This window comes from Cebidichthys violaceus, unplaced genomic scaffold, assembly GCF_023349555.1.
Source record: "Cebidichthys violaceus isolate CVI_PGR_0920_01 unplaced genomic scaffold, fCebVio1.0.p SCAF_20, whole genome shotgun sequence".
In the NCBI taxonomy this organism is placed as follows: Eukaryota; Metazoa; Chordata; class Actinopteri; order Perciformes; family Stichaeidae; genus Cebidichthys; species Cebidichthys violaceus.
In genome coordinates, this window is record NW_027176373.1 from 4533814 (window position 1) to 4650880 (window position 117067).

Here is a 117067-nt window from a genome sequence, read left to right on the forward strand (position 1 = left end):
TTGCATCAGATAAGCATGACAAACAGGAAAGAGAAATAAACTGATGTATTACACAACCTAAAGATAAAACCAGCTTCTACATGAGAAGAAGTATCAACGCCACAATGTAAGTGTGCGTAAGTACGATCAACAGTAAGAATAAAAGCACTCACTATGCTGCAGAATGGCCCATGTCAGTGTTATGGTGCTGTATATTATATAACTGGATTGTTATTACAGATGCATTAACAGGTTAGTGCCAGTATTTAAAAAATCGTAATCTGCAAAGTAACTACGATAATAATAATAATAATACTTTCGTAACTACTAACTAACTGTGAAATAACGGCAGCGTAGATGAAAGTAGAACATTTAGTAGAGTAGCAGCTCATCATCATGATCCGTTTCCCTCTTTAGCTGATGTCATTAAAATAGCTGTTGTGACTTGTTCGGCTCTGTGAACTTCAGGAAAATATCGTCTTTGTGTAGCGCTTGCTTCAACTTGATGTCATTTGTTGGAACAAATGTTCACCCTTCCAAGTGACTCTCCGGGTCAACTTCAATCGGTTTCAGCGAAAGGAGTCAAATCCATACGTGGGCTTGACCTATTTTTTAGATCAACCAAATGTAGGTCCTAACACCCACTGGGCCCTGAGTTCTGTTAGTTTAACAAACGTTGGTTAGATTTATTCCAATCAGATTATCAACTTGTAATTAAGCTGCTTTGGATATTCCTGCTCCACCGAAAAACATCAACAAAAACATTAGAAAAAAGTTCCTTTAGTTTCATACCAAAGGCCACTTCAAATAGCAGTTTGTGTGTGTGAACACAGCAGTCATTGCTCAGCATCGGGAGCGGAGTAAAGTGGTATTTGAGACCTGTGTTTGGGCGCGTCAACAACACCTACACTATCTGTTTGGCAACGTTTCAGTCGCTGTGTAAACTCTCCTCCGGGGTTTATGTGGTTTCCCTGTCAAGATACACTGAAACAAACCGACTGAAACTGAAGTAACAACGCTGGAATGAACAGACAGGGATCATCTCAAATTAGCACGTATACAAATTGACGCATTGCCGATCCATTTAGTCAGTTTAGTGCAGTTATAGTTTTAAAAAAGAACCTCTTTTTAATTTCATCTATGGAATAAACAGCCACAGAAAAAGAAATAGTAGAAACAAGGCCCTTTAATAGAGTAACATTTACAGCAGGTAACAGAGTGAATGTGATGTGGAGGAATATATGTCGAACACAGACGCATAAAAAAAAAAAGTTTTTCAGTTCACATTTTAACACTTTTTTTTTTTAGGAAGAATGCCATTTCGGTTTAAACCTACATGCAAAGGCTCCCTCTGTATGCAACACAAAAAACAATAAATATGATTATATAGGACTACCGTGGCAAGTCGTATTCTGGGTATACACAAACAGATACTTAACATTTTTTGTGCCGTTTAAAATGACTCACACTCGTAAATGTACACAGAGTAGCTACACGGGGATCGTTATAGTAGTATACACGGTAAACGACACCAGAGACCTACAGTATAGCTCAAACGGCTGAGAAGATTAATGCTCTGCTGTTAACCCACGATGCAGCAGTCGAGTCGCATCAGGAAGAACGTCAGGAAGAATTTCAATAAGAGTATATGTAATTACATTGCATGTTAGCATACTGACGTTTTCATAGCACGTTACTTTTTCTTTTAAGTCGTTGTTGCACGTTAACTTTTCCACAAATGTTAAAACCCTCATTAATCCAGATAAAATGGCTAAAGCTACATTCTTATGTACAGAAACCGCCCCGGGAGGCAATCGATGCCGGCGGAGGAACAGAAATGCACATGCGAGCACCCAACATCCGTCCACTAGGACTTGCTAGTGACCGGCTGGTTACATTAATACAGGTCCAGAAAAGGGAAAGCCTTCCAGACAAACGGTATAGCAGCTTGAAAAAAAAAGCGGAATGCTAAGATATGGTCCGTAAAAAAGATGAAAGTCAAGACTGGAGAAACAGTAAAGTGTTCACGCTGTTGATCCGGTTTGCATGCCGATGCCAACTGACTGTGCCCTCTTCATAACGACTTAACAGATAAATGAATGTACAGATACCTTCCAAATGAGATATTCTTGATACAGACCATCAGTCAATTTGTCTGAGGACAGAGTAGCGCAATCAATATAGTAATACGAGACTAGATATCGTCTTCGCTTCAGGATGTCGTAATAAGTGTCGTCTTTTCCTGCTTTTAAAGGCTGCATTACAGTAAAGTGATGTCATTTTCTGAACATAGCCGTTTAATTGTTCTAGACGTTCTATTATTTGCTTTAACTCACTTAGAAATGATATCTACACTACTGATGATTATTTATCAAATATCTTATTGTGTACATTTTTGGTATAACCCCGTAATTTTGTTACATATTGATACTATGGTGCATGGTCATCCTCCACACTAACCTGACTAACTGACCATTTATTTGAGTTAATAAATAGTGTAAAAAAAATACCCCAACTCAAATATTATCGGTTTATCAAGATCAAAAACTAGACGTGAAGGCCGGGACATCTCTGCAGCATGACAATACTAAATTAAAAAAAATGTATTTTGGCAAACATTTTGCATTTAACAAGTGCGCCTCCTGCTATTTGAAAATAGCAGACGGCTATATTGTAATTTCAATAAAAAAGCAGCCCTATATCCATCTCAGCTCAGTGTGTTGGCAAAAGCATGCCTAATTAAAAACTGAAGACAATTCAACAGCAAATCCAATCTCTCTAATGTGTGAAACTATTAAAAAAAAAAACGGATCAAACACGATCAGAGTGGTAATGTCCAGGTGGGAATTATCTTGAACAGCAGCAGCAGCAGCAGCAGCGACTCAGTTGATGGTTGAGTGCGCGTTCAAGGCACTTATATTTGTGAAGTGAGGAAACAGCTCTTGTCCACTTCTGCCACCAATTTCCTAAATTATTGCCGGGACGTTAGCAAACCAGCAACTCCCTGTGCCAAGAACAACCTGTCTGCTCCTGCTGCTGCTTTTTGAATGTCTGAAAAAAAAGGACTCACTTTTAAAGAATGTGCAGTGGATATTTCAATCTTTTTTTTGTCATCTAAGAGTGTAAAGCATTAAAAATGACAGATAAAAACAAATCTCCAAGGCTAGGGTTATATGTAGCCTAAGTATTCACTTCAACAGAACGGAGCAGAGATGACCTTATCCATCCATCGTGTCTAGAAACTACAAATGCCTTATTCCATGTTTTTCATCCGGAGAAGGTCTCATGGTAAGAACACCAACAAACAGTTTCTCCTTCATCAAGCCCTACACACAGTCCACCACCGAGCTGTCGTCCTCCTCGGGTCCCCACTCCCCAAACCTCATCTGAGGGGACGGAGCTGCCGGGTGGAGGTTGTTAATGTCGTCCATGGCATCTGGGTCCGTGTCATCGCTGGCAGCGATCCCCATGTGACCGCCTTCCTCCCGGTGCGTGCGGATGTGCTTCCGCAGCGCCGCGGGCTCCTTGAAGCTGCGGTTGCAGAAAGGGCAGCAGCACGGCCTCTCTCCGGTGTGGATGAGCTGGTGGTGTTTGAGATGCTGCAGGCGGCTCAGGCGCTTCCCGCAGATTGCGCACACGTAGGGTTTCTCTCCAGTGTGCGTGCGCCTGTGTTTGCGCAAACCGTCCAAGTGGCGGAAGCAGTTTCCACACTCGGAGCAAGAGTACGGCTTCTCGCCCGTGTGTATGCGCAGGTGGGTTTTAAGCGCCCCGGACTCGCGGAAACGACGGCCGCAGACTCCACACGGGTAGGGCTTCTCTCCGGTGTGGATGCGGATGTGCTTCTTCAAGCTGGAGATCAGACGGAAGGTCTTTCCACACTCTAAGCAGTGGTGAGGCCGATCTGCAGAGGGCTCCCCTGTCGTGTCGGAGGCCGATGGTCCCGCAGAGTCCTCCGCTCTGCCTGGCGAAACACTGTCTACCCTCCCAGCTGCAGCAATCCTGGCCAATTGTTTCTGTCCATCGAGTCCGCCCTGCTGCAAGGCACTGCTGCATTCTCGCACAGGTCTTTGGTGACGAAGAGGGTGAGTAAAGGACCGCTGGGAGCCTCCCTCCCCTCCAACTTGAACGTAGCCAAGGTCACCGTCGGCTCTGTTGTCATTACGCAACCCAGGCTCCTTCCTGCTGGGCTGACCGGAGCCTGAAGAGGGTCCCTGCTCCTGTTTGATCTCAAACCCGGATGCTCCACCTGGTCCCTGAGACTGCCTCTCGTCTTAAGACAAATAGAAAGATGCAGAGAGGGTTAACGTAGAAGCATTACTAGATCATATCATAATTCGAGACCAGATTATTAAGTACAACACACATTGAAGATCTACCTGGTCTGCTGGAATCGGAGCACATATGAGATGCGTTGGAAGCAAAGGAGTCCAGAGCGTGGTTAGTCACAGAGCCATCGGGTTGGATCGAAAGCTGGCACATTTTGTAGTCATCTCTGGGCTCAAACCCATGAAGCGAATCATCCACAGAGCCACTGAGACCCAAGTCAACACCGGCTCCGTTCACATTTCGGCCGTTCTGGTGGTCCCGGTCCAGGTCTGAAGTCATGGAAGCCATGGAGGACAGTGATGGGGCGAAGACGGACTGACTGATTGACTGAGGGCCCGTGTATGAAATCTGAAGCTGGTCTATGAGCTTCTGAGCACTGCAAAGACACTCCTGTAAAGTCTTCAACTCCCTCTCCGACACTTCCAGGCGCACTTTGAGTCTCTCGTTCTCCTGTTCCTTGTGTAGCAACTCCTGTTGAGTCTCGTTGAGCACGAGCACTACTTCACCCAGCAGAGTATCCACAGCAGCGGACATAGCGGTTTGAATGGTCGGCGCGAGACGTGATTTCAGAGATGTTACGGTCACGCCGCCCTGCGAGGCTCCGTACCCAGCTTTATCGGCTTTCCGATCATAACAAGACTCTACCCCGGTCCTGTCGGCGACGTTAATTATACTTTGTTTACGATTCCCACTGTGGACTGAGCTGTTGCCACTATTTGAAGCAGAGGAATCCATGCTACCAGCATATCCTGTCCTCCTGGAAGTCATAATTTGTAATGTAGTTAGCTAGCTTTAATTCAGTTAGCTAACGTTTACTGGCTATGCTAAGTTTGAATGTGCTACTAAGATCTGTCCAATATATTAACAAACCGGATGAATCATGCGAAATGATACTGCTGGGATCGGTTAGAGCAATGAGTCGAGTGGCAACGGTCACATCCGTCTCATTATCTGATTAACTGTCGTCGCTGAAAAACACAATCAACTCTGTGAGATACGACTCTTTGCGGGGCCTGGCTCCGCTGGCTAATGTTAGCCCGCTATCTTAAAAAAACTAACAAACGACAGTCGGTCAAAGACGGTACTCTTGCAAACAGTGCAAGTCTGCGGGTGAAACGCGCTGGTGGTTTCAAACGATGATATTCAAGTCCGCAAATAGTTGTTGAAAGACTTTGATACCATGGCCCTCAGCTGCGACTCACCCATTTCCAGCTTCTGTCCAGAACTCGGCAGAACGCTGTACGCTAAGGCCTGTCGCACACGAATGACGTCGACAGAGGAGGTCTATCTAAACTTCTGTGTGCCCTGGGTGTTGACTTGAAGGGTTTTTTAAGCCCTTCAGCAGAGCATTACAAAGGAGTCAGAGTGGAAGTACATTTTATTAAATGAAATGTAGTATACCTAGCCGTTTTTGTTTCGATAAACCCTTGTATATTACATTTTTTTGTTTTCTTTGCATAGAAGATGTCATATAAATAATAAGATATGCTTTGTAAACCCCACATTCACACTTTTTAAATGACCAAGTCTGATCTTCAACTGTAGACGTACCTCAGTCTCATCTTTTTTGTGTGCATAATATTTTAGTCTTCAGCACAATAATCTTCATTAATTTTATTTTTCTTTTGGTAAGTTTTCCTCAGTTGACCATGGAGGTGGGAAAGATACAAAAATAAATCTACTGATGATACACAATGGACCACATGTAGCAACATATCATCTTGCATACCCACATAACGTGTAGAAGCCTCGCTAAAATCTCATGATAACTATTTTACTAACTTCGTACAGCCGTAACCATAAATGATGTCTTATCTTTGCTGTTTTGTGATCAATGTGTTCAAGAGGATACATGCTGCTTCTACTCCAGTGTCTCTGGATCATTTATTCAAAGAAACCTTGTAGGCGCAGACACTCACTCACATCTTGAGCATGACTTTTTTGTACAGGGGCCCTGAGCTAGAGGCCTAGTGTTTAGGAAGTTGATATCTAATTGAACAATAGAAACAGAAATTGATTAAATATTTTCCAAATTATATAATCCAAAAACAAACAGACAAAATTACTAAGTATTTTGATAATGGCTATTTCAATTAAATAGGTTAAAACAGATCAATAAAATAATTTACACTGTAGTTCTCCATAGGCAAGTCCCGTCTTGTAGCCTGTAATTTATATGATTATTCATCTTTTTTTTCTATTTTGCAGCATATTGGCTTTTGCTGCAAGTCTAATGGAAAACAATTGCATGGCTTTATATTGCCCGAATAAAAAAAAAAAGCTAATTAGCATATGTCTTAGTGACCTGTATGTGACGATTTGGGTCACTTGAATCTTTTATTCAAACCTGACTCCATGTCTGACAAATGTATTTGTCTATTCTTTTTTCTCAGTTGAATCCATGTGCAAGTGTAATGTGCATCCGGTTTGTCAGCCTGTAAGATTAAATTCAGGGTGAAAAGTGATCCAAACTTCATGACAGTGCAGCAGCCTTTTGCGGAGAAAAGCGGAAGTTTTGCTCTTTTCTATCTAAAATTATAACTCTTGGGTTCAAAACTAAAAGCACCCGCAGGTCATCGACCTCTTATGCATACTCGGAAAATGCCGGACAAGATTACAGTTTATCCCACAGTCCTGTGAACAAAGGATGCTGTGAAACTGGCCAAATGTATCATGAATTCGCTGATGCTTCGCAGATGAACGCTCATTGTCACATTGCAATTTATTATGAAAAGTAATTACTGTCACCCACACCCAGTTGTGTAACTGAAAAGAAACAGACCTCGCCTGCTTTTTATTATTTTTGGGCTCTAGGAGGCACTATAGACTCACTGTTTTAATATGACTGACACTGAGTTCAAGCCCGAGATTAATTATCTCCTACACGAATATACTGAGCACATTAACAAGTTTAATTTAAGTGCATGCTTTTACCTGTTATTTGATCAGAAAGATGAGGTGAATCATGAGACAATACAGTCCACTGAATACTTCCTGAAGAATAAATTGAAAAAGTCTGCTGCAGGGCTTCCTTCCTGCATCTATTTATCAGCAGCTGGATCTTTTAGAGATGAAATACATTTTCTAGTAAAGAAGAATCTTGTTGATTCTAGTTTTATGGATCACATTTGGCGTCTCAAATTATGTTTCTTTTCCCTCAATTCTGTTGAAAAATAATGATTTACTTGACCTTTCATTTGTGAAATGTGCATTATCGGACCAATAGCCGATACGTTTGACAAACCTGTTTGAACTGGCGTTTGTGTAAAACTCATGTCCTAGGCCTGCTTTTACGCCGTGTTTTAATTGTGTACTTTCTGGGTTTTCTGGGTTTTTTCTGGGTACTTTCTTAAATGTAATTTATTGGCCTTTACATGGTCACTTTGTGTTATTTATGCTTGTAATTCCACTCCTGTTAAGCACTTTGTGACTGTCTGTGAAAAGCATTGTAAATAAATCTTACTTACTTACTAACTTACTTATGGTGCCACTTTAAATCAAAACACTCTTTGTTCTGCAGATCTTACTAAAACAGAACCTTGTAGTATTCATTTTTGGCTGCCTCCATTTCATATATAAGAATAATTTCATCCATACGCATTCGTTTCTGATGAGGAAAGCAGACCCCTCTCAGCCACACAGTGGTTGGGGAAAAGGTGACCTGGTCCACGGCAAAGAGAAGCAGTGCATTGTGGGATTATGTAACAAACCATCTAACAGTTACCATCTGCTTGAACTCGTGTGCCTTCCAGAGTCACAACAGAAATATTTCTTACTCAGTGACTTCACCTCGGTTTCCGGCTCACTCACATTGCCTGTCACACCATCTTTGTTCCTATGACCTTATTAGAAGTTTTGTGTCACAGTTTCTGTCATGGGCTTGTTGTGGATGAACTGTACAGACCTACAACTGACTCACTTCACCATAAATATGAATGATCATAAAATAAAGCAAGGCAAACTTTTCAGTAATGGAGTCATATGTAATACATAAACACAACCCGTATCACAGTAAACCCACATCCCCCTGTGCAAATATGTGCATATCCTCCACGCTTACACACCCACCCACCCACATACAGTCAGTGAAATGTGAACTGACATTCTCAGTTAAGCAGACTTTGACTGAGGTGTTGTTTCTCAGCAGCTGACTGAACTCATTTCTTCTGCTGCAGGACAATGCAAGCTAATCTTGGTCACTTTTTTCTGCAGACTGAGCTCAAAATCAGAGCGGCGATGTGAGAGTAGCAGGATTTATATCCACAGCTGTCACATAAAGTTGCCACATGTCACATCAACAAAACATTTTGTTCAGTTCGTCTCTTTCCTGGAAGCGCTGAGTGGAGTTTTGTTGTTCTGATGTTGGTGTTCTCTCAAGTTAGTTGCCACCACTTGTTATTTTACCTCTTATTTTTAACCCATTTAATTTTTTGAAAAGAAAAGTACCAGCATGGCAATTTCACACATTACAAATCATTCCTGGTACAAGTCTAGTCTGGTCAATTTCCGGCCTTTTGGCGAACAGATGCACAACCGTTTGAGTTCTTTCAGTTTTGCTGCAGTGTTTAGAGTTTAGTCATATATATCATATGATTTAGGTGAGAGGTTAAATGGGATGTGCTTTCTGGAGCCACTGGCATATGTCGGTGATGATAAATTCCAATGAATCAATGCCCTGACACAGAGGTTTCACAATCCTATTTAATTTCCATCAGCCTTAAAAGGAAATCAAGAGCTCATTAGCAAGCGAGACACGCTCTGAAAAACCTGTACACCACAAAGGAATGTAATCCACTTGGTTCACTTCACCAGAAAATGAGGTAGCAGTGATGTAACTAATAGCAGACTCTAGTAATACCACTAACAGCACACACACTAAGTCACTCACAGTACTAGACCATCTGGAGCAGAAGGATCTGGAATAAGGGGGGACAGTGGGAGGGCAGAAAGAAGGAGGTGATCGTTGGGGAGACGGGAAACATATAAAGGTGGAGAGAGCAAGAGAGGGAGCAAGTGGAGAAAAGACGAGGAGGAAGGAGCTTCTTCACATTTTGATAGAGATTATACAAACTTTTGAGGTAAGTTCATATCTTTTCATATTTTACATATTTTCACTCTTAACACAATCGAACAGAGCTTAGCTGTGGCAAAAGCAGCAAAGAGCACAGAGTAAATTAGTATTCAATGGTGGCTCCCGCTCCGTTTCCAATCAAGTTATGTTTGGAGATTTTTGAATGTGCTTCATTGTTATCTCTGTATGCATGCCCACCATAGAGCATATTTCAGGTATCTTTGTGTGTATTATTGTGGAAATAGCTCAAGCAGCTTTTCTGTAACTGGATCCTGCTGACAGGGCTGAGTTGAATCTTGGGTGTGTAGGCATGTGGACTTGTTGTGCAATACCGCCTGGAATGCTGAATTAGAGTGAAGTACCTCCAATTCTTAACAAATGAGGATTATTCCTCGCAGCTATGTATACAAGACCATAAATCATTGGCAAACATGCCACAAAATTAAAAAAAAACATTTCAGCTAATTAAGTGTCAACAGTTTTGTCATGTGCTTACTCAAGAGTAAAAACGGTATGCTCTGGTTTTGAGAAAAACAGTTAATGCTAGGTTTTTTATTTTCCAGCAGACGCTCAGGCTCACATTTAAGACATTTGTTTTATTCCCTGCAGTCATATAATCTCTAAACGACACAGCATCAGCGGAGAAATAACTGTGTCCTCATTCGGGCTCTTTCATGCAAGAAAAAAATGCAACTGACTCTCTGAATGTACATTTTGTTGGAAACCCAAGAGGCTGATACTTTTCATTCCTATGAAAAATAAAAAATAGATTTTCCAACTAACTGATAGAATTTTACTTTCTATGATCTCCAGACAGCTCAATGGCAGCCAGCAGGGACCTTGCTTTCCTCTTGGTGATCGTTTGCCTGGTTCTCATCAGAGGTTACTCTCCCCTTCCTACGACATCGCAACTTGCAGAGACGAATCCCATGAGACCTCTGACACCACGTGGGATTGCGACTGAGAACTTTGAGTTTCCCACAGAGGATTACTCTCTACTTGAAGAAAACACAGTTACACCTCCTATTACATGGAATGCAGTGGAGACCCCTAAGCGATGTGACTACAACCTCTGTCTCGAGAGTCAGATCCCCTGTCCTGTTCTATCAACCTCAACCGGATGCTTGTGTCCAGGGTTCTCTTTACATAATGAGGTTCCAGAGGCTCCCAAACTGAAATCAGTGTCCTGGAACGGCTCAGAGGTTGTTGCTCGGTGGTGTGCACCTCTTTCATACGTCACAGCTTATGTTGTGACAGTAGCGGGGGAAGAGAGGCAGAGGTTTACGAAGGACCAAAGGAGCGGCGGATTGGGAGACATGGACCACAACACAGAGGTTTGTGTTGTTGCAGTGAATGATGCTGGAGACAGTGAGAGGTCCTGTTTCATGTACAGGGACAACAGTCTGCCTCTGAAAGCAGGACTCATCGGGGGAGCTCTGGGCTTCCTGCTGCTCCTCTTGCTGGCTGTCCTGCTCTGGAGGCACAAGAAGCAAAAGAAACAGGAGGCCAGCATCTCTATGCATGACACAGCTGAGACAGAGTGAACAAGAATGGACGCTCAGTGAGATAAGACTCTGTCCAATGAGACTCCTCAGCGGCATCGCAGATAATGTGATTACATTATAATGTCTGAGGTTTTATGCAAAAAAGACACTTCTTGAAAATGCAGAAGGCAGCGTTCGGCATCACACATGAATATATCTCTAAGTGTAAAAGAAAGTCCACACATCCATGATTTGAAATACAGCTGCAGAAAAATAATCACACGATTGTTGCAAGATAGATAATGTGAATTTGGTCATTTTTTGCATTCAAAAAAGCTCTCATGACTTCAAGGTACATCCCTGCATGTATTCCTTGCTTGCAACTGCTCAGTGTAGTTTATAGTTGATGGGATAAAACCTGCAAAACCACCAGTACGGTAATTTAAGTATTTATTGATTCCTTGATTTCAGGGAATTTAAGATTTTTGTTTTAAATTTTAGTTTAGCAGCCGTGGTCCTGGGAAAACCATGTATCTCCAAAACATCAGCTTTCATGGACTAAGAAAACGGTCTTGTTTTCTAGTAATTCAATGAGTGTATATGTTGTGTATTTAGCAGCAAGGAACACTGATTCCTTAAGTTTATCTAAAAAATAATCAAAATAATCAAATTTGGAGTTACTTTTATTTTTTTTAACAGTGTAGGTTATATGATGAATACAAGACGTCTTGATAGTTTGGAATGCAATGAAAATAATAATTTATACAGAGACAATAGCCGACAAAGGTTCAAATGATTTTGAATATTTTTATATTATTTGTGGTCATGTTACAATAATGTAATTGAGGTTAGGTAGCAGTCAGCTAGCATTCTCTATGAGAGTCCTATGTATTTAGTTACAGAGTGAAATGATGTATTATGGTTTTAAGGACTGAAAGGAAATGATATTATGTTCTGTATTTATGAAAATCTTTTGGTACGTTGCCGTAGAACTTGTACATGTTAAGAGTTTGATTTGACAAGATTCCTTAAACACTAAAGAAACAAACGGAAGTCTATAGCACACAAAACAAGACTGACTGTTCAAACTGAAAGTATTGATTATGAAAATGATGTTAAAGGTTATTTAACATCTTTTGGATGGGTGTGTTTTTTCCATCTTTGTCAGAAGTTGTGTCAGCGTACTGGACGAGCATAAGTGTTCAGTGCTGTGTTTTTTCCAGCTGTCATACAATAGCCTTTTCACCGGATATGGATTTTGTGAGGCTTGTCTCATTACAGCTGAGACTTCCAGTCATCCAGCACTGAGCTGGTGAGAAGCTTCAGGCTTTTTTTTTTTTTTTTCTTTTTTTTTTTACCATGATGAAAAAGAGAAGAAAGTCCAATATTTAAATCCCCCCCAGTTTATCTCATGTTCAAACCTCCATCTGCATGTCTCGCAGCCATGTTATAATTCCTTCTTGCTCTGGCTGCTGCCACGGAGATGTTCCACTGCTCTTGGCGTCTTTCTTATTCCAATTGCACTGCATAACTTACATCGCAAAGAGCTGCATGGAAGTCATTTAACATCTGTAATTTGGAGACACAACAGATTGTTCATTTCAGTGACTGAAATGGCCTCAAGATGTTGCTTTTATGACACTATTTATGACTCGCTCTCAAACTGGGAGTGAAATCTTGACACGAATGAGCCAGTATGAGAAGAAATGCAAAAACATGGGCGTACAATATCATGTTTTTTTTGTAATGCATACTTTAACCTGCAAAATAGGTTTGACAAGAACTACAAGCAGAGCAGAGAATTTCTACTGATGGTACCAGAACAGCACAACATGTACTTTTCAAAATGAATGTGGTTTGCCTTTTTTTCAATAAACTTTTTATTTTTGAAACTTCTGATGTTTTTGAATGACCCTCAAGAAATCATAATCTAGGCCACCTATTACACAGAGTGACAAATAATAAATTACATTAAGTGTTCAGCAGTGATGTAGTGTCACTATTAGGTGTTCAGCCTTGCTTTGCTTCAATACGAGTTTTTTACTCTGGGAAATTTAGATTTAATTATTATTTATCTTTTCCAGTAGAAAATGTGAGCTAAAGACAAATAAATCAGATGGGAAGAAAATAACTAATATTTAACACACATATATGTCACAGATGATACAGACTAATACCTATATCTGCTAATCAATTGCTGAGGCTGATTTTTGCCTATAATGAATGATTCCCTGTGTTTTCTTTGCTGCTATATTTGTGGCAGTCAGGGTGCCTCTGCTTTAGGAATAAAGTGGACATGTGATGCAGAAAGTGCTCAGGAGAAATTACTCTGTAACGTTTCTGCTCTTGTGAACTTTTTGGCATTTTCAACATGTTAAGTGAAAAACAACGCAGATACATTCACAGATAATAATGAATCTCAGAGAAGAAGCTGTTTTTTTTATTTTTTTTCTGTAACTGCAGGCGAATTTTGCAGCAAGGTCAGCAGCAGGGACAGGTGCTGTGTCCAGGACAGAGTCATGTTGAATCACTGCTGTCTCATTCAGTAAACCCGCTGACTCATGTTACTTTTATTGTGAAGTGGTTGCATATAAAAGAGTGAATCAGCTAAATTCAGGCTGTAGGATTTCACAATAAAATACTTTGTGTCGGCCTGCTCCCGCCTCTGTTACTGTAACTGTGTGATTAACAGTGACGATGGAGTTCGTTTCTATAGGAATGAGTAATTGTGTAGTCTATGAACTGCTGCTTGACATGTTCTTATGTGGATTCATGAAGTTTTGGATTCTCCCTGCAGGTATTGCATTATGTTATGTGGCTAATGATGATTACAGAAGCCAGAGTTGAGAAATGACTCACCTAATTTGCTCTGCTAGACATGAAAATGTCACGTAAGCCAAGCAGCGGGCTAGACAGTTTTAAGTGTCATTGAGTAATCAAGGACTTTTATAAGTGTCGGACAGCATCCAAGACAATTTTCACAACAGAGACAAAAAGGTACCTTTTAAAGGCCTCTTTTACCTTCCCTCAGGCTTGGAGAGGGACAGTCACCTTATTGCCCTCTGCTGGTCACATTCCATCCTGACAGAAGAGCCCTGACTGCACTATAGGGCTGAAAAGGGCATTAATACAAACGCAACATAACCACAATGATAAAGCTAGATCAAATAACCCCAGTGTCTATTAACAGCACTCTGAAATGAGAGCAGTCAGTGCTACATGAGACCAAACAGATCTTCAAAAGGGGCCTGCACTCAAACACTGCAAATTTAGAGGTAAGAGAAGTGTTTTGATCCTTAAGCTAAAACTGCTTTAATGAGTATTTTTATATTAGCAATGTATAATAAACACTTGGTTTTAAAACGTTACTTACGTTACAGGAATACTTCACCCAGAAAATGACCATTTTTATATCAGAGTAACTGATATACAAATGGTCATTTTGTGGGTAAAGTATTCTTTTAAGGTACAAATAGGATCAGCAAAATGTACTTAAAGTTAAGAAAAAGCCCTCAGTATGCAGAGTGACCCATGTCTGTTTTATGTTATTGAAGCATTAACATGTCATTTTGACACTGAAGCTGATTAACATGGAGGTATCATAACTATCTTAAATCTTTTAGGTAGTTTATAACAAAGGGACATATTCTACAAGATAATTAAATAATAAATCTGGTATTCACAATCGGAATCTGTTAATACCTGTAAGAAGTACAATATGGAAGTGAAGTAGAAGTGCAAAGTGGCGTAGAATGGAAATATAAATGCTAATCTTCCACCACTGTGAAAACATATTAATGATAATATACTAACCTTCCGCAATATGATGGATAAACTGTTTACAGTATAAAAGGGATTGAACAAATATGTTGATTGGTAACCTGATTTGATCTTCTTCTGTGGCAGCTTTTACAGAACTACATTATTTTTTGTGAAGTGATTACATTATTTTGTCTACCCCCTGTGTCGTATATGTAATTAAATAAGGAGTGATTGTTTCATCTTTTGATAAAACCCCTCACTGGGTGTGTTTTCACGGCAGCAGCTTGTGGCTGAGGCTTTAAGAGGCTTTACTGCAATGACTGTAATTGTAGGTTGTAATATTATGTTCATCTCATAACATCATACTGGTACCTGTTCCGAACAGTCATTCATTTACATGCAACTAATTAATCGTGAAAAAATGAATTTGCATTTACTGCTGGGGAAATGAATGTTAGTTTTGGTTATTAGTAATCCACCAGCAGGGGCACTAATGGCTGCTTTCGCTGCACACTGGGGTCAGCTTTTACAGGGCATAATATCTTCAAAGTGGGTCAGGCATCCATCAGTGCCCATTATTGGATCTAGATAGTCCTGAATGCATACTGGCTTTATTCAAATGCAGAAAAGGTTTCCACTTCTTTGGTCTTCGAAGCTTTTTGCAGACAGTAATGAATAAAGAGAAAATAAAATGAAAGGGTGTCAATCAAAGAACTCCATGCTAAACAAGCTAGGGATTCTGAGCCATACTGTGGCCTTCATCGGATGAAGCTCTGGGTCTAAGTGGGTAGTTGTAGAAACCAAACCCCCTGCAGGCGTCGCATCCTGTTTACTCCCGTTATGTCTTGGACTGTGTCTGTCTGACTTGGCTCAGACCATGACTCTGTAAATAAAAGATTAACTTCAGTCTCAAACAGTCACTCTGATGTCACTGGAGGGATGATCAGGGTTTATGTAAATTAAGACAAGGTGTGTGTTTGATCACTTTTGGCACCGTCGAAAAAACAACAACTAGTGTGACATCTTTCATCATCCAGACATCTTTCAAAAACAGGTTCAGTATGACTCAGAGCTACTTTTATTTGTTTTCACTGGAACCACTAGAGGTCATTATCGCAGAGAGCACTGTTCAAAGCCACCTCTGGCATGCACTCAGTGATTATGGAGTGGAAATGGAAATTAGTTGCTCTAATAAGGATGAAAATGAGTTTGCAGCGGTAATCAGCTCAGCCACATTTCGACATCGCAGGGGGAGAGTGAGTGTGTTTGAAGAAGCCGCTAAATGTTTGCTTTCCTTCACCGTTTCTTTTCATCCACTGCTCGACAGACAGGCAGGTCAGCGCTCTCCTCTCAACCCCCCAGGATGGCTCAGTAAGAGCGTTTCATAAAGAAGAGGAGGAGAATATCTTTCCCTTTTTTTCTCCCCATTTCCTTGTATGAAGAGCAAGGGTAACCATGGTAACCTGGCATTATACAGGACAGAGTTGAGGAGGTTGAAACTGAGCTCGGGCTTGCAGAGGAGAGTTATCAATCACTTTGGCATCAGCACTATCTAACGCACGCGCGCACACGCACACACACACACACACACGCACGCACGCACGCACACACACACACACACACGCACGCACGCACGCACACGCACACACACACACACACGCACGCACGCACACCTGCTCATTCAACCGTCACATGCAGCGTCCAGAGGACAGATCTGCGTGCATAAAACCCTCGTGCTCATGTTAAAGGGTTAAAGGGTTTTTGCCAAGGCCAGTATACCAGAATATTATTCATCATCTTATCAGTCAAACTAGAAAACTCCACTGCAATCCTAGAATTAAATTAATTTAGTTAATTTAGCAAACAGCAAAAGAAAAATCTTGAAATTATAGAGGAATATGACTTCTCAGATTTTTCTCTTTTAAAAAAAAAAAAGAAGATATTTTCATGTTTAAGTTTGTTTTGCGGTAAGGAGATATGATCCTTACTAGCCACAAGTTTGGCGGTTCCATCCAAACCCAATGCTCAACCCCAAGTTGCTCCCCGGGGGCTTTACAGCAGCACTCTGCTCCTGAAGTGCTTAGGATGGGTTAAATGCAGAGGTCAAATTTCATGTATGTACCTGTATGTATATGACAATTAACAGTTTTTTTAATTGTGCAATCATTGAAAACTTGTTGAACAAATTATAGATCTCTGTGGAGATTTACAGGCTTACAGTGAACTAGTAAAACAATGAAGGTTTGCCATCCTGCATACCCACAAAAAAGGAAGCTCGGCTTATAGCTAATGATAACAATTTTTACCTGAACGACATACAATTGCAACACAAAGCATCTAAATGAGCACACAGTAAAAACTACTTGCAATGAATTCACGTACAGTGGTGCTGGCTAGTGATGGGAATTACAGCTCTTTGAAGGGAGCCAGATCTTATGACTCCGTTCCTTTCCGAGAATTGCATTCTTTGCCTTTTTTTTCAGTCATAGGATGTGCCGCAAAAAATATAATTGTTCCCCTATGTTTGTACCTAAAAGCTGTTTAAAAGATTTTGGTTGTCCCAAAAGTATAATCATCATATTTTTCAGTTCAGCTGTTAAAGCCTCTCCTCAGAGATTATGTGATAATCTATGTCTCCATCTGGTGGATGAATTGTAGTACTGCACTCATCCTAAAGGCATTGAGAGCAATGGGTTACGGTTCTTTGAATGGCAACATTTTTGTCTCACTTTAGCATCAGTCTGTGCAAAGTGAATGTTCAGATGTTGCGATATGGTTTGCAAGGGCGTTTGTGCTGCAACCGCATCATTGCAAAGGGATAGTCACTATAAAAGCGCAGTTTGGTTAGGCGGAAATGTAATCTCTCATTTATTGCGTTTCTTCTTCATTTACAGACACCAATTAACATTTATACTGATGCTTACACTGCAGAAATCTCACAAGTGATACTTTTATTATTACCAAGAGTATTCAAATAGAACATATAGTTGCAGAAATCATTTTATTTCATTTTCGAAGAGGGGCATGACACTTATCACTACAAACCAAGAACCTACAAAGAAACCACCACTGTAATCAGGTCACAAAAGGTGGGACATTATGACACTAGACATACAATACATACAGACAAAAAAACTATTTCCCACTTCTTTAGGCTTATTTTCTTGTATCATATTATCTCGATGAACTAGCTTTCTGCTTAGGAAAGAAAAAATATGAATACCTTTTTAGAATCGGCATGTGTGCATTATATGTATTATTATGTTTATAAAAGGCTTTAGTTCCTGCTCAGGTGCCTTCAGCTGAATCTTTAAAAGAGCGTAGGAAACCTTGAGGGACATGTAGCCAGAGCTGTATTTAACCCAGTGAGGTTAAGTAGTTTTCCCAGAGAGGCTGCACTACACTGTTCTGTTCTAGCTCCCCACTTTTATTTAGCTGGTCCTAAGCGGCTCTTCATGCACATTATAAAACAACATGTTCTTTGTTGCCTCAAAGGACAATCTCACAGTTAAAAAGCTCTCAGTGTGTGAACTGCATCGCACTGTCTGTACCTCGCCATCCATTTATATTCTTTACCTGCTTTTTCCTTTTTCTTGTCAAGGAGGCACTGAAGCATATCCCAGCATGCATTGGGATGGAGGTAACGAGACACTTTGGACAGGCTGCCAGTCAATCACAGAGTCTCCAAATCACTTTGAACTACGGGAGGAAACTTGCATGAAACAGTGGAACGTGGAAACAGAAATACAGTTCAATACAGTAAAGACAATAAAGTCCAAAGACTGAGCACCTTCTTCATCGGAATCGATGCAACAACATGACAGCTGTGAATAAGGAATTTTTATATACAAGATGCTAGAAGAGGTAGTTTTGCACATCCTGTCCTGCAGGCCAGGTGCAGGACAAACAGATTAAACTAGGTGAAAAAATGTCCAATCTGTATGAGGATACGTGCACACAGACCTTTAGAGAAATAACCGAGGCATAAACTAGAATCTAGGACTGATACATGGCCAGATGCTGAACAAAACCAATCCCAATTACTCCTCCCATTTGTTTCATAACATAAAAAAACACACTGCAGCTGGGGCAGGAACAAGCACTGGAACAAGAGATGAATCAGGGACAGATTATTCAGGACACAGTCACAGGGGGATAGAGAGCTCAAGAGGAGAGCAAGGACTCGACCTTTTCTGAATATTCATGATGAAAGAGAGAGCGAGAGAGAGAGAAACCTTTTCTGAGACCCGAAACCTTTGGGGAGTCTAATAAAACAAGGCAGCTCATGATTCAATGCAAAAATAAATATATCTAGCAGGAGCAACGTCAGGATATCTTGGCTGTCGGCCAGCCAAAAGGATCAATAGCCATTAACACCATCATGCATGCAGTCAGAGGACAGCAGGGATCTGTGGCTCTGCAGAGTGTTTTATCATGAGCTTTTTTTTTCTTTTTACTGTAAGAGCACCCCTCTCCTCGCGGCTGAGAGCGAGGCTGTCGGACTGACAATGTCATCAGTGTGCTGTGCATGTAAACACACCCAGCAGTCTGCAGAATCTAGGTCATTTTCTGGCTGGGATGAGATGAGAGGAGGAGCCGTCTGGAGACACGCCGAGTCGCAAATGTGTGCTGTGTTCATGTGTCAGGAGTCGGGCCGTAATCCACACGCACCTCTTTTATCTGCTTCATGAATCACGTGAACATGGCGGTGAAATCCACTGAGAAACACAGGTAGTGAAGCAGAGGGAGGGAGGAGGATGATGATGAGGGGGGAGGAGTGGGGAACGCTTGTAATTTCTTGCTCCAGTTCTCTTTGCTTTAGCACCGAGGACACATTGTTCATTAAAAATCCAAGCCTTCAGTCTTCAGGACACACAGAGCTCTGCGTCATGTAACATTGACATTGGCTTGCAACAACAGGAATCAATGCAACCGTGTGTCAGGAATTACACCCTGGATCTGGAACATGGTGTGCTGCATCGCTACAGAGATTGTGGATATGCTGAGGTGGATTTTTGTTGTTGTTTGTCCTCAGTGCTCTGCACAGTCCAAAAAAAAAAAGATTAATTAAAGTGTCAGTGCTCTTAACTGGATATCTTCTCTCAAATCCATTTAAAAATCAATTAATGCTTTAAAATGCATCTGAACAGCGGAGTGCTATTGTAAAACTCAAGACTGCAATCTATCTTGTTTGATTGCTGGAACAATGGTCATGCTGAGGCAGGAGGACCGAGTAGTATGGATAAAATCCTCCATCACTGTATAAGCATTTTCATACTGCAACACTGATGTATGATGAGTCATATTTTAGGGAGGTCAGTTTAGATACCGAATTCAAATCTGAAATCACACCAATACAAAAATCATATCAATGTGATGAACCGTACAGACAACAGTCTACAGCAATGCTAGCGGCTCTTTGAGGCTATACTTCAGTCCAGTGGTGCTTTGAGCAAAATGCTAACATCAGCAGGCTGACATGCTCACAATGATAATGCGAGCATATTGATGTTTGGCAGGTATAATGTTTAACATGGAGGTCAAAGTCACTTCAGCTTCTGTGGACCATGAATGTCTTTACCAAAATTCATGACAATTTGTACCCAAAAATGTCTCACGGTGACACTAGAGGTTCGGTCAGGGGATCACCAAAGTCATTAGGATTCATCTTCTGGGGACAATGAATGTATTACAAAATTTCCCAGCAGCCCATCCAATAGTTGTTGAGAAATTTCAGTCAGGATTAAACAAGTGACAGACCGACACCACACCTGCCATCCCTAGAGCTACACTGCATGTATAAAACCTATATTCAAATAAAGCACTCCCGCATATTTTTGCTAATCTGCCTACAATGGCCTGATACACCCAGAGATATTAAAGAGATAAATGCAATAGTATAAACGGTATGGAAAAAAATCTCCAACAGCTGGTTAATTAACATCCTCTCACGTTTTCTATCGTCATATCTCTGAACATTAATGAGGTGTTTTATTGCACGACGCCTCAAACAGCACTTTTTTTAAAATCACACACTAATAATGCATCTGGTGACACAGCTGTATGTAGCCGCATATTTTGGCAAATGTGACACGTGAACTTTGCCAAACATTCAGAGCACCTTAAATTGAGGCAGTTATAACTTATACACCGAGGTAGACAGGCAACATATGTTCAGTCCTAAGCATAACTGGAGCTGTATCACCTTCACATCCTACTTTTCCAGGAAGGGTTACTGCTGTGGTTGTGGTGATTTATCTACAGCATCACTCCATCTTCTCTTTCGACTTGTACTAATGCCTTCAGGTCCAGGTGATACAGATGGTAGATGGTCAACAAAGTGTGATTTATCTTCAGTGAAATGTCCGGGGAAAGACGGCACTAAATTACAACCGTCCACAGTCTTCTGTCTCGTATGCCTTTAGCCAGCAGCCGAGCACGTTACATTTGTGCTCTTCTGTTCATTCAGTGACTTTCCATTAAAGGATTACAAACGGCCTATTTTTAAATGATGCAAACTGTTTCATCAAAAGGACTTAACAATAAGCTGCTGCACAAAATAGAGCTTTTGAAATGGTATTAGCACAGCTCTTCTCAAAACAAGATGACGTCAGACAATTGCAAATAACTAAAAAAACAAAAAAGGATAAGACAACATGGAAAAGATGGAGGGGAAAAGAAACACAGAAGAGTTTTCAAAAACTAAAAGTGAATCAGTGAAAGGCATTAAACCACGTTAAAGACATGTTAGGTAAAAAAAACCTGTTAGAAGCAGACATTTTGTTGCCGCGAACAACACAGGGACAGGCATTCAAATTTGAAATCAGCTCCACTGCAGCGCTTCATTAATGGGATATAATGAGAGTATAATGAGGATTTAAAGCTCCAGAGCAAACTCACCTGATGATTACACAAATCTTTTGTCCCCGCTCACAGCACGAAGCACACATTCTCGGACACCATATGCTGCCATTAATGCTTTAATCGGCCAGGAGCAGGTGGGCAGAATGTGGGTGACATTACCGTCCGTCTCGATGCCAGGAGGAGCGGCGACAGCGGTGGAAGTGCCAGTTTCCAGTTGGTACCGGTCAGCGGCATAATGTTTACATCACGGGCTGGCAGTTCAAACTGTTTTCTGTAGCCGACTTGGGCACATGGACCGGGCCTACGACCACCGAGGAGGCCAATATTTAACCAGAACGTAGAGATTGAAAAGCAAATTGTGTTTTATAACCCTGCCTTCTAATATCTTAATAACAGGAAAGCAAACAGGTCAACTGATATTCTGTCCCATCTGCAGCGGATTCATTACAGTCATTAGAGAACACATTTAAAAAGGAAACTAGCTTCTTTCTTACAGCTGTATCAAGGTTACAAGATTCATTTATTTGCCATTTTACAACACAGGGTTGCACAATGAAATATAAGTTGAAAAGTTGTAAAGGCCACACATCTTGTTCCAGAGTCAGAGGGCTTCACTCAAATCATCAACAACGGCAGCCTTCAGTGTCTAGATATACACCGAACAGTTCATCGAAAACCAACCGGTCTGCTCCATCCATCATATGCAAATATATGTCACAACAAAAACACATTATATTCTGTGAAAAGAGCCGACCCGTTAAGCCACGCACGGATTGACGCGAGTTGCACGTTTAAGTGCATGTTAAGCCGTTTTGTTTTCCAGTAACTACTTTCAAACGACTTCCGCTTTTAGAGGATCAGCCTGGCTCTGCTGTAGTCAGTAATGACAACAACATTTGAATTATTTTCAAAACCATGTTTATTAAATTTAAAAAACACCATTTTGTTAACAGTTTCATAGCAATAGCAGGAAAACAACTGAAACTGTAAGAGAGCAACGACGTAGACGGGGCCTGGGCCAACCCCTGAGTTAAAAACCGGCTGTGTTTTTCGGAGCTTAAATTGTCCCTACGCTTCTGCTTTCTGGAGTCACCTGCATCTAACCTGGCATAGACTAGAGGAGAGTCAGTGCGGTAGTCAACATCTCAAGGTAGAACGCTGAAAGAAAACGAGACATAAGAAAACTCTGTAGACATCAGGTAGAAAAGTTGATTTGCAAAGTCACTTTTCAAGTCAAGATATTTCCTGCCAAAATATACCGAGTATGCAACGTTAACATGTAATTAGGTTGCCGGTACGTAGGTTTAAATCACTTTGGGAGTGGTTTCTGCACAGCTTTAGGGGAGGTGGACTTAGGGATGCGGTACAGACGTAGTCCAAAGAGGAAGTGCAAACGATGTCTATAAGGAGTGTTTGTTGAGGGGGGGGTGAGTGGGCGAGGGGCTTTTACGGGGGTATGAGCAAATCAGGGCTCCCCCCCCTTTACTCATCAAGGTGCTGAGAGGGGCGACTCTCTGGAGGGCGAGCCCGAGATATCCTCGGGGGGGAAAACTGTGAGTGTGCAGGCCCGGATCCCGCCCAGCGACTCGGGTAAGTCAAACACTTTGTGCCATTCGTCTTTCTCGGGGTCGTACTTCTGTACTATTTCCACCATGCAGCGATTGTTCCACGAGTAGCCGCCCACCACATAGATCTTATTCTCAAACACGGCCACGCCCACGTCACTCTGGCCTCGCAGCATGGCGGCGATAGGTGTCCACAAGTCCAGGGCGGGGGAGTAGTATTCGCAGCTCAGCACGTCGTCGTAGTCGCTGGTGCCCCGGAAGTGATTGCCCCCGATCACGTAGAGGCGGTCGCCCACTGTGCACATGCAGTGGAGGCCGCGCACTGTCGTCATGGGCGCTTTCTGAGTCCATTTATCTGCATCTGGGTCAAAGCACATCAGCTCCTTCTGAAAAGTGTCGTGAGTGATTCCCCCTGCAGCGAAAAAGGGAAAAGAGCGCAAATTAGCCTCCACACTAATGATTTGGGGGAGCAGGAACAGCTTTGTGGACGCGTCAGTCAGACCAATCTGTGACTCATTCAGCCATGTCAACCTACATGTATTTATGTGGGCCATGTGGAGCACTAGCCATAACACTGGAACATTTGCTTCCCTAACATTATAACGAACAGGATTCCGGACAAAGTCTGTACACTTTTAGTTTCCTCGATCCCCATTTGTCAAGCCTCGACGCAAACTCAACAGCCAATAAAATAAAATTTTGTAAACGAGCGACATCAATATTGTCTTCTACGGCGTGAACTAATGCTGATGATGAGCGCGATACAAAAACGTTCATGCACAAACAGACTGTAGACGGCGGGACACAAAAAGCTGAGGGAAAAGGGGGAGGAAAAAAACAACAACAAAAAAAAAACAGGACATGTCTACAGGGAAGGCTTAAAATAAAGAGGAACACAATCCCAGCATGCATTTGGGTGGAAGCCAGCCCTCCCCTCCTCCCTTTAGGCAGAGTGACTAGGAGCAAATTTGGAGACGATTTGCAGAGCGTGCCGAACAGAGGCAGAATCCCTCTTCTGCTGCTGCCCAGTGATCGTGTGCTCAGTTTATTGTTGAGGCCTGAGCCGTCTGTTCGGCTGCCATGACTCAGATCTGTGATGCTGCGCCTTCTTAATTGATCAAACCCAAAAGATAACCTGACTATCCATTTTCTTTATCCAAGTAGTCCACGGGGCAGGTCTGCCATTAAAAATCCTGACAAGGGAACAGTGCCGCAGCAGACGTACAGTCCTTATAATTCCTCTTGAGAGGCCCGGCTGCTATTCTGATTCAGTTTAAGGGCTTTAGCCTTTCTCTGATACAATGATGTCTGATCAGTATCCCAGTATCCTAATGGCTAATCAGTGCCATTAGTGAGACACCAAGAGCGGACAAGGCTTAGCCAAATTGAGACCGTCTAAGAGAGACAGGCTAAAAGCTTTTACCCTTCTATAGGCGTCACAGGAGCGACTGGTTCATTGTTTGTACTGTGCTCTACATAGGCCGTATAAACCCATTCCCCTCTACATGTACTGTAGATATGAATCAGGTGTAGAGTCCCCTTGAAGAACCAGTGACCTGCTTGGTTGGTTGAATCAGTGCCAACACAAGTGGGAACCGAGGAGAAGATGGAGGTGAGGCAGGAAAAGGCGACTCAGCATTTCACAGACTTTTAAAAAGGGCTGGAATATGAGATCTTACAATACAATCAAACTGATACCAGATGTTTATGAAATCACTCCCTGGTTCACTCATTCACCACTCCCTTTATAAACAGACAGTCATTTACCCTCAATAGTGAGCAGCACATTGAAAGTTCAGACACTTCACACAGATGGCTCAGGCACACAATGGTCATTTTACATCTATAAAATCCAACACTTTGCATTGTGGGATTGTTAGCAGAACACTCAAATAAAATGGCAGACCATTCCCCCACATTATTTGCTGAGCTGCTATAGTACTCGCAATATTAAAAAAATGATCAAGTGGGGGGAAAAAGCTTGCAGACATTAAAGATCACCGCCTTTTGCTGCATAAAATAAGCCAATTATGAGCCACTGTTATGAGGCCAGTACCACTCAAATTCAGACAACGGCCATAACAAACCAGCTTTCTTTTAAACGACTAAAATGCTTATTGAGCTTCGTTTCCACACCGAGAGAGACCCTACTCAGGTTGTGCGTCACCCCCAGCACTATTGAGCGTCTCTGCAAATCACTTATAGTTTTAAACCTAAAGTTAACAATCTCTGACATAAGAGCAGAACCCAAACCATTTTATATATGAAGCTTACAGAGTGTATGTCCTGCGGCATACATCAGGGCAAAAAAAAAAAAGGTACTTAAGAACGTTTATCTTCATCTACAAAGACGACCGGCTAATCCCTGCAGACTGAATGCTCACAGACAAAGAGCTAGTCACATACGTACGATGATAACGGTAAGTTTAAAATGTTGAAAAATATGACTCCTTTCTCAGTTGACATGCTAGACTAATAATAAAGCCAAGCTGATATCGGTAATAGTAGCTTATTGCAGATACATCTTGGTATCTGTGGATATGTTGGCCGATAATAAAAAACAAGAAACGGCATAACAGAAGTAGATTTGAGTTAAGAAACTGTGTCAAACATAAATAATTTGTATGTTAATTTCTCTCTTTCTGCATCTTGGTCACAATTTACAATAAAAAGAAATCCAAGGGACCCCCAAATATCGATATCAGAAGCAAAACCCCCGGCTATATTTACTCTCTCAGGTAAACCAGAGGCAGTGTGTCTCTGTGCTCGTTCACTAGCTGTGTCTGAACTCTGACGCACCACTCGAGCCGTGACGGTCTGTGGGCTGAGTGCATTTGTCAGCTTCATCCAGCTGACAGAATACCTTCAGACAGCGCAGCAGCACAGCCGCAGAATGTGACCTGATCTGCTGTGACAGACGGACACAGAACTGCACTTCAGAGAGGGTCACCTTGCACAGCAAGACCCCCCCACCCCCACCCCGAGACTGTGGGCGCTACAGTGGGGCCTCATGGGTAATGTTCTGTACCTTCTGCATTGAAAGCACTACATATGAGTTTTTCATATGAGCCATTATGCATATTTCTGTCTTGTGTCATGACTCACAGCTGTATTCAGAAAACTAATTCACAAGCTTTATCCTGTAACACGAAAATATTCATTCATTCATTGTAGTATTAGCTGCTGCAGGTGAAAAGCATGACATTGTGTCATTGTGTTAGTGAAATTTACCAGGCTATTGGCCTGCTTTTGAGCGCATCACTGAAACATGAACCAACACAAAAGGAATCCATTAAAATATCAAAAAGGATGAGCAATAAATACAATGTACTGCAGAGTACAGCCTGGGGGGGAAGAGAGAGAGAACAGCTGGCTACCAGCAGATTAGCTCACTCTGTGACCATTATGGTATTCATCATTTCACTTTTTTTCTTTTTTAAAGTGAAAAGATGCCTTTCATCTTCGCTCCGCGGTAATATTGGGCTCGCTAAATCATGCGGTCTATGTGGTCCAAAATATGTCTCAGGGTTTCACTTGGGATGAAAAATAGCTAACTGTGAAATTATATATATATATATATATATATATATATATATATATATATATATATATATATATATATATAATTAAAGTTTAGCTTTTTGTTTCAATGATAATAATCATGTATGAAGCTAGTTATTGGTTTCTGGTTAATTAGTTAGTTAATATGAAATCAAATTAAGAACCTGTTTCACATGAGTGCACACAGCACTCTAATGTAGAATGCAAACAAAATTCCATAGGATGAACTAAAACAAAACATAGCAAATGCATGGTATATCAGTTGCATGATTTATTATGTGGAACAGAAAAAAAACTAAAAACTAATATGGTGGCTAATGTGTTGCGTATACATCAATGTAATACTGACAGATTTGCAGATCTGTGGATTATGAAATTAAATTCACTGGTTGTGCGCACAGTAATCTAAATCAGGGAGTATATCTAGTAAAAAAAAGCATGTATGCTGGTCAGCACCTTGTATTGTAAATAAGCTTAATTCTGCAAGTTAACGAGAACGTTTTGGACATTTTCTTTTCACTTGCCTCCCAGCTGGCGAGAACAGCATGTGACTAGTGCAAAGGGGTTAATGTTGTTCATGTTAATGTAAGGGTGAGGATGACCATAAACTCCCTATTTTGTTTTCCTACCTCCGTTTCACCAAAACACATACAGCAAACAAATCTAGTTGGAAAACTCCTGCAATGTGTATGAACAGTCTTCATGTTCACGTGTTGTAGAACGATGGCAGTACCCACAGCCAGGAGGGATTAACACAGGCTCCTCCGTATTACACCTCCCACTCATGCTTCAGTCCTCTACTTTGCTCCATCCTTCCCAAATTTCCCTTCCACCCCTCCCATCCCCTGCCTTTGTAGCACCACTCTGGATTAGTCACACAGAGAAACTAGGGCTCATCTCCATAACGCAGGATCTGTTTCAATCCAAGTGAACAAGTATTGAGGTGACGCCTTAAAAGAACAATCTCGGTGTCCACCCTCATGCCCCGAGCATTGAATCCTCACAGACTTTAACCAACTTCACCTGCGTGCTCGGCATAGACGAAGCGAGTGAGCGAGGAAGGATTTGTAAAAGTCTGCAGTTGTGAAAGACACTATTTTTAAATGATAAATACAACTACGTAGCATTAGCATACCATCAGAAATCTCATAATTGAGGTCACTGAAAACACTCAAAACCTAGAATTCACTGTATGTACTATTTGTTAAAAAACGAAATACCAAATTAATGGTAAAATAATTGTAATAATACTGATTTGTGTTGTACTATTGGGACCCCACTCCCCCTACAGCCCTGTAATGCATGTGTCAATCACAAAGTGAATGTGGTTTGAACATGTACAGAACACACGCAGCCTGTCTCAATGAGTCACAGCAATGCATGATGCATCCAGTCGAGGTTTGAAGGAAAGGCAGCAGATGAGCAAACCACAGATTAGATTTCATGGCCTTGCATGTTATAAAATCTAATCAGTTGTTTGCTTCTGGTGAAGAAAGAAATGATCTAATAGGAAATCACAATGCACTGACATTCATTCTAATTATGACTCGAAGACATGAAATCTATCTTTAAACAAGCTTACTACACATCCACCCAGCATTACATATATGCCTCTTTATTTGGGTTGATTACAAGTGATCTTACTTACCTGAAATGTACATATAACCACCATACACCGTCCCAGCGTGGCCGTAATGTGGTTCATTCATTTTGGCAACATATGTCCATTCATTTGTCCTTGGGTTGTAGCACTCCACGGTAGCTTGAGGGAAAAAAGACAGATCAAAAAAAAAAAAGGATGTATTAGTAGAAAGTAGGTCAAGACACAACTAAGGAGGACAAACAGCAGCAAATGAGGCCTTGGAGGGTCTCAGTGTGGGAGCTAAAACACAGATTAAAATACACAGTACACATCTCTACAACCCCACCAGCACTGTGTGCACTGACTGCACAGGAAATGTGGAGATTGTAAGACCCTTTTTATGCTAAAGCCCCCGAGGATGGCTCGACAAATTATGTGAGAAGCCGGAGTAAAGACGCTGAGATTTATGAGTGACACCAATAGGTGAGCGGCCCCTTAACAAGCAGCCAGGGTCGACCACCTTACGGGCTCATTGGGAGCTTGAAAAAGGGAATCTACACCCTCGAAGAAGTGTTATAAAATATTATTTCAAATTACATGGAGGGGGAGTGCTTTGCACTTTTGTATCAAAACGCTAAACGTTCGGAGGAGCACAAGTGTACATTTTACCACAGCATTATGGGTCCTAGATAAGTTATCGTCTTATCTTCCCAGCTAAGGAAAGTCTCATCTGCATATAACAGGATAACGAGGTACAATCATTTTCAAACAGGGGTGGAGAAGTCTTGTTTTTACAGAGTGCAGCTAATAGAAAAAGTAGTTTGTGAACTGACACTGGCCAAAGAAGTGGTCTCAGCTGAACATCAACAATAAAAAAACACCTTTTAAAGGCTTTGGTTAAATCAAAAGACGTGAAATTATTTTAAAATGATATTGACTTCAAAGTACAGCAGCTCAGGACTCAGTCTGCACCACCTGGGGAAATCTCAGCGGGAGAAATGAGTGTAAACGTTACTCTGCTTGCTCAACAACTATCATGAAAGTAACCTTGAGCACAACACAAAATCTTGCAGCAGCTCAGTGGAAGTAGGACAGACATACGAGGAGACAAGACTTAATTCAATTGATTAAATGAATGCAGAGCAGGGTGGGATTTTTAAAAAAAGCAGCGTTATTAAAAACCTTTTCATAAACAAATGATAAAGAAACACGTGTATAAACTCATGTTGATTTACCTACAGAGACCAGATGCTCTTCTCAATTGAAAATCTGATGGTAGAGTAAAAAAGCCCCATGATCAGCTGAGAAGGTCATGTGCATAATTTGCATTATATTCTCTTCCTGCAGGCTGTTCACCAACACTCCGAGGGTCAAGCCAGTAGCTGGTGACATCTGGTAATAATCACTACGTGGCACACTCCTGACCTAGAGCAGCAGTTCCATGTCGGGTCGGGACCCCGTAATGGGGTGGAAAGTTACTGTAAATGATTTACATGATTTTTGTCATTTTGAAAGACACAATAAGCAAACAAACAAGCCTAATGGGGGAATGGTGTCTGACCAGCTTCCTCCTGTAAAGATCCGTTGTTGAGCTTTTTCCTTTTATAATCTGGGGTATTTCAGACGTAACAATAAAGCCACACCCGTATGACCTACCCAGAGTAAACAAATATGATGCCAGGGCCGGGCGCATCCAGAAAACACATCAAGGCTGAACCACGTGCAGTGAAAGGGCAGTGGAACGTAAAGCAGAGAAAGGCAGTTGTGTGGACAGCCAGTGAACCGGGGCCGTGTACTTTGATCTAATTATAACCCAGAAGAGACAGCGGCTCACACAGCGGCCTCTCTCTCTCTCTCTCTCTCTCTCTCTCTCTCTCTCTCTCTCTCTCTCTCTCTCCACTGCAGTTACAGAGCTGACTTTAAGTATTGGGTGGCACCTCTCTGTGGTCCACAGTTTCGGGTGCTGAGATTCCAGACTGGTTACGCAGCAACCAAAACTACAATGGACAGATATAAATATATCACTTCATTGAAGTGCTTCTAGTGGAGGGGTGAGCCGTGTGTCTAAATGTCACAAAATTTCTGTTTAAACTATGAAAAGTAATCAGATTACCGACTAAAGATGATCTGACACGATCCCTTTATAATCACTGACAACTATTATCTGACACAGCATTGTAGCAAATAGAGATATTGTGAGGTAGACTGCAATATTAACGTATTCAACTCAACAAAAAGACTTAGGTGTGTGCTGTGGCTTTGTTGTGCTGGATTGCACTATATTATCAGGTGAAGAAATAGAAAAAGTTACATTACAGCACAACAACCACATCACCAAGCAACAGCCTTAAAAAACGATATGAAACTTCTGACACAGTGACAAATGAGATTGAACATTAGACGTCGCAAATAGATTCTGCATCACGGCTTTATCGAAGATATTTCACATTCAAGAGCGGCAAGTGGGAGAGCGAATGAGTTTCTGTTGGTAATAATGTTGTTTTTTTGAAAGGCTTAACACCCACAACTATAGATTGAAGCACAATATTTCATAAGATAAAAAAACATGCTGTGAATTTTGAAAATACATTTTGACTTTTGGGCTTGAGGACAATCACACACACACACACACACACACACACACACACACACACACACACAGAGATATTATTGCTGCAAAATATTAATAAGGCCTGGCTGAAATACTTCTGTACTTAAAGATTACAGTAGATTGATTACAGATTACGGTAGATTGTAAAGGAGTTCACGATGATGTGCACGTCCTTCTAACAATCATATTAAATTACACAGAGATTATGCATACGACATGAAACAGCAAATGATGTGTAGGCACAACATTTGATTACCCGCATCAGTATGCTCGCAGCCTTATTAAAACTGCACAGTCTCTCTGCTACTGCTGCTCGACATTTAAGTGCATAATCTCATACAATATTAATTAAAAGGGTTCTGTTGTTGCTTGAACAGAAGAATTAAAACAAGCAGGGAAATAAACTCACCGAGTTCCCCCGCAGCGTTCCTTCCGCCGACAGCGTAGAGGTGTCCCTTGAGCGCACTGAGGTGGAAGAAGGTCCGTTTCTCGTTAAGGCATGCCACCTGCATCCACTTGTTGTAGCGCGGGTCGTACCGGAACACCGTGTCCACCGCCGTCTTGCCTTTGGTGTCGTAGTTGCTTTGGCCGCCCACCACGTAGAGAAAGTTGCCGATGACCGCAATGCCGTGCTGGTAGCGGGGCGCGTCCATGGGCGCCAGCGCCTTCCACTCGTGAGCCTTCTCGTCGAAAAGACGCAGCTCCTTACTCACGACCAGCTGCTGGCGCAGGACACCGCCCAGGGTGACCAGGTGGGCGCTGTCCGAGCGGATGGCTGTCCGTTCCGACTGCATAACCGGTTGCATGTAGGGCATCATTTGGTAGTTGCTCGCCTCCAGGAGGAGGTTGACGCATGTGTTGTCCGTGCGCATAAAGTCCACTGTCTGCACGTGATTGATGAGCTCCTGGGGGTTCATGAGGGGGAAGCGGATGTTCTTCATGAGCTTCGCGGCATAGTCCATGCGACTGTCTTCGTAGCGCAACCAGCGGCAAGCGGCCTTGAACAGGTCCAGCTCGGTGCAGTGTTTCAAGCTGTTGCTGGACAGCACAAAAGCCAACCGCTCAAACGGCAGCTTGACGAACTCTCCCGTGCCCAGCAGCGAGGGGAAGTTCTTCAGGATGAAGTTGTTCACATATTTGTCCACCTCTGTGAGGTTGTACGCGTTGGCGATGCGCCCCACCTCGACACAGTTGTCGAGAGAAACCTGCGAGGGGAGGGGGGGGGGGGGGGGGGGGGGGTAAATCAAAATCTTGGAAAGCTGCAACTAAGACATCTTACATGGACGAATGCATCTTCTCAGCTTGTGTAGAGAAACTCGCTTCCTTAGACAGAATGACTTCTAAATTAAATATTAGTGATTTAGCTTTGAGGGATGCTGCAATCAGAGGCAAATTAACATTCAGCCTACACCTGAACATAAGAGGATTTGCTGCTTTTATTGGTATTCTATCAGTGTATACTTAATACCTTTTAGTTTTTAGACTGGTGGCAAGACAAATAAGCAATTTCAAGATGTCAATACATGGGCTCTAAAGAAATCAATCTTTGCAATCATTAGTTAGTTTCAGTTACATTTTAGTGTATTTAAAAGAAAAAGAAAAAGCTCATACCTTCTGAACACACCAAAGTCCAGAAACATTGATATATAATATTTTGGGGGAACAATTATTAGAATATCTTTTGAAATCAAGTTATTTCAGCAAATGTTCAATCAACATGTTCAACAGCAAATGTACAACTGGCCAACACTAGAGGAAATCTGTGCACTGTGCAGTAATGTGCAGCTTTTGGCTCGTGTGTCTCACTACTCACCCCAGATATAAGGAAAACCTTGCAGAAGTCCAGCACAGGAAGGATTTGTAAGAAGCTGGCTGCCTCAAGTGTGTCTTGCAGATTCTCCATGTTGAGCGACAACTTGGCCGTGTAGATAAAGTCAATGATCTTCTTCAGGCCTATTCGGTTAACTCCGTGAAGCTTGATGCACATTAAATCCTGTTCTTTCATTCCACCTGCATCGGGAGAGCGTGGGGGGATGAGAAAAGGTAGATGCTCAAACATAATCGGATTTGACTGACAGGTCTGCTCTCAGCCGCATCTATTTGATTTTTTTTTTTTTTTAAACTTTAAGAATAAAGCTTGTTATATAAGCTTCATCCATATAAGCTTCATCCTTCAAAAACATATAACAAATTTAATTAATTAAAAATGCATCATATAATTTGGATGCATATGCCATTGAGTGTAAATGGCAATGAAATGTTTTCAGTGTCCAAGGACTTACGTTCAGAGAAAGGATTGAAGGTCTTAGGAAGAATCCCATTGCTCAGCATCTGTGCTCACACTAATGAGCTATCGCTCGCTCTAAGTACAGTTTCCCCTTGCTCCTGCTTTAACCAGCTTCTTTTTAGTTCTCATTGCAGAACAGTCTTCATCTGTATTATATACTTTAAATGCCAAATCAACAAATTTACTTCCACTACTGTCACAATATGAGATCCAAAGAAACTGTTCCCTTTCCCAATCCCCTTTCTAAGCTCATTATAAACAATGTAATGCAATTGACAAGGGTGATAAATTACTAATAAAGATTGAGTTATGAAAAATATACACCTTATTTTTAAATTTACAGGTTAATACAAAGTGCAATCAAAGCAGTAAGGTCACTTTTTCTAACAAACATCTGTATTGCAAGGTTTCCTTGGTTTTAACAACAAAAAGCATTCCGAAACCTGGCACATTGTGTTTTTCAGTATAAATACTTTTCCACCACATTTTTTTTTATAACAGTTTATCTGCTATTCCTAAAAATACCCTTCATGCACTTTACGGTACGTATTTAAATGTATTCAAGGTTCTTCTACTTCTGCATCCAGTGTGCCTGGGCGATGAGACAGGCCAATACGTCCCATTTGCAGGCATTATAAGTACAAACGACCATGAACATGAATGCATAACAATAAGCAGGTTGGTTGTATAACATGGAAACTGTTGTGTGAACACACACACACACACACACACACACACACACACACACACACACAATATCCTGGAGGGATGTGTGCACAAGGTCAATTCGACAGGACTGCGACTGTGTTAAAGCATGGAAATGTTCATGAATAATAAATGCTTTACTGGAGAATAAAGTGCAGGAGCGAAGAATATATACATACGATAAAAAGCAATCAAAAGCATGCTTCGTGGCGACAAAGAGCACAAGCCACACAAATCAACGTAAGTGGTACCAGTCAATTAGCTAACCCCCCCGGTAGAGCAGATGTCCTGGTCAGCGTGAGGCTTTGCGGACCCACCTGTGAACATGGCTTTGAAATAGTCGGACGAGGAGGCCATCATGGCGCGGTGTACGGGGAAAGCTTCATCGCCGTCCCCAGCCACCAGCGTGACGTCACAGAGTAAACCCTCTATCCTCAGCTGGTCAAATCCCTGAGAGGAGAGGAGAAAGGTTAGGGATGCATGCGGGTGACGAGTGGTGCTGGGACCAGAGTAGTGGACGACGGCCGGTCAGATAAGAGCTCATGGACCAGAAAAAGCACTTATGAATTATACGTTTGGAGCTCCTGTATATTATCCCTTTGTAGCCATACAACATAGTGGGGACACGTACAGCATGGAGGCATTCATTACCTGCAGTATATCAGACTTTGGCTACACAGATTAATTCACTACTTTGTCTCTTCAGGGAACTAGTTGCAAAACAAATAATAATCCCGTCCTTATCCTTAAATCAGAGAGGTTATTAGAGGCGTGAATGGCTGCACTGTAAATTTATACGGCGTAGTCTTTAGAGAGTCATACTTTGCATCCACTGTTTAATCGCTTGGCTGCTGCGTACCTGAGGCTGTCTGCACATGCGGTCGGAGGTTTTTCTTTTCTCAAGCATACGCACTTTTCTGCACACCTGATTGCATTCACTACCGCATCTTATGCTTTGGGGAAAAGTGGTTAAGTTAAACCGCCCAGTTATTTGCCATGGCCTATGAGTCAGTCATAAATGGTAGCACTAATAGCAAGTAGTAAGAAAACATACAATACATGCTATTAACACACAACTCAAACTCCTATAATACACAATGGGCAAGTTGCTTCCAAATGCACCAGCTAACTGAGTGTGCTAACGAACTGTGGCCAAAGAAAAATCATCATCCTTCCCATACTGTGCTCTGACACCAAAGAGATTAATGTGCAGCAAAAGCAGCCAACACCCATTCATTTTCAATGAGAGCTGGTGACGAAAGGGCAGCCATTGCTGTGGCAGCAGCGTCGACTACAATAACTTTAGATGGATCTTAAACTTAAACGTTGGCTAAGCACGCTATCTTGCTTTGTAAGATTAAATAACTTCTTCATCCGTAACATCGTTTAAAGAACCTTTTCCTGAATAACTTATGGTGCTGATTTTTTTTCGTCATGCATCTATGTTATGTATATTACAGAATGCACTATTTTAATCAATTAACAGCCGTTTTACTTTCTGCTTCTCCTCAATAGTGTAATTTTAATTAGATTGTTCAGCTACATGGGAGTTGTTGTAACTTAAACGCATAAACATAGTTTTAATTTAGCTAATAACCAGTTTGTAGTCTTGTAGTAGGCAACTTGGATAGAGATTTATCTCAAAAGTGATGGTAAGAAATCAAAATCACTGCCTCACCAGCCTGCAACTGGCACAATGTCATGAAATGAGCTATGTAGCCTACATTGCTCACAGGATATCAAAGGCACAATAAGGATAAATGGAAGCGTTATAATCAGACAGTGATGATATTTGACTTAACATTCTTCATGAGACATTGTCGCTCCGTGTCTACACTCTTACCTGAAGGACCACTGAGCTGTGTGTGTTGCTTGTGAAGAAGCGTGTGTTTCCAGTCTTTGATGCCTGAAGGTGAGCAGAGATGCCCATATCACCATAGCCCAGAGCCACTTTCATGTGAGCGTCGTCGTCCTCCACGAGGGATCTATTGGGAAAAGGGGGAAAAGATTTCACTTCAAAAAAAGTGTTGCCAAAAACACGTGTTTCCATCTAATTTTAGCTTCTGGAAAGTAGGACAGAGAAGTTTTCAAAGTGACACTACTTAAGGACATATTGGGGGGGGGGGGGGGGGGGGGGGGGGTAGTAGCCTAATTGTTAGATAAACTGTCACCTAAAAAGTTGCGGTTGATTTGCAGGCCTGGAGGAGCAAGAAAGATGGTGGCAGGGACAGTGAAGAAGGCATGACCCGTCCTTCCCACAATGCCTTTGGACAAGGAACTGAACTCCGGCTCTACTAAGGCCACTCACTGGTCTTCAATATGACTAGCTGCTTCCAGATTTCATGACAATAAGTGTTCTTCCTAGTTGAAAATAATGTACATAGCACCTATTATCTGTAACATCTTGGAACAGAGAGCTCAGAATGGATTAGATAACAGCCACAACACATTTTTCTCTGTCGTTCCTTACTGTTATGTCATCTCTCTTGTTCATATTGTAATTGCTTTTATTGTTTCTATTTTTAACCATGTAAAGTGCCTTTGAGTACCTTTTAAGCACTATACAAATAATAAATAATGTATTATTATTATCAATATTATATGATCACATGATGTGTAGGTTGTAAAATGTGAAATACCCTCGGAACAAACTACAGAAACTGGTTTATGTCAGCAGATGCGTTGTGCCAATATATGTATGTGAATGCAAACAACGTCTAAGCCGATGAAGTACAAACACACTTAACTTTAACTTCTAACTGTATCTAAAACAATATGTGTTGTGAAATCCTGAGTGTAATGTTGTATTTAGAGCCGCTATGATCCAACTGAATTCCTTAGTATATATGGTTTAGCTATAAGCAATACACACGTGTTGGAGATATGACTCAGAGGTATTTAAATGCAGCCCTTTACCACGTGTACACAGTGAATTTCATGCTCGAAAAAGCAATTTCCCAAAAAATGCATTGAACACATTTCTGCTCCTTGATGCTCATCCTCGGGCCAAAAACGTCTACTTTCACATAAGATGGATCTCATGAATGTAATCGACATATTGACATAAAATCGAACAATATTAAAGCAGACATTTTTGATAAAACTACCATTATTGTGGAGGCTTATTAAAGTGTTTTGATTCCGGCTCCTTTCGATAAACCACACAGCCATGTGATGCATCATCTCTCCGAGTGAAACGAGGACATGAAGTGAAATTTAACTATTTTTTAAAATGGGCTGCACAGCGTTGAAAAGATCATTAGTTTTCAGAAAAGCTGTGACTAAAATACAGAACGACAAAACATTATTTCTCAGTTTTCAGCACCGAGGAAAAAACAACCAGTTATGAGACAAAACGCTGCTAATGATGATAGAAGTTAATCAAAGTTTGGTCTCTAAATGTGTAATATATTCTACAGTATAATAGAAGTACGAGTCTTAAACAGCCCTCTACTAAAGGGAAAAAGATCCTGCTCTGTGAGAACGTGGTATATTAGCGTTTCATATTTGAATAGTCCAATTCTTGTGATATTCCTGTGCTCTAGGGCAGTCTGACTAAAATGTAACATAAAGTCCTTAACTGCTCCACAGAGAGCGTGAACGTGGAAAGCAAGTGTGACTCAGAGCCCCAAGGGGAACACTCTCGGGATACGGGTACATTTTGCGCTGACAAAACTGACATTAGAGAATGAAGCTCATTTGGGTAAAAAAAAATATATCACAACACTCTGTGAATCAACACAATCAGTCATCTGCTATCAAACAGCATAACGGTCTCTTAAGGTTAGATCATCGGCAAACAATGTTAATTGCACTGCTTTTACTTTGATGCCAAGCTCATGTGTAGCTTATTTCAAAAGTGAGACTGCAGCCTCGATAAAAACAAAAGTAGAATTACTGCTCTGCAATCACATCCATGTCCATCCAAAAAGGTCTTCACTTAAATCATTCAACCTATTAGATATTTGTATGAATTTGTCATAATTAGCACATTTTGACCTCCACAATTGTAATCAGTTCTTACTCGAGTCCAAGTGGACGTCTGTGCCAAGTTTGAAGAAATTCCCTCCAGGCTTTACCGAGACATGGCGTCCACGAGATCGTTACGGACGGACAATTCGAAAGAATGTTATTTGCCAGACAATAAAAACTCAATAAAACAACCCTTTTAAAGCACCTCAAGAAATGAAAGACCAGTTGAGTTGAGGAAGGTTGGTATTTTTAAAGATAAAGAAGTTAATATAACACCAAAAGGAAATAGAGCTTGAGGACTTGTGACTGATTATTGTACGGGTAGTTTGTGTCAACTGTTTTTAGTAAGAGTTGTTGCACTGAGAGGGGAGCTACACACCACAATGGCCCACTAACATCTACAGTTCACACACTGAAGAATAACCGAGTTTAAAATATTACAACTATTCTCCACACAATATAGAGAGATGACAGAATAGTCGCCTGATGTGGCACGTGAGACTTAAAAAGCCGCTCATTTTCAGATGTGGATTGGCCTCGTTTTAGATAAAATATTCTTTCACAATGTCTCTGGCTCAGCATAACAGTAAAATTTGCGTCTTCAAACAGAATCGTGAGCAGGCAGTGCTTGTCAGATGTAGAAGACTAATGGTTTTTGACTGGACTATTTATATAATGAAACAACTGTAAAGTCCTCCCTGTGTGTGTGTGTGTGTGTGTGTGTGTGTGTGTGTGTGTGTGTGTGTGTGTGTGTGTGTGTGTGTGTGTGTGTGACACCTGATTGTTCTGTGGTTTGCAGAGCGGTTTTTATCATTTGTAAGGAAACGTCCTTTGTGCTTTAAGGGGACGTTATACAGCAGATCTAAATAAAATATAGCTTTTAGATGCTGGAACAATGTTTGAAATGAATTTCGTTAATGCAACATATTTAGGCTTATCTTATATGCAAAATGTACTCATTCTCACCTTTCAATGCAATTCTATGTCACGAGTAATCACATATAATCATAATTATGTAAATCTATAATAGGAAGGCAGAGCAGTCTTTATGGAACAGATGCACATAACACTGAACCATTCAATGCACGACTATTATTAACAATAATCGTGCTATTATAATGGTCTGTGCATCTCTTACATAAAGGCTGCTCTGCCCGTCTCTTCTTTTATCGGCACATCTGATTAGAAACTATGTCAGTAATGTGTTATTAAATCCAACATTGCGACAGAAAATTCTAATAATAAATATGATACAGAGTGAGAGAGTGCAGGATCTGTTTTCTTTGAATACAACTTAGAAAGGGATTGAGGGGATTTGATGTTAAATATAGTCATTAGATCCAGACCCATCTAGACAGACAGACAAAGTTTCTACTAACGGCTGAATCAATAAGCCAGGTTAAAGATTATTTTCTAAACGCTGACCTGTAAGAACACAGAATGGGAACGCTCCGTAATGTTTACAATGTGCACATTAATATGAAACGGTCCTGCTTTTAATGATCGTATTAATAGGAACTATTGCACAATGATTGATTAACTTTACTGGAGGAGTATGAAGTTCTCTATGCTCTGCAGTATGAAAAACATTAAAACGAAAAAAGATGCATAGTAATAAGGCAGAATAAGGAGAGTTATTTGCAGTTACGAGTCACAATTGTCTGAGGTCCCTTGGAGGTGAAAAGCATCTGTTAACTGCTACACTGTGTGCTTCGGCGGCATAATCTGGTTAGAAAAGTAATCAAGAGGAAAAAGTTACACGGCAACTTTCCTTCTCTTTTCTTATCAAAGAAACCTCACTTTAGGGCTCCGATACTCTGAGCCGACAAAGGGTGACTGATCAAACGTTTTGTGTCGCCTCACATCTTTAAACTTGAACACACCACGAAAGACTTCGGCCGGCTAACAGTCAACTGCAGTCTCTCTTTTTATTTTCCCAAGACTTTAAAGATTAGGCCAAAGACATTTGGGGTACATGATGGAGAAACATGAAGAGAAGGTCTACTTGTCATTCTTTCCACATGCTGTACGAGAACTGAGGAACAACAAAATAAGCACATCTACTAGCGGTAGAAACAAACAACTAGGATCGTGGTCACACATGCTTAAGGTCTATTGTAAGACAAATCTTGATGGTTCAAATTGACATTTCTAAAATGAAGATGAGAGGAAAGATTCAGGAATAAAAAGGTACATTTAATAAAAAGGGAGATGATCATGGACCACGTCTACTAGGGAATTTGTGAACACCACCACGAAACGCTGAAGAACTTGAACAGTGGTCACAATCACACGGACACACAGGCAATGTACTGGCACATTTACCCCGTCAGGTGGTAAGTCGGACAGGCAGCGAGGAGAGAGTGGGCTGTCCAAACCACAAAGGAGTGATGGTGGCTGCCGGAACGAAAACAAAGAAGACAACAGCTACAGCATCCCGTATCAAAGTTCTGCTCTTCCTAAAAAAAAAAAAAGAAGAGTCTGCACACTATATAAAAAGGCAGCACCTAGTATTTATCGTCTGGACACGCTTGGTGTTGTGAATACTTCTCTGCTCTACCTTAAAGACATCAGACAACCTGTGAATCTGTAGCTGCTGCCGTGGCCCGTTTGAAGACAATCATGCCTAAAGCGTTACTGCAGCTCAGCACTGACCAATGCAAAAAAATAAAAAATAATCATTTATTAAACATCAGAGGATATTTCACCATCTCTTAGCCTGTCAAACACCTATTACCAAAGCCAACTGTGGGCTTATGTTAGGTTTGCTTTGTGTGTATAAAATACAAAGTATGAGAAGTAAAAGTTACAAAAAAATATAAAGATAAACCTTCGGATACATTGAGGAAAAACTGTTTTGTTCAAACATAATAAAGTAAGATGATGATTCACAAAGATGAGTCCTATACTGAATGATGAGTTCATACACAAGAGTTTGGAGTGTCATGTGGTTTCACAGCAGCATATCACAACACGTTGTTTACTTTTAACAGAATGAGGACTCATTGATTATAAAACCCCCCATCAAGCAATGCATTGTGATACACACTGCTGATCTCTTAGAGAGTATACCGTTATGTCAGAAGCTTTACATTAGAGGTAATTAAAATGATAGACGATGGAGATAAAACCAAGGTATCGTTGGGTTTAATAAAAACAACACTCGATCTTATTCATCAGATTAGAGGATGGCAGATTCATTGTACCAATTAAGTTAATGAGGAATCATCAATTGGTATTTATGGTTATGGTACAGACCTGTTATTAGTTCAGTGCAGCCATTTCTCATGTTTACACTATAGACCAATTTGCTCTTACAGCCTCCTATATTTTGGTTTTTTTTCTTCCCGCAACAAAAACCAGAATATACATTGTTAACTACATCGGAAAGGAGAAATAACAGGAATGCCATGCTGTGGATCCGATATTCAGGTCAGTGACACACAACATGAGTGGAAAATGTGTTTTATTTTCACTTGAGCAGGAAAAGAAGAGAGGGCTGGAGGTTGTATTGAGAAGGAGTAATGGAGAAACAAGGGTAGCAGCCTATGCAGGTCTGATATGCCAGTGCAAAGCTTAAAAAACATCCTTCCACCAGTGACAGTTCAGCTGAAGCTAAAGTCAACGTGGCTTTTTCCCTCCGATGACAGCGGAAGGGTCTTAAAGGATTAATGAGTATAGCTTTGCAGCCTCATCATGCTTAGACGTGAATTGATATAAACTTCATTAATCGGTTTCAGGTTCATAACATCTGAAAGACCAATGTCACGTTTCAAAATGTTTCTGGAGCAAAGAACTTGCATAGTCGAATTTAATGGTGTAAGTGCTTATTGTGTCAGGTCCTGGGCTTCAAAAGGATTGTTTACTCAGGAGACAGGAAGAAACCCCCCCCAAAAGAAAGACAGAAATCCTAAATTAAATGCATGTACTGCTAATGCAAAATTGATATGCAGCCCATTATTCTTGGACTAATTTCTGTATAAACTGCGTCACACGGACATTTTAAAAAGTTTTAGTTGCTCACAGCTACTATGGACTTATGTGACCTATTGTTTTAAACAGGAACACAGGAAGAGCCTGAGAGCAGAAACAGACACAGTAGAAAACAAAGAGGATACCTCTACCACCCACAAGACTCCTACAGTCTGGCTGCTGTCCTCACAACATGCACTGCAGCAGCCGAATCCAAAGCAAACTGAGCAATGGCAGACACCTAAACTGAAGGGTCTTCTCAATCACCGAGCACAGCGATGCAATAAACACTGCATGTTGAACAGCTTCTACTCCGTGCAGTTCATTACAATTGCCAATAAAACATGGCGTTGAATTGACTTATAGTCATAAAAACAGGACATTTTAGCAACACCTTCTAATATCATGCAACACAATACATCAACGATGCTGCGGCAGAAAACACTGCTGTGGCTCAAGCTGAACCCCTATTTGCAAATGTGCAGTGCAGTGTCACTTGGATTTCTAATACTGCAGAGGTTGCGCGTGGATGTAATTTCCTAAATTATTTGTGCTCACCTGAGGAGACTGAACACTGACATCAAATTACAAACCTATCAAGGTACAACATGAGACTATCCGATAGCTTGTCTTCTAGTATACAAACACGCGAAAATTCAGCAGCTTCCTCTCCACCCTTCCTGCAGCAGCAACCCCCCCCCCCTTCCTTCAACACAACTGAAAAATTAACAACTGAGAGGGGGAAAAAAAAAAAAAAAAAAGTGTGAAATTCTCTCAACATTTCACAGGATTGGGTGCAGCTCGTTTCCCTTTCCCCGTCACCACACATCGAGAAGAAAAGGTGGTAGTTACGCTGTCTTAAAATTCTTCTCTCAAAACGTCTTCTGCTACATCAAAACAGACTTTGGTGCATCTAAAACTGGACATGTCTGGTGGATGGATCGCAATATGAACATGTTCATCGTCTTAATAAATACAGCCATTTAAAAACTAAAACAAGCCTTGATCTGCGATCACTTATCAGACTATTCACACGTGTGTGTTCCATGCGTCTGACAAATGTTTGCTCTGCCCCCCTATTATGGTCAAATTGGCACTTCCCTAATTAATACTCTAGCTTAACCAGCTGAATAGATGGTTGCAATGTACTATTCACGGACTCTTAATTGCTGGAAATCACACATGGAATTCTGATTTAAAAATAGATTAGCATGGATTGAAAATGGGAGTAAATGTGGAAGCGATTGGATTAGAGAAAAAGAAAGAGTTCCAGTGTTCATGAGAGCGGAAAATCTGAGATATGATAAACAAAACACGTGAAAATAACCCCCCAGGGTGCCACAAACTATATGCCGACTATGTGAATTTGATGTTTAGGGATTTACGCGTTATATTGAGCATTAGGTCCACGGCTATTTCCAAAGTAACAAACCATCCACGATCTCCAGATAATTGCTCCAATCATGCTTATAATCTGAGCAATTTGTCAGTTTTAATGAGTCTGTAATTACACTTTATAATCAAAGAGCGCTTTAAAGGCCACAGCCTTTGCATAAAAAAAAAAAAAAAAAAAAAAAAAAAAAAAGGACTGGGGAATTGATGAGTGCCTTAAAATTTAAATTTCAAAAACAGTTTTAAACCGCACCACGAGCAGTTAAACCAAAACCAGCTTCATAACGTGTTTACGTGTGGGTGGAGTGGACAATATGTCGACATGTACCGAATCAAACTGAAAGATGCTGTATGAAGGAACACCACCCAGCTGAGTGTGTGTAAACCAAAAAAGGACAAAAAACAGCCAGCATACTAATTTGTGTTGAAAGCTTGCATCACTTTTTATTTTAAGAAATAGCTACAGAATACACTGAACTGTGTCGTCACTGCAGACATGAACTCAAGGACTGAGTCCAGAGACTAAACAAAAAGGCCAGAGATGTGTCAGAGCAAAAGGGAATTGGACGTGTCAGCAAAATTTGTACTTACTCAACTAAGTAGAAAGGAATAACTTTGCATACAAAAAGGGGCTTAATCTCACTGTAACTATCCAAGCAGGGATGTACGATTAATTGCAGATCCTTCCATGATCATATAGGTCAGCAATATTTAACTTTTTGCATATTTTTAATTCCCCCCCCCCCGACTGTCCTGGTGTGGTACACCTTCCGTTACGTGTGGCCAATTACAACCTCGGAATTCACAGGATGGTGGCCAGTAGCACAGCTGGGTCTCGGCCCCTCCACCTCACTGCAAGCTACCAAACTAACTAGTCTTCTCCGTATGGGTCCTCCTCTCGGCTCGCCATTGCCATCGTCTCGCCTGACTGAACTCGGTTGATGCTCTGCCAGCCAGACTGCCCGGGCCTCCCTTTGGGCCTTTCAATGAAAATAAATGCTCCCCGTGTGGATCTATTGCATTTTGTACAAAATGCGGCCACCGGTCAGCAAGAACTGTGTTCATTCCAGAAGGCAGGTACATTAAAAAACTCCACCACGATGCTCTAAAGTTGATAATGGACACGTATGAATATTAAAAACTATGACACTCATTTAAAAACAATGGCAGATGTTGCACTCAGGTTTAATGAAATTGATCATATATCGTTTCACATCACTGTGATCAGTGTCCATCTTCAGCCTGGCATTTAGAGACCATGTTAATCAGTCACTCGTCTTATTTAAGCGCAGGTTGATTTAGTGGAACTACTTTTTAGCTGATGTGGCACACCGGCTGATTCTCTGCCTTCCATCAATCAGAATCAGAATCATTTATTACAAAGTTTGCACCTACAAGGAATTAGTCATGGCGGAAGGTGCATAACATCAAACAATCAAGACAGTGCAAGAAATAGAACATATTCAAATTTACAATAGAATATAAAAGAATAACAAACGGATAACAGGACTGTAAACAAGTGAAATGTAAGTGAAATGTTAAAAGTGTCGAGTGTGTTTAAATAAAGAAACATAGGGATGAGCAGGGGAGTGTCTGGAAGAAAATTGTCCTGGGGATGACAGAGTCAGTGGGGGTCCCGGGCTTTGTTTATGAGCCCGACTGACGATGGGAAGAAACTGTACATGTGGCGTGAGGTCTTGGTCCTGATGGACCTCAGCCTCCTGCCAGATGGTAGGGACACAAACAGTTTATGTCCAGGGTGAGAGGAGTCAGCTACAATCTTTCTTGCTCGCTTCAGGGTCCTTGAAGCGAACAAGTCCTGGAGGGACGGCAGATTGCAGCCGATCAGCCTCTCAGCAGAGCGAATGATGCGCTGCAGTCTGCCCTTGTCCTTGGCTGTGGCTGCAGCGTACCAGACGGTGATGGAGGAGCAGAGGATGGACTCAATGATGGCAAAATGGAGAAGCTAACACATGTTAGGAATAAGACACAAGCGAGGGTAATATGAGGTACTTCTCCATTGTGTATGACCTACAGTAGATGGCGGTCTGCGTGCCCCCAGTTTGGAGAAGCAGACGGGAGTTACAGCGCGGAAACAAAGCAATGGGCTGCTGTGGACGGGGACATCAGCACGGATTTTGACTAAAAGAAGGGCTTTTTTCTCTGCTCTACCTTACTGTGAGAGAACCATTTCTGACAGGGAACTGAAGAGGACGAACCGTATCCATCTATTGTCACATTGGGGGTTTTTTCTCCAATGGATTCTAGTGGCTGCGGCCCCATTTAAAAACATCTGAACAGTCCCTTTAATGTGTAAATGTGTGATCCATCTGTACTTGCACTTTAGAGTACAATCGTACAGTATTGTAGTTTTAACATCTCTGCTGGCATATCATGCCTGACTGAGTCCAATTAACACATAAGAAGTATCTGGTGACACCTTTGAGTACAGTTCCACTGATTTATGCATTTTTAAAACATAAAAATGTCTTCTTTTTTTTTCAGATGATGTTCAAAGTCAAAGTAAATGAAAAGTCTCAGCTCTTATTCAGTTTGATGCCAGCTGTGAAATTAACATTTTTTATCTATTATTTTTTAGAATAGATGAATCGTTTAATTGATTGAACAAATGAATGCAAGTTGGTAATAAAAGTAGGTTTCATAGAATGTGAAGTAGTGGGCTCATAACAGTAGCAGCAGAGGATTCGGCAGCAGAAGGATTTGACGGCGACACGAGACATGAGAAGCATCTACGTCCACAAATATCTGTTAAAAGAGAAAAGCTTTCATTTGACTTATAGCGGTGCATTCTGCATTGAATTTAATCTGGTCACACTGGCTTTAATTACAGTCTTAACACTAGAAATACTTCTTAAAAACTTGATGGCTTTGACTTAAGTTTTAAGCCATTTTAGCAGCAGCCTGCATGTTATATTTTCTTAAAGTGTGTATTTCTTTCAAACAAAACACACACATTATATATATATATATATATATATATATATATATATATATATATATATATATATATATATATAAAAATCAGTAGAACCAAAGGACGGCAGTAGATAAATCACTTCTAGACTCTAATGCGCTGAAGCACAACATGAAGGTCAGAATGAGCAAGGTGTGATTTCATTTTTAGATTTCCTTTGAAGGATTGATTTTCTCATTCCCATTTTGCCTCGATGAGATTGTTGACAGAAAACATAGTGAGAGAGGAAGGAGGGGGGGGGGGGGGGGGGGGGGGGGGGGGGGGGTGCTAAAGGTCCCTGACTGGAATCTAACCTAAGTTGAGGTTGCCGGCTCACCATGACGCCTCCGAGAAGCGATTACTATAGACAGCAGTCACACATATATTAAGCGCTTTGTACTGAACCACTGGAAGATGAGGGATGACATTCATTTCATAGACTTTATGTGAAATAAAATATAAAACCCAATGACGGTTTACCGAGCAGAAGACTATTCTATGGGCCGTGCCGGCAGTGAACCTTAAACCGTTCCTTTGCTAGCATTAAAATCTGCACCGCAAGCAGTTCTCCGCTCTATATATAGATTAGGGCGGTTTCAAATACATGCATTGTGAAAACAAATCTTCATTATTTATACATCATGGGTGACAGATATTTTAAAATCTCTCTCTCTCTCTCTCTCTCTCTCTCTCTCTCTCTCTCTCTCTCTCTCTCTCTCTCTCTCTCTCATTCTGCTGCTGCATATACAAAGATTACCCGAGCAGCAGCACACCAAGTTAAAAATGTCTCCAAAGCCAAGCGGACAGTTGCACCACTCAAAGGACCTATAAAGAGGGACTTCTCCCTGACCACAGAGTAACCTATAATTGGGGGCCCCAATATTAGCTCACAGCTCACAATGTACACGTTTCAAAAATAGTACGTGGTCTGGGAGGGCAGAGTGAGGTGGAGCCTCAAGGCCTTAGTGTGTGTGCACAATCCCCTGTGAAGACACACTGTAGTGCCATCCGCAGCATCTTAAGTACACTTAATGCACTGTCGCCCTTGCGTTTCATTGGTAGAGTTGTCTTAAAGACATGTTGGTGTTAAGATCCTGCATACGGTCTCTGACTTGGTCCTGATTAATGCTGTAGCGGGAGGAGGATACTGATGACATACAGTAGTTAAGTCACTTTTAAAGCATTGACACAGCAGGATTTAGTTGTTGTTTTTTAAAGTAGAGTTTAGAAATAAGCCAAAACAAAGATGATCTATCAAGATAAGAAATCCTGAGATGTAATGTAATTGAGTACACCACACAGACATAGCCGGTCTATGACTATTTATACAGAAATTCTAAATTATACAGCAAATATAAATTTGCAAAAATACAACGATATCATCATTTAAATGCTCCAGAATAAATAAAACATCTTTTATGACAAATCTGTACAAACCAGCAAGAAAAAAAAAGAAAAAAAAAAAAAAAAAAGAAAAAAGAAATTGTATCTATGGTCCCTCTGTAGTGTTAACTTGTGCTGCTTTATTTTGAAGGAGCTTTATTACACACCAAAAACTCAAAACAAATCGCCAACAATGGCGCAACATATCTGCACACTAAATTATTTTAAATGTTCACGGACAAGATGGAGATTTACAGAGAAAACTACATTATGAACTTTGGGTTGCTTGTTGGATCTGTCTGAATAAATCTGGGTGGGGAGGTGAAAGAACAACGCATCCCCCTCGACTGCTACGACCACTAAGGTGCCCTTGAGCAAGCCCTTACACCCCCCCCCCCCCCCCCCAACCAACTGCTCCAGTGGAGCTGCTCAGTGGCCAACAGATACGACTGTGGTAGAACTGGACAGCTTCCTAGATGTGAATTTATTTGTGTGTGTGTGTGTGTGTGTGTGTGTGTGTGTGTGTGTGTGTGTGTGTGTGTGTGTGTGTGTGTGTGTCTGTCTCAGGGTGTTCCAGCTAAACTACCAAAATGAAAACCAAAATTACAGAGTCAATAGTGCCAATAGCAAAGCATTCATTATTACATTTTGTAAAGAGCTTACAAAGTGACTTAAGTGGGGACTATATGGTAAATGTACATATTTTGTACATTTAGAGCTAGTCATGTAGCAGATGTGACCCGTTTCACTGAGGATAGAGCACAGATTTATCTTGCTGGGAATGCAGTAATACGTTTAAAATAAACATTTCTGTAAAACTAGCAAAATTAAGCTCTTAAGCTCATAAGTAAAGCTGCATTATAACTGGAGACTGCATAAATCCAATTTTGCAAAAACCCACCCGAGTAAGCCTTTAAAATTACCTTAAGGCTATCGGCTAGCCTAGCATGCCGTGAAAAACAGTGTTGTTTTCAAGATTTTGGTTCTCACTCTGTAGGCCAGAGCCATGGAACAAAAGTCAACCGAGACACTTGTCCATTTCAGCAGAGCGCAGGAAACATGGGGGAGGGGGGGGGGGGTAAAGAGAGAGGATGGCGAGAGGCTGCGAGAGGCACTTCCATTCTACCCTCCCCCCTCCTGAACAGTAGCAGATGACAATAGCTTCTAAACCAGGGCACGCCAGACATCCTGACAAAGGCAGGCTCCTCCCAAGCTGCCGAGTCCCTGCTCCCAAATAAACAGAGCCACAGGGAGAGGGCAAGAGTCGGGGATGTGGTGCTCTCCATGTCCCGACTATAGCTGGCAAAAATGAGTCCCTCTGCCCGGGAGCAGAGCGCTCTGCCAGCGAAACACAAAACGCATGCAGGGCAAGGCAAACCTGACACACTACGAGGCTCGATCGCATTCTGCCTAATTAGGGCTGCAACGAAATAAATGATTTACAAAGAAATACAATTTAAAAAAAAAATTAACTGAAACGCATACATCTCCCCAATACCACACTGGTATAATGAGAATGCCGCTCAGCTCGTACTCACATGTAGGCAGGTGAAAGGGGTGAGGACCTGGATGTCTTAAGAACGGGTACTGGGAATTTCCAGCTGACGGGAGAACCGCTTTTCCATTTCAACGGCATGTTGGTGTCACCAGACTGGTGCTACAGCAAGACCAACGGCAAAGACCATTTCCATGAAAAGGTTCCCAATGCAGTCTTCCATCCCACTCTGCCCACACCATTTAAGGAGGAGGGAGAGCAGCAGCAGCAGCTACAGAAATACACTGGTAGAGGCAGTGCGGGCTACAGTCAGGGTTGTGACTTTAGCAGCAGCACCGAGAAGCCAATAGATTGCATCCACCACGACTACTTGTCCTGCTGCATTCACGGCTGTCTTGTGGTAGGGAGGGGAGGGGGGGGGGGGGAAGAAGCCCAGCCTTCCCATCACCCGTTCATGGTTTATGAAAAGCCCAGCAGCTGAGCAACAGTGCCACCTTGTTAAAGGAGTTGTGATTACAGTTCTAGATCTCTGCTCCATGTAAAGACATGGAGCAGAGATAAAGGAGTAGGAGAGAAAGGAAAAACAAAAAAACCTCTAGGATTTAAAATGTAATTTTGTGGATTTCATGGGATTTGTGCAAAAATGTAAATTTATTCAGTGAAATACAATAACAATCTACAAGACACATATAGGAGTCTAACTATCCAATGCTACTCAAGTTATTCCTTATGCGTTGAAGTGTGGGTATTAAGTAATCAAGTAGTCCTCACAGTGTTCATTTGGGGTCTTTTCATACATGGAGAACATTTTAAAAATGATTATTTAAGATATGTGAACAGGAATGCACCTGTGGTTGAAGCCCCCCTTAAAACAATTAACGTCACGTTTGAAACAGCTGTACTGTACTTTGAAACTGCCAATACAATTCAGTGAATAGCGTTTCATTAACAATTTAAAAACAATTGGTTATAACATGGTTATAATAATTTTACTTGGACAGACGTGATCACTATAAGAGGTTTTCCACTGCATTCATGTTCTAGTGGACACAGCAGTCAAATGAGTCAAAAGAGTGTAACTATGCATTATCTTTTCATCGTATGTCACCGTTGTATTCCAAGTTTCAAGACTTGGAGAGCCACAAAGGCGAATTAACAGATAATTCTGAAAACATGCTCAAAAATCTTAAGATGTAGGCTTTTTCAACATATCACTTTTGGACACGGCTGCGTTTTGTGCTTTTAGCTAAACAATAAAACAGACAGTGGGATAAATGAGTATTATTCTGGAGCGTTCATGAGTAGAGCCAGTCATAGTCAGTCCGAGAGCAATCAGTGTAAGTTAATAAAAAGGTGTACCAACACAGTTCACACCAGACTTTCTGATTTGCACTTACAGCAACCCCTCTGAGAAACTTTTCCTAAATTATGCAACAAAGCTCCATGGCCAGGCTCAAACAGGGGATGTGGCGGCTCATGGTCTGGTCATACTGGAAAAGATAAAGTTCATACGAGTATACTGGAGCCTTAACCCCTAAAGGCCACCAGGATGCCCCATCAACTCTCCACTTAAAACCCCTTGTGGAAAAATCAGCTTTTAGCAGATGAGATGCTGCAGCGCTGTACCGAACATTGAGATAAGGAGAGAAAATTCATATCTCACAGAAAACACAAGTTGTCATGCCTATCGTCCTGCCCCACTTTTAGGAAATCAATTTGATTTGTTGGATTACTGTGCAAGAGATTAAGAAACAGCAACATCTGATGTAATCCATAATAAATAATAACATTAACACGGTCATGTTAGTTAAAAGATTCACTTTTAACTATCTAAAAGCCCCAGGCAACCGGTATCTAAGAACTACCAGTTTAACTACCCCAAAGCAAAAGCCCTCTTATTGGCTAATGACAAAAAAACATCAGTATGGGTCATATTACTACAGAAGTAATAGCACCCACAAACAGCAAGAATTATTAGGATTCACAAGTCCACAGAAGTTCAAAGTAAACAGGCTCTTTTTCCATGTTAGACAGAGATTCCTTGCCAATAATGAAAAATGCAAAAAGCTGAACTGGAGAATGGCTGCTTTAAAAAAAAAAAAAAAAAAAAAGCTGCTTTCATTCATTTAAACTAGCAACGTTTAATTCTACCATCTGTTATTTATGCTCCATAACTGCTCATCTAGTTGGTGTAGTGTCTCACCCACCTCCAGTCACTGTCGATGAGCGAAGGAGACAGATTGGATGAAACACAAACTATCAGGAAAGCGCCTTTCTCAAGTATTTTCATGTCTAATTTAAAAAAACGCATTCGTATGCAACCATTTGGTGCCACCTGTAAAACGGTATGCAACAAATAAAAACACATACGGCTCTTCCTCACGGTGAAACTAACATTCCTCAAAAGCCAACTGAAGAGAAACTTGCCCAAATGTGTCACCCCATGTGTCATTTTCTCTCCCAATGGAAGTCACAGGCTTGATCTCGATACTTGATCTCGATACTTGATCTCGATACGTTTATGCTATTCCATAACTTTGCATTATTTGCTGATATTCTGTTGGAAGTTGAGAACAAAGTGCACGACGTACCAGTTTATCTTATGTAAATTAAACTCCCATATGTTGTCAGCTCGTAAAAAGACAAATATGTTGCCAGCACCAACACTGTGCCCAGTTGAAAACCAATGAAATAGTGATAACAATTTGCCAACATTATGCACAGGCCATTCAGACATGGAAGAACTGCCACAGGTGAACTAATGTCGCAGAAACACATTGGGTGACACTCTGGTAAGATGCTTAGCGGTGGCTCTCCACCCTGTTGACGAGCGCCACAGTGATTTTCTTTCTTACAATCTAATCAGGGATTACCTGATTAACAACTCCAATTCCAGGGAGAAGCCATTACCTAGCCCCGACTGACAGGACTAAGGACTGATACCTGTTGTTCTGTATACAATTCCAAATTATTATGATGAACCACCAATGATTAACCATCAATACTGAGTCAAAAGTAGATTTTTTTTTTTAGGCCAAGTAATTTTACCTGGTTGCAAAACAGCTACTACTACAGCTACTGTTAACAACTTTTTGGCAGTAGAATGGTAGTAGAATGTGTACAGTTAAAGTCCACTAATACACACATTTACAGTTGCCAGCGGAATAATGAAATATGAGACATTGCACATTACCTGTCATTTAGTCCAATGGGCATCGTCTCCCCTCTGTGTACAGGGTGCTCCATACCCTCGCCAAAACCACACCTCAAAAACATTAAAAAAAAAAAAAAAAAAAAAAGGGTACTTTAACATCTGAATTAAGTATTTCATCTAAAAAACAGCAACATTCAATTTCACCCAAGAAAAGCAAGATAAAGCTGTTACATGAGGATGCATTTTGACTCAGCAAGTCAGTTTCGTATCTGCACGTTTAACCGAACTTCCTTTTTTTTAACGTTACAGTCTGCACACTATTTTACATACAATGCATTACCTAATTTTGGACAGCATCTCATTGTTGTAACCGAGAAACCCTTTCCTTAGTCATGCATGTATGCTTTCGGAATCTAGCACTCCTTATCTCCAAAAGATACACAGAAAACAAAAGTATTATTTTACTACAGATCACAAATAAAACTACCTTACAGTTACACAGTTTTAAAAAAGGTGGAAAAAAAAATCCATCAAAATCTATATTTTCTACAACTGAGAAGGAAAAATAAATAGTTATGCATACCACAACTTTAAAAGTTTCACATTTTTCTAAATAAGACTAATAATAGCAGCAGACTCAGTGAATATCAAAAAGTTGACTTTCAAGTTTATCCTGAAAGCAAACATTTGTGTCTGTGACAGACTTCAGCTTCACACACACCACCTGTGGCCTCATTACCTCTTGAAGTTTGGTGATTAACTCAAAATAATGTGAATATATTTGCATTCATGTCCCACAGAATTTGATGGCGAGGTGCAATGGGCTTTCCTTGAGCCCCATCCCCTTCTGTAATGTGACAGTGGCATCATATTTCTAACTTGTTGCTTTACACAGAACTAGGCTAATTGAAGCTAAAAATATCTGTCGTGTGTTTTTTGACAGAACCACCTTCCTCTTATTTTGAAATGCAGCTAATATGCTGTACAAAATGAAGGGCGTACATCAATGTATCGATGTTTGAAAAGAATGACAACTGGTCCACACGTCAATTTAGATAAAGTTCCCTTACTAGTCTGGTTCCTGTTGTTTTAAACATGTTAAAAGTGAAATGATTTTAGTGACACAGAACTGATAGGAGTTGACAGTTTGCCTCTGAAAAGGCTCTCAGACAGACACGAGGTGGAAGAGGTTAACGTGAGTCCTTTAAAAGCTAAAGTGAGATACATGTCACTAAGTCTACGGCGAGGTAACCCACTTGCTTGCTAGCAGAAGCTTTAAGACTACCAGGATCTGGCGTTAAAAGTGTCTTTATTTAGTCCAGACTTTAACAATTATATTGTTATGTGAAAGCGACGCTGACAGATCGAAGCTTTGCTAGTTTTCTGGCCATGTTGCCTCAACACAGTGGTTACATCTCCAGTGGGAACAGGCTATGTGGCTAACTAGCCAAGCTAACCCTTTAACACTGGCTAGCTTGACATAACATTAGAAGCAGGACAACCGGCTATATGACTGTTAAGTTAGTTGCTGGTATACATCGTTGAGCTAACAGCTAGGTTAGCTCAACTAACGACTAAAAGACCGGGGTCTTAACACGAGTTAGTTGGGTTAGTTATTAGTTAGTCAGGCTGGTTGGTTTACCACCAACACATGACTGTGACTACCTGTCAACCTGGTATTTGTTGAGCTCAATACACCCTTGCTATATATATGATATTTCAATGAACAAATGTATCTCAAATACACTCTGTAAACTTTTAAATAGCAGATTCCATACCTTCAACAACGAGATATCGTTGACTAGCGTCCTTGTTTTCCTTCCCAAGCCCCTCAAATCCACTTATACCACTTGGAGCCTCCTTCCTATTTTTATCCAATGAAATCGTCGCTTACTAGCAGAGCTGGAGTATCCACACTTCCCATTGGTGGAAGAGTATGGCAATCTTTTCTCATTGGCTCAAAACTTCCGTTACTAAATAAAGTCTTTTCCAGAGAGGAGTCGTCTTTCTGTGAAGCGGTCGTACCCTGAAACAAATGTCTGTGCTTGCTTTGCTTGGAAAAAATACGATTAAGTTGGTTTTGGAGGTCTGATGTGTCCTTAAAACGCCCGGCATGAGTTACAAGGGAAACAATAGGCTCTCTGTTACTCGTATGAAAACACTTGTCTACATTAATTGCACAGATGCAGTGGACGTGGTTGTTAGGCTATATTACAGTCGACATACATTGCTAACTCCCTTTACTCTACTTTTTCTATTATCACATGTGCTGACGCTTAGGTCTTTATCTCTTGCTCTAACATTCAAGTATTGACAAAGTCCCTACTTGAATTTGATTTATGTGTGTCCCACACACAAATACACACAAACACACACATATACACACGTCCTTCTTATCTCCACACTCAGAAGCTTCCTCATCAAAGGAGACAGAGAAACATACCACATTTATTTATTTATTCAATATATTTAATAATACCTGATATTTTCCTTTGAATGCGGTTTAATGCTACTGAAGTTTCAAGATCCTTAGACTGTTGGCACTCATTAAATCACAGCATTTTATTATTATTAATTAATTAATAATCAACAGTTGAAGAAACGATTTATCGAGAGTCAACACTATATTTTTCAAATACTCTTATATAAGGTGAATTGTTAAATGTTAATTCACCAAAGCCTACCAATCAATAAGCAACCGTATGATGCAAAACACACTGACTTTGGGGTTTAGTTGCGAACATTTAAATATGTTTGAGGATAATTAAAAAGCTTAAAACACAACAGTAATTATTTTTGCAATTCATATTCTATGCATGCTTGATGATATGAATGCAAGTCTACAATATGGTCAAAACAAATTACCAAATGCATTCATTAAAATACACTGAAGCTATTTCAATAAGCCTCTCATCTACCACTGCCACCTTTTTGTCCTCTCCAATCATCAATGAAATTGCAAACTCATTATTTATCAACTGTTGCATTGATCTGGAACAAAGCGCACTTTGGAACAGATTTTAAATTCAATGCTAATTTTGATTAACTGTTGACGACTCTACAGTTCTAAGTGGCTGCCTATGTTATGTGTGAATGAATGGGACCTGCAGCTGCTAATTTATGCACATTTTTTACCAACCAATTCTCACCTCATGAGTTGCGCTGGCTGTTAATGAACCATCCAACTGGTATACAGTACCAAGTAATTAAATATTCCCTACACACATTCCAGAATCAGTTATTTCTGCATGATTTTTCAATTAAAAAGAAATGTTTTGATTATCATTGTGAGTGACCTCGGGTTACAAGTGTACCGGGAAAACAGAAAGAAGCAGAATAATGTTAAGTATGCAAGGCTGTTATGCGAGGAGAAGCTATAGAAGAAGACTTGAGGCCTGGCAGGGAAGGAGGTCATGTTTGAACTGGAAAATAGATACTGATACATGCCCAGTGATCCAAGATCCTAGAAAACTCACAGGGAAGGGTCTCAAGAATACAGCAGGATTCAAAGGTATAGAGTAGGCGATACAAGTGGAGGTATGGTCACGAATGCATAATAATGAATAGACAGGAATCAATGAGCATGGCTGATATTATCAGACAGCTTTAGCACATCACAGACATATCTGTAGGTGTACATGGCAGCCAATAAGTAACAAGAAATTGCACTGCAGAAATTCTCCAGTTTTTCAACTGTAAAATGTTCTGGTCAGCAGCCTGCATATATTGGCCACATTTCTTTAATTACTAAATGTAAGACAATGTTGTAAAAAAAAATGTCTATGCTCTGGATTTCTTATATTGTCAAATATCTATATTGGTATTTGTCTCAAAATCCAGTATCAGTGATGCTCTAGGCTGCACTAATTTCGATGATTAGCTTTTCATCCTGGGAGGACATTTTGCCAGCCTTTTGCAAAATACAAATGGTATAGATAGATAGATAGATAGATAGATAGATAGATAGATAGATAGATAGATAGATAGATAGATAAATCGATCGATAATTAGATAATTTAGTAATCCCGCAAGGTGAAATTTGTTTGCTACAGTAGCATTGTGATACAGGTAAGCAATCAAAGTAACAGAGTAAAACAAAAAATATTGAGTATAAAAATGCACAATATATACAATGAAATATAATATTATTAAATTAACGAATTAAACAGTAGTGCAAAGATTTAACCAAACAACAAACAACCAAGATTAGCTTCTCATCCTTAGAGTACGTTTTCCCAGCCTTTTGCAAAATACAAATAACAACCCCTCCCAGTTTTTTCATTTTCTGTTACATGCTGTTCTTCAACAAGTCCAGTAGGAGAAAGTAGTGTGTCAAAATCATTCCCATAACTGCCACAATAGTAGCGTAGAAGAAGAAGAGCGGCTGGGCCCCGCCCTTTGACTCAACCTCGTTCGTTAGATGTATTTTTTTTTTGTGTTTCTGGTTTGTTTATGACGCGGCTCACTGGCCCCGTTAGCTTGACAGCTGACCGAGAGAGTATGCGGTTGTAAAAAACGCACTCGTCGATGTCCGATTTCATGGAAAATACTGTGCTGTGAACGACAGATTTGAAAGAGGGTAGAAAGCTAGTTTAGCAGTAGGCGATGGTGAGTCGAACGAACAGATTAGAGTTGTTAGCCTAGCATTTTGGCTCATCTGTAACAGTTATGGAGTGACGTTGGACAGGAAGGCTGGGCCAAGCCATTTATATTATAACATAGCTATATAGATAAGGCAGTGTATAGAGAAACAAGTGCATGTGTGTGTAACGCTTAACACTCGCAGGTTAGGCTTCTAGACAGCTGCCTGGCGACTGAAGTTGACTTAGCTTGTGAGCTACATTCATGTTAGCATGGCGTCAGATACAAGTGACACCGAGGAATTCTATGATGCTCCCGAGGACGTTCATTTGACTCCATCTCCCAAAGTGTAAGGAAACATATTTTTATACTATTACTTCGGATAAGAGTGACTAATGCACACGTGTTTCTGATTGTTTCATCTAGTGGCATCAGCACCTATCCAACTTAGCAATGACAGCTCACAAACGTAACGTTACCATGGCTAAATGCTCATTTCTATAGGCAGAGATGAGCTATATCCAGTCAGTATTGTGTTAAACTATAATAATGTTGTATTGTCAGTGCAGAGAGAGAGTCAACAGCAATACTCAAGTCACGTGATGTTATTCTTGAGATCAAATTGACAATTTCCATTTAAAAACATTGTTTATTGTAACATCAAAAAGATACAGCTGGTTGGCATTTTTGAGAACTTGGGTTTTTTTGGCTGGTGAGCTCCACTACTGAAGTCAAGATTAACCAGGAAACATTGCCATGTTATCATAATATCGTTAAGAAATCAATTTAGAATGAATTTATATAAACTACTCCCAAGATTTAACTGTTACTTTGCCTCTTGGACTTTATTTTAGATTATAGAAAGCGGCTGTTTGTTCAGAGTAAAAATCAATAGTTGAGGCCACCATGTGAATATCCATGCTGTGCATTATTCACTTAACAAGACGTGCATGTTATTAATCATGTTTTATATGTTTATAGTACTGATCAAGTTTAGAAACCAAATATGTGGCAATTTAGGCTTTTTTTTTTGTTTAATGATTGAAGAGGTCTGAACATCTGTATTTCTTTTTTGGGGGGATAAAAGAGTTACAATTCACACACACATAAATCTAACTGCTCAAGGGGAAAAGATACAATAACAACACGTTTGGTTTCAGATTAGATTTGTTTTAGCACGTTGTGTTTTAGACATTGACCCTCATTACCTTTTTGAACTGTATCCCTTTGTGTTTTTTAGGTCACCTACAAAGTTCACCATTCCTTCACCTCGGGTATGTTGATCTAAGCCCGGCCACTGTTGAGTCAAGGCAGTATCTGCTGAGTCGCTTAGTTTGAATGATTATTCTAACTTAGTTTGAATGTTACCAAGGCTTGAAAGGGAAGTGGAGGTAGTTAACACATAGGGTTGGAGTTCAATTCACTTTTATTATATTCCTTTGGAATCCTTTATTGAATGTGTTACGGTAGTTTGTTACTAGTTGTTTTTTTTACTTCTGTTTGATAGCAGTTGTTCCGTAGCAAAATGACTACCTGTTTGCTTACTTTGCTAGTTAAAATAGAGAGTTAACTAGAATTGGACATTAATGAATCTGGGTATTTGAACAGGACCTAAAACCTACTAAAGCAGTACACTGTGTTTAACTACCTAGAGGTGACTGCAGTGTTTATAGTAGCTGTCCTTGAAATGACGCCCGTCGTAAGTGACTCCAGGGAAAGATATCGGTACCATTTCATGAAAACATTAACACAGCCTGTTTAGCGATGAGTCATTGACTGCTAATACTCAACCCTTAGCCGTGACATCTGCCACTTGCATTGGTGAGCAGGCGTCTCCCTATTGACAGCTAGGAAAATGTAAATGCATCATCTGGCCTTGAAGCTCTGCCTGCCTTCTCCACACAGTTACAGTCACAACTGCATTTAAAATGTTGCTACTTTATAATTACTTTATCTGCATCACAGTACTGAGCTGATGTTGGATTGGACCCTGGAGTGAACCTTGCTCACAGACCAGCAGCAGCCCTGTGCCTTAAATCAGCAAATCTGACTGAGAACATTGATTTTTGCAGCAAAAGGAAATTGCGCCATGGAGCAGTGTTTCATGCATAGATAGGATCAGTATGCGGATCCCTGAATTTACTTTGGAGTTCATTCTCATAGCAAGCAGTTGCATCAAAAGAATAAAAGGCCAATTAAAAGTTAGCTGGTTATGAGAATTTTAGTAATTTTATAGAAATGTGAGATCAAAGCTGGCATGTGGCTTTTGTTATTTCCAAAGTGCATCTGTTGATGGTCATTTTTCTGTTTTCTGGGCAGTTTGTACAGAGGTCAGTGAACGCAGCACAAGACGTGAGCTGCGGAGTGGCTGCATCTGAGACTCAGCAAGACGATTCCCTACTGGTGTGTGTTTCTCTTGGTTGCACAGTGTCCCTCACAAGATGACTGTGATAAAATGGAAAGATCAAAAATAATGGAGTTTCAGCACATTCTCATATTTTTTTTATTTAACTAAAGAAATCAAGAAAAGGTACACGTACAGCCAATAACATATTTCTGTTGTAGTTGAGCTGGACATGAGAACTTGCATTATAATTGCTGTGTTGTTAAGTTAACTGTTCTGTTCCTTTATAGATCATTGACAGCATCATTGAGGAGAGTCAAAAGGGAAGTGTAGGTGACGTTGGTGAGGTGGCTCAACTGTTAGATCAGCTGCAAGTCGATGCGAGAGCAGAACCGGAGCCAACGGAAGAGAATGATGCTCAGGAAGTTCCTGTGGAGGTCGCAGCGCCAGCTGTCGAACCCCATCTTGTCGAGAGGCCAGAGGAAGAACGGGAAAGCTCAGCGACAAACGGAGCGTGCTCTTCACCTGCCTCTGAACCCACGGATCTCCCAGGGCCATCGGTTGTTCAGCCCCCGGACATCACCAGCACCGTAGGACTCATTCAGCTGGATGGGGCTGTTGTAGTTGCAGAAGGGGAGCCGGAACAGAGACCTGCAGACATCTTAGACCAGATCCCGTTCGCGGACAGGCCGGCCGACTCGGACTCCTCTGGACCCACGAAACCCCCGCGGCAAATAACAGCGGAACCAGACATTGTAGCAAGCACCAAGAAGCCTCCTCCCTCACGCCCACCCCCTCCCAGCGGAGGTCCTCCACCGAGACCGCCTCCACCTGCTTGGCAGAGTCTACCCTCCAAGAAGTCCCAGGAGTGTCTGAGGCCAAGTGGACTGGAAGGTAGAGAGAACAGTTACAGTTGATGATTGTTACATTGATTCAAAATGTTGTGTTAACGTTGAATTCAACCCGTTAGACATTACTTGGTTAGTTACTTTTTTAAAAGTGTTTGCCATTGCTGTAAAGTACAGCCTTTAGAGTAATAGTGAAAAAACAACACCGATCTCATACTAGGAAGTCAAGTATTTTAGACATCTCTCTTTTATAGCCGTTCTAGCAAAACCACATTGTCAAACCGCTGCATTCCCGTGCAGAGCAGTAGTAGACTAGTTTTTCAGATGAACTGTTTTGTGTTGTACGATTGTCCAGTGTCTGCAGTCAGCGGTGATGCTCTGGAGCCCTCAGGCCTGGTGTCTCCCAGCAGCACAGTGAGGAGTCTAACCAAAGAGCTGCAGCATTCCTTGGATTTGGCCAGTGCTACCAGCGGGGACAAAGTAGTGACGGCAAAGGTCAGTGAGGCTGTGGACCTGGACCGGAGATGCTCAAAAATGAAAAAGTATATGGCGTAGGAGTTTGTTTATCTAGTGCACCGATGCTTGCTTTGCTTTTTGTAGGAAAATGAGGACGAACAGGCGTCATCTCAGAGTGGAGGACAAACTCCAGGCCCTCAGCGTCCGCGTTCCAACTCCGGTAGAGAACTGACAGATGAAGTAAGAGTCCCTCTCTGTTTGTTTTTATTTGCTTTTTATTCAGCTTGAATCCAAGCCACGACCCAACCTCCCGCACATTCCTTCCACCGGGCCTTTTATTCCCAAAATGTGAACTTGTGTGTTATCTTAAAACAGGAAATTCTGGCCAGCGTGATGATCAAGAATTTGGACACTGGGGAAGAGATCCCTTTAATCCAGGCAGAAGAGAAACTTCCTGCGGGGATCAACCCGCTCACGCTGCACATCATGAGGAGGACCAAGGAGTACATTACGTAAGTTTGTCTGTATTAGCTGCAGTATTGTTAAATTTGGCACTAATTTGGCATTAATCACGTTCAAACAAACGGTACATTTTCTAGAGGAAGTAGATCTGTTATATTGTTTCCTCTCAGGAATGATGCAGCACAGTCAGATGACGATGACAAGGCTCAGGCTCCGCTGGCAGACACAGATGGAGGAAAACTAAAACAGAAAACGTAAGGAAATTCACGGTTGCTGGAATTTGTCTTCTTCCCCTTCTCACCACATGATCAAATGTATAATCTAATATTTTGCTTTGTCCCTTATTTCATATAACCAGAACACAGTTTAAAAAGTTTCTGGGTAAGTCGGTTAAGAAGGCCAAGCATTTCGCTGAGGAATATGGAGAGAAGGCGGTCAACAAAGTGAAAAGTGTGCGCGATGAAGGTAAAAGAAGCATTTTAAGCATTTGTACAGTTTGTTAGATTTCAGGAAAACACTTCAAATGAAACCATTTATTTTTGTAAAATTGCTTAAATTGTTAATATAGTGCTTGAAATGACATTTTACAGTACATTGTGTTTTTCATAAATGTTTCACAGATGAATGTGTGGTTATTAGATCTGGAACAGGCTCTATATAATCATGACAATGGAAACTGCTTGTTCAGAACATTTGTTAAAAAGTGTACATTCGTTTTAGAGGGTTTGCCAATGCCAGCGCCTGCTTGTGAAATATTTATGCTCCAGCTGCTGCAAAGGTCTTGATGACCTTTTTTTGTTTCGGGTGCGCTCAGTGTTCCATACAGACCAGGACGATCCGTCATCGAGTGACGATGAGGGCATGCCTTACACCAGGCCTGCCAAGTTCAAGGCCGCGCACAGCTTCAAGGGGCCCTTTGACTTCGATCAGATTAAAGTCGTGCAGGACCTGAGTGGAGAGCACATGGTAAGAGCATCTGAGCTGTTTTAAGAGAAGACGTGCGCCAGTGGATGCTCGGTTTCACAGCGTCCTTTTGTCTCGTCCTCAGGGGGCCGTTTGGACGATGAAGTTCTCTCACTGCGGGAGGCTGCTGGCGACTGCGGGCCAAGACAACGTGGTTCGCATCTGGGTCTTAAAGATCGCCTTCGACTACTTCAATAACATGAGATTAAAGTACAACACCGAAGGTAATATCATCAGCAGCTCGGATTCTTTGTTGTTGTTGAATGATGAATGATTATTTAAACTTAGATGCTCAGCTTTGGCTGCAGTAAGATTCTGATTTTGTTCGTCCAGGTCGGGTTTCACCGTCTCCTTCTCAGGAAAGTTTATGCTCCTCTAAATCTGACGACCACGGGGTGAGTGAAATTAACCGCTTCCAGAAAATATTCTAAGGACTGCATGTTTTTAAGCTATTTTGGTAATAGTATGACTATTGCGATGCTGTATATTTTACAGTCTTGAGACTCTTTAACGGATTGTTCTCTCGCCATAGGCAAGTAGTGCTCCAGAGGACCCAGAAACAGAAGATAATAGGAACGCCCCTTTCCGTCAAGTCCCCTTCTGCAAGTATAAAGGTCATACGGCGGATCTATTGGACTTGTCCTGGTCAAAGGTGATGTCTTACTGACAGCTCTTTTATCCTTTTAAGCTCTCCTCTCCGCACACTTTAGACACTCTGTGCTGGTTTATACTCTCCTCTTACTTTTCATTTTTGTGTCAATCCAGAACTTCTTCCTCCTCTCCTCTTCCATGGACAAAACGGTCAGATTGTGGCACATATCCAGGAGAGAGTGTCTCTGCTGCTTTCAGCACATTGATTTTGTCACAGCCATTGCTTTCCATCCCAGAGTAAGTTCTTTTTTTTTTTTTTAAATCACAAATCGCATCTATTCATTTTTGCCCTTCAGATTGTATTTATAGTAACGCGTGCTTCTTGTTTCCCAGGATGACAGATACTTTTTAAGTGGCTCTCTGGATGGAAAGCTCCGGCTCTGGAACATTCCGGACAAAAAGGTGGCGTTGTGGAACGAGGTGGACGGCCAGACACGCCTCATCACGGCAGCTAACTTCTGCCAAAATGGGAAGTACGCCGTCATCGGCACCTACGACGGCCGATGCATCTTCTATGACACAGAGGTACCCAGCTGCGACATGGTTTCAATGTTATTCTCTTATTTTTTTGTCATGACAGCATTTGTTCCAGGTTAAATGTATTTTTCTGTTTGCTCCCTTTAGCGTCTGAAATACCACACTCAAATTCACGTGAGGTCCACCAGAGGCCGGAATAAAGTTGGGCGAAAAATCACTGGCATTGAACCTCTACCTGGAGAGAATAAGGTAACGTCTGATCTCCGCTACAAATACATCTGCGGTATGTTTGATGTCCCCATAATATGAGGCATGTCTGTCAGACTTCTAAATGACACATCTTCTTCCCCATCACCGTGGTAGATTTTGGTGACGTCAAACGATTCCCGCATTCGCCTTTATGACCTGAGGGACTTGTCTTTATCCATGAAATACAAAGGTTACGTCAACAGCAGCAGCCAGATCAAGGCGAGCTTCAGGTGAGGAGGACTCATCTTTGACTTTGACAAGCAGCGGTAACAGTTGTCTTGTTTTTATGTTGCGCTGCACCTCGACTTACCCCGGGATTATCTTCCTCTAGTCACGACTACTCCTTCATAGTCAGCGGCTCAGAGGATAAGTATGTGTACATCTGGAGCACTTACCACGACCTGAGCAAATTCACTTCCGTACGACGGGACCGCAATGACTTCTGGGAAGGAATTAAAGGTAACTGTGCTCTGTGGTGAATGACAAACATTGTAATGCTAACCACTTGTCTTAATTGATTTGTTCCCATTGATTGAACGGATACTAAAACATTGACTTATCTTTCAGCACACAATGCAGTAGTCACCTCAGCCATTTTTGCACCGCACCCAGGCCTTATTGTTCCACCAGAAGTTGGAGCAGACAAACCAGAAGCAGAGTGCAAGAGCCTGGACTCCACAGACTCTGAAACGATACCCTCAGGTACATTTCAAGTAACACATGCACAGTTTTCGTGACATCAAGGCAGCCGTTTCAGTGCTGTAAAACAGTGTTGTCATTCGCAGGAGCCCTAAAGACGGATCACACGGAGGTTCTACTCTCCGCCGACTTCACTGGAGCCATCAAGGTTTTCATCAACGTAAAAAAGTACTGAGCACTTCTGAGGTTGTCTGCTCACCCACACCTGGTCCTGAAGGACGGCCCGTCACCCAACTACCTAATGGTTATTGCTCTGAGACAAAGAGCCTTCTGTAGCTTCTTCGGGAGAACAGGGACCCTACAATGGAAGAAATTGACTGTATAACACAGACACGGTGTGATTCCCTGTCACATTTCTATTTTTTATCTTTAATACCAAGCTACTGTGAATGGTTTGGCATTAAGAAAAGAAAAAGAGCCAGAGATGCCAAGTGTGTGTGGTCTGTTCAGGTATGTGTTAATTTACAGCTGTGTGGTCCAGATTGAGTTTAGCTACAAGGCTGTTTGGTAGTAGAATGGGCACCGTACTAATTTCTTTTGCTTTCACATTTCAGTTAAGTGCAAGACACTGTCCTAATGTCGCTCTCACATTTTAATGTGTCTTATGTAAAGAGATGTAACCATTGTTGAAAAGCAAGGTGGTTTGAAATTATGTGTGCCTATGAAATCTAGATTGCTTTTCTAAATTCAACCTTTCAAGCCTTCCTCTAAAATATATCAAAACATTTTAGCAGATGACCGCAAACCTACGGTACAGGAAATCTGAATGCGGTTCCTAATGATTAGGGCTGGGTATCTTACAATTTTTCAGAAACAATACTGGCTTGAAAGTGCTTTTGATAAATTGTTTTGTTCAACGAGAGCACATGATAAAATAGTACTGTAAATTCAGTGTGTAATATTGCATACTTGCAGCTTTTTGTAAACCGAACCAAATGCTCTATTAATTTCCTCAATAAAAGTCCAAACAAAGTAGACGAATGTTTGTTGATAACCTTTTTTAACATCGAACAGTTTAGTAGAGTAAAACTGTTTTGATACCTGGCCCTACCCCACACACACACACACACACACACACACACACACACACACACTCATCACCAACTCATCACCAACAGTGATTTATTTAGTTTCAGAACTTTACAGCAACATATTGGGTTATTTTAAAAACAAACATAAAAACAAAAATATATATAATTAGTTACAGTGTTCAAACTTCATCATACAAAAAGAGTGCTGAATCTTGCATGGATAGTGTGAGTCGGGACCAAGAGAACAGAGCAGTGTGTGACCTACTGATGGAGGACAGGGCTGAGAGTCAATGTTTGCTCTTCTTTGCCTTCTTGTGGGAGCGATGCGGCGAACGCGACCTGGACTTCACTGGCTTCCGGTTTGGAGATGGCGATCGGGAACGCTTGGACCATTTGGGAGACCTTGTCCTGTTTTTAAAAAAAGAAAGAAAAAAAAAAAAGGGTTGAACATATAACAGACTGACTTCAAGGAGAAGAATCAATGGCACTCTACAAAAACATCTCATTGCACTTGCTTTAACGGAGAGATGCTCCTGGATTTTCGGGTGTGGTCATCGGGATCTCGACTCCATCCTCGTCTCCTGGCCCCGTCTTCACTTCTTTTGCTCCTGTCTTTGTCCCTTCGGTCGTCTTTTGACTTGTCTTTAGACTTTTTCTCAGTCTTTTCTTCATCTTTTTCAAACTCCTATAGCAGACGGGGGAAAATATCCCAATGAAGTCAGATATAGACTTCTATGTCTCTACCTGATGAGACGCAAAACACGACATGGAACCTGCTTGTCACTCACAAACGCACTTGTTTGCGCATAATCGCCTGCTGGTTCTCCACAATGTGCAGCTGCTTTGTCAACGTCAGACCAGTGCTCAACTATTCCACCTATTAACATAACTACTACAGATCTGTAGATGTGTACATTGACACCTACAGGCAGAGAAAGGAAGTTTGTTTTATAGATGCTGTTTTCTCTGTGTGGCCAAACATATTAGCAACAGAGACTGTGCTGGAGTAAACAAGCCATCAATTGCAACTTTAGCTAGACTTTCCTTTAGCTGGCTCACATTGTACTAAATCTGCAGATCTGAAGCTGCTCGCCCTGTGGCTCTGCAGTAACACATGGCCTGTGTCTGATTTTGAGTGCTTTGCATCAGTAACACTGTTTTTTTGTTTACTGTGCCAATTGACTAATTTCATAGTCTAATTTTAATGTTCTGTACATTTTTGCCCCACACTGTTCTTGATTAAAGAAATATTTCTATTACATATCAGTGAAGTTAGCATTTTTTTGCTTTAGAGACCCTTCACAGCAGAATAAACACTGGGTGAATATAATAACGGTGTATTATTTCCTGCCTTCATAATTCAGGACTCCTATTTTCTGAGGGTAAAATCAAACATTCGATAAGAGGTTAAAAGTATCCAGTATTCCACCTTCTGCAGCAGTTTGTTCCTGTAGTGCTCCACTTGTTGTTGTATGCTCATTCCAGACTTCCTCGGCCTCTTGCCGGATTCCAACTCGTCTTGGGTCTTCATGACCTTTACCTGTGTCAAGACACATCTAATCAGTTCTGCATATTATGTCATCTATGTCACTATCATTTATGTATAGCACCATCCTTCCTGAATTAAATTCTGTATATTTCCCTTTAAACAGGTTACTGAAGTGTGATTTTCCAAAGTGGATGGGTTGAATCACAGCAAATACTACAGGATGACAACCACATTGTTTCTATAAAAGCAAACATTTATACAAAACAAAAAAACAAGATCAAATGTTGACTTGCCTCCAGTTCTCTCAACCGTTTCCTTTTGCTCTCAGACATTTGAAAACTTTTCAGGGTGCTCTGGAAGTCTGCGCTCTCATACTTGGACAATCTGCCGGAGTCATCGCTACTGTCACTCTGTGAGTCTTCATCTCCATCCTGTGAGGGGACACTGTCACCGAGGAGAGGGGGGGGCAGAGAAGAACATACATTTCCATACCATGTGACGGTTTACGTACAGGGTGTATGCTTCTCGAAAATGTAGACGCATGATGCATTGATACCAACCACAGAGGCCGTACCTTACATTCACTTCATCTCCACCGTTTGGCTCCACCACCATGTCCCACTTCGACTCAGTCTTGGCTGAGAGAGAAAGGAGAATGATGAGCAGGAAGAAGGGGGGGAGATTTGATATGACATATGATATGCGAGTGAATCTTTACCTGCATTACCTTGAGAAAATGTCCCAGTATCAGCCGTCTTCTCCCACTTAGACAAAGGCACTCTGGAGAGAGGAACACTGCTCTCCTCCACTGAGGGGAACAAAAGAGAGACGGTGAGGACAGATAGAATTGATGGCTTTATTAATCCCTTTCTGTAGTCATGGAGATCTGAGTGCACACTCAGCTACCGACAACAACCCACAAGAGGGTGGATTGATTGTGCATTGATCCGTGACACTTGAGTTGTGTGGATAATTGACAACAAGAACCGGAAAGCGATGGAATTCTGGTTGAAAGATGTGCTTTTGATGTGCGTGTGGACTCACGGGGCATTCCATCAATGTCATCGATGGCAACTCCTAAAGGAACACCGTCTATGTCATCAACAGGGACGCCATCCAGAGGGTCCCAGCCTAAAGGGCAGCCATCGAGGTCATCCACAGGAGCTCTGTGCGAAGGTAACCTATCTATGGGTGCGTGGTCCATTGGCGCACCATCGATAAAGGAGGATACTTCCTGCAAGGAGACAGACAAGAGGACATACGTTTGTATTGTTCGTGAGTGTTCATCTTCTTGGTGTTCAAATATTTTTCAACATGAACAGCTGTCTGATTTGTTGAAATGCCGTTTAAAAAATAAGGCAATAACGTCTGTAATGAGAAGATACATATTCAAGTCACCTCTGCGGGCTCTTTTAACTCCTCCACTGCTTTGGCGAATCCCAGAAAGATGTTTTGAAGGTGGATTAAATAAGGCTCCGGGTATATGGCCCAGTCTTCCCAAGCTCTAAAACAACTTGTGACCTTTTGCTGTGAAGACAGGGAATACAAATGCTTTCCTTTTGTTGTTCATTATGGTAAATATCCTTGTTTGAAGCAAATTAAACACATGATTACCTTAAACTGTTCTGCCTGCAGCCTGGCTTGTATGTTTTTATGCGCCGCATTAAGGTCTCCGAATATCTGCGTTAGCTTTGTTTCAAAACTGAAAAGACAGAGCCCAAAGAAACACTTTAAGACTGTCACATGGAGAAGAAATAAAAGAGGCCGAAAGTGTTAAAAGCTGATTTTAAGAGAAAGTATCTTACTATTTACGATAATATGATGCACCGGCTACTTTGGCACATGAATTGTGCAAGATATCCGACACAAGATACAATCTGGCAATCTGCGAGAAAGAGGACAAAAACAAACGGTGAGTAAAATCAACTGTAGTTTACGTACACATTCTGTGCAACTATGTTTCCATAAAGACTAGCCTTCTTCTGAAGGGGCGTCTGAAGCAAGGAAAAAGATTCAGTGATGTGTCCCACTACTTCCTCTGCCGCATCTGCTCGCTCAAGACAGAACAGCATGGCATTGGCGATATCTTCTCTGCTTGGAGTGAGCTCTTTCAGCAATGTCTCCAGCCTCTGTTTGTGCCTGAATGGCAAAGAATAACACAGGTTTACTATTTAATTTGACTAAAGTTAAACAGCGTATGAATGAATGTCATCATGGCTGCTGGACACACTTACTCAGCTCTGAGCTGCCCTTTCTTCACCTCCTCCTCGGGGGGAACATCCTCCTCCACATCCGCCCTGTCTTCATCTCTCTGAGAGTAATTGTTTATGATCGGGGGTCTCCACATGGAGCCTCCCCGGAACATACGAAAGTCTGCCGTCCTCCACTCTGTCGGGGACTGTCCCTGTGGCGAGGACGAAGGCCGGGTAAATAGAAACTCACATACACGGCTTAATTTTCACGGAGTAAAAGCTAGAAAGAATTGGCGCATGACTCCGACAGCTATTCCCCATGAAATGAGATTAACAAGTTAAGTATAGAACGGCTTTTGCTTCCACCAGGTAAAATCCTAAAAGGTCTTCAGAAACGATGCTTTGCTGTGAAAACATACCTGCAGGATGGAGAACAGTTTCCAGCGATAGTACACATGATCTTGGCTTTTGTTGTCAAAAAGGAACCTGGAACAATAAAAGAATGAGCTCATCAAACATGTACCCGTCGAGGTCACGAGACCAACACAAGACCAGGGGCAGTAATGCTCACCTGTAATCTGGATTGCTTTTCTCCTTGTTCATAATTACGGCTTCAAACACGGGGCCTTCACGCACCACAAACTCTATCATCCTGTGAATGAGGAATAATAGGTTCCTGCGGGAGGAGAAGAGCGGATCAGAGCAGGGTTTGCACACCGTCCGTCAGTCACAACACCTCTTCACGCTGAACTAGTGGCCCATGCAAACTGCAGGCTGACCGTCAGATTGAACGCAGTTGACCGCCAACAGTGTCGTTCGCAATTTAAAAAAAAATAAATATTGATCATAATAATAATAAAAGGCGACAGCCCCTGGGACACACCACTTTGCAAAACTGCAGAGTCACGGTCCTCTGTGCAGACAGTGTGCGTCAGCATACTTTAATGTTCCTGGGTCACTGTGTCCATGGAAGGGGTAAAAGAAATCAAGACAAGATCACAGCATCTATTCACTGACTTGGATTTTAAGATATGAAAGCCCCAATCATAGGAAAGTTTAGCCATTTTACCTTGATCGTAGAAAAGGTTCCAACAAAACCACGTGAGAATTTACAGGCCAGTTTTTAAGTAATAAAAATGACACAATGGTCTCAAAATGTATTTTTTTTTTCAGATAATAACTAGAACAAAACATATTAAAACACATGATAAGTCAGCATCAGGGTGGTATAGAGACGTTAGTGTGGATTGGGGCTTCAGGCCTGAATCCTCTCTGAACTGGAGCATCAGTGTACACAGTGTGTTCATGCAGTGTTACCTGATTTTGTGTCAGATCTACCACTGCAGTTAGACCTTCACATCACTCGCTACCCTAACCTGAAGCAGTACTTAAGTTTGATTTATGACACCAGCATGAATCCACATCGTCTGACTTGGGTTAATATTAAATCTATCTGCCTTCTAGCTGTATCGGTCTGCAGTGTCTCAGCCCACCCGTGGGAAACCCGGGGCTCAAAGATGTTGCTATAAATCAAATGGCTCTTACAGTCATTTACAAAGTCTACTGCTTTTCACAATAATAATAATAATAATAAGATGATGGGAACAACATGAATTATCTGAGGTATTTGAGCCAACAGGAGCAAATACTAAAAATACTAACTGCATTCATTGTCTGTAAATCTGAGGCCATCGGGACCTTTTGACATCTACAATGAGAACCCTCAGTGTTACGTTGCAGATGTCAAAAAGGTCCACAGGGTTGTTCACCGTGTCCTTCGTGTCAGATGCATTAACAGCCTGAATCTGTATGGGTCCTGTAACACTTGTGTTATTGCAGCTGGTCAGTCGTAGTAAGAAGAGTGTGTGTACCTTTCGGTTGGGATAACCACTTTGACTACGGCTTCGGACAGAGTCTGTTTGTGAAGTCAAATGGTGAAAATATTAAAAAGTGAGTACTTGTACAGATGAAACACTGCAGGATACATACAGCATAGAAAACGACGATAGCATTCATAGTCAGTGAAATGAGGGGAGGGTGACACAGCTTTAGTAAACTCTTCTAAAATGCTAAACCAGCTATACTAGCTAAGCTAATTTATCTAAAAGGTTTATAGTTACATTTTTTATACAAAGTCAAACTGTTATGTTACTTTGAATTAGTGCATTTCTTTACCCTGCACCCTGTGATATGGCACTGCATGGACAAGGTGATCAATTAGATGAATGGACAAACATGCAACATAATAATAACATGATTCACAATGATTGACGATGACAAATTACATTGACTTATTCTGAATCAGTTGCAGAACCCACTGCAGTTTTAAAATGTTTGTACTTTAATTTAATATTGAGGCCAAAGAACACATTTTCAGGGTGTGCATATTTCTAAAAAAAACAAATGGCAGAAAGAGTGGAGCATTACTTATTACATAACCATACAGGAACATCTTCCCTACAGACTCTTCTTCCTTAATAATCTCATGCTGTTCAGACTGCAATTCCTCGTAACGGAAACATGAGCGCCTGTAGTGCCAAACACACATTACAGAGACAAAGTGGTCATGCAAACAGCGCAGAGAACAAAGACAACTTCACCTTGTCGAGCTCTCCTTTGGACATGCCGAGCGGCTTGGTGAAGTCATTGCGGAAGCGGTCTCTTGGCTGAGCGTTGAAAGGGAGACCAGATGGGGGCGGCGGTGTGGCCCTCACCCCCACCGGTGTGTAGAGAGGCTGGGGTGGAATGCGAGCTGGTTTACCCCATCCAAGCTTCATTTCAAACCCCATAATCACTTTACCTACAAAACACAATCACAGTCAGCGTTGAACATAAACACTGGAGCAATGGGGAGGAATGGGTATTATTAGATAAACCTGCTATCGCAGCCTGTAAATCAAACCTATTTTTCAGAGTCAACTGTACCATCAAGTGAAGCCAAGGCTCTCTCTGCATCTTTCCGCGTCATGAAAGCCACGAAGGCTCTGTTGGACGTCCTGCAGCGCTCCTCGTCCGTTCGGGGCCACATGATCTTCACACTGGCCAGGGGACCATACTTACCAAACTCTTTGCAGAGAATCTCCTCGTTCATCTGAAAAAGAGAAGGAAACGTAAACAGTGGGAGAAGTACATCTATGCGGTGCTAAGCCAGTTAAAGTCAGTGTGCTCCTTTACCTTTGGGCTAATGCAGCTAATGTAGAGGTTAGTGGTGGTTGGCACTGTCAGGTCATCATATAATGCTGTCGGGGGGGGGGGGGAGAGCAGGATTGAGGTTAACATGATTTAGAGACTAAATATTCTTAACAAATAGAACAATTTTGTAGAGGTATTCTTACCTGATCGTCCTGATAATGGCGTGTCCAGTTCTCCAAATCCTCCTCCTCCACCACCAGAGTCATTTTTCTTCCTCTTATATCTTTCCTCTCGTTCTTCTTGTATTCTGCATTTTTTTTTTTTTCAAACGTAATTATAGACTTATGTATGCCAAAAAGATATCGACTAATTGAACTGAAACACAATGCTCGGCACAAAAAAGACTTACAGCTTAAGTTCTTCTTTGAAGAGTTCGAGATTACTCTTCTTCTTTTCTTCGGTCCTTTTTTTATACGTCTATTAATCAAACAAGTAGCCATTGGGATTATTATAATTGACGAAGCAACAATTAAAGATAAATGTTAATAGTAAGTTTGCATTGTTACTCAATTCAGTAAATGATACCATTATACAAACATCAGAGTGCAAACTTACAGACTTTTTGCTGTCAGCAGATGATACTGGTGAGGCATGCTGGGACACGGGGACAAACTTGCCAGCAGGTCGATACAGCTTATTTTTCTTGACCTCTGCTGCTTCCTCCTCTGCAAAAAAAGTAATCACAGCAACCATTGAATACTGACTATCCAACACTTATTCAGGTGTGCAAACTATAGTTTAATAGTAAGACCAGAGTGTATTAAGACAGAGACAAGACCAGGACTTTGAGGGGTTGAGACCAAGACCAAGGCAGGGTTAGTCCCACACTGCATGATAAACTTAAGATAAAATGTGGAACATGCAAACCATAGCTACTCCTCTAACTGATCTGAAAGATCCACACTCACATAAAAACACCCACAGAAAAGAAATAAAGATCCCTCTTCATTCACCTCCTTTATTGCCATACTGTATGTGTGTATGTATAACATGAGAAATGCCTTGATAACATAATCAAAAGGCATTGCACAGGTGAGTCTTTGGTGTGAGAATGTTGATTTGTTTTCTTTGAGCAATCACAGTAATGATGTCAACATCAGCATCAGACAATGCACAGGCAATGTAGTGATATCCCCACAGTAGTGGTCTTAAAATCCTGAGTCCTCTTTGTCTGAGACAAGACCGTGTAAAGAAGCAGTGGATTCCTAGACGAGACCTTCAAAAGGTGGTCTTGAGACCAAGACCAATCTCGAGCACGACAACAAGGATCTGAGCGGCTCAGTCCTGCTGCTGTGTTTGCAATGTCTCTATGTTTACAGCAAGTTGAAGAACTGTTTTGGAAGAAACTTATTTTTTAACTTAAAGCGATAATGGACTGCTGACATTGGGACTGCAGAGTGGGTGAATATTATTAAGCTGTTGAAAAGATATAGGCACTAATTTAAGACGGTGATTTATTTCACTGCTGAGTCAGCCTGATAGTCTTAAATAACTATTTTCAGTTATCTTAAGATATCCAGGTAATTCATTATTGGAACAGATAACTCTTGATTCATCTTTTGTCTGGACATACCACGAAGAAAAAGTGGAACAGAATTGCGAAGTCTTAGCTGCTGACCTTTAGTTGCATTTACAATACCCCCACGGACAAAAGTTTTCACTCCGCTTTTCTCGTTGGTCTCAAATGACGCCAAGAATTCTTCAAAAACGTCTGCTGCTTTTTCTTCCTCCTAGAAAGCCACACAGAAACATGTACAACACATGCATCTTAGTTCACTGTTGATCAAATTCACAAGTCTAATATTGGTGATCAGTTTTCTAAATCCAAAAAGCACTTAAATCATATCAAATATGACAACATCCCCAAACCTCCATACCTTTTTCTTGAGCTCTTCTTGTTCTTTCTTTGTGAGTGTTTTGATCTGAATGAAAGGTTTTCCTTTTCTATCTGCCATGCTCGAACTGCAAAAATAACAATGTAAAAATGGAAAGATTCTACATCTATACCAGTTAAATTAATTTAATCTAAAATAACAAATAGAACGACAGTGACATCTCTGTTAAAGCCAACATAACCCCCTTTCCTTGTATTATTTTTTACCTCAAACTGCCGTTGGTTGTTAAAAATGAGCCTATTTGCTGTTTAAATGACTCTAACCCTGTTATATGTATCAATGGAGTCTGACATCCTTTATGTTGTGAGCACAAACTGCACAGTGAACAATAGTAAGACACGTCCCAGGTCCTCTGAGTTTTGTATAATATATAGCAGTCCTTCTTTCAAAACTTAAACTGTGCAACATTTGAACAACACTTAGCAAAATCTAGCAACATTCACACCCCCACATGCACTGCAAACTGCCAAAACATATGGCCAGAGGCAGATTTACTCCACTATATTATATACATGTTCAACTTTATACCATTCAACAAATGTCCTGGGAGTCCTTTGAGGTTGCACACGTTGTTGTGGTCAGTTTGTAGCACACACGGTGTTTAAAAGGCCTGGACTACATGTAAGCTATCACTACACTTAGCTAACGTTAGCTAACATTAATGTTTAGCTTAGCTCACTATAGCCGGACTCCAGCGTTAACCTTTAGATGAGCAACACTGCATACAGCGGATACTTCCACGTCGACCATTATATCCTGATAAATCTCACGACCCACGCAGATGCAACAACCCTCTCTGTCTAATCGCTAACATCTGCTAACTGTGGATGTCACACAGTGACTCTCTCAGCTAACGCTAAGCTAACATAACAGTCTTAATGTTTCCTTCTGTAGCGCCACAAAAAGCACCGGCTGACCGCACAGCTGATTATTATTAAAACCGCACTGCATGCACATAGCTCGACACTTTAAGCTAAAACTGTAACTTACAACGTGTGTCATGCTACTGCTTCACCATGTTCTGGTTGCGACGACAATTGATTAGTACCAAAACACGAAGCTGTGAAGAGGCGAGACATCCGACTGGAGCTGTGCAGAGAAGGACGCCTGCTCGGTGGGGCTCAGTCCGCAAAGTAATAAACGTGCATATGTATGGAGGAGACAGTCCACTCGTTCTCGTGGACATTTGGACTTTCCTTGGTGTGTTGTCAAATTGTTATTGTGCTTACAAAATAGTGCGCTCCCTTGTTGTGTTCCCACATGAGCTGTGGTCACCTATGGCAGGAGAGTTTTCTCAAACGTACCAGCGTACTGAAGTTTGAGGTTTAACCAGGTCTTGAGTTTAAATCCAGTTCCAGATTTCTGCTGAACAGAAGCTTATTTCTGGTTCTTACACCCCTAACATTTGTATTTATTTGGAAATAGTATGTGCATAGAGGAATACATTACTTTAAATGCCCCTCAATTAGCCTCATCATCAATCATTTGACTGATGACAGAAATAATCTGGTGGAAATCGCCCCCAGATCATACAATACAACATAATATCACCAATAACATATCTGATTTAATCATTTGCATGAATATTACGTCTGATAATATACAAAAAGTGTAGATTTGCAGTATATTTTTGACACATTCTTCCTTTGTGCCATGTTTTAATTATAATTAATAAAATACATCGTATCCAGGCACCAATGATAATATATAAACTGTCAATATATAAGCTTCATATAGGCTTCATGTACCTATTCCTTCCCGGTCCATAAAACCATAACTATATCAAAAATAGACACAGGGAAATAAAAACAATGGAGCTTGGAGAAACCAGCTGTTTGGTCACCATCACATGTGTTCAATGCTAGAATAAAAGGTGTGGCCCTATTTATATTATCTTTTAATGACCGTAGGAATAACCTGAGGGGCACTTTCAGGATATTTTGTCCTGGCCATATACGGACACAGGCATTTGGTCCAAACAGCACTTGGTTGACGAGGTGCGTTTGGGCCAAGAGGAGAAAATGGGCTGACCTGAGGACCATTTGGCAGATAAGAACCTCTTAGGGCTGACTAGAGGGGCCATTGTGCAAATGTAGTTCTCCTCTGGTGTGACATTAAGGGAGAAAAAGGAAATGCCCCTTCAGGACCAAGAAATATAATAATGCTGCGTTGGAAATTACCACAGCAAAGATTTATGTAGGGATAATTATTTTGCTCATAGCTTTCACTCTCCAGTCTTCCAGTAGCCGTCCCTTAACCAAGAGTAGCAGTAGATGATACACCATAATTGCTAACCAGTGAACAAAAGTAGGTCAGTATTGAACCTATATGGACTATAGTCTCTGATGTCAACTCCTTTTTGATGCATAATGTATTAGTCGCCTCTTCAGAAAGATGTGGCACCACTCGGTACTTAGTATTGCTTAAATATATGCATCTGATATTGTTATTATCGTTGTGATTAATCATAATTTGTTCATAATAATAATAATAATAATAACCATCCACTGCCCCTCCAGGCATAGGGGGCAACATTTAAGGAAATAATTGAGGGGCCCCAGAGCGGCACACAGGGGGCAGGGGCCCCGCACTGCTGGCAGTTTGGTATTAGCAGGTGGAGGAAGGGTAAAAGCTTAAAATGGCCACCATACATTGCTCACCATCACCATCAGCAGCAGCACCACCTCAGAAGCCCATCCCCTAGCGTCCGTCCAGGGAATGTACCCCGTCTGCGCATGGGCGGAGAAACTGCCGCTGTGCGCTGTTATTATTGTAAGAGTAATTTCTTCTTCTTTTTTTTTAACAAAAATGGCGTCCAGTCAGGGAGGTGTGGGAGCTGTCACGGCTCTACAAAGCCATCACTACTCTAGCGGACCTCCCTGGAGCCCGGGCATCAGCCAGTACCAGCACCAGCAGCAGCACCACACGGCCCGCAGCCTGGACCGGGCTCTGGATGATGCCGTGTGCTCGGGGCTCCTGAACCTGAGCGGCAGGAAGCTGAGGGAGTACCCGGGGCTGAGCTACGATCTGACCGATACGACACAAGCAGGTGGGTCGCTGTGCGTGCATGGGCTATATAGGAAGCCACGAATGTGCTTCATATATATTATAAACATTTTTTTAAAATGTGCTCGTTCTTTTATGCGTATGTGAATGCAGCATGCCCGCATTGTGCACGGATTTACGTCTGATTTTCTGGACAGAGGCGCATTAACGTGCAGGTGACACTATTTAAAGGGCTACACCGTCCACTGAGCTGGCTACTGTAAATGCACATATACACCCTGGTTGTAATTACTGCCCACTAGGGTTCATATAAATCACACCAGTTTCTTGCACAAGGGGCTCGGCTGCTGTTGTGTGGTTGTTCTGATCGACGCCAACGGCTTTCTGTAGGCCCCCCCCCCCCCCATGAGACACATGAATGAGGCGGCAGGCGCACCCAAGCCAGGCGCTGCGCAGTGGTTTGCACACTGAGCTGCAGTTGATTTGGCACCGGACTGCTGGAGCAGAATAAGAATGAACCGAAAGGGCAGTCGTAAATTCCTGCTCACTCATTATCATTTGCGGTGACCATGTGATACACGTACATGCTTCATTTATTTCTTTCTTTAATTTTCTGCACAACCAGACAAAAGATGCAGTGTACTTGCAGCCTCACCCCCCTGGCTGCACATGCGATATAGTGCATAGTCTGTAAGAGAGGAGGAAGACACATGGTCTGCTTTTGGTTTCACATGCAGGCGGATAGATATGTATCTGCTGTTTGGTCTTTATTATAAGGTGTCTGTAAGAGGGAATTAGAATATAGTCAGTAAGCTTTCTGAAGGCTGTGTTATCAGGGTCAGGCCACTCATACTGTATTAGACATTGTGGTTTAGGAACTTTTACACTTAAAGGACTACAGACTATAACTATTAACTAATAATAGTACACATTTAATTATTATTAATCATTCTAAGTCATTATCGTGGACATCTGGATTGTGCTGAATATCAGGATGATAATTTCCTCCTCTGACATGTCCGCGTGCCATATGGTGTTACTCTGTCATGTGCAGCTCATGGCAAGCTGTGGTGTGTTGGAGAGCCCTTACCCCAAGGGGTTTACATTTTCTGCTCAAAGATTTTGGTACCTCCTCAGACTTCTTTTTTTTCTTCTTTTTTTTTAAAAGCTTGGCTAAACAGGTAACAGGTTAGTTTAAGCAGACATTTTGGACATGCATGTTGCTTCTCTGTGTCAGTGATCCGGATGTATAATGATGTCATTTTAAAAACCTAAACCCTTGAAGAGCTGAAGCTATATTTATTATGAACAGGCTGCTTTTTAGTACTAACAGGAAGTTAGTATGCTCTATTTCTGGACAGCCAGGCTGATTGTACACGCTTGTTAACTTACGATATGCTGTAATAATGACCAGCTTGTCTCTATCTGAAGCAAGACTGTCCACATATATATATATATATATATATATATATATATATATATATATATATATATATATATATATATATATTGTCACAAATAGGATTTGATGAGAGCACGTTATATACTGTAGCACTGAAAGTAATCAAAAGAGATGGGAGAGTGTACATTTCGGTCACACCTCTGATCGCTCACTCACACTGTGACTTAACCCTGTCACTGTGAGTGCTGCAGTCTTTTCACTTTTATTCACATCTACATTGCGATGCCGTCAATGAAAGGTGTGCCGGAAGGAAGTCTCACTTTGAAATGTGCAAAGACAGATAAACACCTCACAGCACCGTCCTTCACATCAGCTCCAACTTCTCCCGTAAAAGGAAACAGCTTTACAATGCTGCACACTGCCTTTACACGTCACTGGATCGATCACATCGGAAGCCTTTCAAACTGAATGAAAAGCTCATTTGAAATTGACTTCTAAGAAGAAGAAATAATGGATTCCTTTTGAAAATGATTATGCTTGTACGTGTCTTTGCACTTTATTCCTTAAATCTGAATGTCCGTAGAACATACTTTTTTAGAACTGGATGCTTCAACTAAGCAACAGCATTGTATCCCACCATTCATTGGGTGCTTTTCTAATTTCAGTCCATCCCGCTGCTGGTTTTAGAAGTTAAATGGGTTTTTTATACAGAACGGGGTCTAACCGAGTGGCCTCCATCTGACTAATGAGCAGCAGACGGCCCCGGTGTGTGTAGACACAGAAAGAGAGAGGCCTGCTCACACAAGGGTGTCTGTTTGCACTGAACTACTGGCAGTTTGTCTCCAGTCGGTTTGCTGTCCCATGGGAAAGTGCACAAGCTCTGAAGCGGCCGCCCTGACCTTGGAGAGGGCTTGGGGAGCAGTGCATCAACCTGGGCAGATGTTCAGGTTCATATCCCAGCATGCTCCTGCCCGGCCATTACCCTGCCCCGAGGGTACAAACACACTGAGCGGCGGCACCATGCCGTGTGTTGACATGTGTGCAGTATTCTCAGACATACAACAGAGTGTTGTGTTTTTTGAGAGAACATAATGAATACATTAACACTATACTTGAGAATATAGGTGGTTTCCTTGCTTTATGACTGCCGCAAAGTAGAAGACAGAATCTGTCATAGCACAAAAAAAATCTATCGCCTTCTTGTATCCTCTATAAAGGGTTTGGTGTAATATATAACAGCCAAATAAAGCTCCAAATGAAAAGAATGCAAGGTCAAAGAAAAAATGAACAAGTCTATGTGATGGAGATCTGAAGAACAAACCAAAAGCTGGAGGAATAATCGTGTATCATGTCCAAAATTCTATAGTGTGCTATCGAGAGCTGGCTGAAACAGGTGGCGAAATGAAAACCCCACATATTATTTGATTGTAGCACACAGTAAGTCTCACACTGTTCAAATGCTTCTTAATTGTTACATTCTTAAGAAGTTTAGTTAGCTTGTGAAGGACGGTCTCCACATTCCTGGATTTAATAATCAACTAGTGTAAATAACATAAAGAGTCACTGCTCATTAAAGCTCAAGCACATTGCAGACTGACTCTGGACACACAGCACCACACTGTGTAGTGAAATCAAATATTCTGGGTGTCTTATGAAAGCCTGTCCTGTCTTTGCTCTTGTCCTGGTTGCTGTGGGAAGAATAGTGCATGGACTGCCGGGAGGCTACTCAAAAGAACTGCCACCCAAAAATGGATGGTTCTCTTTACTTCACAGTAATATGAGTGTAGCCTGGAAGAAAAAAGAATATATTCTCATCCCCAATGGTGCTTCTGCCCTCAGGGCTCCCTTTAGATGTGCCATCGCATGTCTAGAGAAGAGGACAAATACATACCCGTCAGCAGGAACACGATGCCTTATCACATTCAATGACGCCACGCCACCATAAAATGTTTGGATGCTGAAAAAATAATCTATTAAAAATAAAATGATGAGGCTCATCATGTTACACACTGTCGGTAATAAAAAGACCCAATGAGTTACTGTCTGTTTCCAGTAAAGTAAACAGTTGAGGAAGGTATTTTAGGAAAAGTTTACTGGAGATTATTACTTTTGGAAATATAATCTGTATGTAAATATAATATGTCCGAAACTGTTCTTCGCATAACTTTTAGTTTCTTAAGAAATTAAGAAGAGATCAGGTGATACTCTGGTCAGAAATCTGTGGTGCAGTATTTTTAGAGCTGGATGGAAAACAAAAAATGAATTATTCCTCACAAGCCCTGATAGTGAAAGAACCATTTGAGTAAATTAGGCCAGCGTATAATATTGATATAAAATAACTGCAGTTAAAAGAGGCTTTGTTTGTTTTTGTTTACCAGCTGGGGGTTGGGGAAATGTTTTAGTCTATATAATGTCCAAAAATAAGGACAATTACTCATTACATGTTGTTACTTCTATAATTGCTTATTTTTTCTTAAAAACAGTTTAAAAAAACTGAGATAACCTGCACGTTAGAAAAATATGAACCATTAAGTGTTTGGCGTTGGTACTTAACATACATCTTGATTGTTCAAACCGGCAGGTAACCTACATTCACTAAGTAATAATCTATCCTGCAGATGAAATGAGAGGCTGTTGTGTGACGTATAATGGCCGCTGTGCTCATTTTATTATAATCAGATTTTAAAGTGCTCCTCTGTGTGAATCAGCAGCAAGTCAACTGTACAGCCAGGAGTACTGCTGCTTCAGACTGTTGATTTCACTTACATTCTGTACTATATACATCTAAAGGACCACCTTTTTCATGATTGTTTGTACTTTGTACTATAGTGACTGTTGGAGAGGAGGTTAAACATAAATGATGAAATGTGTGTCTGTGTGTGTGTGTGTGTGTGTGTGTGTGTGTGTCTGTGTGTGTGTGTGTGTGTGTGATCTCCTTGGAAAAAAACACAGGAAGAAAATCAAGCATTATGTGAACATGAATATTTCATATCTAAAGTGCTTATAATAATGTTACTGTGTATGTTTACTGTGTATGAATGAATCTGTCAGTATGGGGCAGTTGAACTGATGAAGCGTCTCGAAGAACATATCTTTTAGGGGAAGTGTAGATGTCGTGACTGTAATGCACGGACCAGATGTCGGCCAAGTTAGTGCCTGAGTGTGAGCAAACTGAAAGGTCTCAAAGCATCCACAGACAGCCCCCCAATAACGTAGCTGAGCCAATACAGCTGCAATCCAGAGACTGCCCCAGGGTACATCTCACACAGGCGTCTGCAACAACCCAACCACTCTATCAACATCCGCCAGCTCACTCGTGGACTGACCCTCTCTCACAAACACTGCCAGTGATTCGGTGACACCCAAGATGGCTCACAAGTTCTGAGCCGTCCTGGGCACCAGCCTCAGTTGTGAATGCTCAAAAAAAAAGTCCTCATTGTCTCATTATATCATCGTTGAAAAGGCTCCTCAAAACCTGGTGAAAATCCCATTAGGGTATCTCCAGGAGCAGATTGATGGCAGGAGCAGCGAGCAGACTGACCATCAAACACCTGAATCCACACGCAGACATTATGCCCAATAAAGGTTCCTGCTTACCCAGTACGCTCCAGACCACACCCACAACCTGGCACCCGGGGACTGCGATCACATCTGCTGCAGGGCGCAAATAATTAACCCCAATTAATCATGTTTTTGTCATGATGCTTTCTTGTTTTCATTAAATTGAACCTTGTAGTGAAATGATGCATTCAAGTATTTTAGTTTTTGTTTTTTTGGTGTTGGGATTTCTTGTAGACCATATTCTTGTGTTGTTATATTAAGATGATCACAGGTTGAACATTTTAATTGCAATCTTTACACAAATATTTTCTGTTCAGAATCCCTGTGCTGTTATTTGCTCCAATGCTCAGCAGGAGGTTTGTTAGTGTAGAGTTTGCTGTGTCACGGAAAGACATAGCCAGACATCATCGGCAGTACCAACATTAATTGATGGGTTGGTGATTTGGCGTCAGGGTGCAGCATAGGGGAGCCTTGGTGGAGGGCTCGTCTGCCTGGCGGGTTAGGGTTGTCCTGCGGGAGCCATGGGCGACCAGCAGGTGGATAAAAGGCCCACTGTGGGCTGCAGATGGTGCATGGCCTGGGTTGGAGGAGGGAGAAGGGGATGGAGACGGACAGGCTCACAAAGACTGCCTCCACCCACCCCCCCATCGCCCATCGACCCACATGATTCCACTGCTAAAGGAGAATCCCCAGTTGTTTGGATGGTATGCGTACAGCTGGGCTACAGGATCAAGGTTAGAGCCTCAGGGAGAAGCAGAATTTACTCTTAATGGAAAACGAGTACACCCTGTGACCTCAGCTTTGGTCTTTCCCCATGTGGTAATAATTTCTGTTTCCCTTGACATCTCTGCTGCTTTTCCCTTTGTGCTGCTGACTGCCTCATGGTCTGCTTCTCACTTCTGCTTACCGGCTGCTGTCAGAGCTCAGACCACAGCTACAGAGTGAGGCCTGTCAGGTCTATTGTTGGTCCGAAATGAGAGTCTTTCTAAAAGCACAGACACAACTCACAAACAGTTTTGCGCGGCTCATGACATCTTGTAAGCTCGGGGCGCAGGTTTTAAAGGTTGCGATGTCTGCGTAGATATGTTGAAATGCTATTGATATTACGTTGCTTATCCATCCACAGTAAACAGAATCCTTCCGACAGTAGGTCAGTGAGTGTTTGCTTTCAGTAAAGCCCATACAGCGTAATTGTGTCGGGCGATGGAGGCGCAGTAGTGTTTGCGTTTCAGCAGTGAGCTGTTTTTATCTGTGGCTGAGCTGCTCCCCTCATAGGTCTCTAATTATCATGTCATCCAGCGATAATTCAGAAGACACACAATTTGCAACTACTGAATCAATATGCGTCTGAAGGTGAAGTCTTATCAATAAGGTAGTCTTTACATGTATTGTTCTCATCCTCACGTTTCCTATTTAAATGAATGCTGTTTGTGTCTGGCTTTATTTAATAGATGACACAAAGAGAGTGAGACAGTGTGGATTTGGTTGCATGTTCCAGTGTCTTTGTGCATGGACATTTCTTGGACAGTGATTCAGCAACCTTGAGGAACGGTGTGCCTTAACTGGTGTGAGATCCAGAGGCATGTACAAGATGTAGACCTCCAGAGGGATACGGAGTCTGGTTGATATACTGTGATTTAGTAAATGATGTGCTGAGTGAGTGTTTTCCTCTGCTTCGATGTTCTTGGGCGAGAGAGCCAGTATCTAAATATTTAATAATAAGAAGCAAAGATGCAGATGATAGGCTGTGCTCACATTCATTGACTGGAGCAGGGATTACATTCATGTTGTTGTTGTCCCAGAGTAGTAGCAGCCGCTCTTGGCTGATTAATGCAGGGCTGTGATTTTGCAGCAAATTGGCTTCAGTAGTAAAGCAGAGCACATGAGTTATTGTCATGTATGTGCTAAATGTGTCACACATTTTTAATCACAGCTTGTCCGTTATTGATTCAACATCAGCACATACCAATTTTAACTCATGGAACTGACTTATTTAATATTAATGTCCCCCTCTGGATGAATTTTAATACATTTGTTGATCTCTTAATTTGAAATATCTGCAAAACCAAATACATTCCCATGAGCCTCTGCTGTACTATGTTTTTAGTGCTAATTAGCAAATGTTAGCGGGCCAACGTGCTAAACTAAGATAGCAAACATAGTAGACATTAGGCCTGCTAAACATTAGCACATTAGCATTGTGAGTATGTTGCCATGTTAGCATTAGCACTTAGCTTAGAGCACCACTTTGTCTGCTGAAAAATGGGTGTATTCTGCCACATAGCATTTGGTTTATTACATTACATTGCAAATGTGTTAAATTTATGTCAATATATTAGATTTTCATGTCTATAAAAATGCATATTTCAGTTACATTATTGCAGTTATATAACTTGCCATATATATTATTAAAAATAAATAATTCCAGACTATTCAGTGGCATAGAAAAACCACCACCCTTATTTACAAAAAGCAGCCCAAATCTCCCTTTTCATAATCACTCAGGGGTTATCATCTGTTGCTTGCAACTGATCTTTCAACAAAAACACTTTCCTCACATTCATACAATTCAAAAGCCATTTCTGTGCCACTCCCATTGAGATCGATATTAAAAATACTGAGATATTAAACTGCCAGTAGCACTCAAACCTTTGAGGCCCAAGTCTCTGGTGTAATCTTAGACCGGTGTTCGATGAAGAGGCGCGCTCCGTCACAGAGACTTATTGATTAGTCTTTCAGCTCTATGGCCTCATGCCTAAAGCATACATAATGGATGATGCCAAGATCTTCAAAAGATTATAATGTGTATGTCAACTTTGTGTTCAAAGTGTACAGATTCATCAGCTCCTCTTTCTCCGCCTTGCAGATTTGTCCAAGAATCGCCTCACAGAAATCCCTCCTGAAGTGTGTCTGTTCGCCCCCCTCGAGTCGCTCAACCTCTACCACAACTGCATCAAGTGCATCCCAGAAGCCATTATCAATCTGCAGATGCTGACTTATCTTGATATCAGGTGGGTCATTGCTAACCCTATGCTTTCAGTTTAGTCCCTATGTCTCATTATATACACTCAACAAAAGTGAATGAATGTGTGCTTGTTATCTCTCAAGAAGTGCTTGTTCCCCTTACAGTACATTTAACAGGGCCCAAAATGCTTTCATGAAAGAGAGGCATTTCCTCTTTTGCTGAAACTCAATTCCCAGTGATACTCTCTGTTACATGCTTCTGTATACCGTTTTAAATGTAGGTCAATGTTTTTATCTCTCTCTACAGCCGAAATCTCCTCTCAGTTTTGCCAAAATACTTGTTCAGCCTCCCCCTCAAAGTACTGCTGGTGAGCAACAACAAACTCGTGTCCATCCCCGAGGACATCGGCAAAGCCAAAGAGTTGATGGAACTGGTGAGCAGTGTGTATGTGTCAGCAGTAAATGAACCTGCGTATATTGTACCACCAGAGCACCACCATTTCCTACACTTTGTCTCCCCCTGCAGGACGTGAGCTGTAATGAGATCCGGGTGCTGCCAGCCCAGGTGGGGAGGCTTCACGCCTTGAGAGAACTCAACATCAGGAAGAATTGTCTACACATGCTGCCTGAGGGTCAGTCCATCACACCCTTTATCTCCCTCACTTTGTTGATTAATTAAGGTTTTAGCAAGCATTGCGGTCCCCTCACTGCCAACTTTCTGTTTCTTTGGGTTTGGTTTAATGCAACTACATGCAGTAATTGATGCAATTATGAAACTAAACCAAAGGTTCCCTGGATTTCAGCCATGTTCAAACACTTCTTAACAGTAACCATGCAGTCTCTCATTTCTATATATTTTATAAAGATTCACTTTATAAATTCACCGAGGTTGAACTCTTGTTACGAAACAGACATAAAGGCAGTTGAGGATACCTTCCAATTCTCTGCACGCATTTGAATAAATTAAATAAAAAGATATAACACAATCACACAGTTAAGGTGGGGAGTGGTGTTTGGAGGTGATTTGTAATGGAACATCTGCATTACAAAGAGTTTGGAAGATGTGTGTGTTTACTCATACATAGGGACAAAAAAAGTAGAGTGCATCAATTTTGATCGAGTTCCTCAAATGTATAGTGCAGCAAACACTAAATCGCTAGAGTAATCCTTTAAGATACCATCAGCCCAGAAACTAGACCAACGTGGACTTGGCTCAGTTTTTTGGGTGAGGCAATGCTCTGAATAGGTGTGACCCACCGTCGTAACAAAGAAGACTGTTTTTCATGTTCTCTGGTCTGTACTTGCAGAGCTGGCTGACCTGCCCCTCATCCAACTTGACTTTTCCTGCAATAAGATCACAGAGATTCCTCCAGCTTACAGGAAACTCAGGCAGCTGCAGCACATCATCCTAGATAACAACCCTATGCAGTCTCCACCAGCACAGGTATGTGCATTCATTTCACAATTCTGTTTGTGCGCATCATGTGCTGTAGACGTCATGAGTATATCTGGTGTCAACGTGCAGCGCTAATCTTCTTGTTTGAAGTTGAGTTGACAGGTTGTCATGTCCCTCACACTCTCATGAACCTGGTACGACTGTGTCATCTAGTGGAGGAACATATTTATCTTTCTAGTGGTTCCAACAGCTCAGACGCCTTGTGTGCTTTTGTACATTTCAGATTTGTCTCAAGGGCAAAGTGCACATATTCAAGTTCCTGAACATGCAGGCGTGTAGGATGGACAAGAAGCCGGACACCCTGGACCTTCCCTCCCTCGGCAAACGTTGCCTTCCACAGCCGCTTACAGATAGGTACTGACACAGTTGTTGTTTTTGTTTCACCATGACGTGACACACAATACACTTAACGTTTGTATTGTATCTGTTCCTTTGAAAATGTTGTTATGTTCGTTCATTATTCTGTGCTCGCAAATTTGATTTGATGGTTACTTAATACAGCCCTAATGAGCAGTTTTGTGTTGCATATTTCCAGCATGGAAGATTTCTATCCCAGTAAGAACCACGGGCCTGACTCTGGAATTGGAAGTGACAATGGTGACAAGAGGCTGTCTACAACTGAGGTCAGAGTTCAAACACTCAACTGATGCAACATTTGGAGATACATAAATGTCTAAGTACACCTTTTGGCATAATGGATACACTGCTGCGAGCTATCGAGTTTTATTTAGCAAAGTTAATCTAAAACCTCTTGGGTTCATGCTCAGGCATTAGCAATCACAAGCAGATTCCCCAGACAAAGTAGCAGACGGTGTCTCAGTTACCTGCTAGATCATAATCCAGCCTCACAATCAAATATAGAAAAATATTCAGGTGCAACAAACAAATCCAAAGAGACAAAATACAGGTGGGCAGACTAGACAAAATAATGGCCAGATTGGGTGATCAGGGGTGGTTGGCTGAGGCGGGAAGGTCTCTGAGGGTGACTGATGGGCAGATGGTGAGTAATTGAGTCTAGACATAACAGCAGAGGTTGTTGTGGAAAATCCACAACTTTGAAACATGTGTGGGAGTCCACCTCTGACTGAGGCACAAGTAACCTCCCTGCCGCTGCTGAGTCAAAGTATTGCATGAGAAGCAAGTGTTATTATCGTCATTCTTATTATATTAACAGTTATTATTCGTTCTTTTCTTCTCCTGCAGCCTTCAGACGATGACACTGTCAGCCTGCACTCTCAGGTATCAGAGACAGCCCGTGCTGATGCCCTCTCTCTTCTCTCTAAAATGGATTCTTGCAAAGGTTACCGAAAATAAGTATCACACATTCCCTTTGGCAGCAATAACAGAGACACGGGGGTGGTTGAGTGAAGTGCCTAACATGTGACAGTTTATTTGATGAACGCGGATGCTTCCTCCCTCTATCAGATCAGGATCTCTATGACTTTATAGACCCCAACCCGGACGAGGATCCTGCTCTGTCAGAGTGTGACGGGCAGCAGAGCAGTCATGTGTCTTGTATCAAGGTATGAATCAATCAATTCATATATTAATCAATTAGTCAATCAATTGGTCCCTGACATGGTGTGTGTGTGTGTGTGTGTGTTTCAGGAACTGGAGAAAGTTCTTAATATGTCTCACCAAAGCAAAGATAAAGACGGCTGGAAAGAGGAGTCAGGGTGAGTTCATGATGCATTACATTACTCATCACTAAGTCTATATAGAATGCATGAAACTCATTTTTGTGCAAAGAGTGCAAAAAGAGTTCTGTGGAAGAAAGGAGTTTTCTGAGTCTCCTGGATACATTTACAGTAAAAACAAAGAACATGCACGGAGGCTTCCTGCAGCTGCTGCCTTGCAGTGTTAATCTAACATGTTGTGAATGTTGTCTCTTTAGATATTTTTGTTCACCATAATTGCGAGGATATTTCAGCACAAAGCAAAAAAGAAAAGATGTTTGTGGATATATATGAACAAAGGATTTCCACAAATCAACTATTGCAATCATCCGTAAGCACTGACTAGTGGTACCAGCAGATTGATCAATCAACTCGATGGTCTTCTTTCATCAGCAGCTGCAAATATTCAACGCAGCCCTCAGCTTGAAAACCAATCTACTGCAGCACCAACTGCTTCGTTTAAGGGACAGTTCTGGATCGTTTTTGTAAACAAAATAAAAAATCTATAATACTCTTTATGCAGCTTGTCAGTTTAAGACATCTGTAAATATTTTGGAGAGTTTGCAAATGTTAAGCAATGTGCAGATGTTGAGCAATCATGTGCAGACGTGATTTACTGTAGCATCAGAAAGATACGTTTAGATTTACATGATTTAGTTTATATACACATGACTATGTCAAAGAGGCTTTAGTGTTTTGACAGCTGTACTGTACTGACCTTTTGTGAATTTAGGGCAAGATTATGTTTAAACTCCGAAGTCAAAATCGTGAGTCATGTAGAGTTTCTATTGATTTAGATAACTTCAATCTTGAACTTTTTCCAGCTCTGACAAGGAGCAGCTAGTTGAGGAAGAGGATGACGAGCTGAAGGAAGTGCTGGATCTGAGGAAGATTGCCGTTCAGCTTTTGCAGCAGGAGCAGCAGAACAGGTGTGTGGTTCTCACTTTTCCTCTAGTAACGAAACAAAAGCCAACCCATGCTTAATGAAGCACTCTGCACTGCCATTAGTTTGGATCTCCATTTGCTGCACTGCTAAAAAAAAAAATCCACCTCCTCCTTCATGTACAACTTGTGAAAAGATCTTCTCATCATAACGGTGTTTGTGGATTCATTCTCTGTTTCTCAGTATCCACGGATTGTTTTCCTTACATCCCCAAATATCGCTCCATCATCACCATTCTACCTCTTTCACCTCTGCTCTGATAAAATCAAATTCTTTATTAACACGACTTCCCTCTTGTCCTCTCCCTCAACTCGGCTGCTGCACCATTGATTTTGCGGCTTCTAGACGACGGTCCTTGATTTGCAGAGCGGAGAGTCTTATTCACCGACGGAGAGTGACTGGCCGGGCACACAGGTAGATGGACTTTCTTTCTTCATCATTTACAGATTATTCATGCGTCACACCGGGTAGATAACCACCGGTCGTGTCCATGAGAACACGCACACAGTATGAGTAAATCTAAGCTGTTTCTATCCTTGAATGCATGAAGATGTTATCATCTCAGAAGTGGAAGTAGATCTCTTTTCCTGTGAGCTGGTTGAACTTTGTAAACCGGTGTTACATTACATTACATTACAGTCATTTAGCAGACGCTTTTATCCAAAGCGACTTACAATAAGTGCATTCAACATTGGTAATCAAAAGAACTACTAGTCACCAGAAGTCATAAGTACATTTCCTTTTCCAAACAAGCATCTAAGAGCATGAAGCAGAGCATAACTCAGAGCCAAAGTACAGTGCAGAAACAAGAAAAACAGTTAGTGCTCTAAGTAATACGAATACAATAAGTGCAACAAGCTAGTATGAATACAATAAGTGCTAAGTGGAAGGCTCAGGGTAGCACTTCCTGAAGAGGTGTTCTTACATGCTCATTCATTGTGCAGATGAATTGCCCTTTGTGGCTCAACTGGTTACATTTCCATTGAATTTGTACTTGTTTGCATTTGTCAACATAGTATCATCATTGACCCATAGCAGATCACATGCATCATGGAACATGAGTCACATCCGTTGTCACGGTTCTTGTTGTTGTGAATCACAATTACTGTTTCTGCTTCCGTCTGCAGATTCCTTAGTTACTCTGGAAGCTCAGGCAGCAAACCGAGGCCCCCTCCTCAGAGCGCTCGCAGGTACGTGCTCTAACACGTGTTCAGTCCTGCCGAACAGAAGCACACATTTAAAGAGCAATAGCAATATATCTGCTAAATTAGTTTTCTGCTATAATTCATCTCTGTTTGATCTCTCAAATGTGTTCAAAGACTTTTTTTAATTTTAGGGGAATTATAGTTTTGATGGCTTTCTATTAAAATGAAAAAATCCAATTCAGAGGCAAATATTTCACTTCTACTATGATCTATTTTACTTAGAGCCCAATGTTATGGCCAAATATATATAAGCTGAAATGTTTTACAGTGTCGCCTTTTTTTTCTCAATTACATGCTAAAAAACACTTAAAACGTACATCACAATTTCCAGGAGCCAAAAACTTTTCATCCATCCAATAGTCCAATAGTCTAAACACAAATATGTTACACATAGAATTATATAAAACTGAATAACAACAGATTCTCACATTTTATGCAAGTGTCAGGTATTTCTGCCTGATAAATGAGTTTAATGGTGTGTTCAGGTTCAATGCAGGACACTTCTGTAATGTCTAATTAGACATGATGACATTAAGCCTCATACAAACAGATCAAATCAGCCCATAGTGTCTTTAATGATAACAACAGATACAGTCATCTGATGCTATTCTTGTCTTTATTCTAGTGCTTCTCTGGATGAAGGAAGCAGCGGGGCATCAGTGCTGAGTGGACAGGTACAAACTCTTCTACTTCAAAGTAAACATACCATGAGTGATCAGCTACTTTGTTTACGGTCGTGTGTCCCATTCCTCATGTGATAGTTTCTCTCTGGAGGATGCAGGGAATGATTTTAATTGTGTGTGTCAATTTTTGCAGCCTTCTTCTTCCTGCTCATTTGATGGCAGCCTGAAGTCAGATCAGTCAGATTCAGAGCCAAAATGGCCCGAAATCCCACCGGTCCTCAATCAGAATGAAGAGCGCAGGAGGAACAAGTACCTGAGAAAAGATTATCTGAAGGTATGAGTCCGCACACGTCTCACCGTAACTGCAGCGGCCTAATTTAACAAACCTCATTAGTTGCATAAGCATATATTCTCACCGGCAGAAAGCTTTGGTTATTTGTAGTGTTTTGTTTGATGGTTGGATTAAAGATAACATAGTGAAAGTCATCCTTTTGTGATTATAAAATGATCTCACCCATGGCACATATGTTAGTAAATTCATAAAAAAGAATGTGCTTTTCCTTTTTCTGACAGTACAAGTGTCAGAGTGCTCGGAAAAACTCCAGTGGAAATGACGACTGTGAGGTGGGTGTGAAAAACATTGTGTGTATATGAAAATAAAAACAAAAAATCATCTCAAACAATCTTTCAGTTCTAAGACATTGCTCTACTCCTAATCTTAATTATCTTTTGCCTTCAGGAGGGTTTGCGTAACGCTGAATTTAGCACCACTCTGACTGTGTTTGGACTAAAGCCCAGATCAGGTAATACACAAGTTCTTGCTCATCTGTAAGACCTCTTCTAAATAGATTTCTGCAGATAATGAAGAAACAGATACGGAAAAGGATGTAAACAATAAAGACTTGACGAATCCAGAAGCTTAGGTATAAATCAAAAGTAGAGAGACAGCAAATCATCTTGAAAATTACATTTAGGAAAAAAAAATCATATTTTACTTAGGATACCTTCACATCAATGGCCTTAGCTAAAATATTCCATATTACAATATGTGCACTTAGCTTCTACTAATATGACAATAAAGCTTCGAAGAAACTGAGGCGTGCTCCATGTTAAGCCAAGGCTGATATCTGAAGCCAATTTTTTTTTTAGGCGGCGTCTCGGCTTCCTTTCTCTGGAAGTGGGGAAAGTTTCTGAGGAACTGTTGGTCTGTTCTATATCAGTGCATTAACAGCCAAGGACAAGACGCAACCGGATAAATGACTCTTCCTGCTTTATTTTGGTGCACTAATATATCATGGACGTGTGTTTTTAAATTATAGTTAAATAAAAGTGTGTAAGTTTAAGCTGGAAAATGTATTCGCAGTAACAGTACTCATATTAATTGATCATTCCTACTGATGCGTTAATGTGTGAGCAGCATTGTTTTGCAGCTAAACTTTGTTTTTTGAGCTGCTTTTTTTTACTTTTATATAAGGCTACAACTAATGACAATTTTCATTATGGATTAATCTGCTGATTATTTTCTTTATAACTGGATCAACTGTTTGTTTGTAAAACTTCAGAAAATAGTGAGAAACGTCATCACAATCACCAAGAATTAAAGTGACACCTTCAAATTGCTTGTTCTGTCTCACCAACAGTCAAACCTCGAAATAGTTCAGTTTAGTCTATTTTAAGACAAGGAGAGCAACAATTGATCAGTTATTAAAATAGTTTCATTTTCTGTCGCTCGACTAGTTGGTTAATTGACTGCTCATTTCATTTTTCAATGTACTGTATATACTTTAAGATAGTTTGATCTGTAAAAATGCGTTATATTTTATGAGCTCTAAACATGTTTTCTATTCAAAATCCGCATATAAATTTGCAGAAAATGGAAATACTAAAGTAAAGTACAAGTAACTAAATTTGTACTGAAGTACTGTACTTCTAAAGATATTTCTTTGTTGCTTCTCTTTAGGATCGTGAGGAAGATGTCATTTAATTAAACAAGAAAAATATTTGCATAAGTTAGAACCCCTGTAGCTGTAAGATGTCTGGGAAGATGACAATAAGATAACTGCCTGATAAATAATAGATATGAGAGTGAAATTGTGAATTGTAAATCAACTCTTATCATTAACCTGTATCAATAGTGTCTTATATTTAAAACGACATCTTTGGAAAACATTTCATGAGGAGTTCTGGGAAATGTACTCACCCGTAGTGTGATGTGGCTTGTTGTCTTTTCCCTGATAACAAAGATTATATTCAGATTTCTCACTTAGATATCATCAAACATGGGGCTCTGTCTGTTTTTTTGCCCTTTTAAAAGTACAGGCTGTCCCGGAAAGTGGGAGGTGAATGTACCTGTCTGTTATCACACTGACCTGAAGGAGACCTCAGGTGGCCCGTGGTTGACCTGCTAGGATAGTCAGTAGGAGCTGTATCTAGGATTCTAGCATCCTTTTTGTGTTTCACTCTGCGTTATCTGGAACTCCTATTTCAGCCTTCACCAAAGGAAGCCGCCAGGAGTACAGCTCGACAGACCCCAGCTTCACTATGAGGAGGAAGATGGAGCACTTGAGAGAGGAAATCGAACAGATAGGACTCTTACGGCAGGTCAGAAGTTTCCCGGCTTGTTTATGCAATCTGCGCAAATCATTGAGTCATTCACGGGCCAAAGCCTGTCAGATCCTGCTTTTGTTCCAGTGTTTGTATTATGTGAGTATGTGGTACCAGAGGAGGGTGTGTGTGTGTGTGTGTCCTTACTGAAGATTCCCATTTAATGATACAAAAGTGTCACAACTGCCATCTCATTTTGCCTATGCAGCATAGCATATCAAACTTTTACTTGCTGTCTATACATAGCTGCGTCCAAAATGCCATACTTACATGCTATTTAATATGCTGAAATCAATGGGAAGCAAATTCTACACACTTTCCTGTAAAATGACAGCTACCCCGGCATAAATATCTCATGATGCAATGCGGTAGTGTTCAATGTAAGATTCCAATTACAGCTCAGTGCGTCCGAAAAGATGCATACTTTCTGTTTATTCACACAAAAGTATGTTGATTGTACACATATTGAGTATGTAGTGCAGAGCATGTGATTTTGGATGCGGCACATGACTTCATCACCAAATTGCGGTTGCTAATTGCTGCTGTATTGAGCTGCCCAATAGAAACTTCCTGTCACGGTTTTTGTAGTAGTAGTATTGCTTTGTAGTGCTACATTTGCCTACTTTTTAGTAGTAAGATGAGTAGTTTTTAGCAGCACTAGGAGTAGATTTTTAGCAGTCATCAGAGTAGATGTTGTTGTAGTGATACTACGATATGCAGTGATAAAAAGAAGCCTTGTTAGGCTGCCAAGTGTTCTGACAGTGAAGGAGAGTAATGATGATATCTGCCATTTTCAGACAGTGTGTTAACAACAATGACAGGTGGATTAATTGTAGTGTATAAGATTACTTCAGAATTCCTCTTGTCCAAACATGAAGAGATAAATATTTTCCTTCATATGTTCTTATTCCTGTCAGGAATTCCTCATAACAGATTTAGCCACTTCAATTCCCTTCGACTGCACAATGTGGATGAAATCACAGAGTTGTTGTCAGGAACTTCAACCCCTCATCACTTGTCACAGACTGAATAAACAGACTAAAACACAATATAGTGTACAGATGTGCTCAACCCACTTGATTCAGAACAAACAGATAATATCACATTAATTACAGATGTTCTGGACTTCACATCTGCAGGCCATTTCACATGTTAAGATGATCTGATATCCCTGAAGTAAGCAAACATCATTTACAGATTCATAAGACTTTCCTAAACAGTAGTTACAAAGTGTTTTGCAGATGGAAGAAAAGTCAAAAGGGGATAATAGAGACAGACTAGACATTGTAAAAGGACACAAAGCGGGAGGCTGTTTCAAAGCTGAGAGGCAACAACAGCAGGAAAAGGAAGGCAAGGCATGTACATGAATAATAGAGCACTTTACTGGGAAACCCACCACTGACTTCTTTCTATATAAGGAGTTCGGGCACCATCTATTTTGACTTTGTCATTTTGTGTCCATTCCTAATATCTTAATTCTTATCATTTCAAGGCTTAGAAGTCTGGACTTTCTATCTCAATAAAATCATTGTTATTGCTGGTGAGAGATTGCAATACTTTCTAGTCCCAGGCAAGTGCTCTGAATGGAAACTGCATTCTTGGAGTGTCACTTTTAGAAAACAGCATTAGGCAATGCTGAGAGCAGAACAACCTCGTCTTTGTCAACTCTTTGGAGAAAGCAAGAAAGGGTTTGATAGTGAGCACTGAAACACCACATAGTAGACCGTTAACTTCAATAAAATCATTATCATCAATGCTAAGAGCTACGGCTGCTGTGAATCAATTGTGATAATCAACAATTGTTGTTCCCCGACGAGTCCGACCTGAGGCCAGAACGGATCATGTCTCAGATCCTTTTCCTGCTCCTCATTTACTGGAACATGATGTCAAACACACAACATTCACTGCTGCCCAACTAGCAACAGGACCTGGATGTTGCAGACGGCGGTTCCCACCCTCACGAACAAGAACAAATGGGCTGTCTTCCATAATGACAGATAAGGCCGTAATATCCAATCTAGCAACACCCCTGCTGAATTCAGGTATGCCTTAGGCTACCGTGTCTACTAAAGGGCCACATCAAAGCAGAGTAGCGTCACAGCCTTGATTGGGATTGTGCAATACGTGTTTCATAGAATTTCATAGAATTCTTAATTTCTAATTTTACATAGTGGTCAAACAAGGAAATTACAATTTACGGGTCCGTCACGACTTTTCCCCTTAGACTTACATTGGTAAACAGACAGTGTAAAATAAATGTGTAAATCAGCTTCCCAGTTCAAACACTTGAATAGTTAAATGCACTGATAGCCAAATCTAGAGTACCGAGGATCACCAGTAGATCTGGGTACTTTGATCTGAATGTTATACTCTAAAGTCAAACTTTTTTTGGTCCAACTTTCTTCGGAAGGGCCCTGCCTCCAACGCTGTATGCAGTTCTCTCTATACATCCATGGATCAAAACAGGTCACAGCATTGACTGTGAAGGGGTCAAACAGCAACATTGTGAGGTCAAAGAAAGATGGGAAGACAGTTCATAAGGACTTAGGAAAAGACAACCGGCGTGCTCTGAGAATCCGACTGCACTTCCGAACATCAGGCTACCTAATTATGCCACCGTGGATGTTTTAGACGTGTGCCGCTTTAAATGCTGCCGACGCAAGGAATTGTGAGAGGGCTTTATCTCCTTTCATTTCGTAAAGGATGTTCCAGTGTTCCCTTTGCTAAAGGAGATAAGAAAGGAAGCATTGAAGCACCTTCCCTTAACATTTAAAGAGTTTGACCAGCTCATGGCTGCCGCTTAGATACTTCTGGGTCATTTCACTGTTAGGAACCTTCCTCAGCAAAACTATTCTACCGCAGCCCCCATCTTCCCCATACGTGGCCACATGTTATAATGTGACCAAAGTTCCATACTCAGGTCACCTCACTGAGCTATCAGCCAATTAAAAAGTCAATAAATAGACCACAGTTGTCTGGTAATATTTTTAAAGTAAAGTTTTAAAGTTCTAAGAACCACCAATTATCTCCCATATTGATTCAGTCACTGGTCTTTTTGTGTGCACGGATAGAGTTTCAAAAGGTGTTCTCTATTCAATGAATATTCCTCTTCCAGTAGCAGAAAACACTTCATCTTGCACTTAATTTTCTGTCCAGACATGCACACAAAACGTCTTTTAAATGCCCTGTATCAGATCCAATTTAAATGCAGGTCATGCAAATCAGTCATTTGCACATGCTGTCTCATAGAGCACCAGGTAATTATTTCCAGCAATGGGGCCAACATTTTAAATTCTCAGGGGTATTGGCAGCACCTTAAACTATTTGAAATGCCATTGGAGTTTTCCTTTTCTCTGGAAAATCAAAATGATGTTTTAGTGGTGTAAATCATAATCATTTGTTTGATCTCAACAACTTTTCTCATAGTATTAACAGTTGTGACGTTGTTTTGTAAACACTCCCAAATATGATTCACACAGTGTAGGCCTGGACACGCTCCTCAGACTATGAGAGGAAACAGAAGTCAATGCCAATGTACGATGAATACAGTCATGTCATGAGGTCATCGTTAATGTGTTTGCAGAACATTGAGTCCAGACTGAAGGTGTTGCTCCCAGATGATGTTGGAGCTGCTCTGATGGATGGGGTTGTCCTTTGCCATTTAGCCAATCACATTTGTCCTCGGTCTGTCGCCAGCATCCATGTGCCGTCTCCCGCAGTGGTAATATATGAGCTTTCTCACTTTATGTAGTTTACAAGCAGGGAGTCATTAAATGCATTGTCTACAGCTACATGAAATGTTTTTGTGTGTCTCTAACATGATACATATTATGATCACCAGCCAAAGCTTAGCATGGCTAAATGCCGTAGGAATGTGGAGAACTTCTTGGACGCCTGTAAGAAGCTGGGTGTAACTCAGGTAATATTATTCTGATGTAATATATAATGTTTTCAATACAAGCACGGCTTTCCCTGTATTAACTTCTCTTTATGTTTTTCTTTTTAAGATATACAGTTGTGGTCAAAAGTTTATATACACTTGTAAAGAACATAATGTCATGGCTCTCTTGAGTTTCCCCGTTATTTCTACAACTCTGATAGAGTGATTGGAACAGATACTTCTTTGTCACAAAAAACATTCATGAAGTTTGGTTCTTTCATGACTTTATTATGGGTTAACAGAAAAAGTGATCAAATCTGCTGGGTCAAAAATATACATACAGCAGTGCTAATATTTGGTTACATGTCCCTTGGCCATTTTCACTTCAATTAGGCGCTTTTGGTAGCCATCCACAAGCTTCTGGCAAGCTTCTCGTTGAATCTTTGACCACTCCTCTTGACAGAATTGGTGCAGTTCAGTTAAATTTGATGGCTTTCTGACATGGACTTGTTTCTTCAGCATTGTCCACATGTTCTCAATGGGATTTAAGTCAGGACTTTGGGAAGGCCTTTCTAAAACCCTAATTCTAGCCTGATTTAGCCATTCCATTACCACTTTTGATGTGTGTTTGGGGTCATTGTCCTGTTGGAACACCCAACTGCGCCCAAGACCCAACCTTCGGGCTGATGATTTTAGGTTATCTTGAAGAATTTGAAGGTAATCCTCCTTCTTCATTATCCCATTTACTCTCTGTAAAGCACCAGTTCCATTGGCAGCAAAACAGCCCCACAGCATAATACTACCACCACCGTGCTTGACGGTAGGCATGGTGTTCTTGGGGTTAAAGGCCTCACCTTTTCTCCTCCAAACATATTGCTGGGCATTGTGACCAAACAACTCGATTTTTGTTTTGTCTGACCACAGAACTTTCCTCCAGAAGGTCTTATCTTTGTCCATGTGATCAGCAGCAAACTTCAGTCGAGCCTTAAGGTGCCGCTTTTGGAGCAAGGGCTTCCTTCTTGCACGGCAGCCTCTCAGTCCATGGAGATGCAAAACACGCTTGACTGTGGACACTGACACCTGTGTTCCAGCAGCTTCTAATTCTTGGCAGATCTGCTTTTTGGTGGTTCTCGGTTGACTCTTCACCCTCCTGACCAATTTTCTCTCAGCAGCAGGTGATAGCTTGCGTTTTCTTCCTGATCGTGGCAGTGACAAAACAGTGCCATGCACTTTATACTTACAAACAATAGTTTGCACTGTTGCTCTTGGGACCTGCAGCTGCTTTGAAATGGCTCCAAGTGACTTTCCTGACTTGTTCAAGTCAATGATTCGCTTTTTCAGATCCATGCTGAGCTCCTTTGACTTTCCCATTGTAGCGTTTGTGGCCGTTTGTATCCAATGAGCCCTATTTAAATGGCCTCAGAGAAGTCACCAGCTGTAGTCACTCATAATCACTCACAAGAAGTTAAGAGGCCATGCTATGAAGCTCATTTCATTGACACAACTTTCTAAGTCACCAAAATTGCTAATTCATGTTGCTGTATGTATATTTTTGACCCAGCAGATTTTGTCACTTTTTCTGTTAACCCATAATAAAGTCATGAAAGAACCAAACTTCATGAATGTTTTTTGTGACAAAGAAGTATCTGTTCCAATCACTCTATCAGAGAAAAATCTGAGTTGTAGAAATAACTGGAAACTCAAGAGAGCCATGACATTATGTTGTTTACAAGTGTATGTAAACTTTTGACCACAACTGTATGATGATTTACTAATGATATTAACGTGGAGCCCCTGGAACGTAGATTAATATTGACTGACTGCACTAAATCTCTGCAAGTTCTGTAATGCACATTAATTTATCGGGTTTGAGCCACTCTCAAACTTCCAACACATACTGAAACTAATACTGGAACAGGCTCAGCAGAAAATGCTGATCTCGACCAAAGTTACCCCCACACAATTAGATTAAAGAGTATTTGTATGGAAGCCAAAAATTGGCTTAATAACAATAATAATATGAATTTTATAAGCAGGGTTCAGAAATTCATAATGAAAATTCAAGTGCTTTTACACAATTATGTGCTTATGTGCAGTTATGTTTTTTGTTTGTTTTGAGTGTACTGATCCTTTATAAAGTGATTAGAGAGTTGTAGAGAGTGAGCACAGATTGAATCAGTGAGCTGTTACTGTGAAGAAAGTCTCATAAATGTGCTTTAGACAGCCACAAAGATCTTTGGGGAATGTTTCGTTTTTTTGGATGAACCAACCCTTTCAATGATGAGGGAGAGGAGAAGCTATGGAAGTCACGCCTGTCTTTTATTGCTGAGTGTAAGACGTCCCTCTGCTTCCTCAGGACAAGCTGTGTCTGCCCCATCACATCCTAGAAGAGCGCGGCGTGGTGAAGGTGAGTCTGACTGTCCAGGCTCTACTGGATCTGCCCGCATCGAAGCCCACACAACTGTCAGCTGTTTGACACAAGCCTGAATGCTGCGTCCGACCCGCAGTCATCCAGCCCACCCCTCGACCCCAGCCCGATCCCAAACCCCATAGCCAGGGACCAGAGAGCCCCTTGGGGGGGGGGGGGGGGGGGGGGGGGGGCTTCTGCCTGACTGAAACAGGAGACCGGAGGGAGAAAACACCTCAGTCTCTTTATATGATGTCAGCCGCCACCACACTTCCTGTGCATTACATTTTCACTTGTATCCTGTTCCTATTTACTGCGGTCGTCCTGTATGTGTGTGGACTAGCAATGTGACTGTGTGTTTCCTGAGCTGCGCAGCTCGGACTTGCTGAGGAGAGACGTTAAAGACGGTGGGTCTTTAGGAAGACCTGTTCGCCCCTCTCAACAGGCTCAGTGATTATTGAGTCTGCAAGTGCAGACCCAAGTGCTGACAACATTTCCGTGCTGCTGTTGGAGACATTGGCAGTGAAGAGATGACAGACATGTGACTTCTTTACTAAAGAGTACAATCCACTGACTGACCTCAAGGGGTTCTTACACTCTTGAGTTTCTCTTCTTTTTGTGGAATTTATTTTTCCCCATGAAAATTCATTTTTGAATTTGATCGGTTTTTTTTTTTGTACATTAGGTCTCTGCTGTATCTGCTTTTCAGCAGCCAAACCTGATTCATAAGTTGTGTTGACGTTTTGAGGGAGAACGCAAAAAGAATGGGATTTGATGTTGTCGTGCTGGAAGTCATGCATCTGTAGACATTCTGCCCGTTTTCCCTCAAACTCTGGTGTAGTTTCGTAATATTTAAACCACTGTACAAATCAATACTTAAAATGCTTTCTCAATACAAACCTGCATGCCATGACGTTTGACCACTGTGAGAACATGTGCTAGGCTGTGGCCAGAAGCACGACGGTCATGTTTTGTAGCGTTTTTTCATTGAACATGCAAGGTTATTGTTATTGAAAATGATTCTGTATAACTTTTCTAAAGCTTTTATACTTTCTTTCCAATCATTGCTAATCATCAATTGCCATTTTTTTTTTCAGAGTTCAGAGCTTGTGTTTGCAATGTTAGACACAAAGCAGTTAGAATTTGATTTCTTTGCGTCACCTCTGATGAAACATGTTCATACTGTATGTGTTTGTGAGTGGAGGCAAAAGGAGCAGTCACTCCTGCAGACCTTCTACACATGGCACCTCTTATCTTACTGCCACCCTGCTGTATGTGGTTTCTGATACAACTCATTATTTCAGGGAAATGAAATTATTTATGTATTTATTAATTTTGTTTTATATTTATATGTTGTTGCTTTGTGTGTCTTCATCCTGACTGCCAGTTCAGGTGTGGTGCATCTGAAACATTTAGATCTCAAGTGTGTTTCCTGTGTGTTTCCCAGTCAACTTAGTAACTCTGTGGCAAGAAATTCTGAAAAATGACTGAAAGCAGCTGCACGTGTAGCCACACTACTCCTCTGTGAATCGTCTGCATAACAAATAACGGCATAACATGACAGCTGTAACACGTGTAATTAAAACATGACATAACGTGTAATTTGTCAGTTGAGCTGACAGCATAAGAAGCACCTGCATAACATGTTCACAAAGACGACTTTAGAGGTAATCTAAACTGAAAATTACTTACAGTGTTTGTCATTTCCTCATAAAGTTGTTAACTTTGTATGTGTTAAATATGTTATTAGTTTCTTATCTAAGGGTTATTATTTCTGCAGAGCAATATCTATCTTGTTGTCAGGTTACCGCTGCGGTGCACCATTCATTTTAAGTTTAGGTCTCCAACGTGTGAAAAAAATAAAGTTATAGTGGAAATTGAAGTAAAGTAAAGCTATAAATCAATATATATCAATATCAGAAGTAAGAGTGGCAATGATGATTGCCAAAGGTTTTCTATTTCTGTGTTTTTTTTTACATTTAGTGATCAACATTTGCCTGTGCACCTTTGAAGAGAAGCTGAGGACTTCTCTGACCTCTATCATTCACACATTGGTCATTCAATTAAATGACCTGTGACTATTACAAAGGCTTTGCTAGTTCAGCTAATGGCCTGTAGTTGACACAAAACCCCATGTTTAAAACAGAAACAAGTAGGCAGGGCGGTTAATGTCTAGTGAAGACATACTGTAGCTAATCATGATGCAAAAACTGCTTTGACAGTGTATTGTTTTGTAGCTGAAACATCTTGGAGGACAACAGTGCTTAAAGCCACTTTAACACCTGGAAAGTTCTCAAATATCATGTTAAACCGCATTGAAACATCTAAAAACAGGACGTATTGTGCCTTAAATGGGGTGTATTCATTGTTTTTTCTGCAGTCTTATGTAATTACACTATTGAGTTCATGAAATGCACCTGCCATTTCTTTTTGAGTTGTAGTTTTCCTCCCTGTACTTATTTCTTCAGAGGATGCTTCAGATTTTGTTAGAATTAAGTTAGCTCTGCGGTCGATGTTGAATAAATCCATGGTCTACAGTGCATGAGAACCAAAATCTGAGAGAGAGCACCTGAGGTTAATTCACGGCCTTTGGCATTTTTACAAAATGTTCCCATTGTCAGATTTCCAGCTTTGAATGCAATACTTAAGAATCTCTGCTTTCTCTGAACCGGCTGTATTGAATGACTTTGTGCCATCATTTTCCAAGGAAGAGATGCCACAGAGATACAAAACAATACAGTGTTTCCAGTACTTTAGGCCTTGGGTGTAAAATACTCACAGAGTCTCACGTCTTTGTCTTATGCCGAAAGCCCCTATCAAGTTCAGTGTGCTGTAGGTTATCATGTGTCATTCCTGATCACCATCAAACAATAGCTCTTTAAAGGATCAACACATATCTACAGTATGAAGTGTGCAACAGTGGGCTGCATTTTCCAACATCATCTATTGAAGCATATTTATCAACTTGTCAAATGTTCACTTACTTATTATAAAACACAAGCTGCTCAAAAATTGTAGCACACTGCGCTATAATAGCATTACAGACGCCGACTGACAGGCTGTATCTGAACAACAAGGCACTAAAGCTATCATGTCTTCTCTAGAACTTTGTCTGTCCATGGTGACATGCACTAACATGCTTGGGCATGATATACAGTATCTCCTACATATAATTCAAATGAATGTGGTGCAGCTTTGTGTCCTTTTATAACCTTTTTTTCTGTTTTACAGTTGCCTTTAAGTCCTTCATTTACTCACTCATAAAATTCATAGGAATCTCTCATGTTCTGATAGCTGTACACATTAAATATGGCATGTCTAAGTAAGTGTGGGGCCTCACCCTCTTTCCTTTGATGTGTATATGTAGTTTGCACTGTAAAAGGTGAGATGACTCATTCCACATCTGTCAGCTAAGGGCAAAACAACTGACTTATGTAATTATGTTGGCAAATGTCACACTGATGCCTTGCTCTTGTTTTTACCTTTATACACTACCGTATGTCGAGCTGCCCTTTCATTGTTTTACTGTAAATTAACCAAGTGCCAAATCATGAGGGTATCCTCCGATTGCAAGCTTCCGTGTTTCAGCAAAAGCCTCACCGCTGTAGACAGATAATGGATCTCACAGCACGGGGACGGAGGTGTATCCAGATGGTTTGTGTTATGATTTGCAAAAACTGAATGTGACATATCAAATGCAGTGTGACTGTATGTTATTATTTCTATCTATCTATCTATTTCTATCTTAAAACAGTGGTCACATGCCCAAATGTACATTAACACAGTTTAAGTTGGCTGTCAAGAAATCATTGCAAAAATGCAGCCAAAGTTAATATGAGGGTTCAGCAGTCAAGTGGGTATCTTCTAGCTTTACAGTCGTCATAGTGTGCAATTCCACAAACAGTGTTTCTTTGTTGAACTGTGGCAGAGGTATATTAACACAATGAGGGGATTGGGGATTTTGTACTGAAAAGACTATCTTCAGCAGATACCCACTTGATTTGTCTATCACAGACTGCTGAAGCCTCAGTAGTTTCGGCTGAACGTCACAAAGTATTTTTTCCGGGGATTTTGGCCATCCATCTTTTACACAGGAAACTCTTTAAACAGGGATTTCCTCAGGACAGTGTGAACTGGAGGAATGATTGTAGCGACTGATATCTCTCACTGTTCATATGGGTACGGAATAAGACAGACTTGAAACAATTTGAACCTATCCTTTAAAATGTTTGCCCTGTTTGGAGGAGTCATACAACCTCTACTGATCAAGAGTAATCTCTGATTGTGATTTTAAACACATGAATGTGTGTGTTATCATTCGATTTAACTGTTCTATCCGGTTCTTTATTATTTGGTTATTTTGTTCTACAGATAAAAAGGGTTCGTGGCAGTTGTTTTATGAGGCGTGGGAGCAAGTCAGCATGTGTCTAAAGAAGAAATTAAGTGATACCCACTTTAAAGCACACCTGCAACACAACACAATGAACATTGACAAATGTCTGCAACATGGAGATGTTAGGCTGGCGCACTGTAGAGGTGCTGTTATATTTCCTTATGTGGTTTGGTGATAAACCCACTTCACTTTTTTTCTGCATTTTTGCACTAACTACATCTGTACCTGTAATTTTTTATTTTTTTTATTTTAACACTTCATCTTATCATCTCATCCAAAGAAAACAGTGAATCCGTGAGTCATGTCTAAATACCACACTGCCAAGAAAATTCAAACGTATGTATATACGCTTTTTTGTATTTAAAAACAAGTCAAATGCATGCAAGAATACTGAGTGGCTGAAGCTGAACCTCTGTACATATCATCTGTATAAAGTCCAGGGATTTCTTACAAAAAACAAAACAACGGTGGTCCATATAAAATAAAGTCAAATTCTTTGCAGCTCAGTCTGTCTTGTCCTTTATTGTCATCTCAGGCTCTGCCCACTGGAGCTCTTTGCTCAATGTGCCGACAGTCTGCTGATGATAACGTGATTTATTTGGGCATGTTCTTTGTGTGCATTGGGTTCCAGTTGTTGCTACCCACCTGAACTGTGCCAAAACAAATTGTTGGAATGTTCTGAGTTAGACAGTAAGTCCTGACACATAATGGATGGAAACCAACCAGTCCAAAACAAGAACTTCAGTGAGTCAGAAGCTTAGAAATCACCGGAGACAATCATGCAGTGGGATGACACCAGCAGCGATGCCCAAATTAGGCTGCGGGTGAACAGTGGTGGGGCAAATGTCTCCTTACGCACATTCTACCTCCCTACTTCTGACACCTTTGCTTGGACCACACCTTTATATGTCAGCCTTCATGTGGATCTTGTTTCTCACATCTTTGTTTCTCTGTTTAGTTTGACATATTCTCTGAGCTCAATCTGTTTTCTATAGTTAGATGAATGTTTACTGTAATTTAAAAACTGTGCCCAGGAATCTATTACTCCCAGGAAAAACACAATGTCTCACCAACAGAAAACTGCAGACAATTTATCATTTGGAGGTTTATTCTGTCATGTCTGATGTTTTTTTCTTTCATGAAATTATTATAGCGTGCAGTGGCAGAAAAGAGAGATACATGGCGTGCTGATAGTTCTGAGATTAGGTTTCGATAGTGTGTCTGGTTTTAGTGCATGAGACAGTCTACAGTACAATCAGGTATGCACATAAACCCACTCATGCGTTAATTAACTTTTCTCTCCATCCTCAGCTACGTTATCGTAGCTCCTCCTCCAAGCCCAGCTCTGCATCAGATCCCTCAGAGTCTCATCTCGGCTTTTCTGTAGATTAAGTGTGGCTTTGGCTTTGTTTTGTTTTTCTTAGACGTTTCTGTGTTTTTTATGTTTTTTCCTAAGAGTTGTTTGCAGCTTCTGGACTGGAATAACCTGAACTGTGACGCTTACTTTCCGTCACGCTCGACCTCACCCACAGTGTATATCGCCAGACAGGTGTGTTGACAGATGTGAATGCAGGATTTGTATGAACTGTTCCCTCGGCGACAATGAGAATTAGCCTAATAATGATATGGACCACGGCACAAAAGCACTGGACTTACAAAATTGGTTGACAACGCAGAAAAAAATATTAAGATTGGTGCCAAGAGAAGAGGATTTCAGAGGACATATTTGTTCATCCACACAAGAGCCAACATGACATGATAATGAAAGGGATATTTTTTCTTAAATGGCAGCGGACTGTCTCTGTGTCTCCACCCTCTGAAGCTTCCTCCTCCTCAGCACATTATATTTGTATTCAAACATCATACATTATTTATGCGGATATTACTCAACGATTGCCTTCAATAGAGTGAGACGCCTCCTGTGAGCAGCACACGCGGTCTAACAGACCACCAACACTGTCAGTGCCCTGAAGCCCCGAACCTGCCTCACGTTCGCGTAAGTACATTTTTAAGTCTGACAGCTTTATTTTTTCTCTCAATATTTTATGTAATATTATATCGGTCATTCTAAAACTCTTTATATTTAACGTCTTGTTTTTTCGTTGTTTTTTTCGGGGATTTCATGCTTAAGAAATAAAGTAGCCTATATTTTTATGCTACATTCTATACAAGTTTTTAAATCTGTATTTGTTTTTCACAGTCTTGGTTGTAAGCGTGTACACACATCTGAATGGCGAGTAAATCCTGGCTGACACTGATGCTGCTCTTAATAACCTGGCCCGAGAGCACGCATTGCAATGGACCTACAGGTTGGTCCAGATCTGTCGCATGCCACTCTTCACTTGTTTACCACTTGTGTCGTTTAAAAAAAAGTAAAAAGTAAAATGCATTTAATGATGTGCACACTAAATGAATAGTTCTGCAGAGACAGGGACTTATTGTCAGGACTGCCATTTTGTGCAAGAGGGTGCCTGTTTAGCACAGATTGAGGATTAGCAGTCATACTAAACACTAAAACTAACATTCGCAGCCAGACCAGTTGAGAACCACTGCTGTAAATCATTCTGTTTTCCCTTGCAGTGGATCCTCCTGAGGACCTTGTGATATTGGACCCTGGTCATTTTGGACATCTCCAGATTAGATGGAGCTCCCCAGCCAGTTTGATGAATATGACTCAAAACTGCTCAAAAATGTATCAGCTGGAGTACTTCAACACATACAGGAACAGCTGGACTGTAAGTGCTCACCATTTCATTCAATTCTTACACAGAGGCTCTTAACTTGCCTAATCTCCTGCCAGCAATGATCAATATAAGGTGACATGATCAGCTATGTTAATGAGTCAGTTAAAGGGATGCAGTTCTATTTTATTCATTATATGTGAAACAAGGACGTGAAAAAAAGAAATATTAAATGATGTATCCTTAAACTTCAGCTGCTTCACTCTAGATGATCTGCTGCATTGTTTTTATTATTGAGCTTCACAGTGTTGAGTCACTGAGTCACTGCTTCAGTTCTGTAGAACCTGTACCAGGTTTATTCTTTGGTCTGAGGTTTATTCCAGTAAAGGTCATCGTAAATTGACTTTCAACACTGTTTTGAATGAATGGCATAAGTTCTCTTTTAGCATTTTCTTAGACGGTTTCTTTTGTTTGCATGCCAAAAGTCATAGATCTTTGCCAAAAGTCATAGATCTCATGATCATGCCAAAAGGCATAAATCTCAACAAACCTTCTGTCACTGCACCATGATATACTTGAGCAAAACTTACTGAACTCTATTGGTTTTATCTGCAGGATGTTGTTTGAGCAGGAACAAACAGTAATGTTTCCAGTGAGTGCTGGTGTCTGAGATACAAGGAGTATGACAGATATGACTGATATGGAATGTCTAAGACAATGATCATATCTGTGCCTGTGGTGACAATGATATGACTATGATTATTGGGATAGTTGTGCATAAATGGAGGTCTTTCATAGCCTTATACAGACCAATTTCAAACAGCAGCTATAAAATCTTGACTTAATTATGCATTCATTGTTGGCAGGATATTGACAGTTTCTCATACTTGAATGCTTCAGGACATGATCTTCTCGAGTGAACACCTGAGACATCAAATTCCCACAATAACCAGTGTCAGGTTTCCCAGAATAAAATCTCTGATAGTGAAGATTGAGAAGCAAACTTTCTGTCCAAAGGCATCTGTTGCATGTTTGAGCGCAGTATATGAATAAACTGTAATCTGAATAGTGGGATTGTGTTTCTGGATTGGCAGGCTATCAGGATGTCTAGGACGGAGCACAGTGCCCAGTTTGATCTGATGAAAGATGTGAGAGTGAGAGTCTACACCTTGCTAAGTGGATCCTGCACCAACGGCACTATGATCAAGAGCACGAGCTACACTGAACTGGTCCAGAAACCTTCCAGCACAGGTCAGTGCTTGAGGTGTATAAATGGTGGTAAATTCATCAGAATGAGATATATGGAAAATGTATGAATTGACATTGATTAGTTTTAATGCCCTTCCTACCTCAAGGTGTTGTGGGGACTGCAGTCCAGGATTTTGTCTGTGTGTACCATAACAGGCAGTACCTGGAGTGCAAATGGGGCGGAAACCCCAAGATGCCTGCCAACTCACGGCAAAATCTGTATTTCTGGTATGTTATGGGCCCATCTAAACCCTTTTTAGCAATTTCCTCCGAGGTCAGTTGCACCACCTATTTGGTCCAGAACAACATATATATTAGATGGATTCCCTTGAAAGACATCCATGGTCCTGAGAAGATAAATCCTATTTACTTCGGTAATCCCTTGATTTTGACCCGATGGAACAGTTATTTAAAGATCCCCTGAAGATGAACCTGAACAACGTTGGTGATTGCTTGATTTGTTTGAATTTAATCTGCCAAGATATTATTATTATAAGAAATCAAGGCCATTGTCCTTTGAAGAATTAAGATGATGGTAATCATACGGCAAACATCTTCAAACCTCAACAATTCTCAACAAAACTGTCTGGATGGATAGATAGCACCCATTTAAGGAAAGCTATGTGGTCTGTCTCTTCCCAAGGCACAAGGGGCTGGAACAGGCAGATGAATGCCCGAAATATCTTACCTCAGGTGGAACCAGGAGCGGCTGCAACTTCAAAGGAAAATCCCTCCCAAAGTTGACTGATATCAACTTCTGTGTAAATGGCTCCTCTCCTGAAGGCCCCCTGCAAACTACATTCATCTCCTTGCAAATCCAAAACCACGGTATATGAGGGTTTGCCTTAACACGCAAACTTAATGAGACTCTAGTGATTATTATGGCCCTCATGTTTTACCTTGTTTGGGGTCATTACTTGCTCCACTGGCATCTCACCAAAATATTTTTTTTACCTCTCAGCTTCCTCGTCACAATCTGTAATCTGTGCGTCATTTGTTTAATGTTCATGCAGTGAAGCCTGAAACCACAGAGAAGGTGCATCTGCAAACAGGTCCAGACAAGCAGCTGCAACTACACTGGGAAAGCCCAGTTGGGAGCGTTCCTGGACAATGTCTAGAATGGGAGGTGGAACACCAACAAAAAGGCCCTGATGGGAAAATTGCTTTGGTACGTAATATGAGCATTTCTGCTTCAGGGTTTCGGTGTATAGTTTTCCACATCTGACGATTGTTCAGCTGCAAGAGTGATAAAAGTACTGCAGAACCACCTACAGAAAACAGGATTAGGCTGCTGTGAGAGGCATGTAAGCATAGAGGGAAGAGTCAAATAATCCGTAAACTGCAAGAGCATCTTTTTTAAACAAGTGCAGGCAAAACAGGCAGATTAAAATATTTAATGCAAGAAGCCCCAAGCAGGCAGGTGTAACAGGCAAAACAGATACCCAAACTCCATACAGCAATGAATGCGGAGCCAGCAAAGAACAAAGAAATTGAGGTGGTATGAATAGGGACTGACTACTAAGGGAAGTTAGAACAGGTGAGCAGGAAGTGAGGAGAGGACAGGTGAAACTAATCAGGGCAGAGCAGACAATGAAAAAGACGGGAAAACTTACAAGGATGGGAATTTAAACCAAACATGACACATGAGGAAGAAACAGGAAACAAAAACCCAAGACCATAACATTCATCATCATTTAATTTCTTCTTATGTCCAATAATGTTCCCAGAATTTCTACAGTGCAGTTTGGTGCATCACAGCTAAAAAGGGCTGGGTAATGCTTTTAAAAGCTGGGTTAATGAGAGTGGTGAGACTGAACCAAATGTGCCATAAAACCTGGGAGCTAAATGAGACTAAATAAAAGAAATGTTGATTAATGCAGCTTTAAAGTCAATTTAGGTATTGGGATATGTGTGTTGACTCTCTAACTCAAATTTATATTGCATTCTAATCATTTCTCTACACATTTTTGTTATTGACAGCAGCAGATTTCAACGAGGCAGAGGAGCCTAACGCTGCCCTCCAACCGTGACAATCAGAGAAACTGCTTCAGGGTTCGGTCCAAGTTGCACAAGTATTGTGCAGACAAGAGCTTTTGGAGCGAGTGGAGCCGTCCGACATGCCACCCAGGTAACGATGTTTCAATTTACAAATAACATTGCAGTAAAACCAGTATTTGTTTTCGTTATTACGAAGAGAACCTAAAAATGATTTCTACCCTGAAATCCGTTCATCTGAGTGTGACAAACAAACTTATTTTTAAACTTTTCCTGTCAGTCTTTTGTCTGGGTGTCCTCATGAGATATAAGTAGCAATGTGCCACAGATGGAGAAATTTTAAAAAGCACAAGCTTTTAGGACACCTTAAATTCCTGAGATTTATTTTGAATCTGGCTTTAATGGAGGATTAATTCAAAATGTTTCCAGGTATAGACATTTACAAAAAAGCAGTGAAGCAACTTTTTGTTTTTTACAACATCAATGAGTCCTTTTTGGAGTCCCTCCTGGAAGACCCTGATGTCATCATAAAACAGTAAGTTTAATTATCTATTATTTATAATTGTTATGGTATTGCAAAACATAAATTGCATTCAGATGTACAATATGGCATATATCTATTTCAAATATATTATTATTTTCATGCCTTCTGGTCTTATCAAATTTAATTTTACTTTATTTTGCTCTTATCATTAGGATTTTGTTTGGTGGATACTATACAACAAAAATATCTGTAATAAATGTTTTAAAAATTATTTTAGAAGTTGTGAGAGCCACAAATGTAATGACATGTTGTGGAAGTGGCATAATTATCTGCTTGACAACATCTAATTTATGCCACTTCAGCAGGTGTGTCAAAATAACAATGAGTGCAGGCTATTAGACAGCATCAAAGCATCATGGCCCTTTTACAAAACTTTATAAATACAAATGCATAGAAATCATAATTTGCGTAAACTTTCTAATTTGTCTATTTGTTTTGGGGTTTTTTTAGACACTAATGCTGCCAAGATCGGGCAGGATGAAGGAGCATCTGAGGATTGGAAGCATCTTGAACAAAATGTTATGTTATGATAATTTTGAGAGTGATAAATGCAACAGCACCACAAATGTATTTTTGAGCTTCAAACATGAGACATCCAGTGGCCTACATAGAACTTTGTGTTCCTTTATTTGGAGCAATTTTATTAATTTAAAATTTGTGTGGAAATGCCTACCTTAAGGCGGGTTGGTCTCTACTTGTAAATCTAGTTTTTAAAAAATGATCTGAGTTTGTGTTGAATTACTTCAATAGAAGGATGTACCACTAGCGACTAAAACTGTCTGTCTACGATGGATCCTTGCATCAACACCTTCCAGGTAAAGACTGGGAATTGGCCACACAAGGACTGAAATGCACAGATTAAGTGATCATTTTTCTCCATTGCCTAATCTGACTACTTTTTTTGTTGAAAGGACATTTGAGTCACTTGAGGTGTATGACTGTATTTTTGAAGGTATTGACAGACAAGTATGATCTAACTATTTCTGATGATGTATCTAATCTAAGTGCTTGTTGATTTCTGGTGCTCTAATTTAAATGAGCTGCCAGCTGGATTTCACTGATGCACTGTACTGTATGAGTACTTGAAGGCTACAGTGTCCAATCACATTGCACAAAGAGTAGAAGGAAAGGGGGTCATTAGGGGTCTAGCTGTTTATTTTCTCTTCCAGAAGGTAAATGGTTGTAAGCCACAGTCTATTTCACCTAATTTACAAGTGTTTAAATTAGCCTTAGGAATTCCTGTCTCCATTCTTGTTAAAATCTCCTTTTGGATGTACACCAATGTTAAACTAATGGGTTCTTTGTTTTCATGTTTAATGATTATCTTCTTGCCAAATGTATTGCCAGTTTGAATTCCTATTCGTACCAAAACTGAGGGAATGGACCTTAAGTATTCGGTAGCTTCTGCTTTGCAGCGTCACAATGTTTTTGCAGAATAAAATGTTTGCTCAAACTCTGCCGGTGAGTCTCCTTCACTGCACTCCAGGTGACTGATAATGGTGTCCCACAAGGGTCAATATTGGGCCCCTAGTTGTTTTTGTGTGTGTGTGTGTGTGTGTGTGTGTGTGTGTGTGTGTGTGTGTGTGTGTGTGTGTGTGTGTGTGTGTGTGTGTGTGTGTGTGTGTGTGTGTGTGTGTGTGTGGACAATGCCATCCTGTATGCTATTGGCTTTACTGCACTTTCATCAATTTAACATTTTCTTAGCCTTAAAAAGAAAATAAATATGCATTTCACAAGAGCACAGAGCTTTGATGTTACTACTCTGTGGATATATGTGACAGCACAGCATTATATAAGTACTTATGAATTTGGTTTGATACAAAACTCTTACTGGATTCTTATACAGGAACAAAGGTGGTTTATCCTAACCACAACACTATCTACACTGGATTATGAAGATATCCTGTATGTTTATGCTGGTGCCACAACCCTTAACACTGGATGCCATTTTACCACTGTGCCGTTTGATTCATTATATTTAAGACAGCCATCACACTTTGGCCGCACGGACATGACAAAAGAGGGAGACGCACACAACCAATTTAATATTCTTATTTATTTTTAAAAAAGCACAAGAGGAAAACTTAAACTTACAGTGGCATGTGTAATCAGTAAGTTAAGCAATGTAGGTGGATGCATGCATGAGTGGAAAAGTGTGTTGTGCAATGTTGTATGATGCAGCAATATGAGTCAAAATACCAACCAAAAACCAAATGGGGGTCTCAGGGAGGAAAGAGACAGCAAACTGAGCTCGGTGTTACTAGCCAGGTGTTGCTAGTGTTGCTGTTGAGCCCAGGTGTTTGCTGATGAACATCTGCTACTTCTACCTCTAGTACCTGAAAAGAAAGCAGACAGGGTGGAAAGGGTCGTCACGCACTCTTCCACGATTTATATGACAAAGTTGAAAGCTAATTAATGACAATCAGCTGCTGAGATATTAAAAAGTTGAGTTTGAAGTGTATCAGTACTCTGCACCTTGCACCACTGGAATGAACTGCAAATTCCTCTGAGGGATTTTAATATTCTTCTTGCTGATGTATTTAATACTATTTGTGACTCTTTTAATTAGTGTGTGTGATTTCTGCTTAGCTTGACATAATTGTCTTATTGTGATGTTCAATATATGCAATGTGTTTGCCGGTCTCTTACTGTTTCTGTCATACTGTTATAAATCTTACGCAATACAAATGGGTCCAAATTACTTGTGGATCTATCAAATGTCCAAATAGGGATCTTCTGCTTTATTTAGACATTGCGTTGATGATCTATTGTTTATGTCGATTTTAGTTGACTTGTCTTTGTAAAGTTCATGGATAGATGCTTTTATTGATGAAGGGAATATGTAAATAAACCTGAACATTGTGTGTGTTTGCTTTGTTTTTAGAGAAGGAAGAAGTGGCACCTGAACCAGGATGGGACATGGTACCTATCTATGTATATGTCGCTGTTGCCATCATCGCCATACTGGTGCTGTCACTGTGTGTGGGGGCAATGTGAGTAAATATATCTATATCTATATCTATATCTATATCTATCTGTCTGTCTGTCTGTCTGTCTGTCTGTCTGTCTGTCTGTCTGTAAGTAAATGTTTATAAGTAAACATGATACAGGTAGATGTGATTATTGTGGGTAAAAAGAAACAGTAGAGCATTTACACTACATTGTCTCATATATGAGGAAGAAATAAGGCAAAGATAAAAGTATATTTGGTCTAATAGATATTCTTCAAAAGAACTCACAAAATGAGTGTTATTATTTCTGTGCCTTAAACAAATCAATATGATCGAGAAGATATGAGGGGTTTTTTGTTTGTCTTTTTTCATTTATTATTATTTTTGTAGAATATTGTAAATATTAGCCATTCACACTTCATAACAGTTGGTGGCGGTAATGCACCAAGTTGTTGCCAACAAAACTCAAAGAGGAAGAAGAAGAAAGAACCCACCCAATGTACACATGGGAGAAGTTTTCCTTCAGGGCTTTCTGCCAGAAATCTCCTTAGGTTTAGGTAACAAACTTACTTGGTTAGGTTTTGGAAAATATAATGTTTTGGGTTAAATTAAACCCTTCCTGTCAGACACTTCTTCCAGGTGCTTTTGGGCTCACCATAAAATGAGAAAATAAGCTCACTGCAAACTGTGTTTCCATTTTAGGAGGATCTCGAGACAAGTGAAGAAGCCGGACTCTCTGCTCACCCTCTTTGCCACAAATTCAGTACTCACAGCGGCGGAGGCCTAAGAAGACAGGAAAACGTGCACTGCGCTTGCCTTTTATTTATCAAAGTCTTGAATTTACAGGAAATGTATCTGGAATTGTATGTTTATGATTGCTGCTGTTTTTTTTATGGTTGGCTGTTTACTTTTTGCCAAAACACTTGCCAGCTGATTTAGTCAGAATATTTTACTTTGCAGATGTTGTATATCAGGAGAAATGAGGTATTGTTTGGGAATTTGCTTATGAGGTTTTATTATTTGCCAGATATTCTTCCAGCTGATTCAATCAGCAATGACTCACTTCCATGTTGTGGAGAAATATTATAGAATTCTATTTTAAAGTCTTTTTTATGTTAAATGGTTTACTTTTTGCCGCAAGTCTTGCCACATAGTTCAGATATCGAGTATTTTGTTATCATGTCTAATTCCAGTATACCAGGATAATATGCTTGAATTTGATTTGTGCTTTGTACTGTGTTTAACATGAGTATACTGTTTAATGGGATTTTGGGGTGTATGGTTTACTTCATGGGATTTTTATATTAACCAAATGTCTTCAAAGCCACTGGATATCAGCAGTGTCTTTTCTGATTGATTGTAGTGTTTATTTCAAATAAAGCGTAATGTTGAAGGCTCTATGAGTTGTAGTTTTGTGAATTACTTTAAGACTGGATATTAAATGTATACAATGACTTCATGAAAGTGTCTGTGTGTTTTTCAGGGATTAATAGCAGCTGAACCTGGTGAAATCTTCCCCTAGTTGAATCCTTTCCTTGAAAACTTACATTACTAACATAAAAAACGTTTGTATCATCCGTTGACAGAAGAAAACAATTAGAGGTAATTTACTTCTTAAAATGAAAATCTCTGTAAATATATAGTTAACATCTGCATAAACGTGTCTGTCATGACTGAAATAGCTAGAAATACTTCTAAATACTATTTGTATTCATTGTTCTATATACGCGTTATGATATAGTTGTATAAACAGGAACAATGGTAACACTCTCTGTTGCAATATGCACATAATGTTTCTGTAGTTGACTAGCTGCGTTTTCACAGAATCTAAATGTTTTTACAATTTTTACAAAGTCAAACTCAATACCAGCAATGGAACAACAATCTCAATTTCTCAGTTTCATTTGTATGAAATTAAATTTAAACAGTGCCTTGAAATTCCTATAGTAAGCAGTGGCTCTCATTTAAACTTCATACAGTGTTCTGTCATTTCAAACAGTGAAGAGATACATCTTTGGTTTCCAGGTGTAACATCTGATGTTAAAACATCATGCATTTAAATTATTTTTCATATGCAAATAATAGTATTTTTCAACTGTGACATACTGAAACAGCAGTGTAAGGGAAGAATCAAGATGGGGTTTTATTTATTTATATGGTCCATGGCACAAAAATGATCTTTTATGATGATATCAAATTTACTTATGAAGATAACGGTGTACAGTAGTTAGGAAGACTTTATTTTTGTTATAGCTCTTGTTGCCCTCTAGTGTTCAGACAATCTATAGCATCCAACACTTTCATAGATGAAATTAGTGTCCTTTATATTTTCAGCAGATTCTCTTGTGATCTACAGATTAAACAAAATATATATATATATATATATTAATGTTTTTTGTCATTTAATCATTTGATATGGATATTTTGGCAGATGTGAGTGTGATGAAGTGGTTATGATGCCACTAGTCATATACAGGCTCTCTCATTATCTTTACGTTTAAGTATTTGCCTGAGGAAGACCAAATTTGGATTGAAACTTTGCAAATAAGGAATCTCTGATTCAGTGTGCATTTATGTTTCCTTTGTATGTTAACAGACTACTTTATTCTGTTCATGTAGATATCCTCAATCTGCAGTGCAAGCGTACATTGAATGTAGAATTTCCACTTCATTTCCTTCATGTTGGGAAAGTAACCATCTGGCTCCAGGCTGACGGCTGTTCTTCAGCGTTTGATCCAACATTCATTGACATCCACAAGGTCAGTTATGCAGCTGACAGCTTCCCACACCAGGTCGCCTCGTTCACACCTGACTGAACATGTGCATGTGTGTGTCTATGGGCAGTTGTGTCTCTTTTGGTAACTTCATTTGGCTCATTGTTGAGATAGAGTTCTTGTATGATTAATCAGTAGAGAATAAATGAGAGAACCATTAATAAAGCGTGCACACACACACACACACACACACACACACACACACACACACACACTGATAGTCGTCATTTTTATGACCTTGGTGAATTAGAAGTGCCCAGAATATTTGAATGCAACCTCTGCCTGCATGACAAAACGGAAGAAAACTAATGAATGATGAGTTAAGAATGTGTTATGCAAGTGATTTGACTGTTGTATGCAAACAATGTTGAGTATACAGTGGCAGTATGTGGGTTTAACGGGACCCAGGGGGGCTGCAGGGCAGCAGAAGTATGATAGTGGAGGAAAAATGAGCAACTTTCTTCAGGTTAATATGTAATTTTGGTGGAGCCAAGCTTGATAGACGATTGGTTGGAGGGTAATGTATAGCCCAGGTGTGACTTTTCATTCTATTTATCTGCTTCACTAGTCTGCAGAGGACGTCCACTGCTGAGAATCACAGGAGGAGCTGGACAACTAGGTTTGCATTTATGATTGGATATCTTGCATTTTTAGTACATCTCTGCAAAATTGTATTACTATGACAATAATTTCCCTCCTCAGGCACAAAGATGTCAGAGTCCATCTGTGTCTCTGTCCCCCAGGCTCAGTAACTGGAATCTGTCCCTGCAGAGTGAAAAAGTGCAGGGCCTGGCTGGTTACTGCACCCAGGGGCCGGGCTTCTCTCCAAAGGACACATCATCTTCACTACAAATACACTTCACTGCTTTGAGATTTGCAATTGTCTGTGACTAAATGTGTTGCGTGTCCAAACAGCTGGAGTAAAGGATTTGCCATGCTTTGTTTTCTCTGCTGACACAGTAAGAGTTGTGCTAATCCTCTGCGGTAGAAGGAAAAACTGTGGTCATATCCAAAGTATTCAGAGATGAGTGCATGTTTCTGCACAGGTGCAGAATTGTTCTGAAAATGATTCTGCTTGTAAACATG

The 117067-nt window shown here is 40.8% G+C and overlaps 7 protein-coding genes across 14 annotated transcripts; 4 read left to right on the forward strand and 3 right to left on the reverse strand.

Annotated features, from left to right (window-relative positions):
- Window positions 1-1147: 1147 nt before the first annotated feature.
- Window positions 1148-5525, reverse strand: si:ch1073-224n8.1 (uncharacterized). The gene is made up of 2 exons (XM_068715743.1): window positions 4356-5525; window positions 1148-4249 (listed from the first exon to the last, which is right to left on the reverse strand). Exons 1-2 carry the CDS (start codon window positions 5071-5073, stop codon window positions 3306-3308), a joined length of 1662 nt encoding a protein of 553 aa, XP_068571844.1. The 5' UTR covers window positions 5074-5525; the 3' UTR covers window positions 1148-3305.
- Window positions 5526-9320: 3795 nt separating this feature from the next.
- On the forward strand, window positions 9321-12714 carry LOC137876678 (LRRN4 C-terminal-like protein). The gene is made up of 2 exons (XM_068716456.1): window positions 9321-9383; window positions 10190-12714. Exon 2 carries the CDS (start codon window positions 10198-10200, stop codon window positions 10918-10920), a length of 723 nt encoding a protein of 240 aa, XP_068572557.1. The 5' UTR covers window positions 9321-9383; window positions 10190-10197; the 3' UTR covers window positions 10921-12714.
- A 9667-nt stretch (window positions 12715-22381) lies between these two features.
- klhl13 (kelch-like family member 13) lies at window positions 22382-53954 on the reverse strand. 4 transcript variants are annotated; one of them, XM_068715748.1, is made up of 8 exons: window positions 49029-49354; window positions 40095-40166; window positions 35641-35782; window positions 34115-34247; window positions 32619-32815; window positions 31215-32010; window positions 28261-28374; window positions 22382-23463 (listed from the first exon to the last, which is right to left on the reverse strand). In XM_068715748.1, the coding sequence occupies exons 1-8, from the start codon at window positions 49124-49126 to the stop codon at window positions 22976-22978; spliced, it is 2040 nt and encodes a 679-aa protein (XP_068571849.1). In that variant the 5' UTR covers window positions 49127-49354; the 3' UTR covers window positions 22382-22975. The 4 variants fall into 4 exon arrangements, with proteins under 4 accessions (XP_068571849.1, XP_068571848.1, XP_068571845.1 ...); XM_068715747.1 differs by lacking the exons at window positions 40095-40166; window positions 49029-49354 and adding an exon at window positions 53918-53954; XM_068715744.1 differs by lacking the exon at window positions 40095-40166.
- Window positions 53955-56562: 2608 nt separating this feature from the next.
- On the forward strand, window positions 56563-64846 carry wdr44 (WD repeat domain 44). The gene is made up of 20 exons (XM_068715749.1): window positions 56563-57069; window positions 57961-57994; window positions 59040-59123; window positions 59355-59958; window positions 60268-60407; window positions 60513-60608; window positions 60744-60880; window positions 61001-61084; window positions 61189-61295; window positions 61645-61796; window positions 61879-62017; window positions 62127-62188; window positions 62326-62445; window positions 62559-62681; window positions 62778-62969; window positions 63069-63170; window positions 63285-63400; window positions 63502-63629; window positions 63738-63872; window positions 63956-64846. The coding sequence occupies exons 1-20, from the start codon at window positions 56993-56995 to the stop codon at window positions 64042-64044; spliced, it is 2721 nt and encodes a 906-aa protein (XP_068571850.1). The 5' UTR covers window positions 56563-56992; the 3' UTR covers window positions 64045-64846.
- A 128-nt stretch (window positions 64847-64974) lies between these two features.
- On the reverse strand, window positions 64975-74922 carry zgc:163098 (uncharacterized protein LOC100037380 homolog). 2 transcript variants are annotated; one of them, XM_068715751.1, is made up of 24 exons: window positions 74659-74922; window positions 73651-73735; window positions 73392-73503; window positions 72329-72438; window positions 72123-72190; window positions 71917-72020; window positions 71756-71820; window positions 71507-71672; window positions 71182-71381; window positions 70453-70496; window positions 69153-69257; window positions 69001-69067; window positions 68624-68793; window positions 68366-68528; window positions 68195-68274; window positions 68004-68091; window positions 67788-67916; window positions 67434-67623; window positions 67117-67197; window positions 66964-67027; window positions 66683-66833; window positions 66330-66440; window positions 65416-65585; window positions 64975-65308 (listed from the first exon to the last, which is right to left on the reverse strand). In XM_068715751.1, exons 2-24 carry the CDS (start codon window positions 73726-73728, stop codon window positions 65188-65190), a joined length of 2637 nt encoding a protein of 878 aa, XP_068571852.1. In that variant the 5' UTR covers window positions 73729-73735; window positions 74659-74922; the 3' UTR covers window positions 64975-65187. The 2 variants fall into 2 exon arrangements, with proteins under 2 accessions (XP_068571852.1, XP_068571851.1); XM_068715750.1 differs by having other exon boundaries at window positions 67108-67197.
- A 1412-nt stretch (window positions 74923-76334) lies between these two features.
- lrch2 (leucine-rich repeats and calponin homology (CH) domain containing 2) lies at window positions 76335-99576 on the forward strand. Its single transcript, XM_068715752.1, has 21 exons — window positions 76335-76717; window positions 84504-84648; window positions 84909-85035; window positions 85128-85233; window positions 85909-86045; window positions 86281-86411; window positions 86593-86680; window positions 87261-87357; window positions 87483-87580; window positions 87666-87733; window positions 88558-88662; window positions 89022-89090; window positions 89804-89866; window positions 90507-90555; window positions 90698-90838; window positions 91078-91128; window positions 91244-91307; window positions 92993-93105; window positions 96692-96829; window positions 96950-97027; window positions 99345-99576. Exons 1-21 carry the CDS (start codon window positions 76387-76389, stop codon window positions 99462-99464), a joined length of 2319 nt encoding a protein of 772 aa, XP_068571853.1. The 5' UTR covers window positions 76335-76386; the 3' UTR covers window positions 99465-99576.
- Window positions 99577-105226: 5650 nt separating this feature from the next.
- On the forward strand, window positions 105227-114634 carry il13ra2 (interleukin 13 receptor, alpha 2). Of its 4 annotated transcripts, none has more exons than XM_068715753.1 (10): window positions 105227-105784; window positions 105989-106097; window positions 106369-106523; window positions 107564-107720; window positions 107825-107945; window positions 108361-108545; window positions 108731-108885; window positions 109698-109845; window positions 113141-113249; window positions 113910-114634. In XM_068715753.1, exons 2-10 carry the CDS (start codon window positions 106019-106021, stop codon window positions 113992-113994), a joined length of 1194 nt encoding a protein of 397 aa, XP_068571854.1. In that variant the 5' UTR covers window positions 105227-105784; window positions 105989-106018; the 3' UTR covers window positions 113995-114634. The 4 variants fall into 4 exon arrangements, with proteins under 4 accessions (XP_068571854.1, XP_068571855.1, XP_068571857.1 ...); XM_068715754.1 differs by having other exon boundaries at window positions 109701-109845; XM_068715756.1 differs by lacking the exons at window positions 113141-113249; window positions 113910-114634 and adding exons at window positions 110142-110247; window positions 110707-110787.
- The last annotated feature ends 2433 nt before the right edge of the window (window positions 114635-117067 follow it).

Bases quoted from the DNA above. Each gene is read 5' to 3' on its own strand.
- si:ch1073-224n8.1 (XM_068715743.1), bottom strand. From the start codon at position 5,073: ATGACTTCCAGGAGGACAGGATATGCTGGTAGCATGGATTCCTCTGCT. The intron at 4,250-4,355 runs GTAGATCTTCAA...ATTTGTCTTAAG, and splicing joins CTCCGATTCCAGCAGACCAG to ACGAGAGGCAGTCTCAGGGA.
- LOC137876678 (XM_068716456.1), top strand. From the start codon at position 10,198: ATGGCAGCCAGCAGGGACCTTGCTTTCCTCTTGGTGATCGTTTGCCTG.
- klhl13 (XM_068715748.1), bottom strand. From the start codon at position 49,126: ATGCCGTTGAAATGGAAAAGCGGTTCTCCCGTCAGCTGGAAATTCCCA. The intron at 35,783-40,094 runs GTAAATGTGCCA...TTTTCCCAATAG, and splicing joins CCGACTTACCACCTGACGGG to ATCCCTCGTGGAGGACGACG. The intron at 32,816-34,114 runs GTGGGTCCGCAA...CTCCCGATGCAG, and splicing joins TTTCAAAGCCATGTTCACAG to GTGGAATGAAAGAACAGGAT.
- wdr44 (XM_068715749.1), top strand. From the start codon at position 56,993: ATGGCGTCAGATACAAGTGACACCGAGGAATTCTATGATGCTCCCGAG. The intron at 61,085-61,188 runs GTAAGGAAATTC...TCATATAACCAG, and splicing joins GGAAAACTAAAACAGAAAAC to AACACAGTTTAAAAAGTTTC. The intron at 62,018-62,126 runs GTAATATCATCA...TTGTTCGTCCAG, and splicing joins ATTAAAGTACAACACCGAAG to GTCGGGTTTCACCGTCTCCT.
- zgc:163098 (XM_068715750.1), bottom strand. From the start codon at position 73,728: ATGGCAGATAGAAAAGGAAAACCTTTCATTCAGATCAAAACACTCACA. The intron at 67,028-67,107 runs GTAAAGATTCAC...TTTCTCTCTCAG, and splicing joins ATTTTCTCAAGGTAATGCAG to CCAAGACTGAGTCGAAGTGG. The intron at 66,834-66,963 runs GTACGGCCTCTG...CCTCGGTGACAG, and splicing joins GGAGATGAAGTGAATGTAAG to TGTCCCCTCACAGGATGGAG.
- lrch2 (XM_068715752.1), top strand. From the start codon at position 76,387: ATGTACCCCGTCTGCGCATGGGCGGAGAAACTGCCGCTGTGCGCTGTT. The intron at 85,234-85,908 runs GTCAGTCCATCA...CTGTACTTGCAG, and splicing joins TCTACACATGCTGCCTGAGG to AGCTGGCTGACCTGCCCCTC. The intron at 93,106-96,691 runs GTCAGAAGTTTC...ATGTGTTTGCAG, and splicing joins AGATAGGACTCTTACGGCAG to AACATTGAGTCCAGACTGAA.
- il13ra2 (XM_068715753.1), top strand. From the start codon at position 106,019: ATGGCGAGTAAATCCTGGCTGACACTGATGCTGCTCTTAATAACCTGG. The intron at 108,886-109,697 runs GTACGTAATATG...TGTTATTGACAG, and splicing joins CTGATGGGAAAATTGCTTTG to CAGCAGATTTCAACGAGGCA. The intron at 113,250-113,909 runs GTGAGTAAATAT...TTTCCATTTTAG, and splicing joins TCACTGTGTGTGGGGGCAAT to GAGGATCTCGAGACAAGTGA.